The sequence below is a fragment of the Carassius carassius genome, chromosome 25 (genome assembly GCF_963082965.1).
Source record: "Carassius carassius chromosome 25, fCarCar2.1, whole genome shotgun sequence".
NCBI classification, from domain to species: Eukaryota; Metazoa; Chordata; class Actinopteri; order Cypriniformes; family Cyprinidae; genus Carassius; species Carassius carassius.
This window is the reverse complement of record NC_081779.1, coordinates 7,728,278-7,855,598: the sequence shown is the minus strand read 5'-3', so window position 1 is coordinate 7,855,598 and position 127,321 is coordinate 7,728,278. Positions and strand designations below refer to the sequence as shown.

General features: G+C 37.0%; 7 protein-coding genes across 9 annotated transcripts; 5 read left to right on the top strand and 2 right to left on the bottom strand.

Moving 5' to 3' along the window:
- Window positions 1-7,744: 7,744 nt before the first annotated feature.
- Window positions 7,745-14,200, bottom strand: LOC132104053 (E3 ubiquitin-protein ligase RNF115-like). The gene is made up of 9 exons (XM_059509240.1): window positions 14,048-14,200; window positions 13,075-13,133; window positions 12,879-12,951; window positions 11,024-11,256; window positions 10,765-10,833; window positions 10,444-10,516; window positions 10,169-10,262; window positions 9,356-9,471; window positions 7,745-8,546 (listed from the first exon to the last, which is right to left on the bottom strand). Exons 1-9 carry the CDS (start codon window positions 14,132-14,134, stop codon window positions 8,415-8,417), a joined length of 936 nt encoding a protein of 311 aa, XP_059365223.1. The 5' UTR covers window positions 14,135-14,200; the 3' UTR covers window positions 7,745-8,414.
- A 1,274-nt stretch (window positions 14,201-15,474) lies between these two features.
- On the bottom strand, window positions 15,475-22,007 carry LOC132104052 (secretory carrier-associated membrane protein 3-like). Its single transcript, XM_059509239.1, has 9 exons — window positions 21,472-22,007; window positions 20,445-20,528; window positions 20,035-20,142; window positions 19,291-19,411; window positions 17,525-17,653; window positions 16,892-17,051; window positions 16,169-16,270; window positions 15,931-16,048; window positions 15,475-15,624 (listed from the first exon to the last, which is right to left on the bottom strand). The coding sequence occupies exons 1-9, from the start codon at window positions 21,523-21,525 to the stop codon at window positions 15,475-15,477; spliced, it is 1,026 nt and encodes a 341-aa protein (XP_059365222.1). The 5' UTR covers window positions 21,526-22,007.
- An 11,315-nt stretch (window positions 22,008-33,322) lies between these two features.
- LOC132104649 (small ribosomal subunit protein bS21m-like) lies at window positions 33,323-36,293 on the top strand. The gene is made up of 2 exons (XM_059510211.1): window positions 33,323-33,482; window positions 35,715-36,293. Exons 1-2 carry the CDS (start codon window positions 33,400-33,402, stop codon window positions 35,893-35,895), a joined length of 264 nt encoding a protein of 87 aa, XP_059366194.1. The 5' UTR covers window positions 33,323-33,399; the 3' UTR covers window positions 35,896-36,293.
- A 3,215-nt stretch (window positions 36,294-39,508) lies between these two features.
- On the top strand, window positions 39,509-44,603 carry LOC132104050 (circadian-associated transcriptional repressor-like). Its single transcript, XM_059509237.1, has 6 exons — window positions 39,509-39,750; window positions 41,807-42,147; window positions 42,823-42,898; window positions 43,268-43,346; window positions 43,452-43,611; window positions 43,865-44,603. The coding sequence occupies exons 2-6, from the start codon at window positions 41,809-41,811 to the stop codon at window positions 44,324-44,326; spliced, it is 1,116 nt and encodes a 371-aa protein (XP_059365220.1). The 5' UTR covers window positions 39,509-39,750; window positions 41,807-41,808; the 3' UTR covers window positions 44,327-44,603.
- Window positions 44,604-46,239: 1,636 nt separating this feature from the next.
- LOC132104048 (regulation of nuclear pre-mRNA domain-containing protein 2-like) lies at window positions 46,240-69,056 on the top strand. The gene is made up of 10 exons (XM_059509233.1): window positions 46,240-46,595; window positions 59,250-59,379; window positions 60,092-60,225; window positions 60,428-60,480; window positions 60,600-60,726; window positions 60,834-61,009; window positions 63,721-64,087; window positions 64,195-64,461; window positions 64,785-64,970; window positions 66,091-69,056. Exons 1-10 carry the CDS (start codon window positions 46,403-46,405, stop codon window positions 67,767-67,769), a joined length of 3,312 nt encoding a protein of 1,103 aa, XP_059365216.1. The 5' UTR covers window positions 46,240-46,402; the 3' UTR covers window positions 67,770-69,056.
- On the top strand, window positions 68,011-96,032 carry LOC132104049 (CUGBP Elav-like family member 3). 3 transcript variants are annotated; one of them, XR_009423504.1, is made up of 17 exons: window positions 68,011-68,150; window positions 71,624-71,711; window positions 74,153-74,374; window positions 75,786-76,062; window positions 76,474-76,556; window positions 87,734-87,782; window positions 88,347-88,472; window positions 89,653-89,732; window positions 89,949-90,092; window positions 90,773-90,917; window positions 90,995-91,168; window positions 91,318-91,377; window positions 91,881-91,985; window positions 92,281-92,424; window positions 92,886-93,022; window positions 93,330-93,429; window positions 94,938-96,032. XR_009423504.1 is itself a non-coding variant. In XM_059509236.1 (16 exons), the coding sequence occupies exons 4-15, from the start codon at window positions 75,918-75,920 to the stop codon at window positions 93,011-93,013; spliced, it is 1,356 nt and encodes a 451-aa protein (XP_059365219.1). In that variant the 5' UTR covers window positions 68,011-68,150; window positions 71,624-71,711; window positions 74,153-74,374; window positions 75,786-75,917; the 3' UTR covers window positions 93,014-93,022; window positions 94,938-96,032. The 3 variants fall into 3 exon arrangements, 2 of the variants coding, with proteins under 2 accessions (XP_059365219.1, XP_059365218.1); XM_059509236.1 differs by lacking the exon at window positions 93,330-93,429 and having other exon boundaries at window positions 91,022-91,168; XM_059509235.1 differs by lacking the exon at window positions 93,330-93,429.
- A 2,734-nt stretch (window positions 96,033-98,766) lies between these two features.
- LOC132104047 (ceramide synthase 2-like) lies at window positions 98,767-119,971 on the top strand. The gene is made up of 11 exons (XM_059509232.1): window positions 98,767-99,203; window positions 108,550-108,723; window positions 109,074-109,191; window positions 109,451-109,569; window positions 111,450-111,507; window positions 112,478-112,528; window positions 112,882-112,974; window positions 117,176-117,304; window positions 117,855-117,961; window positions 118,246-118,399; window positions 118,733-119,971. Exons 2-11 carry the CDS (start codon window positions 108,551-108,553, stop codon window positions 118,883-118,885), a joined length of 1,155 nt encoding a protein of 384 aa, XP_059365215.1. The 5' UTR covers window positions 98,767-99,203; window position 108,550; the 3' UTR covers window positions 118,886-119,971.
- The last annotated feature ends 7,350 nt before the right edge of the window (window positions 119,972-127,321 follow it).

Here is a 127,321-nt window from a genome sequence, read left to right as displayed (position 1 = left end):
AGCAGCGAAACAGCAATCAGCCGCTTTCCGCCAGCTGATTCCCCGCAGACCCAGAGAGGTTGAACGCCGACAGGCGCCCGCGCGCTCTCGCTCAACCTCTTCTCACCGCCAGTGAGTGGCCTCTCGGGAGGAACCTTCACCTATGGCGCCCCCTCGCAAGGATTGGGGCCCTAGGGTTGTTCCACCGGCTCAACAACGCCAACGAAAAAGGTTGAACCTGAGTTCGACGGCCAATGCCTCTCGTTCTCGTGCACCGAACAGCAGCTCCTGATCTTTTTTCTGCCTGCCAGGGACTGTGCCCTCCGCTAGAGTATTTTTCGAGTCTACTGATCGGCCGTCATGTGCTTCTCAGAACGGACAACACTGCGGTCGTGTCTTACCTGAACCATCAGGGAGGATTGCGTTCTCGCCCCCTGTGCAGGCTGGCGAGACGTATTCTTCTTTGGTCTCACAACAGATTTCTGTCGATCCGGGCTGTTTACATCCCCGGACGACTGAACTTCGGAGCGGATTTACTATCCAGGCAGGCTCTGGAGCAGGGGGAATGGAGATTACACCCCCAAACGGTGAATCACCTATGGCGGATTTTCGGGGAAGCGAAAGTGGATTTATTCGCGTCGAGCACGACTACACATTGCCCGCTATGGTTCTCCCTATGCCCTCCATCAACCCCTGGGTCTGGATGCGCTAGCTCACAGCTGGCCCAGGACCAGTTTGTATGCGTTTCCCCCGATTCGTCTGATCCCAGCGGTATTATGCAGAATACGGCGGGACAGAGTGGGACAGCTGCTGCTGGTGGCTCCGCGATGGCACACACAGCCGTGGTTTGCGGATCTCATCAATCTGCTAGCGGGCTCTCCGTGGGAGATTCCCCTCAGACGGGATTTATTATCGCAAGCACAGAGGCCAGATCTGTGGAATCTGTGGGCGTGGCCTCTGAGCGGAGTGAGTTGATATGTCCCGGTCTTTCTGCTGAAACCACCGAGACTATACTAAACTCTAGAGCAGTTTCTACGAGACGCTTATATGCTTTCAAGTGCAGACTGTTTACGACATGGTGCGAAACTCATAATATGGATCCAGTTTACTGCCCTGTGGCTTCAGTACTGGAGTTTCTTCAGGACCGTTTTTTGGATGGAATGACACCAGCCACCCTGAAGGTTTATGTGGCAGCTATCTCAGCCTACCATGAGTATATAGGTGGTGTCTCAGTGGGTCGTCATCCACTGGTTTCTCGCTTCATACAGGGTGCGCGATGGTTGAGACCTTTCCGCCCTGTGCGAGTTCCTTCATGGGATTTATCCATTGTGTTACTGGGTTTGTCAGGGCATCCGTTTGAGCCCCTGGAAACTGTATCGGATAAGATCCTGACTCTGAAGACACTTCTTCTCATGGCTTTATCCTCCCTCAAGAGAGTTGGGGATTTACAGGCTCTCTCTGTCTCACCTTCGTGCATGGAGTTTGCACCGGGCTCTGTGAAAGTGCTGTTGCGACCGAGGCCTAATTATGTTCCTAAGGTCGCGTCCAATCCCTTTCATTTTCAGCAGGTGGTCCTGGAGGCTTTTTCCCCTGCTGTGGCGGAGTCTGGGGATCTAAGTCTTTGCCCTGTGAGAGCGTTAAAGACTTATGTGGATCGTACTGCCCCATGGCGTGAGTCTGACCAGCTGTTTGTCTGTTTTGGACATAAGAATAAAGGCCATGCAGTTACGAAACAGCGCATGTCCCATTGGCTGGTGGAGGCTATATCCTTGGCCTATGAGGCGCGCGGGCTCGCTTCGCCCTTAGGAGTAAAAGGTCATTCCACGAGAGCAGTGGCTTCTTCTCAAGCCTTTCTTAGTGGATTCTCTATGGATGATATTTGTGCTGCGGCAGGCTGGTCCTCACCGAGCACTTTTATAAGGTCTTACAGTCTGGATGTGAGGACGGCTCCTGGCTCCCGGGTTCTCTCCGCTTGAGCAGATGCTTCCTTGGATCCAAGCTATCAGGTACGTCAGGCGTTATGGTATAGCGTTCCCATACGTGGTGACGTCACCGCAGCATCGAAGTGACCTATGAAAGGGAACATCTCGGTTACGTATGTAACCTTGGTTCCCTGAATAGGGAACGAGATGCTGCGGTTCTGGCCGTGCCATACCTTGATAGCTTCTTCTTCTTCTTCATTCATAAATCTGAGGTAAATGGCGCGCGGCACCAGGTATATATATGCGTACGCATGCATGGGCGGTGCCACGCGCTATTTGGCCAATAGGATTGGCGGGATGGTATAGGGATTCAGACATTCGTCACACCGAAGGTGTTCCCATACGTGGTGACGTCACCGCAGCATCTCGTTCCCTATTCAGGGAACCAAGGTTACATACGTAACCAAGATGTTTTTGCAACATTAATAATAATTTTTGCTACTTTAATATTTTTTAGGAAGCAATTTTTTAGTGATGCACTACTATCCAAAAGTGACAATAAGGACTTGGATTATGTCTTAAACTTACAATATTGTGGCCTATTACAATATATTCCTGTGATGGTAAAGGTAGATTTACACAAGGTGGTGCACAATTATCTATTATTATTTTGTATTATTGTTGCTCGATTATTAATAAAGGTTTGTATTATCATTGTTTTTAATATCAATAAAAATGTTTTACTGCTTAACAATTTTGTGAAAACCATGAAACAAATCTTCAGGATTCTTTTATGAATAGAAGAATTAAAAACAGCATATATTTGAAATAATACATTTTTTTTAACATATTAAAACTTTTACCGTCACTTTTGATCAGTTTAATAATAAATCTTTTTTTTTTTCTTTTAAATTGTATTTACCCCACACTTTTGGATGATGTCTTAAATGTACAATTTGTAAGATATTTGCAGTAAAATATCCAAAAACCACTAGGCTAGTGTTATATATTTTGTCCAGCTGATCACTAACAATATCTCTGTTTTCAACCACTTGTAAATCATGAGAAAATTCCCATTCTAAACCGTGACATGGGGCAGTGCAGTCGCCTGTCAATGACATTAGTTACCCTTTGTTACCGCCTTTACTGACGTAGAAACCACATGACAACAGTGTCGTGGACAAATGCGGAAGTAGCTTCGCGATAAACTTTAACTAGAAAGAGATGCCGATCTCGCTTATGTTTTACTCGACAGGTGAGTTGTTTTGATTTGTATCTTTTCAGAAAATGTATGCTATTATAACGATCAACAAGATTAGTATTATGGGGCATACACGCCAAACGGGGGGCATCGCGTCTGATCCATAGTCTTATTGCATCTTTGCATTGACTTTGTATGTAATCTACTCTCTCAAATCATTCAACTCGCGTTAAATCCATGATTTATCTTTCCGTCTGATTGATGGCCGTCAGCGGTTGGGTAGAAGACAATAAATCCCTATTATTCCACGCTCCTCCTTAGCGTCATCAAACCACACGATTGTTATTGTTTTGGTAGTGCGCCCTCTAGGGGCAGGTCCTACAACCTGTACCTTTAAACTTTACTTGATAGGTAAATACCATATCCACAAAGCTAGATACCTTAAATTTAAACCCAGCAGCAAATATAAGCATCTGATCTACATTTATTGTTGTCATAACTTCAGAAAGTCTCCTCTAATAAAAAGGCTTTGAAGGCATCTTTTATTATAGAACGGTTTTTAAGAGAATGTAATTTTTTGTTCTTTTGCATTGAATTATATTTCTCTTAAAAAAAAATACGATTTGTGCATCTACTTTGCTAACGAAGCAGCCAGTCATGTTGATCGTCCTACAGAAGCAGTGACCAATGACATGAGAAGCGCAATACTTTCATTGATACGTGACACATGCGCCGTGTCATCTGCAGTAACTTTTGTCACTTCTATGTGTGATTTTGTGAAATGCATTAAGTGCTATAAATTATTTTGTTTGTTTTGTTTTGAGCAAAAATAAAGAAAAACAGTATGTTGTAACATGTAGCATCATATATTTTCTAATCTTTTTTTTTTAGCACCTCAGAATGTTGACGAATATATGACGAGTAAAATTATACTGCAATATATTAGCCAATCAATAAACTGATTGTTATTTAGAAGATGTGCTAATAACTTGTAAAACAACATCCAGGAACAACCAATTCTGTTCTCTTGTAAGCATCATATATTGCTAAGATAATGACAGTACAATCCAAATGGAAAGACATTTTTACCTTTAAGAGTTTTGTCCTCATAGAAAACCATGTGTTTAACCATGAGTAAACACAAAAATGGCATAATTTTACAAAGGTTTTCCCATGTTTTCATTCATAAAACACAAACACATAATATGAATAACTCATGTGTAACAGTGTGAACTCAAATAGCACACATTTATCCATCAGTAAGCCTTCAGTAGCAAAACTGATGACACCAGTCACAATCTCAGGATAGTATAAACAGGATCACAGGTGACTACTTTAAAAATGCATCGTAGCACTGGAGAGAGAGCTGAAGGAATCATTAACAGTTTTATACTGCTTACACATACAGTATACAGTAAGCAGTACTTCATATAAGGGACATTTAACTATTCTGTGTCCAGTAAACTGTAACACAAACTTGTGATTGTCTAATTTATTTGTAGCCTGTTTTTTGCATGTATTTTTGCAGAACTGAGAGACAACTGCCTAGAAAGGCAGAGAAAGTTTTTTGTCAGAAGATCTAGAAACTGCTTTAATATTCAACAAAATTAATTCTTCTATTAATCACATTTTTTCGCTTTCATGCTTCACAATGTAATAGGATATGTTCCATGGTCTCTGGTATACCACAATTATTAAAATTACCTGATTCGGGTTTACCAATAATAAATAATGATTGATTAAGAGCTGTGTGACCAATACAGAGTCTAGATATTATTGTGTCCTCCTTCCTACTTAAAAAGTTTTTTTTTCCATTTTCATCTTGTTTTTGAATGTTGTATAGATGCCAACCCTTTATGTCTCTATCCCAGATCTTTTGCCATTTCCTAATCATAGCCCTTCTGATTATTCCTTTCATTTTTGCTTCACTAAGTGATATGTTTATGTCTACATCGGTTTGTTTTCATGCCTTTGTAACAATAAAAACTCCGTAATCTTCGGGAAGAAGGAGGCGGGAACCGGCAGACAATCAAAATGAAAGCTTTAATAATCAAAATAAAGACAAAACAGCGCATCAGCCCCTCAAGGGGCGACCGACGCGCACAAATCAAAACCAAAACACAAACTAAAACCATCACTGTCGTCGCTCCAGTTTTATATCCTTCCAGCTCCTCCGTAGAACTCGAGACCGGTGGGTCAAACCGGTTTCGCTCATCTCCAATCACTCCACCCGCCCCACTCGTCACATACCCCCATCGCCCCTCGCAGGCCGGGGGGTACTCCCGAGATATCTACTGAGGCCTTTATGATCACAGTCGTAGGGAGACAGATGTAAATGTTTCCTTCATTTACTTTACCTTACCTTAAAGCCTTCCTTGGGGCAAAATAGGATAAATCGAAAAAGATCATCAATGTGCTTTTCTTATTCACACGTTGGCCTACATTATTCAGACATACGTTATCCAGACGCTTATCCACATGCTTGTCCACATTATATGATGGGTTATCAAGGCTCATGTGATACAAGTTGACCATTACGCTTTCTTCAATGGTAAACAATGCAGACCCTTATATAATAATAAGACCAAGTCTTGTGACTGAGCTAGGGGATGACATAACCTGACTAACCAGTGGACCAATGCACAGCATCTGAAAATTTATGATCGTGCCTAAATTCTAGAGAAAAGTCTGTCCTCAAAGTATTTCTATGTAATTGCCTCCCAGAACTGCCTTACATGACTGCATTCCCAAACAGCTGTTCGCTATGAGCTGCAAGTTATTATATAGGAAAATTATTATATCCAGAGGCTTATCCTAATTTCCTTGGTGATATTTAGTACCAGTTTATCAAGAAGTGACTTGATTTTGAGTGAAGACTTGTTTGACTTGTTTGGATGGAAACGGTGCTTAATATGCAAATGTTATGCGATACTCCAATTTTGTGCATAAGAAAAATACGCAACTTTGAATGGAAACCGCTAATCCCAGTTAAAAATCTACAGTTACTGATGGTGACGAAAGGGTAGTCTGCTCTTTCTCCAACTCCTAAAGCCTACAGTTGCAGCGCGGCTGACACCGTACGAGCGTACACTGCTTTCATTTTCACACGCGGCTGACACACGTACTTGCTGAAAAATTTTAATTTCAGGGTCGAGTATCCCTTTAAATTTGGGTGTGGATATTCTGATTTCGAAGCATTAAGGTGGCAGACAACATCAGCGCGTACATATAATAAACAAAAGTATGAACTAGAAATTGAATAAATAATAATAAGACTTTTTGGGTTGTTTTTTTTTTTTTGTTTTTTTTTACAAATCGTTGAGTACGAGTCAGTGATTCACAAACACACACTCAACACTTGACGCCACCTACTGGCATAAATGTTTAAACTGCAAAAAAAGTGCTACTGAACGGATCTTTCTAGTTGACAAATTGAAGAGTCACACAACCAACAAATTTTAACTCCTGCAAAAGGTGTTGTGGTTTCCTTTAAACCTCCATTTTATTTCACCTTTTATTCTGTCCACATAAAATCCCACTGAACTTTTGGATCAAGCTTTGTAGGAGGTCGGACTGTGAAATACACCATTGAGCTATCCATATCATTATTACTTTTTTTTACATTGATCTAGGTGGCTATTAAATCTTGCATTTACACAAGTCCATAGTGTCTTAATATAACAAATTATCATTGTGGGGGTATTGCTTCATAAAAAAATATTAATAGAAACATGACCCATTTACTTCCAGTAATGCAGAAACTACTACCTTGATGAAACAGAAATTAAAACTTCATGGTTTATATAGTGAAACTGTTTCATAACTAATTTTTTAGGTTTTTACAATGCAAATGAGATGATAAATAATCTGACTAACCCATGAGATGGTGATGCGTCCCACATTAATGACAATAATGATACAAATTAGGAAACTGGGGATTCATAAGCTTCCTTATCATACAAAATAGTCTAATGTAATGACAATTGTCGCTGGAAACTATATGTGATTTTTATCCATTTGAAATGCAAATCTGTCTCACAATATGCCAACTTTACATTATAACTTGTATAATGTACACTGAAAAATACATAAAGTAATTTATTCTTGTGATGGCAAAGCTGAATTTTCAGCATCATTACTCCAGTGTTCGGTGTCACATGATCCTTAGGAAATCATTCTAATATGCTGATTTTGTCCCAAAGACACATTTCTTATGAAAAGAAATGTTAAAAAGAAAAAAAAAAGTGTTGTGTTGCTTTTTATTTTAGGGAAAATAAAATGATTAGTTTCATAATCATTTAATAAAATGATTAGTTTCTTCAGGATTCTTTAATGAATACACATAAAAAGTTCAAAAGAACAGCATTTATTTGAAATATAAATCTTTTGTAACATCACAAATTTCTTTACTGTCACTTTTGATCAATTTAATGCAACCTTGCTGAAGAAAAGTATTTCTAAAAAGTAAAAAAAAAAGAGAAGAAAAATGTATGAATTGTTAATTAATCATAATGTAACTTCTTTAAGCCCACAAGCCATATTTGGCCATTTTTAAATTATTAAATTTTATGTCAAATGTTTATCTAGATTCTAGATTACACAGTTTTGTCTCGTTTTTCTTCATTAGGTTGAATTAGTTAAAATATATCAGCATTATATTGCCATCAACCACCCTCCATTCTAGAAGTCAAAAGTTGAAAAACCCTAAATAGTTCATACACTCCGATGCCAAAAAAACAAAAATAGTCTTTTATTTATGTGAGAGTGCAATATGTAGAAGGTTAGCTTAAAGTTAAGTTTTTGTAGTTATTTATTGTAACATTGTTTTTATTTCTCTCTTGTAAACATTTTACCTTTACCGGTGTGGTATAAAATTCCAAATGAAATGTTCAAAGGCCATATTCTGAAGTGAACTCTTATAAGTGGGACTGTCTCACAATCCATATCAAAATTTGGAGCAGTCGAGGAACCCTGAGAATAAAGACAAATGCACCAAGAGGATCATCAAGGATAGTTCTAAAACATCTTCAAAACTTGTTAATACAATAAATACGATTATTTTTCTATCCATCCACAAAAACCCACAAATCTTCAAAATAGCAACACATAGCAATGTCAAACTATCAACCCAAAACACGTACAGAACAACAGATGAAACGTTTTACAGTGCAAAACTTGAGCAGGTATCTAAATCTTTGCGTTTCTATGATGCCTTCAAAAGAGTGAAAGCATGTGCAGTGCAGATGTCATCTGTTGACAGGTAAAGGAAAGTGAACTGTGCGTTCACTTCATTGTGAGGTATTAAAAGGAGGCTAAAGAGTCTCAGAGGTGCTACGTTCCTCTACATTCATCGGTGATGGAATTGCCCCTGAAGGTCCAGTCTGTGGCTGGAAACTCCAGTCTTCACCATCCAGACTTTTCCGGCAGACAGGGCAGGTGTCGTGCTATTAACAAAAAAACAAAATGAGGACAGAACAGTAATTGTCTTTTTATTTTTAAAGAAATTAACACTTATTTAGCAATGACTTAGCATTTAAGTTGATCAAAAATGGTGGTAAAAACATTTATAATGTTACCAAAAAATGTAATTTAAAATAAGAGCTGTTCTTTTAAACTCTCTATTCAACACAGAATCTAAAAAAACTCAAATATTAAGCAGTACAATTATGTTTTTACCATTAATATTCATAATAAATGTTTCTTGAGCACCAAATCAGTATTTTAGAATGACTTCTGAAGGATCATGTGACAATGAAGACTGGAGTAATGATGCTGAAAATTCAGCTTTGCTATAACAGGAATTACATTTTAAAACATTGAAGAAAACAGTTATTTTAAATTGTAATAATATTTCACAGTATTAGTGTTTTTACTGTTTTTTTTAAATCAAATAAATACAGCCTTGGTTGAGTTCAAGAGACTTCTTTCAAAAAATCTTACCAACCTCAAGACTTCCGAATACTAGTGTAGGTTATTTTAGCACATAATTTAGTTGTACATGACATATAATTTCAATATATCATGTACATCTCAGCACATTTCAAACCTACCACCTCAAAAGTTAATGTTTGCGGTATGACTTCTAGAGAGAAGTCTGTTCAAGTAATGTTAACCAGAAAGTTTGGTGTGCTCATAAATCGAAAACTGACATTTTAAAAACCCACTGGAAATTCCTGAGGGTTTTATTTTTATTAATAAACATGGGTCTGATGACAAATGATCCAGCACTAAGGTCATTTTATGAGACTCATACCAGTTGTAGCCAGGGCACGATACAGTTGCTGTGAAAGTAGTGCAGACAGGGCAGCTGTCGGACAGATTCCCCTTCAGTGTACTCCTCTCTACACACAGGGCATTCCAGCCGGCATGCTGTTAGAGAGATGTAGAAGAATATATGCACAAGAAACATGGAGAGAGACACTGTCAAGTGCTATCTACTGTGAAATGGAAAGTTGAAAATCAAAGGGATAGTTCATCTGAAAATTACAATTCTGTCATCATTTACTCAATCTCATGTCGTTGCAAACTCAAAAGACTTTCTTTCTTCTGCTGAACACAAAAGAAGATATTTTGGCTCCCATTGGCTTCTATTGTATTTTCGTATAATGGAAGTCATTGGAAACTGAAACCGTTTGGTTACCAACATTCTTCAGGTTTTATTCATTTATGTGCCACAGAACAATTAAAGCCATACAGGTTTGGAACAACATTAGTTCAGTAAATTTTTTTTTTTTTTTTTTTTTGAGTGAAAAACTTGCAGCTTAGTGAACAAACAGATCTGCAGCTCAGCAATAAATAACATGAGGGGAAGAATGTGAGTCTTGGGAAATATTTGATATAAATATGGCTTATATACAATGCACTGCTCTCAGAATTATACATATTCATCATGGTGTAACACTTTCCAGTTCACCCTCTTGAATTTATCATATTCAATACAATAGTCTGTCAGAAAAAGCAAAAAAAGCTTTCTGGAGGTGACCAGATATGTGTGACCAGCCCTGTTTTCCTTTATAGCACTTAAAATAAAGTGTGCATGGTGACTCAGAGGATTATGGGAATTTACCAGCCTGTTCTGTGGAGATGCTAACGATGGGCAGAGATGAGATCATCTCCTTCCCGGCAGGAGGGGGGCCGGTATTTTCAGACTGACCAAGCAACTGGAAGAAAAAACTAAATCTGCAACAGCTGATGAGCAGGATATTTCTAATGGTTTAGTTTTCACAAGAAAAATCTATAATGTGCTTGACTCCAGCCCGGGGACAAATTTAAGTCCCAAGAGGCAAAATGCAAAAAGGCTTGATAACTTGAGTCATATCATCAGATGACAGTGTGACTCACCTGTGTGATGACCGCATCTAAACCTCCTTGTCCCCAAGCATAATCTCCAGGGTTAGAGTGCAGCATGCTAGACCTGAGGAATAGGTTATTGATAAATCACTGGATGGATCTGTAGATAATGTCATATACAAATAAGTACATTTGCAGGAAACTGAATATCTTTTGTTGGTCCAGAAACAACATTCCTGTCAAACAGCAGAGGTGATGGGTTGATACAAATATTGTTTAAGCTCAGCCAAACTCTAAATCTGTTTGAATGATTGAGTGTTGTCTCAGAAACCTATTATACTTCACAGAATCATGGTAAACCACAAAACATACCATGAGGAGGTTTGGGAACCTGCACTATCTGAATTGGAAAACAGACCAGACAGGAACTGCTGGACCATCCTTAAAGAAACAAAGAGTATAGTATGTCATTTCTCATACGTTCTATTTTATATATATATATATATATATATATATATATATATATATATATGAATAAACCATGAATGTAAAACTTTAAATATTGATCAACACATATTCCGTCTTTTAGAACTCCTAGTAGACAGCAGCTGTAACAAGTGGCATTACACACCCCTCCACAGCCTGTCCCTGATCCAGTCTAGAGTTTCGCTGCTGGCTGTTTTGTTGAGGGGGAAGCACAGGCTCTGTGCAGTCTGACAAAGTCTCCACAGACGCTACGGGTCCCGCTGTCTCAGGGGCAGGATCACCAACTGCTGCTTCAACCCCTGAGGGGCTGCGGAGCGCGTCTGTGACAGTGGGGTCGGAAAGGAGGGCTGAATGTTCCATGAAAAGCAGCTGCCACAGCTAATGGCGAAGGAAAAGACAAAAGGCTAATAGAGAAACAAAACCATGACTGAGCCCCGCTTAAAGGGTTAGTTTAACCAAAAGTGAAAATTAGCCCATAAATTACTCACTCTCAAGTCATCCTAGGTGTATATGACTTTCTTCTTTAAAGACAAATCCAGTCGGAGTTATATAAAATACTGCCTTTTGATCGTTCAAGCTGTTTTATGGCACTCAGCGGATGTTGCAGAGCTTCAGTCCAAAAGAAGTGAAATAAAAAGCATCTCACATGGCTCCGGGAGATGAACAAAGTCCTCCCGTAGGGAATCGATGCGTTTTTCTAAGAAAAATAACCATATTTAAAACGTAATACTCACTTTAATCTAGCTTGCGCTCACTGTTGTAAATGGAAGCAGTTCCAGGGGAATGACGTATGAGGTCAGCTCTGTGCATGCGCCGCTCAGAAGTGACACGCGGAAGGGCAGGGGAAAGATCAAAACAAAACAATGGTCACGAATAAGAAATACAAAATGAGGATTTGTAAAGAAGAATGTCGGAGGATTTAGATATAAGCCAAGAGGAGACTGGTTTTCCTTTGCTAAAGTAAGGAAACTTGGCTTCCTTTGCTCCTGTTAACAAACCTTGGTTTTCACGAGACTCACCGGCGCATGCACAACGCTGACCTCATACGTCTTTCCCCCAGAACTGCTTCTTTTTACTACTTTTGGGGCTAGATTAACGTAATTATTACGTATTGAATATGGATTTTTTATTCTTGCAAAAACGCATCAATTCGCTACAGGAGGCCTTTGTTCACCCCCTGGGGCCGTGTGAGACACTTTTTATTATGGATGGGTGCTTTTTATTTCTCTTCTTTTGGACTGAAGCACTGCAACACCCGCTGAGTGCCATGAAACAACTTGAAAGATCAAAGACAATTTTTAATATAACTCCGACTGGATTCATCTAAAAGAAGAAAGCCATGTACACCTAAGATGACTAGAGGGTGAGTAATTTATGGGCTAATTTTAATTTTTGGGTGAACTAACCCTTTAAAAACACTAACTTCATGAGATTCATACTTGGCTTTAATAAATAGAATATTGATAACACTTCTAAAAAAAATTTAAATAGAATAGAATTTTCTCTCTCTCTCTCTTTCTGATATTGTAGGTAATGTTTATTTAACCAAGAAAATGTGACTGGGACATTAATTTACATTTGATTTAAAGAAAAAAAAATCCAACGATCTTTAATTTTGTAATTATTCTTAAGTTTTTATTAATATTTTGAATTATATTTTATTTTCATTTTAATTGTACTTATTTTTTCAGTAATTCTGTTATGTGCTTTTGCCATTTTTATGAATTTACGTTTATTAAATATTACTATATATTTTTATTAATTTTAGTCAGTTTTTGCTTTTTTATTAATTTCCACTTATTATTAATTTAATTGTACTGCTTTTATTACTTTGACAAGGCAACATTTTTATTTTTGTTTAGTTTTGTTTTTCATCCAATAGTTATATTTTCATTTCATTTCCAAAAATTTTTTAATCGTTTTAGTTATAGTTAATGATATATGATGCTCAAATAATCAGTTATTGGAAGACAGTGGGTATTATATTAAAAGTATTATACCTCTGCAAACTGTGAGGCCATGTCATCCTCGCCTACAGCGGCAGCACCAGCACCATCACGACTCTGAAGAAAACTAATGAAGCATTGTTTTACTCAATGTAAATGACAAACAAGTTGAGTAAACAAAGATCTATGGAATTACAGTAAAGAAAAATATTACAATCTCAGTAGTTACTGACATAAAAGCAAAACTCACCATGAGTTCTCTGACACCTCTTCAATAAAACCAGAGTCACATCTGGGACAAACATATTCCTGTTCAAACACATGCACACTATAAGGACATCATAAGTAAAACATGTTTATCTGTAAAGTTTTATAGGTTGCAAAAATAGCAGTAAAAATGTAATGTAAGATTATATATAAATAATATACCAGGGATAGTTTTCACAGTTGTCACTAGTTTAACTGCAGTGAATAATTCTCTAGGTTTGTATATTTATTTTACTATCTTGACTGCCTAATGCTATTGAGCATTTCCATTGTTATTGTCCATGAAAAATAAAATCATTTAACATGTAAAATTTGTGTGACAAACACATAATACCATGTTGCTTTAAAACACGTGACAACTTGAACCAACCTGACATTTATCTAAAAATATCTTTGTCCTGAGAAAACAGTTTAACCCTTGTGTGACCGTATTCCATGTGACTTACATGTTTACCAAATAGACATTACAAACCATGGTATTAGTATTTTAGTTTGGAGGATTCAATTCATATATATATATAGTTCTTTGTTATTATATTACATGCGCCTTTGTGTCAGACAACCTGTCCAGGACCTGCACATCTGTCAATCAATGCACGCATGCTTGTGTTTCTACTTGACCAGGGTTGCAGACGGTCGAGGCTGTGCTAAATTTGGCATCAGTGTATCTCCCAAACTTGGTTACTTAATTCCTCGCAACCATGATGACATTAGTCGCACACTACTTATAACGTTTAGTTTCGTGAACCACATCCCCATAGTTCTGTGCCAATGCGCGACAACTCAAACAAACACTACATCTAACGTTGTAAGAAATAAATGCAGTACAGTAAGTTAGTACTTCTACTGTACGTTATAGGTGTAAGAAGGAACACTTGAGGTGCGTTGAAGCGTATCACAGGGTAAGCACACAAAACGCACAAACGCTTGTTAATGAAGTATTTCTGTGTACTTACAGGCAGCTTGGGGTCGATTTCACCTCTGCAGCAGTGACAGAAGAACCGGTGTCCAGGAGCAGCAGTAGCAGCAGCGGCCTCCGCCATCTTCACTCACTCAACTATGACGTTACGCGTTGTACAGTTGGAAAGGAGCGTCGGTTGTCAAGGAGACGCGTCATTTCGAACGTTTAAAACGTCTTACTATTTAGAATACTTTCTTGACCAAAATTGAAGTATTTTCATACATGTCGTGAAGAAATACCAAGCAAAATGTCCTCTACTGTTTCTTATCAAATGCTTACTATTCATTAAGATTTTAAAACAAACGACGTTTAAGGTACTTGTATAACAACAACAAAATAACAAATATAGAAAAATAAATAAAATATTAAACATATAGTATAGACTATACTAAACCTTTATTGGCTTAATATATAGTGAGTGCAAAGGCAAAGTATAAGATGCATATTCACGAACTTTAATAAAACAAATAGCAGTAACAGTTACAAGAACATACAGCAGCAATACAATAACGTTAAAACAACAAAGTAATACTTTCATTTAGGTTAATACTATAGTGTTAAGACAAAACGTTAGATTGAAATGACGAAAAAAAGAACGAAAAAAAGTTACAAATCACAAAAGCAACACAAATAGGTTGACCAATGATAACTGCACCAATCTTGTTTTAGTTTTTTTCATTTGGATAAGAAATTGTGAGTTTTATATCTAGGTATGAAGTATGATTATGTATTCCAAAGCACAAATCACCTTCCTCAACTCATGAAAATAAAACATTAGTCATGTATAACTGCAAAGAGGTACATACAGTAGTTTAAGCTGCGTCAAAACATGCTTTTTCATAAATAATGAAATCCATCCACTAACAGACTAATAACCCTAGTGATGAATCTCTAAAACATGATATGGGATATCTCTCTTTTGCTTAAGAAAAACTTTTGGCAAATTAAACTTCACAGGTTTAAAATTCACTGCTATTTACACACAAAGAAGGAGGTCAAGGGAAAACCAAAGGCAGAATGTGACACGTCTTTGTGTAATCTGCAAGGCTTGTCTCTTGAAGAGAGACAAGAATTGTAAGCCAAAACCTGTGGTATTAGGTATTTTTACGGTCTTAACGAAATACAGTGACTTTTTCTAGCATGATAAACAGAAAGACCATTGTATTAGTTGATCATAGATCCTCACAGACAGCATATATAACCCATAACTTGAAATCAACCAACACCTAGATCCTTTTTGCATGGCCTAATGCTCAGCAAGACCAAAAAATACAACAGAAATCCAATGGTGTTTTACTACATCTTGACATGCATACAAGATGGGTCTAGGGTAAGTGCGTTGGTTTCCAATGTCATGTCTAGGAGTGCTAGAAGAAGTCACTTTGTCTTTAGGCTGTGTAAGCAAACACGTTCCTCAACACTCTACCGGGGTGCAGTGAAGGCGCCCTGTGCAGCAGAAACGGTGGCATTGGTGGCTGCCTGGCGCACTGCCTGATTGGAAAGCACACCGGTAGCAAACTCAGCCTGGGCCTTCTCAAAGCTCGCTCCAGTCTGCCTGTACATAGAATGAACCTGATGGGAGAAGATGCAAAAAAATTTAAGTTAAGTTTGGGAATGCAGTTGTAAAGTCTCTTATTCTCTCCAGGGCTGTATTTATTTGATAAAAAAAAAAAAAAAAGTCATTTAAAGTATAATTGCATTATTTCAAAATAAAAAGTACTAAAGAGCATGATGAATGTCATGCCCCACAGCCCCACTAATCACTATATCCAACAATAACATATTAAGATAAACATTTTGTATGGTTTTCAATTTATACTTAAGATTATATCACTAATTTGACTGTCAATGGATGCTGTTATTGGTGATGCGATTTACCCTCTTGAGTAACATCACTCCCAAGGCTGCCTGAGCAGTGAAGAGCGCAGCATTTATCATCATGATCACACCCACCGCCTTGCTCTTGCTTAGAGCGGCTAAACTCACGATCCACCCACTGAGACACAAATGGAAGAGAAAGAGAGCCAGTGGCCAAATTAGTAAGAATGGAATGACAATTAAAAGACAATCAACAGGTTGATAACCAAATCTGCACAAATGTTTTTTTTTTGCTCACCTGAAGCCCCAGCCAGGGATACCAATAGTCATGATAACATAAAGCACCAGTTGGGCGAAGAAGACAAAGAAAAATGCAAAGAAGTTGAAGGAACTGTCACTCCTGTTGAGAAATGGAGGCACACAATGAACAGGTCATTATGTTTGGAAACATTTTTAAAATATATATATTTTTTATCATAATAGTATAACAAACGATTATACATTATCATGTTTATTTCCCACTCATTTTGTCGTAGAGCAGGCGAAAATTGTCAGAAATCTGCATAATTTCAAGAATTACTTGTATCTACAGAACAAGACTTATCCCAAAGTTTAATACCAAGTTATGAGTTTATTCAGTAATTAACAGAAATAATGACACTTAATGCCTTTAAATGAATAGTACACGCAAACATACAATTTTGTTTCAAAAATGTGCTCACCCTCAGGCCACCCAAGATGCAGTTGAGTTTGTTTCTCAAACATATTTGGAGAAATTTAGCATCACTTGATCACCAATGGATCCTCTGGTATTAATTGCTTGACTGGAGTGGTGTAGGTAACTTGAGGATTATTGTGATGTTTTTATCAGCTGTTTGGACTCACATTCTGATGGCACCCATTCACTGCCAAGGATCCATTGGTGAGTGAGTGATACAATGCTAAATTTCTCCAAATCTGTTCTGATGAATAAAAAAACTCATCTGTCCCACCCTCAGCGAGAGACCAAAGTGGTACATACCTGAAGGCTTTGTACACAGGCCTGTACCAACAAACAAAGGAGCAGGGGGTGAAGAGGAGAAACCAGAGTATGGCAAGACCAAAACCAACTCCATTGATGGGGTCCGCACAGAACATTGCCAAACAGGAGATGAGATTAAAGAGCAAAGTGCATGCTGTGACTACAAGGAAAAAATGACGAGAGAAGTGGGTAAAAAGAGAGGGAAAGAGAAGTATAAAGAAAAACTGCAGACTAGCAAACCAATGTAGCATTAGGTTATACTTATATAAAAACTTTGAGTGTAATATTTAAAGTTCTAGTCAAAGGTATATTTTAAACTCACATAAGGGTGAATTAATGAATAAGTTACGAGTGAGTTAATGAGTTAATATAACAACTTTTGGGTGATTTTTAACTTGTCCATTGAAGAGGCTTTTGAGATTTTCTGCTCAAAATGGGCAAATAATGTTTGATTAATCAGTCTGGCCAATATACTGGTCAATCACTACAAAGAAGACTACCAATTTCTGTTTAACTAATGAAAGCATGCATGATAAATTCATAATTAAAGTATTTACTGAAAATGATGGAGGACAGATACAAACCAGACCCATCCACACGCTGCAAAAGACGTACTAAACTGAGCAAACTTACACATCCAGTAGTAGTACATGGTGGTGACAGTGCGCTGGAAACTTTGACTAATCTCCACGTTAATGTCCTGATAGAAACACGGTCCCATTGGGCAGAAGGAGGGCAATGGGGGCCAATTATTCTGACGAGCTGAGAGAGAAGAACAGAAAGAGATTCATATCCCCATTCATCAATCACACTCCATTAATGTCTTGTTCATTACCGCCAAGGTCTAAATCGTACTCCTTTGAAAATACCATCCACCATCCATCACTGTCATCTTTTTAGACGTGCTGTTTCTTTGTCCCTGAGCAACAATTTTAGAAGTGAATCTTAATAAGGCCTAAAAAAAAATTAGTTTGGTTCCGGTTTCCGACCGACCCTGTCAATTTATGTGCGACCCAAATTTATTTTATGAGACTGGGGAAGAACGGTCTTTCACACATCGTTAATTAAATTACAGTTTCCTTTAAATGCTGTTTTACACTTAAGTAATCCGTTAAAAACCATTAAGTATTGCATCAAAACCCTTTAACTGTCAATTCCTAAAGTGAGCTATAACTTAAGGTTTGGAAATCGTAACATTAAGAGAAACACGGGGGGAGTCAACAATATATCGCGGAACAGAGAGGGCACTGACAACATGCTGACAGACAGGACATTAACATTACCAGCTTACTTTTAATATGAAACAAAGTCTCATTTGGTTATTTCTCCTTTCAAATGTGGTCATTTTTTAAAGAAATGTAAACAATAAATACCGTTTTGTGGCTCTTGAATGTGTCGAAACAGATCGCTGTAAGTTAGATCATCAGTTAAAACTAACTGATCGTCTCTTGCTTCTAGTTAATTTATAGCATCAAAATCAAATAAACCACATAAATGAACATAACAAAGAATGTTTTTTGACTACAAAAAGATGTCTGTACACTCCGTTTTTCAAGTTCAAATCCTCCATGTTAATCTACTATGAGATCGCCTGTCAAACTCCCGCGAAGGCTTTTTGTGTGTGTGTGTGTGCGTTTTGCGTGTCTATGGCAACAACAGACTTTAAACTGGAATACAGAATCACTGTCGTAAAAGTACCGGTACACACATTTAAAATCAGCGCGCGCGTGTGTGTGTGTGTGTGTGTGTAAAACTGCCACTGGAGAGAGAGGGAAAAAAAAAAAAAAAAAATTCCCTACCGACCAATGACCTCAACTGACAACCAACCGGAACCAAACTTTTTTTTTTTTTTTAGGCCTAATCACTTCAGTTCTTACAATACACTTGTTTTATGTCACTTCTTTTACATAAAATCATTTTCTATTCCTACTCTACTTTGCTCTCTTCCATGCAGATATATTGTTGTTATTTAAATGTGTTCTGCTTTGTATGTTCTGCTGATCTTGACTGAATTGAAGCATTTCATTCTTAAAAAAACACACTGATTGCTTGTCCCATTTTCTGTCTTGAAAATCTGGAGAATTTTGTGCAATTGTTTATCCAAAAGTGGATTTGAAAATGGTAGAATGTGCAAATGGAGCTGGGAGTACTGAAATACTTTTAAATCAAAGATCTTCCAATAATGCATCTAGATAAGTACATTTTCTGAAAATGTGAATGGTGGTTCCACATGAAACACCCGCTGTTAGGATGTTAGACAATGTTAGGATGTTGTGGATCATTGTTAAGTCAAAACGGAAGACAACACTATCAATTATCACTGTACAAGATCTTTCGTTTACAATTAATTCCCCTGGCTAAAACACAAATCAAGATATTTTTCCCAAGCCTTCACTCACTGGCTCCAGACCCAAGTGCATGTGCATTCAGCTCTCTCTCTCTTCTCTCCAGCTCTTTTGCTTTTCTTTCTAGTTCCTCCTGCTTCCTCAATAGATCTGCTGTGGTGGCATTCACTGCAGACTGCAACAGAGAGAGAGCGAAAGAGGCAGTTAACACTTATGAAATGCATAACTGTTTTCTGTCACTTCCACATTAAGAACCATTTTTGCACAGTATTAAATAGATGAGATATATTCATGGTCAACTGTTTGAAATTCAGCTGTTTAGTGTGCTAACTATTCCACAGCAGTGTTCATTTTTAATGTATTAATTAGTGGAAAATATAATATATATTAAATTATAATATATATTAATATTGTAATTTATTCCTGTAAAGCAAAGCTGAATTTTCAGCACTCATCACTCCAGTCTTCCCGTCACGTGATCCTTTAGAAATCCCAAAGGTATCAGTAATTAATACTTGAACGGTAGTGCATGTTTATTTTTATCACTTTATTTTTATTATCTTGCTATTCCCATAAACAAAATAATAAACATCAGTCAGTGGTCTCAAGATTATCCATACAAATCAGGTTAATCATGCTATTCATTTTGTGAAAAATTCTAAAGCTGTCCGAATATAGAATGAAATAATAATAAGATCAAATTATACAAATCATCATGCAATTTTAGATGGTTAAAATGGCTTTATTGCTCAATAACCGCTCTAGAACAAATATGGCTCAATTAGTTCTAAACAGCACCTTTGTTCCATAGGATCCATAATTCTTGGGCTCAGTTGGTGTGGTGCTGCTGGGAGGCGTTTGGGCAGGAGGTGCGGCAGGAGATGTGGCTTCATAGGGAGGTGGAGGCTTCATTACCCAAAACAACAAGCAAACCAATTAATATCGTCTTAATAAAAATCTAATTAAGCAAAAATAAGCCATCATAATGATGCAAGACGGGTATAATACAACAAATTAACAGACGTCTTTAAAAACATAACATGACATAATGACAAAAGTATCTGATAAGAATTTTGTCTTGCAGAGCAGAGGTAACTCAAGGTGACGTGAAACTGTTTATATAATCCATTGTATACCCATCATGTAATGTATTAATAATTGAAGGCTTCGTAATCAACTTTGACAATGGTCAGGATGGACATATTTACCGCTGTTGTGTTGTTGTCGAATGGGTTGTAGAGATCCAGCGTGGCATAGCCAGTGTTGCTGCTGTGCTGAGTCACTGATGGATCCTGCAGACACAAGAAAACAAACTTTTCAGTTCATATATAGCAGGTGGTAGATAGATAATAAGTAAATATCTGGGCTGATACCACAAAAATGTAGCATTTTCAAGGTCGCCCTAAGAACTGGCACTTTAAACATATCTTGCACTAATATCATTGTTTCTAAGGCAATCACGTTATCTGCTATAGGGGGACTAACCTTAAGACATAAAACACAACAAGACATTAAAGTCTTCTGATAAACTGCAAGTAACTAACCAGCAATAACATAAAATAATAGAGTGCCACTCAAAGATTGAGACACACATGGGTGAATTTATGTTCTCATGATCTTAACAACCTTCTGACCTAAAGTCCTTATACTTAAATTTAGATTTAAAAGACAAATATAAACTGCACCTATGCACAGGCTTCACTTTGCCTTATTTGGCCACTATATAATTCCTACACCTTTGTGACTTTTTGTTTTTAATTTTCTGTAAAAAAAAAACTAACTTCATGATAAAAAATGTAATATTTTTAGCCTAATTTAGACACTATATAATAATATAGTTTTACATTGTTGATGACTTAATACTTTAAAATGTGGAAAATTGTAACAATAAACAATAACAAGGTGTGTCCAAACTTTTGACTGATAGTCTATTTACACATTATAATAATTTTCCTTGAATTATTTCATTCAATTATTTAGTTGATTATTTAATTTAGCTATAAAAACAGCAGCAAGTCATCAATAACTAGCAGCTCAAATTCAGAGCAGAATGTCAAGTACACAGACTGAAGGATCATTCATACAAGAACACATTAATGTAAATTCATATGACTGGTCTGGTCTTTGATGACTGTCAAGTCTTATGACAGCATCACCAGAACTACTCAAATTAAGCCACAAAAGACAACACCATAAACAGTTTACAATATTACAACATTTTTAACGGCATATTACCTGAAATGGATTGTGATCATCTGCTGCATCTGCAAAAGTGGTGTATTTTGACATTTTGGTACTGGTTTGGCAGATTTAACCTTGGCAATATATAAACACCAGAACAGTGTTGTGTAGCGGACAGTTACAGGCAGAAGTAAATCTAGTTCAGTAAATACTAGATTATAATAAATCAATTTAAAACAAACAAATCACACACGACTGGTTAACACTAGCTAGCTAACCAGCCAACATCACAACGAGACGTCAGGTGTCCGTTTCAAATCAATAGCAAAACTAGCCCTATTCTCCAGTGGTCTGTGGTCTTCTTCTTTAGTATTGTTTTAAATAATTTATCTTCCTTTGTACGATCCGACGAGCGACACGATTTTGTTTCAATATCAAGTCTGACGGCGTTGTTGTGTAGCGCTAGAGCACAGGAAATATGTTAGTATCACATGACACGGGAGTTGCCAGGTTTTAAATACGGCACAAATAACTAAATAAAATAATTAAAAATAATAACAATTAAAAGAAGCGGTCATTTTTCCACTTTGGATGAGTAAACTGTTAAATTATGTATCTTTGGAAATAATTCCATTTACAGGAATAAAATGTAAATACTTAACATTACAACTACAAATAAACTAGTCTTAACTTACACTGAACAAAACATCCAAAATTGCTTATTAGTTAGAGGACATGGCAACACGGCAGAACTGACGCTTTAAGGAAATAGTTACGTCACATGACGAGGAAGAGCCAATGAGAAAGTGCTATTATATCACATGATGAATTTATGCGAGAAAGCGCATGTGTGAGGAGTGACGTAGTGGGGCATGTTTCGCCTAACAAATTAAATTCAGTGTATTTCAGTGTATTATATTATTTTAATGACAGCATGGCCTATAATTTCTAAAATATCTGTCTGTCCGTCCGTCTCTGTTAATCGGTACAATGTAAATTCAAAAGCTCATGCTGTTTCTGTTCCCGTTTCGACCACTGGGCGTCACTGTTGCCTCGAAAGTTACGCAAGGCAAACATCGTAACTTTCCTCTGTAAAATATAGATTGGGCACCGGGGCAAGTTTTCACACGGGGAAGATTTGCTGAAGGCTTGCAGTTCTTAAGTCGTGAGTTCAAACGGGTGACAGGAGGGACCTATACTTGAGAAAGTCAGTCATATGATACCTCAAAACACAAAATATACCTCTTCTCCCCCGCTCCACGTGCACACACAATCACCCTTCTTCCTGCTCTCTCATTCTGTTGTAAGACTAATTTCATTTTCTTAGAAACCTCTCGACCTCTCTGACTGCAGACATTCAGGTTGCTTTCTTTGGTAAATGATAAAGTTTCTGCTGCTAGTATATAAAGTGTTCGGGAAAAAAAACTGTCAATGCAGCACTTTGACTTCAGTATTGACCAGATGTGGATAAAATTCACACATACTGAATGGAAACCAAGAAACTGCACTCCACAAATTGACTTTGAAACAGCATTGTTCCTGGATTGCATTTATTTTCTGCTCTGATCTTGGTGTGATAGCTTCCATCAAATGCAATACATTAATCGGTGAGCATGACATTGCGATGGTAAACAGGAATGGGACCTTTAATGAACCATTCATAAAGAAAAAATATGTTATAAGGTTATGCTAAAGTGACAAAGATTTGTCACTGTTAATTCCCTAAACCATCTTTTAAAACCTCTTTTTCATTTCTCTAAGTGGGTGTGTCCATGCTTCCCTTTGCTTTCCTTGGAAACCGCAACATTCCTCAGCCAATCAAGCGATGCATGGCCCCATGACATCACCACCTGTGGAATGAGTTGACATGAACCCTACACTGGTGAATTGCCAAGGCAACCAGCAGGGATGGAGGGAGCTTCAGTGGGTTTTGCCCGTTTCTCAGCGGTATGGTTTAAATTAAACAAGAGGATGAATCAGGGTCTGGGCCTTATTTCATGCAAACCACCACAATAGGCTTAAACCGCACAATGCCTGAGATAAATACATGGTGAAGAATTGATGACCTTGTTCTAGAGTGCTTATAATATTAATCCTGTTAACGAGGTATGCAGTGAAAATGCCAGGAATTGCTGTGGATGTGAATCCGTGTCTCAAAGCATTTTGGCATTCACTTGGAATTGTCAAGTGAGTCAAGAAGCCTAGACAGACAGATGGAACAAATGGAAGTTAATTCATTGCAAATGTGCAATTTCTGAAGAAAACGTTATGCCTATGCAAAACTTGCCCCCACAGTGCTAGGGTATTGCTAGGTGCTTGTGAGGGTGTTCTGGGTGGTTGCTAGGGCATTGCTAAAATGTTTACTAGGGAGTTCTGCATGGATGTAAGGGATTGGCCCTTTGCTGTGAGTTTAACCGAAAGGCGATCTGACCAATCATTACAGCCAATCTGCCATTTTTTTCTGACAAACAAACCAGACAGGAGAGTAGATTAAAGTTGGTGGACTTGTACTTGAAAAATGGTGTGTATTGATGTCTTTCCATGGTTGAAACGAGATACCTTCTGATGTTAATTCATGGTTATTTCATACTATATAACTAGTAAAGATTAAGATTCGACCAGTTCACATATCTCTTGAACTGAGGCGCTACAGCGATCTGTCACGTCACATTAAAGAGCTACAAAACTGTATGGTTGCCAGGGCATTACTAGGTGTTTGCTTGGGGATTCATTATGGAGTTTTGGAAGGTTTACTAGGTGGTTGTTTGGAAGTTATGTATAGTTGCTAGGACATTGCAAGTTGCTTTCAAGGCATTGCTAGAAATATGTGACCCCTGTTTAGACTCTATAACATTCCAGTGCAGACTGGACATGGTTAGACAAGAAAGCACAGGAAATTTGCCATAGGAAAAATATTTTATTTCTGATTATGATAAATGCCCTTTTAATTTCTTAGCACATTTGTGTTTGTGTGTTCTGCAGAAGTAAAGTCTTTCTGGGGAAGATTGCAATTGCAATACACAGCAGGGGGAAAGTCTCTCCATTCAGACCTCCACTAGTGTGCGGACCACTCATGTGTCCTTCACTGTGGGCGAGTCCTTCAATAAGACTACAGTGGATGGACGCCCATACACAGTAATGCTAGATTGCTAGATAGTTGTTACAGAGTTCTGGGTGGTTGCTAGGTGGTTTGCATAGGTAGGTGGTTTCTGGTTTCTATGACATAGCTAAGTGGTTGTTAGGGTGTCCTTGGTGGCTGCTCTGGGAATGCCAGGTGGGTTTTAGGGTGCTTTGGGTGGTTGTAAGTGGTTGCAATGATTCTTGCAGTGATTCTTGCTTTAGCAAAACCACAAAAATACAGCCAATGCCTGATGTCATGTTAAGCAAGGTTTATGGATTTTATTTCAACCTCTTCCAGAATTTAACGGCAACCTCAGTACTCTGCAGCACATATACACTTTGTTTTAAGACATCATGGGTGGTATAAGCTTAAAAATTTTAACAGGAGCATTGAGAATTGTAGAAAACATACACAACACAGCATGCAGACTGAAATTATGTGCAATCTTGAATAAGTCCACTGTGAGCTCTGCTATCTGGAACCTGTAAAATTAATCATCGGCAGCAGACTGAAAGAACAGCAGTCTCTGAATAATGTTAAATAAATGTGTGTCTGTAGAAAAAGGAAATATACGAATAGTGGTAGAAAGAGTTTTAACTTACTTGTTCCAGGAAATAATTCAACAACTGATGTACACTCATGACATTTACATTTATAGTGTTGTTGGATCAGACAGAAATCAACAGATACAATGAGCGCTCTGAAGAAAAGGAATGAGGCAGAAAATAAGTGTAAAAGTGCAACCAAGGACAGTGTCATATACATTTCTATATCCAGGCAAGAGGAAAACAGTGAATATTAATGTCATTTTGGGGAGTTTATAAATTAATGGTTTATTGCCTAAAAAATGTTGGATTGATATGCCATTGTGGCATGAAACTGCAACATAAAATCCACAAACACCAATAATTAATACATTTCTCAGTTAATGTACCCAAAAGAGCAATGCAAACTTGATACCATCTTTCTACAAGTACCACCTCTGACCCTTCAAACATCTCTCCTTCTCTGGCACACAAACTTGGCACATGTCAAATGTGGAAGGAATAGGCTTGCACAATGATAAACCAGCATTTTAGGAATGGAATAGAATAGATTAACTGAAATCTAAGGATCCTTCAGTCTCGTTCATACACACGGGTGCAGACGACATCTCCGACTCTCATGGTCTGGAAGATAAACATCAGAGATGTTAAGAAACCACCATCCAACTGCTTGAACAATTTAAGATCCTTATCCGACGGGCTTAAACACAACAAAAAATGTTGGATCTTGTTCTCTGAATTCAAAGAATGCCCTTTCCAAGCATGCAAGACTGAATTACTAAAAGCTACAAAATATCAATTAAGAACAAAAAACGGTAGCACTTTATTTTACAGTCCTGTTCCTCATGTACATACTATGTACTTATTATAGTGATTACAATAACTATGTAATAACTAGGTACTAACCCTGAACCTACCCCTAAACCTAACCCTACCCCATGTAGTTACCTTGTATTACCAGAACTTTCTTAGATAAATACACTGTAAGTACACTATAAGTACATGTTAGTACACGTACTGTAAAATAAAGTGCAACCCAAAAAACCATTGACATTGAGAAGCCTGTTTATTGTAAGTGGCCTAAATGGGAACAGTGTGACTTCTATAATAATGTGAACACTAATGGTTATGAGTGAATAACAATAATTAATTACAATAACAATGATGAACTAATGAGTCTCAAAGTTTGTTGAAAGATACATCATTTTTTTGTGTATGGATAAAAGTGAACTTCCCCATCAAATAAAGTAAGATATTAAATAGATAGTTCTCCCAAAAATGAAAATTCTGTCATCATTTACTCACCCTCATGTCGTTCCAAACCTGTATGAGCTGCTTTCAGATGTTGAACATAAAAGAAGATGTTTGGAAGATTGCTGGTAATCAAACAGTTGGTGGTTCCCATTGACTTCCATAGTAGGAATAAAATACTATATAAGTCGATGGGAACCATAACTACGACTTTATTCAGCATTGTCTTCTCTTCCGTGTCTGATGAGAGAGAGTTCAAAACACAACAGTGTAGTGATATTCGGTTCGCGAACGAATCATTCGATGTAACCGGATCTTTTTGAACCAGTTCACCAAATCGAACTGAATCGTTTTAAACGGTTCGCGTCTCCAATACGCATTAATCCACAAATGACTTGAGCTGTTAACTTTTTTTAATGTGGCTGACACTCCCTCTGAGTTCAAACAAACCAATATCCCGGAGTAATGCATGTACTCAAACAGTACACTGACTGAACTGATGTGAAGAGAGAACTGAAGATGAACACCGAGCCGAGCCAGAAAACGAACAATAGACTGACTCATTCAAGAGTGAAGAACCGGTTGCATCGGTATTCGGATCACCTGTACTTCTCTCGACAGTTCGATTCAATAAACCGGTTGAAGAAAACGGTTCACCGGTTCTTTTGCGCTCGACGTAATGGCGTCATTGGCGATGATTGCCCTTGATTCAAGCCTTCGGTCATAACCGAGCGCCAACCTCCCGCTCTCTCTTGTGAGGCCAATAAGGAAGTGACTAAAACTGCAATTCATCGACTGGCCGCTTGAGGCTGGCTGCAAAAGGGAGTTAGTCCCATAGACTCCCCATGTTAAAATGCCCAACTTTACAGCAGGAAAAAACATGTTTACAGCCTGGTTCAAAAAATGATTTTGGTCTAAATAGCTAATTTTGCCCTTCATGACAACTGTGAGGGGGGGGGTGAATTTTTTTATAACTCATCCGTTTAAATTATATTAAGACTTAAAGTTCTGCATAATTAAGGGCGTAGCCACTTGAGTGACAGGTGGATTGCCGCTGCTGACACTGCCGTCGTGCTAGGTGGGTGTGGTTACAGCAACTAGCTCCCGCCTTTTTGAGCATTTTTGATTGTCCGGGAGAGTCGCGCGGTGACGCGCTGCCAAGATGGCGACGGCCCGCTCTACACACTTTAGGCTTCAAAAACACACTTCAGGAGTCTACGGGTGACGTCACGGACACTACGTCCATGTTTTTATACAGTCTATGGTCATAACACTAGCACAGAATCAGTTCAGAATCAATCACCAAAAGAATCAGTTAGGTTCAGACGCTATGTGTGTCGGTCTGCTTCACGGTGAATCACACATGCGCAGTATCATCAGCTCCTCGGTTCTCGAATCGGACGCGTCTGACAGAAACGGTTCTTGACTCGAGAAAAAGTTATCTGGCTCGGCTCGGTGTTCATCTTCAGTTCTCTCTTCACAGCAGTTCAGTCAGTGTACTGTTTGAGTACATGCATTACTCCGGGATATTGGTTTGTTTGAACTCAGAGGGAATGTCAGCCACATTAAAAAAGTTAACATCTTAAGTCATTTGTGGATTAATGCTTATGGAGACGCGAAACGTTTTGAAACAATTCAGTTCGATTTTGTGAACTGGTTCAAAAAGATCCGGTTACATCAAATGATTCGTTCGCGATATCACAAACTGCTTTGTTTTCAACTCTCTCTCACAACAGACACAGAAGAGAAGACAATGCTGAATAAAGTAGTAGTTTTTGCTATTTTTGGACCAAATGTATTTTTGATGCTAAAAAAAATTCTAACTGACCATCTGATGTCACATGGACTACTTTGATGATGTTTTTCTTATCTTACGAAAACCAAAGTGGTCTCACGGGTTTGGAACAACATGAGGGCAAGTTATTAATGACATAATTTTAGGCCCAATCCTAATTCTATTTTATACCCCTTCCCCTTCCCCTACCCCTCCGCCTACCCCTTCCCCTTGTCCCCTTGAAACAGAGTGTCAAGGGGTAGGGGAGAAAATATTCCCCTATAGGATTGGGACACCACTACTATGCCGTCACACGTCATCATTCGTCGTCTAGCTCTTTCAATACACATACTGGTGTGCTGGTGTGTTATAAAGCCTTTAATTATTGTTCTGTATTAATGAGCTGCTTACTGACACACACACATATCGGAAATCGCGCAGCTCACACATCCAGGAGAAAATAAACTTGTCAACGCTGCCCCACGACTTTTATTAAATACAGTTTAAATATTGAATCGCTACATTATATTTTATATTATATATTGCTGTTTTTAAGTAAGCTCACTCTAAAAAGATTAACGCACAGACGCGAATACACACAACTTCCATTTCTCTTTCTTTCTCTCTCTCTCTCTCTCTCGAATAGGCAATATTTGAAACAATGGTTTAGCGATTTCTAATTATTAGGGCGATTAGCCCCCATCAATGTCTACGTTATCGCCCTGATCAGACATATGCTGTGGCACTATCATGCAGTCTGTAATGATATGACATTAGCAAATATTAGCGATTTTTTTGCAAACATGTCTTTGAGTAACATGACCGTTAATATGAACTCACAATTGAATGGAACATTAAACAAATGATTACTGTTCGTTAAAATCTTTATTTATGCCAAAAAAGCTTACATTTATGTGTCTTTTTGTTCGCTGTAGCAGCCATATTGCCGAGATAATTCATACCCCTTCGTTTGAAGTGTGGTCCCGAAAAGTCTTAGTTTGAAGGGCTATCTGGCCCTTCCCCTTACCCCTACCCCTCCAGCCAAAAGAGAATCGAGACACCCCTACCCCTTCACGTGAACGCACGAAAAGGAGGGGTAGGGGTAAGGGGTAGGGCTAAGGGGTAGAATTGGGATTGGGCCTTAATATTTGGCTGAACTAACCCTTTAAGACCATATTTAACAAAAAGTAGTGAAATATTTATAAAAGTAAACTATAGCAAAGAAAAATATAAAAAGTTAATGAAATAGCAAAATACAATGTATAATTATTTTTTTAGAATGTAAAAAAAAAACATATAATTCAATTTCAATTCAAGTTTATTTGTATAGCGCTTTTTATGATACAAATCATTGCAAAGCAACTTTACAGAAAATTAAGTTTCTTCAATATTTAGTAGTAGCTTATAAGTGGTGACTGTCAGTTAATGTGCATATGACAGGAATTTTCAGAAAAGTTAATACAAGACGTAGTCAACCAGACAATGAACACTATTAATAGCAACTATAATAATATTGATATCTAAATTAATATTTCTATTTGATTATATTAAATTTGCCCTTTTCTACAAGGCAAATCTGTGAGGCTGAAAAAGCATCTGATTCTATATCAGGTGTGCTGTAAAATTAATGTTATCAACTTCTTATGTTCACTATCTGTTAATCTGGAACTAAAGACCTTAATCTTAAAATGCTAACAGAAGACAACACTGGGTTACATTTATTTTACACTGATATACCAGAAGAACACTTCAGAACCTGGAATCTGAATTTATTTATTTTTTTGGCTTATTCACATGAATTTTGCCACCGGCTCAGTACGACCTTAATAAATTATGACGCATTATTATTAATTTTCTTTAATCAGTTCCATTCATTCTCTCCAAACCCTCTACAAACTCACACTCTCTTTCTCTCACTTTGATCTCTCTGATTCACTTCATTTTATTTTTGTTCCTTTAGTACACGTCTCCACATTCCTCATACAAATGGCGTGAAAGAAGCAGCGAGGAGACAAGAAGCAAATGGAGTGTTTGAGTGGCAAAATGGGAGGAGAGAAAGGATGAGAGAAAGAATGAGGCCGGGGAAACTGAAACCACATCCTTGTCTCCAAATGCTCAGAGGCACTTACCAGCCGATTCCTGAGTTGCTCCACACCCGTCCCTTTCTTCTCCCTTTTACCGCCGATCCCACCCCTTTTACCAAAAACATTTCAACAAGTCTGGATAAGAAATGATACCCTGGAAATGGAACAGAGGGAAAGGTGAAAAAGAAGACGAGTGAGAGAGAAAAAGAATGAAATTGTATTTTCAGCCAGAATGGAGACAGGGGCAAAAGTTCAAGCTGTTTTCTTGCCCTCATTTTGAATGCTTCCCCTATATTTAAAAAAAAGCACATCAGCAAGTTTTTCTTTGGGGTCAATGACGCTACTTGAATTTGAATGCGAAAATCCTGATCCCACATTCACCTACTACTGCCACCATTATCCAGGAGACGGTGAGGAATTCACATATAAAAGAGACAGACAGTGAAAGGAGAGGGGGATATTTCTACATAAAAAGTCGATTATTTGGAGACTATACGTCTGCTCATCTGTGATAACAACCACTGATGTCCAGAATGCATATGCTGTACCAAACTGAAGATTTAATTTCACAAAACATAACAGAAGTTCAATGGGCCTAATGGGCTTAGTTAAAATTCTGCATGGGTTTTCTTAAGTACTTCTAAATTCTAAAATGGAAAACAGCATTCTATTAAGAAACACTCCATGTGTATCTTCATTTTTTTTTATAATCAACAAATAATGCTTCCCTTAGAATATTGCAGGAAGTCATTTCATAGGTTTATGTGTGTCTGATCTTTTCACCCTAGTAGTAATCTTCCGGGTGAGAATTTACAGAAAATGTGATGATACCGAAAAACGTTTAAAATATCATAATTAAACGTATATTAATCTAATGTACAGTGTTGGGAAGGTTACTTTGGAAATGTAATAGGTTACAGATTACAAGTTACCCTGTTTAAAATGTAATAGTAGTGTAACTTTTTCAATTACTTTATTAAAGTAATGTAACTAATTACTTTTGAGTACTTTTTGATTACTTTCTAAATTTGTGAAAATTAAAGAATAATAAATAAAAGCATATACATCAACTTAAATACAGTTATCTAATAAGCATGTGACGTATTTTTTGTAATAAACTCCTGAAATATTGGTATTTTTTTGAAACTGCTGTCTCTGTATATGATGATAGTTTTCTCAAAATAAGTAAAATGCTCATTAAGTGACACAAAGCAGTTCTAGAAATTATGTTTATGTGCTCGTGTACTCCTATATTGAGATGGCAGAGGTTGAAAACACTGCGAGCTTCAGTAGGCCTATGTGTAGTAAATGAAACCATGTCTTTGCCATTAATTTACAGGAGGGGCGGACTGGGAAAAAAATTCAGACTGGGAAATCCAAACTCACACAAACAAATTCATGGACAAAACTATTTTTTTGTATGGACCTGACATAAAACAGGTTTAAATCTTTAATTTGGGGACATGCAAAATAATTAAAAGTTCTCTCCTGAACTGCACCTTCTCTTCAGTCTCTTTATTTTGCCCTGTTATCCATCTCTTTCATGACTTTAATACTCAAGATTGAACAAAACTATACTTTACAATACAATACTCTACAATACTACAATATCTTTATAGAAAAATCCTAATACTGTACACGAGTCATGTTTTTCCCTTACAAAAAATTAACCATGCTTTTATTAGCCTATATAAAAGTAAAATAACCTTGTTTTTTTTGCAAATGGATTTGTATTTATTTTTAAATAAATACATTTGTAAAATAATTGTACATTTTTGGTTATCACAGTTAAACAATAGTAGGCTAACCATTTTCTCTGGATTTATAGTTAAATATTAAAATGTTAATTTTCGTAAGGGTTGTGTTGTTGTTCAGTTGCTTTGACGCAATGTATTTTGTTTAAAGCGCTATATAAATAAAGGTGACATTGACATTGTTGTTGTCTGTCGTAGCTCCCCCTAAACCTATAAAAAAAATCTGTTTTTTTTTCAGCTAAATTACTACTGTAACATTACAACAGATAATAATGATGTCCTTTATATAGTATTTTGAGTGATGACTGATGAGCAACGTGCTGCTGCTTGATTAAATAAATAAAAAAACAAAGACAAAAAAGCATCTTTACAGATGAAACTGACCTGAAACCCTGAACAGTAGTTCTGCTTCTCTCTCTCTCTGTCCGAGTCTGATCCAAACCGTTTGGCGGAGGCGCGGAGAGCTCTCTCTCTCTCTCTCTCCCTCTCTCTCTCTCCCTCTCTCTCTCTCTCTCTCTCTCTCTCTCTCTCTCCATCTCTCTCTCTTTCTCTCCATCTCTCTCTCTCTCTCACTCTCTCGCATTGATTACTCTGAGTCTGATCCAAAACGTTTAGCGGAGGCGCGGAGAGCGCGCGAGTCATGACTAACACTTCATGATTTATTAGAGATTTAATTATCAAATGGCGGATTCGCAAATGATCGCTTTAGTACATTCGGCAGGCAATTATACAATAATGATAATAAATAGTGGGGCAAAATCGACTGCCATGACACCGGGAATTGTCCCGTTTCTCCCGGTGTCCAGTCCGCGCCTGATTTCCACAGAAACGCAGAATGTGCAAGTCATATATTGCATTTTTGGGGCTTTATATTCACAGACACCAGTCGATGTCATGTTTTGATTCAAGTGTACTGACCTACTTTTGATTTAGTCATCCAAAATGTGGCATATTCCGTCCGCGTTAGGCATTTCGTTTTTATGAATGACTGTATTTCCGCATCCCGGAAATTATTAGGGCGGTATGTCTCAGAATAGTCAGTGCAATTTGGGAAAGAAATCAGTTAAATCTGTATGTGGATGTGTGTAAATATTCAAATGTAATCCCCTTTGTAATCGTAAAAAATTTCATAAGTAACTGTAATTTAATTACTCATTTTTTCTTAGTAACTGTAACTAATTACAGTTACAATAATTTTGTAATTAAATTACGTAACGCCGTTACATGTAACTAGTTACTCCCCAACACTGCTAATGTACCTAAATTAATTCCTGTCATGTGAGACCGAGAGCTGCTGAAACACACACACTCCATCTCGTCCAAGAAGAGCAAACGTTTTTTTAAAAAAATCTATTTGGCGCCACCTAGAGTTCGCGCGCTAACATTACAGGAACTGGCTGCGCAACAGATTCCATTTCCACACGTGCACAATTGACGTCAACACGGACGCAACATGGCGAGCCATCTTCGCTTCGTAGCTCGGACTGTCATGGTCCAGAACGGCAGTCTCGACGCGGCATATGGCGCGCTGAGCAGGTACTAATGAGAGGTCTGGTGACTTTGATATGTGTGTAGAAATATATGTGTCATAAATCCTTTATGTAAGCGCTAATAATCGATGTGACCGTGTCATAATCATAGACTGTATAAAAACGGGTCATAATAATACGACACGGAAAGTCGTGCCCCTAACACATAATGACTTTAATAAAGAAGATTTGTATTATATAATGCTTAACAGACTAGTCTTAAGTTAGAATTGTTAATCGTTAGTTAATAAAAATTTTAGTACACTGTAAAGTATAAGTATTTGTTCACCAATGTTGCTTGTAGTGTTGTTTTAGTGTTTTCTTTATATACGTTTACAGTTTTTATTAATAATTTTTATACAAATAATAAATTTTTAATTTTTTTTACTTTAATTTAATTATCCTTGTTAACACACACACACACACCGCACACACACACACATACACAGATATATATATACAGTGCCAACCACTAATGTTTTACTCTTAAACGTGCAGTATGGAATTTTTGGCCACCAGGGGTCACTCAATCAAAATAATAACATGAGACGTACTTTGATGACGTCGGGAAAGAGCGTAGGCTCATGGGAGTTGTTGTTCATTGGAACACGCGCTCTGTCGCTCCCCACATTCCTCACTCATTTTAACTGAGGCCGGCGACACACTGGATGCGTGGCGCAAGCGTCTCAGCTGCGTGGCGTGTCAGTTTTTAATTCGGCTCCCATGTTAATAGGTTAGAGCTTGCAGACTGCCTGCGTGAGACGCGTGTCTCAGGCGCGGCTCAAGGCGCGCGGAAAACGTTTTAGATATAGTTAGTATAGATATAGTTAGCTGAATGGATGCATTCCTGTTTATTAGAATGCAAGCATCTCTCTGTAGTTTCAGCTTGTCACGAAGTTCTCTCTATCTTGGAAATGCAACTCCAATATTTACCCGTGTCTCGTTTCTTCTTCGTCCAAAAACCTTCTCAGGTCATTTATTTCACCCGTACGTTTGCGCTTCACAGAACGTGCAGGCAAAGCATAATCATGATCCACAACTAAGTTATTGATTGAGGTATAAATACAAATATAAACAATATAAATATAAAATATAATAGTCTCGATCAAGGCTAGCTACTACTTTTTCTTCTTCGTCTCGTCTTTGCTTCTGTTCACCTTTGTATTTGGCGTTCCGCCGGGTTCCGCAGGAAGTTAGGTAAACTAGAGGGGTCAAAGTTTATTTGATGCCATAGACGGGCAAGAAAAAGGAAATAAAGAAACGTGCCGTGTCTTCTAATTAAACGATAATTTTCTCTGGATTTGAAAGTTCGTGGAAACTGTCGGGATAATGTAAGTACACAACAAAAAAATATATATAACATAGATATAGTGATATCTGCTATTTTTAAAGCAGAAAAATTACATATTGCGCCTTTAAGAATTTCTAGGGGTGTCAATAATTGTGGCCAACATTCATTGGAGAATAACATGATTTCCCCCCCAATTTCAATTGTTTTACTTCAATGATAGGTTTGAATTTTTTAAATTAAAGATCAAAAGGATATACGATGCAGATTTATTTTTACAGCGACTTTTGCTCATATTTACCAAGGGTGCCAATATTAGTGGTTGGCACTGTGTGTATATATATATATATATATATATATATATATATATATATATAATACGGAAACTTCCTTCAAATGAATGTAGCCTATACAAAGCAACATTTACATTTCAAATTTGTTTTATTTCCTTTTGTTGTTGTTGTTGTTGTAGTTAAATGTAATTACCTCTTATATGGCTTAACAATCACCCTGAAGAAAGTCTTTAATAATAACAATTTAACAATAACTGCGTTTGTATTGTCAAAATGTTTGCAGTATAACATGTGATCCGATGATAACCAATGTTAAATAATAGTGAAAATAAGTAATATTAACATCTGAAAGAAATATCATTAATGCTCAAATAATGCATGACAGTGATATAAAGTCACAGCCCTAGGTAAATAAAGTAATACCATCAATGTAAAAAAAAATTTACGGGTGATGTGTTATTGCAGAAGTTTCTTTAGAGGGTGCAGTAGAGGTGTAGTCTTGCAATCTGGCCTTGAACATATAATCAAAAGTCTTACCTTGAATTTGGTTTGCACGGCTGCCTTGTTTTCACCATGTAACCAAATAATACAGTATGATATTTCATATTTACAGATATTGTAGTTGTAACATGCTCTCTCTCTCTCTTATTCTCTGCAGAGTGCTGTCTTCTGATGGAATAATTGAATCTGTAAAGCGAAGAAGATACTATGAGAAACCTTGTCGTGAGCGAGAGAGAAAGAGCTATGAGAACTGTAAGAGAATCTACAACAGTGAGATGGCCAGAAAAATATCTTTGGTATCAAGAACACAAAGACAAGATCCATGGCTTGGATGTTAAGATGACAAACTGACTGTTCATGTTGAGTCAGACATAGTGATCTGCCTCAAAATAAATATTCACTGGAACATTTTACATGTTCACCATTAAAAAAATAATTGCAGGACTGTGTGTCATAACCTTATTTCCATTTTGAATATTGTGATATTGTTGACTTAACATGCTGTCTATAAACTGCTGTATGTTGTTGATAATAAAAAGCTGTCAAATCATAAGAACTTTTCCATTATTGACCACAGGTTCATTTGTCAAAAAAATAATAATTGGTGTTTTATTGGCTGTAGAAAGTATATTTTCTGAACATTTGAAAACCGATAGCAATTAAAATGTGCACATTGAGCAAAGTTTTAAATAGTAAATTAATTCAAATAAAAGGTAAACATTTTAAAACATGCAAAGCGGTCAAGAAGTGTGGACAGTTTAAGCGTAGCGACACTTTAATCTGATCATTTCTTCATGCTAACATTTTGAAAATGCATAACTGGAGTACTTTATCCGTTGCACCTTTTACAAGATACACATTTGTCCACCAGTGAAAAATGAGCTCCATAAATAAATAAAGCTTATTGTTAAATTTAGCAAAAAATATTGTAAAGTAAAACATTTTATTTTAATTTTTTAACTTTTTGACAATTGTCTAGTGGCACCAAAGCAATAATATTGAATTTGATAAAACACTAGAATGTGAGTCCTTTATAATATTGCTTTCTCCATTTCTCCATGTCTCATTTGAATTAGGAGAGCAATATGCACAGATCAAGCACCATTTACGACTGAAAAGAGTTCTATACAAATATGGTAGATTTTGATGTGAGAGGACAACAGAAGATGGACATTTCAACTGTAGGAAACATTATGTGGATTATGGACTGTGGCCAGAAGATTTTCACTTCACAAGATCTTAATTAATAGACTGGAGTGGTGTGAATTACTTGTGGAGTATCATGATGTTTTTATCAACTGTTTGGTCTCTCATTCTGACGGCACCCATTCACTGCAAAGGATCCATTGATGAGCAAGTGATGTAATGCTAAAATTTTCTAAATCTGTTTCAATGGCCTGAGCCATCGATTTTGTGTGAGTTCTTTAAGATCAAATTAATAGGTTAATTGCCTGCCATCTATAATGTAAAATATCTTTTTTCATTATAATTCTCCAGTCTATGGAAATGTTGGCACAATAAACTGAATTGCACAGTATATGTTAACTGGAAGGAGCTTTGTAGTTAGTGATCTTTCTGTGAGCTCAAGGTCTGTGTGATATGTGTAACGGGGGGATGGGTCTCTCTCCAGAAGGTCATTCAATTCAGTGTATAGCTGTGGATGAGGCCTCAACCCAAGCAGCTGAAGTGGTTTGCTTTCCATGAAGTCATGTTTTCATTTTAGTCTAAATGGTGAAAAATTAAGACATGCCACTTCTGCCTCTTCAGTTGCTTTGGGGATATAAACAATGTCATTCACAATAGTTATTTATTCAATACAGAGTCTTTTATTTGGAGTCAACGTTTGAATTATTTCCTATTTTTAAACATAATCACTGTACCCAAAGTTGTGTTTGTTTTACTGGTAAAATTGTGGATGTTGACCTGTCCATAGAAAAAGATTCCAAGCTGTAAAGTCATGTGACATTCTACCACAGGTTTCACAACATATCACAACAAAAAATTTCATTTATTTAAATAAAAATATTTATTATATGTTTTTAAGAAAATCTATGATTTCATTGTTAGGACACATTAGGTCAGTGTCAGGAATATTACGGATTATTACAGTTAACTAAAAAAAAAAATATTGAAATAATTTGAAATAAAATTAGTAATCTAAAAATATAATAAAATATACAAACATTTTTTACATTTTATTTCAGGTAGTTGCCAAGTCAACATTTCTTATGTAGTTTGACTTGATGTACTAAAATAAGTAACACTAAAACGTAAATAAAAAGGAATAAAAACTCTTTAGTGAACTGATCTGCTACAGATGAGTTTCTCTCTCCTGCTGTGTAAGCGGCAATAGGGCCTTAATGTATCATATCAGTCAGAGGCTGGGATTGTCCTTGGTTTTAGCACTAATATATGGTGATGCTCATGGTGTGAATGGAGGCGAGTTGATCTTGAGAAAGTGGAGCATGGTTAACGCGTGACCTATATTCTGTTGTGTACATTAACTGTTGACCTACAACAGTGCTGGAGGAAGTTAGAGTCGGTGACCTTCAATGACTGACACTGTTTAAAGATTGACCAAGTGTGTTTGTGAATATAAACTTTCAAAGCATTTGTGCGTGGATGTGATTCAAGAGACATTTCACCCCAAATGAAACTGAAGTAGACCAATAAAAATTTTGGGTTAAAGGTTTTATTTACAGTATTTTTACCATTTAGTAACATAGGAATCAACAATCTAACTGTGATTTAGATTTAATATTGGGTGCAGTATTCATAAGTATTCAGTATTCAGTAACATCATCAAATTTCTTTATTTCACACAATAGGTCTTCAGTACTGACTGCATTTATAGGCTACCTGAACATTGTTGTTGGCTCATTATTAATTAATCTGCCCTGAAAGGCACATATTGGGTGCAGTATTCATGAAACATCATCAAATTTCTTTATTTCACACAATAGGTCTTCAGTACTGACTGCACCTATAGGCTACTTGAACATTGTTGTTGGCTAATTATTAATTAATCTGCCCTGAAAGGCACATGTTTACTCTTAACAGTGTCCTTTTGATCATAACAACCATGAAACAAGCCAAAGCAAATGTATAATTATAGACAATATTGCCTGGTCATTTTGCTGACCACAGGGAGCAGCCTCATAAGCTCATTTGTTTTGAGTGAAACTGAGCCAATTGGTTGTCCTGAGCTGACCTTCTCTTTTTTGACAGATATTGTAGTTCTGCTATTAACTGAGTGGATTATGCAATGATTTTACGGGAGGCAGGAATTTTTAGAATGGATTTCTGAATGTAATTTATGGGACACAGTAATAGTTATTATTTGTCAATTCTGAATTAGTTTTTATTTTATATTTTCCATTGTAATTTTTTTTTTTAATTTTTAAAGTCATATTATTATTGTTATTTTAATGGCTGTAGTTTAAACTTAATTTTAGTTAACTACAATAACCGTGTGACACATCTGGAACAGTTAGGGTAAATATCAATTTCATATTCTAAATATAATTTCTCTAAAAGATGCACTAATCTTTAATACATTGTTGATACGCGAGTTTATAATACATTGATATATTATGACAGTACAGCATACTGTTCATGTAGTTACTTCTAACGAATTTGATTCTCATCTAAAATATAGCACTGAAAATTAATTTATTATGTTCCAATCAAATTGTCGGGTACAAACTCTACCTAATGTGGAACAGTAAGTACCATCTGATTCTGTAAAATGTGTTCCCGTGCGTAGTATCTGTGTCTACACACGAGTGCCACGTGCGAAGATGGGGGTGTACAAATAGATGAAACCGACCAATCACGGCTCAGATTCTCAGAGATTGGATCTACTTTCCGTCCAATCAGCTACTGGATTCTCATCTGTCAGCCAATGGGAGCGCAGTCTGCGATGGCTTTTATCCAGCACGTGTAGAAACTCACATGTTGTCCCTTGCTGTATAGTGACGTTAGTAGAGAAGGGAAGAGGAGAGAAGTCCAGACATTCACTCAGGATTCATTCGGGACAATAGTGCGTGCGAACTAAACGTCGGCACACAATCTTAATTAACCAGTTAAGTGAAGAAACTACTTTTAGGCATCCTAACAGCACGTAAGGTTGTGTCGGTGGCGCTGGACACCAGGTTGTTGTGGTACCGACCCAGAAACGAACCACCATCAAGGTAAGGGTATGTTTTATGTTAAAAAATGATAAAAAAAAATAATAAATCTGTTATACTCCAGAATAGCTTCACGTGTTCATCATCGCGATTGATGTGTGTTTACGTCCTGGAGCTGAATGATCCCTTTGTTTTTGTTTGTTAATCTGCTGTTAAATAGCATCCCTTGATGTCAAAATTGCGTTTTAAATTGATTTACAAAGTAGAGAATTAAGTTATTACAATCTGATACTAGTGAATGTGTGGCGTTAATCGTTGCTTTGTTTTTTGTTGTTGTTTTTTGTCCACATGTGGTCAGTGCTTTTTATTTTATTTTTACTTTTCAGTTAACGTTACTTTTCATTTTTATATAAAGAATATTCAATATTGTTTATTGGTTTAACAGCTGACATGATTACATTTATGAATGATTATGCAGCACTGCCTACATGCAACAAGACCTAAAATAATAGTGCTCTTTTAATGTTTAATATTTACATTTATTCATTTATCCGACGGTTTTATCCAAACGATTGTTTTTTTTCTTCTTCTACCAAATAGCTTAGTCCATCTGGTAATTTGTCTTAATGGCACCGCCTACCTGTTTATTTTTATGAGGCACATGTCCTTGAGAGGGTGCCTCATAAAAAGAGGGGTATCATTGGTGTACACCTGTGGGTGGTCATGTTGACGTGTTGACCTGCGTGTATATTTTTAAGTCATCTTTTTTAACTTTCTTTCTGCAGATTGTTTCTGATAAATGTTTTGAGTTCCTAAAAAAGTTGGAGTGAGTTTTCATATGGTTTTGTTTTTATCTCTGTTTTATTTAAAACAATTAGGGGAAAGTGTGATTCCTTATGTTTCTTTTAAAATGGCTCAAGCCTCTGAGTTTTGCAGTTTATAAATCTGTCTTTTCTTCTCAGTAAATATGGGAAAACTGTCCCATGGCTGTGTCTCAAATCTAGCTGTCAATCCTAACAACATTATAGGCACACATATTATATATTACATTCATGTGCTTTTTCATAAACTCCTACAAGACTATTTCTTGAGACACAGCCTTTATGTGGTTTTGTGGCCTTTCACCTAGTGAAAGGAACAGAGTCTGTTGATTTATTTGTTTTATTTTTTTATGATATCTCGTTCTCTCTCTCTTTCTCTTTCAGTTTTGGAATGTATTCTGTGTTTCCTTTATCCATTTTTTTTAATCCATGCTTTGCCTTCCCAATAGTTTTTTTTTGTGCTTGACTCAAAGAAAAAGGAAGTTTCTATACATTTCTCAATAATAAGGGATTTTCTGCAAGTCCAGTCAAGCCAGTACAAAGTAAGCTTTGTATGTGTCCTGCTAATATTATTTAGGCAGAAATTTTGTCTGTGTATGCGTACATATTTCAATTTCAGATTATTTCTGAAGGATCATGTGATGCTGAAGACTGGAGTAATGATGCTGAAATTTCAGCATTGCCATCACAGAAATAAATTACATTAAAAAAAAAAAAAAAAAAACTTAAATAGAAAACGGCTATTTGCAAATCGCAATATTTCACAGTATTACAGATTTACTGTATTTTTGATCAAGGTAATGGGCCCTTTGTGAGCCTAAGAGACTTCTTTTCAATGGATGTTTATATATGAATTTAATGTTGAATTTTCTTTACCAAAAAAATTTAAGGTTTTCCACAAATAATAAAAACATAATAATTAACCAGGTGTTTTATTTATAGGAAAAAAACTATAATTCCAACACACGGTTTTGGTGAAAAATAATAGCACACAGTGAAGAAAATTTGTAACTATTGTAGCTGTTAAAACTGCAAGACTGTCTCATTCTCGCAATTTTAACAAGGATTTGCAAGACGATCCCAGTAACCGTTCTGTCAACTGACTCAACTGGCTTGTTGCACTTTATTGTTTACATTATCTCAGACTTATTTAATGTATCTTCATCTTCATACTTTTCAGTTGCCACATTCCCTTAAGAGAAATCACTCGTTACGATCAGTTCAGTTCATTTCAGCCCATCGCTCCACAGCTTTAAACAATCTGCCACCTCACATTTATCTGTTTTCTCACATTTCAGTGATGCTGTCACCGGGGAGTCCTTCCAAATGGCAAGTGCAAGATTCCCTCTCTTTGACCCCCAGTCTCCTCTACAGCAAGAGTGTCCAGATGCAGCATGAATCGGAGGTCTTCTCCTCTGAGATTGAGTCTGCAGGAGTTGTGCCTGGTCCAAAGCCATGCTCCTTGGCCAATGGGAGCTCTCATAATACAAAATCTCCTCTCCCCTTTATGAACCGGAGGAGTGGTAGAGCTGATAATGTTCAAACTGGATGTTCCTCAGCGTCTCCACCCTACACCATTCAGACCTCAACATCAGTTGAAAGCATTCCCACAGAGGGGGACTTGAGGTTTGCACACAAAGTGAGTGAGACTTATAATTTAAGTCTAGTAGTTATTCATGACTCATTCTCTGTAAATGTTTAGTTTTTTGGTGCTATACCTTTAAGCACACTTACATATGTCAATTGTGCAATGGACACTATTACTGAGAACATTCTTTCAGACATTGGGTTATAAGCTGCTGTTATGTCAAATATAGTTTTTAAGTGGGCCATCTTTTAATATATACTTTGCAACCCATTGTGGCAGATGCTTTATGAAATGTGATGAACAAATGATCTGACAAAGAACCTTGTTAAAAAGAAATGCCAGCTATGACTGTTTCTGATCACATAGAGGGGTATCATTGGTGTACACCTGTGGGTGGTCATGTTGACGTGTTGACCTGCGTGTATATTTTTAAGTCATCTTTTTTAACTTTCTAATGTCAGTAAGCGTTGGAAATTCAGAATGAGTCATTTCTGCAGATTGTTTCTGATAAATGTTTTGAGTTCCTAAAAAAGTTGGAGTGAGTTTTCATAAGGTTTTGTTTTTATCTCCGTTTTATTTAAAACAATTAGGGGAAAGTGTGATTCCTTACGTTTCTTTTAAAATGGCTCAAGCCTCTGAGTTTTGCAGTTTATAAATCTGTCGTGCCTCTGTATTTTGTAACGTTTCTATGATGATGATATATGGATTGGTTAATTTGTGTTACAGTGTGCAGAGCTGCATGGGTACATCAGACCCCTGTTGGAGCTGTTGAAGGGTTTGAAAACGGGTCGATATGATAAAGGTAATGCACGAAAAAATATCATATACACTACCATTCAAAAGTAGGATCTGTACGTTTTTTCAGCAAGAATGAAATGGATTGTTCAGAAGTGTCATTAAAGACATTTATAATGTCACAAAAGATTTCTATTTTAAATAAAGGCTATTTTTTGTAACTTTCTTTTCATCATAGAATGCTGTTTCCATGTAAATTTTAAACTGCACAGCTGTTTTAATTTGATAATATAAAAAAAATTGACACTGAATCCTGGAGTAATGTAAAAAAGAAAAAATATATATAATATGCAGTAATATAGTATATATAATTTGGGTAGCATAAAACTTATTTTAAAAATGTAAAAAAAATATATTTTTTGTTTATTCTCTGCAGGTTTGAGCACATTTCAACAGAGTGTTGCCATGGACAGACTGCGAAGGATTGTGGGTGTTCTACAAAAACCAAACCTTGGGTATTTTATTTTATTCTATTAATCTTTCACCACTGATACATTTCTCAGTATTGTGTCCAATACATATAATGCCATTTAATAAATCATATTTTGATTCCTCCATAGGGAGAAGTATATGGGCACTCTTCTACAGCTGGAGATGATGTTAAAGGTTTGGTTCCCTCGGGTGAGGCCTCAGCATCACGAAGACACCCCTTCACTCCACAGTCTCATGGCTAACCTGCCTCCACGCTGGAATCAGGACCAGTTACATATTCCTGTGAAGGTAAGCGGCTGATGTCCACCTCGTTCTGCAATGTGAAGGAAGATATTTTCAGTGAATGTGCAAGACTTCACATTCATTAGCCATTATAGAACATTATTATGTTTTTAAATGTTTTCTTTCTTTGACCATTTTATTGGTCAATGGGTGCAAATGAGTGTCTCTTACAATCTCGAATGGTTTATTGTTTGTATTTCCTTAACAAAAAATACTTTTATGTTATAAATTGCATCATTCTTTTTCGTTTTTTTTTCAGAAACGCAGATTAAGTTGGTCAGATTCAGACTCTCAAGGTTCTTCAAGCAGCAAACGCATTCAAGAGGACGATCGAGGACTGAGCCCCAGCGATAGCAGCTCATGGCTCAGCAGCTCCGATACCACGTCTAGTGAACTTGAAGACAGCACAATCTGTACAAATCAAAATAATGTGACATCTGAAACCAAACTCATTGAAAACAGCAAACTTCTAGTCAGGCAAATGACAAACTCCTTAAATGAAACCCCTATGACTGCAACAGGAAGACCTCCTCCGCTTGTAATACCATTGTCAGCCACAGACGGCAGCCGCTTGGGCATGCAGGACTGTTCGGTATCCTCCTCTACTCCTACTTCCGCCTCACCAGTGGACATGATGATGAATGAGAAAGATGTGGGTGAATCTGTAAAAGAAGGGCCAAAAAAACAGGTTAATAGTTGCACAGAGATATTAAACACATAACATTTTTTGAAGTTTCTCATAAAAGAATGATTGACTTAAATATTTCTCCAGCCTGTTGATCCTGAGAATTAATTGTTTTTCCACAAAGTTTTGTTCATTTAGTTTTGTTAATTTTGCATTCTGCCACATATATGTACAGCACAGAAATTATCATATGTACTATGTGATATAAGATTTGTGTTTATATGGTTATAGTTTGAAGAAAGAAATGCTAGAGCTGTATTGTTAAGCAGCAAAACATGCACAGCTATCAAACACTCTATTGCTCCACTTTCCATGAGAACACAGACTTCCAGCAATATCTGCAGCTTTATGAACAGAAACCAGGAAGCCAGATAGCAGCAGAAAAATGCTTTGACAAAACGTCCAGAAGCATGACTGCAATTGCAATCTACTTTAATGTTCTTTGACTTGAATTGAAAACCACTTTGAGCATCGGATGAAATAGAATTGCATCATATGGGAGGATATTTTAGAGGCAGTTTTATTTATTGCATTATTACTTGAAGAGACTGAATTCACTAACGCAGCCTTAAAGTGTCTGTACAAGTGGGCTGTGGTCCATTATCATAGTTTAGTGTCTTATTTATTAAGAGACCGAAAGAATAATCCCAGGAACAACAGATGGGATGCATCGTGAAGTGTTATTCTATAATCTGGAGAGTAAACATTCATTTATTGAAAATGGTCTTGCCAAAAACAATGTGCATTTATGTTGTTCTGTTTTCATGTTATAATAGTTAATTTTGCCTTAGATATCAAGATTTTTGTTATAGGAAACTGCACAATTGTTTCCCTTAACACACCTTTTTTTTCTATTTAGAATTTGTAAATCTGAACATTGTGACTATTCTCTAATCATCCACTGTAAAGGTCACACTGAAGAAGATGAGACTTGTATTTTATTTAGTTATTTGTAGAATAGATTCTGACATTTTAGATGCAGTATTTGGTAGTCGCTTCATGAGGAATGAGAAGAACTTTTTGGTTATGTTGACTGAGATGCATGTAGTCACGTCTTTGTGCAGCTGTACAGGTATCGTGTGAAAAATACATTGTTGGAATTATAATGGAGACTGTACTGTTAGGGAAACATGAACATGAAGATGTATTGTGAGGCTAATATTTAATGGAACTTAACCGCTTCACTTCTTTGAGGAAGATTTATTATTATTATTATTATTATTATTATTATTATTTGTTTCAGAAAAGTCAGCCATTGTTGCACCACTGCTATTTTCTATTCATCATTCAAAACCTTTTTCTCTTGTAACACATTTCTGTTCTTGTATCAAAGTTTTTGTCAAGGTTGCTAAATGCTTTTCAACATACTCTACTTTTTGATATCATTAAATGTTTCCAAGTTTCTTATTTGAATTTGTCCTCATTTCTCTTTTTCTATTTTAGACATCAATTATTTCCATATATTATTTATATTTTAAATATAGACTACACCATTCATAAGTGTTGGTCGGTAACATTTGTAAAATGTTTTTGAAAGAAATGCTTAAGTCTACATTGCTCACCAATTACATTAAAAACTGTAATTTTAAATAACTTTTCTATTTTAATATGCTTGCATGTTTATTTAAATTGTTCAAAACAATCTTTATTATATATTCTACATATATCAATCAGGGGAAATACGTATGTTTCTTGTTTTAACTAATTAAATTAATGAAAGTTATCGTGACATCTGTAAATATAAGGTAATTAACATGAATTCGTAAGAAGAAGGGGTTGAAAGTCTGCTTTTCTCACTTGTTCTCTCTGTCCATGTCTGACCCCTGCTGGATGTTTGCATGGTTCATATTACAGCAATATGAAATACTTATATTTATACACGTTTCATCGTGATTTCACCAGTTTCTACCTCTGCATATGTTGTGTTGTATAACACGTTCTCCTTGTCACTGTTATTTCAGACCAGAGAAAGTAAAAAATCAGTATGCGACCTTCAACTGTACATGTCTAATTGTTATGTTAATGTTGGGATTTATGATCAGAGTCCCATGATGTTGCAGTATCCACACACGAACCTGTGAGCGGCAGCACCGCGACCTGAAGACCTGAAAGATGGCGGCTGGAAGTGCAGGCGTTAGCGGCCACAACAATGGTTCATCGCCGCGCTTGGAGTCCACTTTGGACCGTCGCTTTCAGACTGTATCCAACACCATGGAATCCATCCAGGGACTATCCGTCTGGTGCATCGAGAACAAGAAGTATCACAGCTTGGTCGTGCGATACTGGATGAGGTGGCTGCGCAAATGTGAGTATTTAGCATGTTAGCCGGCTAATCTGAGTTCAGCTGTGATGCAGCACCGGTGTTCTGACATATAATGCTACCTATCAGATTATGCTACCAACACTGTATTTATCATACTGTAAGGGTAGGTTTAGGGTTGGGGTAGGTGTACATGTTAATAAAGCCTCACACCTTATTAATATCATGCATGAAGCAAAATCTGATAGGTAACACTTTTCGCTATCGAATTATGCTACCATTGGTTTTAATGGGAGGTAGCATTTTTCGACAAGGCAGCACAAATCGACAGAACACCGGTCTATAAACTCAAATCTGCGTTCCTTGAGGGTTCTAAGCGGACGTGTGTCATATTTGTGTGAAGAAGTACCACAAACGTTACTGTGACTGGCTAGTTCTTGTTGTTTTTTCCCCTTTCGGCCCACTAAACAACTTTTTGTTGCTAATTAGCAAACTGCTAATCTGAATCTATCAGGTCAAGAAGACATAGGTCGTGTTTCAAAATCTAGTAAGCTGTCTTCCTAGACAGCAGTTCTTTTGGCGAACATAATATTTCAGAGTAGAGCCATTTAGGGCCAAATGGGGAGTTTTTCTGTGTCAGCTGTATTTTAGGCACGATTTGAGTTAGCAACGATTTGGGGCAGCAAAGGGTTGATTGAGGTCAGCAACATTTTGGGGCAGAATGGGGCATTTAGGATGAGAAGAATTTTTTTCAGCTCAATATGGGTGTTTGAATCTAGTAGAAACTTTAGGAAGGATAGAGGCATATACAGTGAGCAGTATATTTTGTGGTAAATCTGGGTATTTGTTGTCAGCAGCTTTTTGAGCAGGATTTACATACATTTTGGGGTGTCACACGCACATGTCCAATCGGAAGAAGTGTTCGTGTTTGGTGTCTGCAGCATTTTGGGACTGAAGGGGTGTTTGTGTCAGATACGTTTTGGGTGTTATAGGCATGTTTCGAATGAGCAAAATTTTTGGGGTCAGCAGAGTTTTTGGTGTCACAGGCACATTTTGATCAACAGCGTTTTTGGCCAGTAAATGGTGTTTGGTTTCAGTTGCATTTTGGGGCTAAATGGATGTGTTTTGTTTCAGCTACATTTTAGGACAGAGTAGGGTGTTTGGGGTCAGCCCTTTTGCGTGTCATAGGCATGTTTTGATCTTGAACGTTTTTGAGCAAAAAAAACAAGTGTTTGGCCATTTTAGTGCATAATGAAAAAGGCTTTTTGGGGTTTGGGGTCCGCACTATTTTCAGTTTCGGGCGCATTTTGAATCTGCAGAGTTTTTGGCAGTAAAGGGGTTTTAAGGATCAGGAGCATTTTTGGGCTAAATATGAATATGGGTGTTGGTGTCAGTGGCATTTTGGGGCAGAATGGGGTGTTAAGGATCAGCTACATTTTGGGTGTCAATCCACAGCATTTATAGGCAATAAAAGGTGTTCAGGATCAGCAAGGTTTAGTTCGGCTAAACAGGACTGTTTGGTGTCAGAATGGCACGTTTGGGTGAACTACATTTTGCGTGTCATAGGCATGTTGTGAATCAGCAACATTTTTGGGAAGTAAGGGGTCAAATGAGAGTGTTCAGGGTCAGCTGCATTTTGCGTGTCATGGGGTTCTTCCACGTCAACAGCATGTTTAGGTGTAACTAGCACTTCAGAGTCAACATGAGCTATGTTTTCGTAAGCCAAGTTTCCATCCAGTATTTGCACTGTTCTGTTATCAGCAAAGTGAAAACGCATAAGACAGCAGATTTTTCTTTCTTCAGCCTGATGTGCATATTGACATCATCCTTAATCTAACTGCTATATTGATAACCATTTTGATGCACTTAACCCTTTATGCAAAAACATCCTTGATGCAAATTTGGCCATGAATTTGTTCCAAGTCAGCTGCAATTTTGGGCATCTCAGGCACTAGACTATAAAACACAGCCATTGTATCTTTCATGGGGAAGTGATCTTGATTGTGCACATCCTGCTCCAGAACATTTCCATCATGGTTTGCTGTGCTTTCTGCAAGTATATCCTGACATGAGGTTTAGCCTGAAGTTGACTTGAATCTTTAACTATTAGGAGTGCCAGTTGCATTTAGAAGCTTTAGGATGAGAATTTGTATCAGGAACATTAATGCTATATTTTTAAAAGACATGAGGCATTTAAGGACTGTTGTGTATTTTGGACCATGCCCTATATATGTCATAGTTCATATTTAGGGGAGTCTGTGAATTGGAACTGTGTGTCTTTGGCTGGAGTTTTTTTGGACATGCATTGCCTTTTAAGAAGTAGCCTTAAATGTCACTGCTGGTTTAATAAACATGAAAACATAAAGCTGCAGGCATTGGCAATGTATTTTCTGTCTTTTTCTTGACTATTTATTTTAAACACACTGCTCAGTTGAAATATGTAGTAAAAGCAGTGCCGTTAAGTGTTATCACTGTACTGCCGTAATGTTACGCAAAACGTACTGTATATTGGAACGCGAGAGAGGTAGGCCTACATAAGTAATAATTTGGCATTCAAATGCATCGTGAATATGGAAACATTTTAATTTGTGTCGAATGAGAGAACCAGCGCTGGTTTCAGTTTCGTTTTAGCCAAAATTTATTAATTTTGGCTTGTCGTTTATATTGCTATAACTTCTGAAAGACCTATTTTTAATTCTTGTTCTTTTCTAAATACTGTTAATTGAAATTATTTGTTGTGGACTGAGGGGAACTAAAATAGCCTAGCTATGTTTACAGTTTATTATAATGTTTGTAAACATTTCACGTTGGCATTAGGCCTGTTTCTGAATAAAATGATAAAATGCGACTTATTATACGTGACTTATGTTTATTTTTTTCTTCTAAAAAACACAATATTTTATATGCGTAGCATATTTTAACCATGCAGCAAACCTTTTTAAATATTTTGATAAATTACTATAAATGAATAAATTACTTTTTAAACCGTTTAATTGATCGTATTAATCGTTCAAAATTCTTAACCGGTTAAAATGAACACCCCTACACTGAGCACCTTCGTGAAATTGGATCACTTAACAGTAGTTAATTTTTTTTTATTTGGGTTAAAAACACATTAAATTTAGCTAACTTTACAGGAAATAAAATTGTTGTAATTTCAAAGCATTAAAGGGTTAGTTCAACGAAAAATGAAAATTATGTCATTAATAGGGCTGTCACTTTTGTGAAAAAATCATTTTCGATTTTTAAGACATAAGTGTTCATTGAATCGATTGTAAAATCGATTTTCCATGTCTAAAAAAGACGTTTCCTTTTTCAACATCAAATAACGGACGAACGTAAAGAGAGCGCTGGAAACACACAAGTCAGCAATATTTCTTATTTATTGGCATGAAATTTCGTGCAGAATAACAAACAGCAACAGGAGTGCAACATTCTCGAAAAAATATATATGCAGAGGGGACTGCTGCCTAGGGGTGGGCGATATCTCGATATTTAAAATATATTGAGATATTTTTTAAACACGTTATGGATTTTGACATATCGTATAAATCGATATATTGTTTATATTCCGCCACTTTGCTTGTTTGCCTTCTCTGTGCTGTGCTTGGCCCCGCTTGCCCCCCGCCTCCTTGATTTTGTCCCCCCCCCCCTTGCGTGTACAGAACTAGTCTCAAAAAAGAACAACCTGCTCCATTATATGGAGATACCTCCATATTAGGCGTCGGACGAACAGCTGGTAGATGTCTACTGTAGGTCCCTATGATTTCTGCGATGCAGAAAACACGGACGGAATCGTGGAATCCAGTCATAAAAACGGAATTTACAGTTTAACTTTGAATGTCACGGAATTTGTCAAATTTTGAATGAATTAATCAAAAGTAGGTAATTGCACTTACATCAAATCGCAATATGGACTAATATTTGCAAATATTAAGCTGGAAAAGTCTATTTAAATATGAAACCTGCATGTTCTGCGTGTCTGTGTTAATGAATGGCGCAGAAGCGCGCGTGATTTCAGCGTCTTTCCTCTCACTAAATTAGGACGTAAACACAAAGAACATCTCCAGAACTGCACTGAGAGTCACTTCATGAGCATTTGACTGTTTGATTGGAGTAAAACTAGCGTCATATATCACATCATAGACTGTAGTATCACATACACAGAACTGTAAAGGTAATCCCATCAAAATAAAAGTATTTGCCAGAAATCTATTACTATTGTTCAGCAGAATGTACATAGCCCACTACTACTACTATTAAAATGAAACGAACATAATTTAAGGAATAATCACACAACATTTCTTCCATGTTTTATTTTTAATAGTAAATCCCCTTTGTTTACCAAAAAATAAAGTTTGCTTAATTTTCAATAATTGAAAGATAAATTAAATGAATGTTTTATGCCTTCATTTGACAACCAGAAAAATGTAAATACACAGAATTTCTGAAGGGAAAAAACATTTCACATAAGGCTATTTTAAGATTTTTTTTTTTTAACTAATTAAGTTGTTTTTATGCATTTAAATAATTACACATGCAAAAACACAGAATTAGGTAACAATAAAACATATGGTGAAGAAAAAAATAAAACATTTGATAGGGCCCTAAACATGTAATATTTGGCATATTTGTTTTTGCAGTAGTTTTTGTGGGGTTATTTTTCCTGTAAAGATATCGAGATATATATCGCATATCGAGATATAGCAAAATATATCAAGATATATTTTTTGCTCCATATCGCCCAGCCCTATGTCTGCCATAACAAAAGAAAAACATCACTGCAGGCTTCAACGCGGCTGCATTTATGATTTAGGCAATTCAAAAATCTCCAAGATTATTTTAAATAATGATTCAATCCATTTCAAACAACTGTTCAAAAAATGAAACTTTAAATGTACTTGAGAACAGGCCATGTGTGTTTTTTTTATTGAACGTAACCGACACTTAGGCTAGGCGGCACTAGGAAGGCATAATAAAATGCGCAAAAAGTCTAGGGCCATTACAAATTTATTGGACAGGAAAACAAGTCGATCAACATTTTCGGGGTCCAGAGCAGAGCGTTTTTTATTCACTATATGTCCAGCTGTTGAGAAGACGGCTCCGACCACACTGATGTCCCAGGGACACTCAGGTACAGCTGCTCAAGGTGGGGGTATTACTGAAAATTTTCCACCACAAAAGCCGGTCGCTGTCAGCTTGCAATGGTCCTTTTCATAACTCAGAATCTCCTGTAACTAGATGCGCGAATGAGGCAAATTCGCATCTACTGCACCGCGAGACCTCTAAGTTTACATTGACTTATCATTGAAATTATTCACGCCAGAAGCTCTTCACGTTTGGTGTGAACGTAGCACACTTTCGCTTTCGACATCACTGGGTCTTATAGGCGCGTAAAATTGCTGGTATTTTCTGTCTAGCTTTCGCAACGCATACTGCACTTTCGAAATTCTTTATTTTCTTTTTCTGCTTGGTTGTGAGTTTTGTTACATCTATATTTTTTAATTGTTTAATTATTTTAAATTAATTGTGTACATATTTGGTTAAAATCGATTCCCTATTTTCATTTTCAAAACTTTTTTGGTTGGTCCGATCGATTGTGCAATCGATTTTCGAACTAAAAGTGACAGCCCTAGTCATTAATGACTCACCCTCTTGTCTTTCCAAACCCGTAAAACCTCCGTTCATCTTCGGAACACAGTTTAAGATATTTTAGATTTAGTCCGAGAGCTCTCTGTCCCTCCATTGAAAGTGTGTGTACGGTATACTGTCCATGGTTAAAAAGGTAATAAAAACATCTTCAAAGTAGTCCATGTGACATAAGAGGGTCAGTTAGAATTTTTTGAAGCATCAAAAATACATTTGGAAGAACTGTGGTCGTATCTCCAAAACACTTGAAAAAACCTTCCTGCAAAGCTACCTGAACAACAATGTGCAAGTGTACCTGGACAAAACTGTTTTAAATGCAAAGGTTGGTCACACCATATATTGATTTGATTTAGTTAATAGAAGTTAATTGATAAATAAAATCCATTTATGACAATATTTTTGAAAGCATCCTTACTTACAGCATATTTACACAAGTGCCTAAAATTTCTCACACTACTGTAGCTTTGGAGGCAGGTTTTTTAAAATGTCTTGAAGACATTGCTACAGTTCTTCTGGATTTAGATGGTGAGACCAGATATGGAATTACATTTGGTTCAATAAAAATGAACAAAACCTTATAAAACTGAACGCAACTTTTTCAGAAACTAGAAACAAAATATGCCATTACAAAAGAAGAAAAACACAATGAAAATGAAAACAATGAACTCAGTCGCACAAATTCAACAGGCTCTTCAAATATGCTTCATTCTTTGTTACTGTTTTTCAAAGATTTGTTTTCGCTAATCGTGGATTCTGAATGCATTGCCACAGATTTCGCTTATGCTTCGCATTTTTTAGTTTGGTGTTTTGACACAAACCTCTCGTGGGGGCGGGCTTAACAGTGATCTACTCTGATTGGAAAGTGAGCTTTTGATGGACAGGTGCTCTCTGACCGGGAAGTACAGACGTCACTCAGTGGCTCGCATATTGGAAAGCTCTCGCGGTGATTAAATCTGGTCTATACCGCAAAAATTCTTTTTCACAGACAAAGTGAAAGAAATTTCTTTTAAGCTCATACACAGGTTCTACCCTGTAACGTAGTTTATACAAAGATTTAAATCTGAAATTGATCTTACATGCTCTTTTTTTTTCGAGTTCTGAAGAAACTGTACACTTATTTTGGTCATGTCACTACACTCAGAAACTTTGGGATGATATTGGTGTGTTTGTCAAGTGTAAGATTTTGCCAGGCTTCTCAGTACATATGAAAAACATTATATTTGGGTATTATGACTCAGACCTAGGGCTGGGCGATATATCTAACGATATGATCATGCGCACCTAGTCAGTAAATCCGGTTCCGGGATTACCGCTCAATCGCCATCACCTGCTTTCAAATGGAGCGACATTTAATAGACAGAGCCGTAGATCACTGACAAGCTACGTTCATTATCCAAGATGAATCACCTTCGATAATGCTTGTCAGTGATCTATGGTTCCATCTATTAAATGCTGCTCGATTTGAAAGCAGGTGATGGCGATTGAGCGATAATCACGGAACCGGATTTACTGACTAGGTGCGCATGATCATATCTTTAGATATATCGCCCAGCCCTACTCTGACCCCACAAACAAAAATATCAGTTTTGTTATTAATTAAAAAATTTTCCTAAACAAATTTCACATTCACAAATGCAAATTCTCCAACTTTAAACCTGTCTTCTCTGTTTTCCTAAAAGAAATGGAAAACTATTTGAATGTAATCTCAGTATCTACTAATAAGAAAGCTATAAGTACTGTTAGAATTTGCTCTGCCTTTGATCTCCTTGTGTAATTTTGTTTAGATTTTGGCCCTCTTTTCTTTAGTTCTATTTTATTCTTTATTGTTTTTTTTGTGGTTGATATTATGTTATGTATGTTTATACTTTTGTATGTTTTTGTTCTCTGCATTAATAAAAAAAGAAAAAGAAAAAAAAAGCTCTCGCGGTGATTTGTATGCAATACGTCGTGCCTTGTATTACTAAATATCTAAATAATATTTGACCTTCGATTGTCTCAGTATGTAAAGATGAGCTCTTGTTCTTCAAGGCAGCTTGAAGTAAGCTTGTGTTACTGAAGTAACCAATAACATCAATACAAGTTTTTCATGTTACAGTGTGCTACAGTTTGTTGTGTTTATTATTGCCACCGAGTGGCGTCTGTTCTTCCTGGTAAGAGAGCACCTGTCCATCAAAAGCTCACTATCCAATCAGTTTAGATCACTGTTAAGCCCGCCCCCACGAGAAGTTTGTGTGAAAACACCAAACGAAAAACTGCGAAGCGTAAGCGAAATCTGTGGCAATGCATTCAGAATCCACGATTAGCGAAAACTAATCTTTGAAAAACATTAACAAAGAATTAAGCATATTTGAAGAGCCTATTAAATTTGTGCGACTGAGTTCATTTTTTTCATTTTCATTGTGTTTTTCTTTTTTTGTAATGGCATATTTTTGATAGTTTCTGAAAAAGTTAAAAGTTACGTTCAGTTTTATAAAGTTTCGTTCATTTTTATTGAAGCAAATGTAATTCCATAGATCTACATGTGGAGCACCAGCTGTTGTCAGACTGCTTGTGCATTCAAAAATCTTACTAGATTATTATTAAAAGGAATGGCAAAATGAATGTTTGGAAATGTAAAATGATATTTCCTACTTACACACTACAGCAAAAGATAGAAATAACTGTCTTAAAAACAAACAAACAAAAAAACTTTTTGGGGTGAAAATACTAATGTGCCTAAGACTTTTGCACAGTACTGTATACAACATTGTTGCTACTTTAGAAAGAATGACCATACAGTCATTTACAGAACTGATTAAAGATTGACATAGATACAGTAGAAAAAATAGGTGTGCTTTTTTATTAAATAATGACCTAGATCTTGAAATACATTTATTAGCTTTAGAGTAAAGGAAGCACAACTTAGGAAATGAGAGCATCCAATCGTGTGAAAGCTATGGATTTATTTTAAATATTGTTAATGTTCTTTAATGTTATCCATAGTTTTTTGTGGTTCTTTTTTTTTTTTTTTTTTTTTTTAAGTATCGGTTCAGGCACCGGTAGCGTTTTAAAAGTATCGAAATGGCACCGGTATCATAAAGAACCCAATCGATACTCAACCCTAAATATTAGTGTGTGGCATTCCATCTTTTGCTGTTAGGACATGCTGTTTTGCATAATTAAAATGCTTGCATTAAGACCATAACAGTAAAATGTAAGTAGATGTATTTTTTTCCCCATATCAATTTTTCACTACTTTGCAGTAGCGTCACTAATGGAGGTTTTCTTTGAAATAGCACAAATCTAATGTTTCATTGTTTATTGACTATTTCTTAATTTAGGAACTAATTGTCTAATTGTTTCAGATTAAATATTATTAATTCTTAGTAAAAGGAAAGTTTGACAGAGTAAGTCATTGATAAAGTGCAGCATGGGCTTTTTTTACTTTTTACACTTTTTACTATTGGATGATTGCAGAAGTTGGAAAGAGTTTGAATAGTTTGCAAGAGTGTGAGTATACTATAAACATAGTAAGACTATAAAAGCAGACTACTACGTACATGAATCTTGGATATCCCTGACAAAATCTGTAGTCCCAATTTGCAACTTGTTAGCAACTGCCTTTTTAAAGACACATTCAAGCTTAAAATCACAAGTATGCCATTACTGGTGTATTTTAAATCATAGAATGAAACGTGAAAATATCTTGCTTTTGTGTTCACCACACCCTTATTTCAGGCATTTAACCAAAAATCCATTCAAAATAAACACTTTTGGGATGATGGAACCAGAAGTTCAAAAATGAATTTTAGTACCTGTGCCATTATATTGGTCAGGATGTTATTTAGTGTTGTCAGCATTCTGCAGGGTTTATATAACAAGTGACCACAAGATAAGCAAGATATTCAGAAACGACAATCTGCTGTCACATCATACGCTAGTTTGTGTTCTTAGACTGAGGAAGAACATGTTTTTCACTCCCAAAAAGAATGTTTTGTGTTTGTTATACAGCAGTTATGTGTATTTGTCTTACGAATTCATCTTTAGATGCTTAAAGTGATCATATTGTGAGGAATCACAATGTACGTGGTCTTCTGAGATCTGTAATGGCCAAATGGATGTTTATAAAAGTTCTCGTTGTTGTAGATGAAATATCCTAGCACAGATAACGTTAAATAAATATTTTGAACTGGTTAAATGTTGACTATTAAATAGGGGTGCGCTCCAATCGGGATTTTTGAGGCCGATTGCCGATCACAGAAAGCAGTATCTGCTGATCCGATCACCGATACCGATCTTTTAAAAGCCTTCTTTTTATCATGTAGAATAGTGATGGTCCAATCAAGATTTTTAGACATTTATGCAGGGCCTGAATTTCATTTTTTTTTTAAATTTAGTTAATAAATACCTCTCTTGTGTGACTCTTGTGGGATTTTTTTTTTCATTTAAGGGGTGGAGGGGGGCATTTTTCAAAAATATATATTTATCTGGCCTAAATGTTTTATCATGAACTGTTTTTTTTGTTTTTGCAATCATGTAATTTTCGCACAATAGATTACACAGCACAAGCCTGATTTTGTGAGCTCTATGTGAGGTTCACACATACTCTGTTTACAGTGTGTATGTATGTACTATGTATGTAGTATAGGGCTGCAACGATTCTTTGACGTTGTCGACAAAAATCGATAATAGAAATAGTCGACAATGAATTTCATTGTCGAAGTTGTCGCCAGACATGTTTTTTCCGACCGAGTTAGGCATCTCTCTTCATTACAATCTCTGCCGAGAGTCGCACATGCGCATTAGCTTCTCTGCTGAGCGATAACATACAGAAATGGCGGTGTCCAACGCAGCAGCTGCACGTACCAAAACATCTAAAGTTTGGGAGCATTTTAGCCTGGATACGGCGAATAAAAATATTACCTGCATGGTTTGCAAAGCAGTCCTTGCGTATCACGGCAGTACCTCGGTGAGTTGAATGAAACGGAGTTTGACTCACCTTGGTAAGATTTAAATAACATGTGACCCTGGATCACAAAACCAGTCTTATGTGTAATATTTTTACAATTGAGTTATACATCATCTGAAATCTGAAAACATAATCTTTCCATTGATATATTGTTTGTTATGATAGGATAATATTTGGCCGAGATACAACTATTTGAAAATCTGGAATCTGAGGGTGCAAAAAAATCGAAATATTGAGAAAATAGCCTTCAAAGTTGTTCATTTCTATTGACGATAGTGCTGCATCCATTCACACAAATAAATATTTTATATATTTAAGGTGGGAAATTTACAAAATATCTTCATGGAACATGATCTTTACTTAATATCATTATCCTAATGATTTTTGACAAAAGAGTATAATCTATAATTTTGACCCATACAATGTTTTGTTGGCTATTGCCACAAATATACCCGTGCAACATAAGACTGGTTTTGTGATCCAGGGTCACATTTTATAAGCGTATTTTCACAAAAAAAAAAAGGATTTAACGTTACAGGGCATTTTTATTTACTTTTAGTATGAATCGGCAGCAAAGTTCAATAAAATATGCATTTTTCATTGAAGTACCCCCTTCTTTCTTGTGTTTACTATCATTTTCCACAGAATTAAAGCAATCTCATGCTAAATTTTAGAAATTTTTTATAATTATTCGATTAGTCGACTAATCGTTTCAATAGTCGGTGACTAGTCGACTATTAAAATAGTCGTTAGTTGCAGCCCTAATGTAGTATGTAGTCCATGTGTGGTACAGAAGCAGCACGGACTGTGCTTTCACACAGGAGTCTGCTCCTGATCCTGATCTGCTGACTTACTAGCTACGCAATATCGCGTTGATTATTGAAGGTGAATCATCTGGGATAATGAACGCGATGTTGCATAGCTTGTAAGTGTTCTACAGCTCTGTCTATTAAATGCTGTTCCATTTAAAAGCAGGTGATGGTGATTTAGTGGTAATCACGGAACCAGATTTACTGACTAGATGCGCATGATCATGTTCGTTAGATATATCGCCCAGCACTAACGCACAGATTTCGAAATACTTCCACACAAATGACAAAGCGAATGATTACAATGTAGTATGTGGAAAAACTTTTTGGAAAAACCTGCCGATCGCGTATTTTAAGCAAAAACCGTCCGGTTCCGATTTATGGCCGGTCAACCCGTGCATCCCTAATATGTTTATCCATCTGCGCAGCACTGACACATCTTAAACAAGCCTAATACTGAATAAAAGTTATGCCTTCTTTCTTTGTGTATACATTTGGGCAGTGTTATGCAAATCTTCCCACACAGTGACGTAGATATGTGGGGGCCTGTTTGAATGAGGTGTTTTAGGAAAGCGAGTCTGAGCATTCACTTTTACAAAGAATATCTCTTTGGGTTTGAGACTTTAGTCTTTGCGACTTTACGGATCTTCTGTATGCACCAAGAGCTTGTAACACTCCAAAGACAAAGGAATACATGAAATTGCATTATATGACCCCTATAATATTAAAGTCTGGGTTTAATACAAATTTACAACCTAATATGTACATAGTGTACAAGTGATTCAAAACTATGTGTACGCATAGTAAAAACTTTCCAAGAGGAAAAAAGTTTGAGTTAAGGGCTGTACAAACTAAGGACAAAATGATATTGATATAGATAGATATAGTTTTAAAAATGGTTTAAAACCACACTATTCTGATAGCGACACATAGGAATGATATCGTTGGAATCACTCACAACTATTTTTTTTTCTAGCTAACAAATGAAAAAAACATTGACAGCCAATCAGAATTCTTCCTGTTTTAAAGAGATCAAACATTTAAAGTGACTGATGACATAACTGCAGCTTGTGCTTATAATAAACAGAACATTAAAGTGCATTGGTGTGCATGCTAATATAGCTATAAATTTGTGACATTCCTCATGATTTATTCATTGTAAGCATGAATTTTAACACCTCCTTATGGTTTGCCCATCCTCACTAATATTAGACAAAGTTCATGCCATTGTAAGCAGACCATTAAACTGATGGTTTTATGATGAAGTTAAACTTTTCCTTATTCTTTTCCCAGCGGATGCACCACACAGGCTTAATCTCTTCTATCTTGCGAATGATGTCATTCAGAACTGTAAAAGGAAAAATGCCATAGTCTACCGCACCACATTCACAGATGTGCTGCCAGAAGCTATTAAGCTCATCAGGTGAGTCTGCTTTCATCAACAGGAACTTTAACCAGATTGTTCTCAAGAGCAAAAAATACATTTTCTGCCTATAGACCACAACAGTGACCACCCACTTTCTCAGGTCTTGGTTCTGGAAGTAATTTCTACATTTAAATTTTATACAGTTCCAAAATAAGGAGCCATGACCCAAACCTACCATATCCAGAATGAATCACCACATTGTTTTGAAGCAAAATATATACATTTTTAAACTTTTGACTTGTCATTCATATTAAATACTAAATCAAATATTCCATGTATTTTTTTTTATTTTTATTAAAAAATATATATTTTTGGGACATTTTGTATTTTGACAATTTAGTTTAACGATTTAATAATTGACATACAAATCAAATAACAATCTCAGTCTCACATATATATATATATATATATGTGTATATATATATATATATATATATATATATATATATATATATATATATATATATATATATATATATATATATATATATATATATATATATATATATATATATATAAAAATAAATCATTTTTGATTAGTATGTTTCTACAAAGCCATCAATTACTAAATGATGCTGTGACAAAGTGCTTCTAACAAAGCATGCATTAATGTGGCCTTATATGCAAATTATTTTCTAAAATCTGTTGTGATGTTGCATTGTGTGAATTGCTTTATATTATGAAGCTTTGTAAATGTGATTTCTTGTAGTGCCACAAAGGATTCTAAGGTGAACAAGGCAGTGGTGAGGATACTGTCCATTTGGGAAGAGAGAAATGTCTATTCAGAGGAGTTCATCAGTCAGCTTAGGAACAATTTGGTTCGGAAAGAAGAACCAGTGAAAGGTCTGAATTAAAAATTGAGGATTTATCAACTTAATGTTGCTCCAGCTTGTATTTTATATGCTTGTCAGTATTTATTTATTTATTTTTAGGTTTTACATTGAAAGTTTTAATATACAATGTTTGAAGACTTTTACATATTTTTTTAATTATTATAATAAAATAATGATTATTCATTTTTAATATTATTCAATTTTATTTTCAGCTCCAGTTAGCTCCAAATCTGCCCTGAAATCCAAGATTGTTGCTGAGTTTGTGGTAAATAGTCAAAATTCACAATTGGATTTGAGTGACTCTTTGGAACCCCTTGGGTTGGGGTGACTATACCTTTAATTTAAACAACTTCTTAACTACTTGTTTGTATTTTTACCTGTCAGCCCACGGCGTTTATCGAGCATCTGTCCAAGTACAGGACATCCATGGATGAGATTGAGCTCAAAGAGAAACAGTTAGCGGCAATGAGAGTGGATGTGTGCAGCACAGAGGCTCTAAAGAAACTGAAAGGTCGGTAAATAGTGGCCTTTTAAGATTCTAAATGGATATGCATTAATTAATGCATCAGTATTTTTCAAATTTTTATGTGTTTGTTCTTTCCACATTTCATATTTTAGACAAGGCAGGAGGTAAAAGGTTTTCTAAAGACTTTGAAGATGGGAGTGCAAAGCTTCAGGAGTTTGTTTCCTTTCTGGATGGAGAGGTCAAAAAAGGCCCTCCATTAATGGAAGCTCTGGAGAATGCAGACATATTCTATGAGATGCAATATAAAGAGGTCAAGATTGTGGCTAAAGTAAGTATTGCAGATTAATGTGATGATATTTTTGGGTGCAATTTGAAATGATATTATAAATAAAATTAAAGCTGCACTCCTGTACAAAATATTTTACACTATAATTTGCAGTGTTTGTTGCAAAAATATTACTAAATTTATTAATTTTCCACACTGGGAGACTAGAATGAATGTAAAGAACCATCTAGTCATTTCAAATGGATGAGTAGGAAATAAGTAAAATGTTGTTTTATTTATATTTCCAAAAAGCACTTTATGAAATCGAATTATTTCCGTTTGCTTCTACAAAAGCTCTTAATCTCTCCTCACTTACAGCATCCTCAGGCCTTCCAGCAGACTCATTATTTCAATGCACATATAAAAACTATCTTCATGATTGAAAGCAGCAAATAGCCCTTTCAGAAGTAATGACCAAATGCTTATTTCTTGCTTTTAGTAGTTTCAGGTGCATTGTGCTGAAATTTAATTTTTGCCATAATTGGCCATTTAAAAAAACACAGCTGTATAAGTTTATAATTAACCTTTTTTTTTATTTTTACAATAGTTGAAATTACCACATTTCTGGGATTATTTTATTTTAGATCATTGGTTTTGCATAGTTTAATTGTCTTATTTTTATAAGATTATAGATGATGTTTGGGTGATGAGCAGTATATGTAAAATTTGTATTAGGAAATGTATTTTTCATCTGTGTGTGCATATATATATTGCAACATTTAAAGACAAAATTGCTTTGTCAGCTGTGGAGTCACAAGATCCTGACTGAATTACAGAATATCACATTTTATTATTGGGTGTTTCAGCACACCATTCATGTTTTACCAAATGAAAATGGACAAGTAGTGGGACAGTTGAACTTAAAGCAAATGTATAAGTTTAAAAGCTAATACTTAGTTGCAAATCCCTTGCATACAGTCACAGAGAGCAGTAAGTCTGCCACCCATAGACATCACCGGACTCTTGGTTTCATCCATTGACATGCTTTTCCCAGCCTTTAATACAGCCAATTTCCACTTTTGCTTGGTTTGGGGGGTTTCTGCCTTTAGTCTCCTCTTTAGCTGGTGAAACTCATGTTCAATTGGTTTTAAATCTGGACATTGACTTTGGCAATCTAAGACCTTCCATTTCTTTGCCCTGATAAACTCCTTGACTGAGCTAGCATGGTATTTTGGGTCATTCTCCAGTTGTAATATGAATCACTTTCTGATGAGTCTTGTGGCATTTTCTTGAACATTGGTGGCCAAGATGTTTTTTTACCCTTCTGTTATCACCATCATTCTTTACGTCATCAATAAAGTTGAGAGAGCCTGTTCCAGAGGCAGCCATGCATACCCATGCCATGACAGCACCTCCACCAAGCTTTACAGTTGAGGTTGTATGCTTAGGATCATTTCCTTTTTTCCCCCATCTCTTAAATCCTAGATAATCTTTGTCTCATCTGTCAAGACTCTACTGGCTCACATTTTTTGCAAACTCTATTCTTGCCTTTATATGTTTGCTGCTGATCAGAGGTTTGCATCTTGCTGTGTAACACCTGTAATTCTGCCGTGGAAGTCTCCTGCGGACAGTAGATTGTCAGACCATCACTCCAGCTTTTTGGAGGTTTCTGGTGATTTTACAGACACATATTTTAGGATTTTCACAGCTTTTATGATTTGTCTGTCATCAGTGGCCAGGTTGTTGTTGAATGCTGTAGTCACCGGTGGTTTCTTTCTTTTGGTTACTCCTTGCCCATTGTTTTTGACATAGCTCTAATTGAGTTCCTCTTTTCGTTAAGCATTCAAATGCTTGCATGTCTCTTAAAGTCAGCTCCCTTTCGTCTTCATCCTGGTTCATGTGTTTCATCATCAAATGCAAGACTCCAAATGCAGAAGCAATAGCTAACTGCTTTTAATATCTGAAGAATTAATGCAATAGGACACAGCTGAACGCTTGGAAAGACCTGTGAGTCAACTGTTCCAATACTTATGCTCACATCAAACAGGAGATTAAACTCTAAAAGTGCGGTCCTTTTTATTTGGTTAAACATGAATGTGTTGAAACACCCAATAATTAAATGTGACATTCTGTAGTTTTGTCTCATATTCATCTTTTAATCATATCTGCAGATGTCTTGACTCCACAGCAGACAAAGCAATTTTGTCTTCACTGTTCCAATGCTTATATTCATAATATCATTAAGTGCAATATTCACAGTATTGGTTTAAACAAAAAACTATCAAATATACAAATATTGTAATTTCTCTTTTGTGTTTCAAATAAAAAAATACAGTAAAAGCAGCAATCTTTTGAAATATTATTAGTATATTTTAAAATGTATTCCTGTGGTGGTGTCACATGATCCTTCAGAAATCATTCTGATATGCTTATTTTTATGTTTCTTATTTATTATATTATTTTTGTGCCCAAGAAACATTTCTTCTTATTATCAATATTAATAATGGCTTAATATGTTTTTGTGTGAGACGTTTTTTAAAGAATTTGTTGAAGAGTTTTGATGAATTTAATGCATCTTTTCTAAACGCAAGTAATAATTTCTCTAAATCTTAAAATCTTACTGACCCTAAACTTCTGAACAGTAATTTAAGTTCATACCGCTCAACCCCAAAAACAAAGCATTTGTTAAAGTGCCAATTTTGTGAATGTACAATTTGATAGATGTAGTCATTGGAACTAATAGTGGAACATTTTTCCAAATCATTGTTCTCCAGGCCTACGAGACATTTGCAAACCGGGTGTCACACCTTAAGCGCAAGCTCGATTCACTGAAGTCTATGTTGCCTGATCCAGATGACTCCCCCACACCCTCCCCCATCCCCTCCCCCATTGAAGATGCTCCTTCGCCCACTGGTTCAGAGTCGCCCTTCCAAGCTCTGGAAAGGATTGGTACCCCAGACCCAGAGCTGGATGGTCAGGCGATGGAGGAGGACTTGATTGCTTTGGCTGATGCTCCCAGCCCTCTCTCATCTGTCGGGGGTTCGTCCCCACCAAGTGCTCCTTTGGGAGACAAAGACAATCGTGATGTAGAAGACATGGACCTCTCGGATGTAGAGGAGACAGAAACACCTACCATCATAGGTACCATATGACCTTAAAGTTTTTTGATATTTAGTAGGTTTCACATTCAAAAGAAACTTGATAGTTTTTTATGTTTTTATTTTATTAATTTTGTATCCTCTTTACAGTTGAGGAACGTGTGGCCTCGGCTGTTGTGTCCAAACAGTCTTCTGTCACTCCAAATGTCACAGAATCCTTGCCAACAACTGAATGTACTCAAACAAAGCAGATCGACACCCCAGCAGTGACCGTTCCCTCAGCAGTAACAACAACTACTACAACAACAACAACCACCACACCAACTACACCGTCACTGCCAGTGAACCTTGCTGGTGTTGATCTAGGCAAGATCAGCTCCATTCTCAGCACAATCACAAACGTTATGAAGAGCTCAGGTGAGATGCTGAAATTTGCACAGCATGCTACACACAGCTTAAAATATCTTATTAAATGTGCATACGCCAAAGCCTTGTCCTAGCAGTAAGCTGTGATGCTCATTCGAGAGATGCATGTTTAAATGTGACCTGTGTTGTGTCTTCTCCCATTCCCCTAATAATTTTCTTGTCTCCTCTCCACTATTTGTCAATATAAAGTAGAAAAAATTCCAAAAAGTAAAATAATTTTGGAATTTGGATTTGGAGAACTGCTTGATAGTAAGAAATGAAATCTACATTTGTATCTAACATCATGCATTCAAACATTGCTTTTACCTTTGCAGCTGTAGGAGTTAGTCCTGTATCTCGGCCATCCCCAAGTGTACCTTCTACTCCAAGCTCAACTCAAAAGACTCCCACTACTGCCCCTCCGGCTAACCCACTAGCCAGCATCCTTTCTAGGGTGGACATCAACCCCAACACTTTGCTCAGTGCTCTGTCTAAAACACAAACCCATGGGGGTTTTCAGGGTGAGAAAAGGAAAAGCTAAATTATTTGAGAAACCAGAGAGTTGGGAAATGAAATTTGTTAACACAGTAGTTCAAACATAGTATGTTCAATTTGTTTTAAGTCAACATGAAATCAAAAATAACCCTATTTTTTTTTTAATACATTTGCGGTCTCACTGTGTGTGATTTCTTTAGTGTGTTACACAAAAGAAAATGTTTGATGTAATCTTTCATCAAAATGTAATGACTTGCTCCACCTTTGAAACAACATCCTTCTCAGACAATGTCACCTAGGCCATTAATAATCAAAATCTAAAGCCGAAGAGCTTAATACCATGAAGATGACAAATAAACAAAATTATATTTGAAGCTTTTGATTAAGGTAATGTGGCTTTTTTAAATTCTCCTCAAAAGTTGGTGCCAGACAAGTAGTGATTTATGAGCAAAGTAGTACTTCACAGTCGAATGTGAACTACGATTAAGATGTGGCTTCATTCTGGCACTCTTGCCCATGATTCCTGATGGATGCAATCCAACCCTACTTGTTAAATATAATGTTTCATTCGAAAATTCATCAAATTACTTAAGTTAAATGTGTTGACAATGTAATTTCATGTTGACCTAAAACTCTAGTGAAATTATGCCTAATTGTGGAAGCAGCAGAAGATGTTTTTTATAAACATTTTATAAATCTGACTTGGGGCCAGATTTACTAAACAGGTCAATTTACTGTGTGAATGCAATCCCCATAAAAGTGCCAATGCAGTTTACCAAGAGCAGTGTAAATTAGTGTAGGGTTGCAAACAAGCAGAGATGATGATAATCAAGTTCAGGTAATCTACTATCAGCACAGGGGCAAAATTGGTTAAGGCATGCTTTTTTGGCGGTTAAATAAGTGGTGCAAATACCAGTAATTTTAATACAAAATCTTGGTAAATCACATTGTTCAATTAGGGTTAGGTAAAATAACCTATAGTAAATTCTTGCAATAGTTTTTTAATGTTAAAAAGGGTTTGTGCTGGTACAAGTTGTTAGTCTGGCTCTTAGTATGAGTTCTTTAGAAAATGTTTTTTTTTAAACTCAATCTGCTGACCCTTGTGTCCCTACCCCTATCTTTCTTTTAATTTTTTTTTCCCACCAGGCCTGTCCTCTTTGCTAAACAACACGACTGCAAAGACCATCACATCTTCAAATTCTGAAAAGCAATCCCTGACATCGCCTCTTATAGCAGAGACTCAAGCATCTCCTAAAGTCTTACTTGCTCCTTCTAGTCTCCCACTGGCTAGGAATCCCTCTACTCAAGGATGTGTGGCTCCTACGCCTATGCAGTCCAATATGGAGAATGAGAAAATAACTCCTAGCTCTTCTCTCAACTCTACCTTTGACTCCAAGATGGATAACTTTCTCCAAGGTAACCCAGGGCTGAAAGGCTTTAATTTGGGATTTCCATCTGTTCTGTTGGGGCCTAAAGGAACTGTTGATAGCCCTTCAGCAAGTGCAGATAACCTTGGTGGAACCCCTGTAAGGGATGAAGCTGGTGCTACACCAACACAAGATGAAATTATGGATGCTCCTCAATCAGAGCTGTTCCCGTATCAGCAGGGGCAATCGGTGTCTATGACCACCACTTTAGATGCTAAATCAACGCGTCCACTTCCATCTTGGCAGGAACAAAATGCTCACACCGATCCACAAGCTCATACAGACATGCACCAGAAGACCGCACCAAAAAAAGACTATGTGCCATCTCTTGCAGAGGCAGAAGCTAAGCGCATTCAACGCATTGAAGCAATGCGTTCTTCTTCTATGTCCAGCAACCAGCAACCTTTGAGAGATACCGAGAAATCCAGTGTAATACTTCAAGAGATGAGACAAAACTCCTTAACTCATGATGTGGGACCAAATTCTAAAATGGTGGAAGGTAGCTACGCATATCGAGATGATCAAGAGAAGCAAGTATTGGCCAGCTCTGACGCATATGGTGCAGAGCGGTACGTTGCCAAAGAACCAAGACAGGATCTTGCTGCGCCTAACTTCTTCACCACACCTCTGCCACCTATCCCAAAGCTTCCTCCTCCACCACAAGATTTCATGCATACAGCATCTTCTTCAAGAACAAGTGGTCCTCATGCCACCGAAGATTTGCAGGAACCTTTCGGGGAAGCAGAACGAGGTGGTGTTGATGGCTCCTATGTCCCAGCAAACTCTGATTATGAACACATGTCTCATGAGGTTTCAAACAAGGAGCCTTTCCATCCACATGGGGATGTGGTTTCTCACTCTGCTAATGTACCGCACCTTGTTCCTAAAATCCCACCGAATGGTCCAGTGGACTACAACCACCAACATCCACCAAGAGTACCTCTGCAGCACCCTCCAAGTATACCCCATCACCGCATTGTATCTTCTCCTCCAGTACGGGGTTACCATGAAGCTTCAAGTCCTCCTCGACCTTTGCCTGAAGATCCATACTTTGACCAATTCTACGAACAGCCACCACGTAGCCCCTCTCCCCCTCATTACGAAATGCACCAGATTTCACCTCATGCACAAGAGTATTATCCTGAAGAAATACCACCTCACTACCCAGAACGCAGGGTTCCTCCTCACCTGGAGCACAGGCTTCCACCACCACGCCATATTCTTCCATCTCACCCTGGGCATTATCCAGCTCCTAGGCCCCTTCGTAGGCCACCACCGGTCCATCATGAGCTGCCCTTTCCAAGAGGCAAGCGACCTGGCCCACCTTTTGGTGGACCTCCCAGAGTCAGGGGCCCCTTTTATCCCCCTAAAAGACCTTTCTTGCCTCCACATTACTGAAGTGTGTCTTGTGATACTTAAGCTCAGGTGTTTAGTGCATGCCACAGGGAGCAAGTAAAGAACTCCAAAGTGCTGTTGGGTTATCATCAAGACAAAGATTGCTGTGGACATTGACACGAAGGAGATGGTCCTGAACACCTTCACAAGATCACAATTGAAAAGTGCAAATTTATTCAAGTAACCAAGGGGTTTGAATCAGATCACCAAAAACTTTTGAGCAAGATCTGTTTCTCTGATCTTTTCCAACACCAAGACATGTAAAGTGTGGGCAGTTGTGCTGCAAGGTGAAGTCAAGAAGCACTGGAGCAGAGAAACGGAAAGAATATCTGGCAACGAATGCTTGCGGAATGGGATGGAATCTGAAGGCAAACAAAACAAGAGGTGGTTATTCAATTTCATTTCAATTTTCAATTAAATTTTTGTGTCTAGTTCTATAAAAATGTCAAATTAAAAGGTTAATACAAAATGTCATTTTCCCTCAGAGAGAATGTGTGCGTACATATCTTTGGGAAACTCAATGGTTTTTTGGATCATCATTTAACTAAGGTTGATATGTAATATTTTTTTACTTCCAAATTTAAGTTCAACTGATGATCAAGCTATATTGTTATGCAAAGCTGGTAGTTTTGATCTTATTTTGTACATATAATTAAATGTACCTTAACAGGTAGTTAAGCTTCATTATCCTCTTTCATGGACAAACAGCAGTGTAGAGAAAAAGTAATCTTTACAATTTTGAGGTAAGGTGCTGAGGTGTACAGAGACGAGCCGTTTTTGCCAACAGTGGCAGAAGATGCAGAAGAAACAAAGTTGTCGGGCAGAATCATCATGGCCTCCCTCAGTTCCCTGAGGCTTTTACTGTACTGACATAAATAAAGATGTTTGGAAAAAAACACTGTGGTGGAGTGCAGTCTCAACCATGATGTCTTTGAGTCTTTTCATCTCAGTTGCTTCAGTGACTGATTTCTTTGCTCTTCAGTTTCGCGAACACCTTTCATTCATCAATAAAATATGATCAAATTGTATGCAGAGATTTCATTGTAGCTAAATGGCTGCAACTCGTATCGACTATATATGACTGAGATTTGTCCTTCACTGTCTTCTGGAACCAAAATCAGAGGCTTTGTATTTTTTCCATTTCATGTAATTCTCAATTAGTGTTTGAATGGGTAAATGAAGGCCATTTCTATGATAAATTCTATGTAACTGCAAACTGTACAAAGCATAGCTTGAGTTATCAGAATATAAGTGTAGACCGTTAATTAAAGGTAAATGTTCACCTCTTCACTCTTCATTGATTACAGTGCGTTCTGTAATCAATCCTCCATTCTGCTCCTCTCACATATTGTAGTCTGGTATGAAATGAGTATTTACTTCAAAATTACCCATATTTATCTCACTTTAGGCTTGTTTGCACAAATAGTTTGAAATAGCCAATTACTATGCAGAAATAGATAAAGATCAAGTTTTTTGTCTGATCAAATAAGGACTATGGAGAGATGATTCTGGTCACACTTCAGTTGTGTGGCAAATGTTGCATCACACTGTTGCATCTTTCTCTGAAATACAGCATAAAAGAAAGAATTCTGTTCCTCTGAATTAAATATAGCATATAAGACAAGGAATTTACACAATAACTTGATTCTAAAATAAAGGCCCGGCATGGTTCCACTTAATTTAATGTCACTCATGCTGATTGGATTAGGCACAGATGGATGTGTATGTTCTCAACTCCTAAAATTGGAATAACGAAGCTTTTTTTTTTCTTGAGTAACAACATTATGGAAGTGTAAAGTAAAAGGAGAACTTCTTTAGCCTTAAAATCAGTTGCAGGTGATGTTTGCTGGCTAATAGGCAGGATTTTAGCAATGAGCAAAGCGTTATATCAGAATAAATTCTGCTTCAGAGATTAAAAAATAAATAAAACGAGCGCAGAAGTAAAACATCGCAGGACTTTTTAAAACATGTTGAAACTCGCTTTTCTGGGTGGGTGCTTAAGTATATACATATTTCATTCTTCAACTTTCATCAAACAGAAAAGGAAGCAAAGACTCAAATTAGATTTTTTGGCTAATTGTTTGTAAAACATTAAATAAAGAAAATATAGCTAAATAACCTAAATTAGTGCTGCTGGAAACATTAAGTTGTACTTTATAGTGAAGTTAGAAATCATAATTTCTTATAATACTAAATTGCTTAAAATTATAGAAATAGCATTAGATTTCTAAAGACCTGTTGAAGTTAAACCTTTCAGTAATTGCCTGAAATTTTCACATCTATCTACATTCCAAAATCAGCATATACTGTAAATAATTGTAACCTCTAGTTGACTTGATCTATTTTTGATTCAAGTTGCAAATCAAATATTTACACATGGTCTTCAGCAGGGGGCGACAACATCAGGGGTCTTCAAACTCTCTTTTGCCCTCTCAGGTTCATCCTTCAGTAAGGCACCTGCTGTAGAGGTGTCAGTTGAGCTCCTCTCTGTCTGTCATTGACAAAAGCAGGGCTTTGAATTACAAACTGCCTCATAAAACATAACCTTAATTCTTAATTCATGAATTCGTTTCCAGCAATACAATAATTAGCCTACATATTCATGTGTAGAGATTTGGTGGGACTAGGAGTAATTAACAAACACCTATATCACGTTTTAAATAAAATAAAAGTAATAATGAGGTTTAAATTAAAGTTTTTCTTAAATATAATTCAAGACGTTATGTGCACAGAAATAGACGTGAAAGAATATAATGGTTAAAGTTGTGAACCATTGATAGCTATAGAATATTCCTTACTGGTTTTAAATGACATTTTATACAGTGTTCACACAAATCCAGAAAGGCCATAGCTCAGCATTCCATCACCATTCAAAACCACAAGCTGTCGCCTCTCTCATACGAATATGCGAAGTTGTTTTGAATTTCTAGCATTTCATTTAAATGGAGAGTTAACGCTGGAGCTGTCCAATATGTTACACAGTTAATCGTCGTGTCCTCGGATGTTTCAATAAGACCGATTATGATACCTACTCGGATTTATTTTCGTGGAAATAATAGTAATGAAATGTATAGCCTATGAAATATTTTCAGGAAAATAACATTTAAAAAAAACAAAAACATTACACTAGGTTATTATTATCTATAATATGTAATTATAAGATTAAACGCCTAATCATTGCAATACATTAGTATATTATAGCCTATATTGTAATTAATAGATAATATAATCATTGTAGAGTTATGTTTTGAATTATAATAGATTTAAATATCATAAAGTAATTTTATTTTTATTTGACTGCTAACGCTACACTATTAAGAGTGTACAGGACCAAAGACGACGTTAAACTGTGATTCCGAGGTATACGGTGATGTTCTGAAGGTCATCAGCTCGCTCGTCTGTTTACGTTACATACCTTATTTTAATAGCAGTGATGGCCACGCCCCCATACGCGAAGAGCGCGCGCACTGTTCCTAACAGCATGTGCCGCTTTATCCACCCTCGGCATACACAGTTCATACACTAGAAGTCATTTCTGTATCAAAATATTAAAATAAACACTTTGCTTAAAGTGACCCATGTTTTTTATTCTTTGTTTGTATTTAACAGAAATTTTAATATAATGTTTTCTCTCTCTATATATATATACTCTCATAGAAAAAAATAAAGTCAAGGGGCACCAAAAGATGCTAATAGTTAATTTATTATGTATTTTTTTAAAGCACCATTTGGGTGAGTGTGTGTGTGTGTGTGTGTGTGTGTGTATGTATACTCTTCCCCCTTCTGTAACCTTAGCCTTTTAACCCATTCAACCTTTTGTTTTATTTTCTCCCTCTGTCCATCCTCAATTAATGCAGATCTTCTGGTGAGGACTTTGTCTGCCCAGCAACAGAGTCCTTGAGGGAACATCCAATGCCCTTGTATCCTGTCTGCTTGCAAATCAAGGTAAAGGATATGCAGTTGCACAAAGCACACTCCAAATGCACTACTAAATTTTTTTTATGCATTGGACATAATGTTACATTAGTCTTAAACTTAGATGGCAATGGAGGTTAAGTATTATGTGCACAACATGGTTAAAGCCTTTATTCTGCTATACCTGCTAAAGTTTTTCAGGCTTTCAGGACAAATGCAATAAACAATGCAAAGTTAGAGCTCTACCTCCCTCTACTGGTACAAACTGATGTTAATGAACTGGTACTTTTTTGCTATAGGGCAGGCAATTATAGGTCTCCTGGGTTAGTTTGCTTTCTTGTGAGAGGTAATGTGGTTTCTGTTGTAACTCGTAGAGTTTTCTTAATTTTCATGACTATGAAAATTGTAGATTCACACTGAAGGTATCAAAACTATGAATTAACAAATGTGGAATTATATATGGAATTATATACATAACAAAAAAGTGTGAAACAACTGAAAATATGTCATATTCTAGGTTCTTCAAAGTAGTCACCTTTTGCTTTGATTACTGCTTTGCACACTCTTGGCATTCTCTTGATGAGCTTCAAGAGGTAGTCACCTGAAATGGTCTTCCAACAGTCTTGAAGGAGTTCCCCGAGAGATGCTTAGCACTTGTTGGCCCTTTTGCCTTCTGTCTGCGGTCCAGCTCACCCCAAAACCATCTCCATTGAGTTCAGGTCTGGTGACTGTGGAGACCAGGTCATCTGGCACAGCACCCCATCACTCTCCTTCTTGGTCAAATAGCCCTTGATGCCTTCAGTGTGACTCTACAATTTTCATAGTCATGAAAATAAAGAAAACTCTTTGAATGAGAAGGTGTGTCCAAACTTTTGGTCTGTACTGTATATATATAATTTTAGATGAGTATGACCATGTAGGCTTAGCATAGTGTCTAACTCAGAACTGACAAATCGGGTTATTGCTCAAAAAGATTACACAACATAAAAGTCAGGGTATATCAGGTGACCTTTATGCCAGTCCACAAGTGAGTAGATGCAGCTGATACAATATCACGTTTCATAGCTCACAAAGATTTGAAGGCCTTGGGCTGCTTGATACGAATTCATATATATATATATATTAAAAAAGCTACTCACAAATGATAAAAACAGTCTGTTTATCATCCAGATTTCTTGGCTGTTGTTCAAAAATCTTGTTGGGCATCTGGAAGCTTTTATTTAATTGATTCTCCTGCATAACTGACACAGACTTTGACCACCGACAAGCTCTCAATGCTTACAAATAGGCAATTCTGAAATAACCAGCAGATGTCGTCGTTAATTCAGCTGTCTGGTATAACCAGTTGAGTCATCTGTGATTTAAGTGCGGGCTCTCGTGTACGTGAATGAGTCGTGCTTTGGCTCATAGTATAATAATTATGTTTTTTGTTCTAAAGTGAGGTTATCAGAAAGATAACTTTTTAATATGGATTCGCGGTCAAGGGTAAAAACAGCATTGGGGGATTTAAGGGCTCGTGGCAGATGGTTGTCAATCCCAGTAAATGAACACAAGTACTCTAGTATTTAATTTAGTTTATTCTAAGAGCCAGACAGCTTGATGTATAGGCTACTGACCATTAAACAATTACAGATGAACTTCACGTCCCGGCGGATGTAAAGCGAACACATGGTTTGTGATGTGATCTGTGTAAATTAATCTCCTAAAGGTTAATTTTATTTATTTATATTTTTGTCAGTTATAGAGAATGAATTAAAATGAATTCCATGCCAGATCGCGCACTAAGATAGGGGAATTGCTCGACCGCATAGCAAACACATCACGTAGTTTAGGCCATGTGGGCGTTAATTTGCGAGAAAACATGATTTGGCTCAGTGTAGTTTCAGCACCGTGGTCAGAGCTCGGCGAGAACAAAAGGCGGATTAGCTTCGTTGATATCAGGCACCGTCGAAATGTTACATGCAAATCTAAAAAACGACCACTCGAATAAAGAAGTAGTGAAGCTTAACCCAGTTCACTTGAGTGTACAGGCAGTTTACTGTAAGTAAAACGTGTTCGTTTATATATATATATATATATATATATATATATATATATATATATATATATATATATATATATGGAAAATTAATTGGTCTTGTTTTTGTCAAACTAGTTTCCCTCGTACAACTCATTCTCAAAACAAACGGAGGTGAATCATATTGTAATTGTAGCACTGTATTCAATTTAGCTATGATGATCTGCAGTAATTGTAAGAAAAAATAAAATAAACTGTATCAGTATAAAGTTGCAATTACAAGATTTTAAGTCACAAACTTGAGCTATGCGTTATAAGAACTAAAATATTTGCAGATACAAAAAAAAGTATAAATTGAGATATAAAGGCGCGATTAGGAGAAATGCATGATTAGTGATTTTGACCTCCATAGTCACACACTGATTTGAAAGGGACAGCTGTTTTTATTTGACAGCGCCCAATGGTTTTGCGGCTACGCTGTGTGAGAGGAAAATATAAACGTTCCCTTAGAGCGAGTAAACGTCACGGTTTCCACACCCCGAGGGAGGACAGGAGATGGACAGGAGGGGGACACCGGCTTTCGACGTCAAAAGCTACGGGTTATACGGAGTGTCAACACCGTGAATATTGGCTACAGCATTACAGTGTATCTTCTTCACAGCCTCTGCGTTAAAACGTGAGTGAAATAGATTTTATTTGTATTTATACTTGTATTGATTCGTGCATGTATTCTAGTCAACAGGAGATATATGAGAGGGCAGAGAGAGACAAAAACCAAGACGACTCAAGGGTGACAGATGCACGGATTTAGTTAAATGTACAGGGGTTGGCATTCAAGCCACCCGCTCTCCATCAGCTCTCTTTATCTGTGCACGTCGAATATCACACCATATTCACAACCAGACAGAAAGACAGCAAATAAACAAACATCCCCTTGGGATTAACAAGAGAGAGAGAGAGAGAGAGAGAGGGAAGGATACGTGAGCAAATTTCGCCTCGGACAAACACCAGAGAGCTAGTAAAAAAATAAAAAAAACTTATTTTAGTCTCTTTTGATTTAAAGACGTGAAGTTGCATGTACAGCTGAATGTTTTTGTTCTCTATCATGTATGTGCGTATGTGCAGTTGGTGTCGTGACAAAGAGCCACATACGCCTGAACCTAGTGTGGATTAAACAAAGAAGCAATGGGGATATCTGTCGATATTTATATGCATTTCATTTTATTGCATTCGCTTTTAATATGCTTGCTCTTGCTAGAGCTCGTAACACAAGTTTCTTTGTTTTACTATAGCATTTTAATCTCTTAAAATACCTCAGAGATTGACTAATCTCTCGTATTATATTCTGTTTTAGGTGACACCTTATAATAGCATACATTATTAATATTTACATTATATAATGCATTCATTCAAACAGATCATTAAGGTACACTCGAATAGCTCAAAATTGTACTTAAAAAAATATAGCTACTATAGATCAGCATTGTATGATGTTGAAATGTCAAACAGAAAGCCAACATTGTATAGAAATCCCTGTTATCCTTCATATTATGTAGTTAATTCAGCTCAAACTTAAACTTAGTTTTGTAGATAATTTTTTGGTATGCTATTTGTTTATTTATAAATGTTATACTTGTAAAGAAATGTAAGATGTCCCATTGTGTGAAAACGTTCGCTGTTCAAATTGACCGTCATGGAAGAAGATATTGTAGTTCTGGCAAACTGAATGGCGATTGGAGGTCGTTCTTGAATTTATTTGCATATTGAATTGTGATTGGTCTAGATATCTTACATCAAATTTAAGTATGCCTTCATATTGCGGAACAGAACAACATTCTGATTCTCGGTAACTAAAGTGGGTTAGGGAAGTAAAAAAAGTTTTTTTTTTTTTTTTTTTTTACATTTAAGTACAAATATAGTAGGTTTTAGCTGATTTTAAAACGTTTCAGTTAACCTCATGTTACAAATTAGGACTCACGAACAGAAACCAATCGTATTTTACATTGATAAAAAACTTAATTACTATAAGTATATATATATATTAATTTTAATATTAATATAATTTATTTATTTTATTTTGTATTCAGAGTTGTCACGGTTCAAACCTTTCCACCGGGACTCGTGTTTAACATCGCGACTCTTCCCCCGCCGCTGAGCCGCTCTCCAGTGCTGAAACCCCGGGCGCAGCTGCCGCTCCGTCCCCTTAGGAAACTGTCCTAATGAAGGAAGCCGACGCCATCAAGCTCTTCGTTGGCCAGATCCCACGGAATCTGGAGGAGAAGGACCTGAAGCCCATCTTTGAGCAGTTTGGGAAGATCTATGAGCTTACGGTGATCAAGGACAAGTACACGGGAATGCACAAAGGTAATTAAACGCAGCTCTATAGAACGGACAGTCTCGAGGGGAGACGGGAGACTAATAATGCTAGATGTATTTCCTTTTCATATTTTAACTACACATCTTAGTTCGTCTACTGACGCCTTCTTTGACACTGGGATATATAATTGTTTTATTGTGTAGACACTTTAACCTTTAGCTTGCAGTAGCATTCATTTGCTGCTGCTTCATTTAAAGTTTACATCCAGCTTTCTAGCTTCCTGAGATAAATCTATTCATAGAAAAGGCATCTTTGGTGAGAAAACAAATTGTTCATTTCTCAGTCACGGTTGTCATATCATTTTATGTCCGCGAAACACTGCTTGTTATCCATGGTCTGTCTATGTCTGGTATGTTTTTCTTTTAACATCCCAAACTGTATTCTTGTTCTTTCTTCAGGATGTGCGTTCTTGACGTACTGTGCGAGGGAGTCAGCATTGAAGGCCCAGAATGCACTGCATGAGCAGAAGACATTGCCAGGGGTGAGTTGTCAGTGTTAATAATGTGAACGGGCTGTATAAAAAAATAGATTTAAGTCAAACAAACACTTCCAGTTGCCTATATATAGCAGACTACATATAGCATAAATCTTTTATCATTAAGCTCTTCTAACAGGGCTGAGGAACTTGAAGTCATTTCTAAAAGTGGAAACAACACATTATATGGTTCAGGAGATGGGATCTGTGGAAATCTATGATGACTGAACAGACTTTAATTAGGTATGTAGGAGGGCACAATCCTTGAAGGCATCTGCGATCGTGTCGCTGTCTGAAGTCGTTGATTAGCTGTTAGGCCATCTGCCATGACAGGCAACATGTAAATTCACAAACCTCCAATCTCTTCATCTTTTTTTATGTTGTTTTATGTGTTAATTACCTACTTTTTCAGATTTGACAGATGTACTGGTGTTGCAAGTTGAATGCATGTGACGTCAATGTACTGTATAGCTATTGAAAATGAGATCATATGTTCTATATTTGTGATCAACAAGAAGGAATTAAAGGGATATTCCACCCATTGACTAAGCCTCATGCCATTCCATACATGTATGACTTTCTATATTCAGCTCCACACAAAAGAAGATATTTTGAAGAATGTTGGTAACCAAACAGTTTCGGTTCCCATTGACTTCCATTGTTGAACAGTTCTTTAAAATATCTTCTTTTACGTACCACAGATAAAAATAGAGTCAAACCAGTTTGGAATAACATTAGGGTGAGTATGATGATGACAGTATTTTCATTATTAGGTGGAATATCCCTTTAATACAACTATTACACTCAGTTCTCACGTGGTAATGTTTTTTTTCCTTTGTTGATTAGACTTGTAGCAAACAAACCCACAGGGAATATTTTGCTTCCCCTCAAATTCTATTTAAGCGAGTTTAATTTGCACTAGAGGAAGCTGCGTGTCATAAAAGATGAGACACGATGTGGACTGAGCGGCCAAACAGAAGCTTCTGGTGCATCTGAACAGACTCCGAGCCGACTGTTGTCCCACCAGACGTAGGCTAATGAAGGGATATATGGCTTTATTGCTCTGTATGTCACATCACGTAACATCGAAAGCTGGTTGAGTAGTGTTAGTAGCAACAAAATTAAAATTGAAGTGTGAGCAAAGTAAACCTTATTCTACCTTGGTTTTAGAGAATCAATGTTTGTGAGTATCTTTAGATGGTTTTTCCTTATGGTGAGTAATGTTATGCGCATGTGTGCTCATGGGTAACTCCAGAACAAATCCCATTATTAGCATGACAGTAATCTGACCTTTGCCGACCTCTCCAGACACAGATCAGCAGGTTCCCCTGACTTTAAATCCTCTCTCCTCCTTCTCTATTCCTCCATCCTTCTATTAGTGTCCTGCTTCACCTAAGCCTGGTAAGATGGTGTTCAAACCTACCCCATGAGGTTCGACGGAAACCATATTTTTAAGAACAACACCTACCTTTCCTAAACAGAAATCTTTCTTCTTCTTTTTCTGTCTCTCTCTTTCGTTCTTTCTTTTTTTAACACACACACACATATACAGACAGCCCAGCTGTGTGGCATTATTACCAGCTCATGGCACCTGCCAGTCAGATCAGGCCCCGCCCACTGCCTGTCAATCATAGCGAATTGCTCTGGCAACGCTGCGTGATGTGTGGTTGAGATAGGAATTGTAACCACGATGAGAGGAGAAAGACAGATAAGATAAGACAGAAATTGGCTTGGAACCTTAATTTCTCACTTTTTCTCTTTTTCTCTCAGGCTTTGTTCACACTACATCCAATTCAGATTTGATCTTTGAGACTCAATATGTGCATTGTAATTTTGCGAGTGATGAAAACGTACCTTGTTCAAATAATGTAAAAAATACAATTCTGCCATCATTTACTTATTCTCATGTTGTTCCAGACCTTTATGACTTCATTTTTTTCTGCAAACCACAAAAGATATTTTGAAAAATGTCTCAAGGTTTTTTTTTGTCCTTGCAATGAAAGTTAATGGGAACCAATGCTGTTTTGTATTCCTTTGCCTTTCATTGTTATACTTTTAGGATTATTTATTGTAGTATTTATACATTTTTCATTTAGATTTTATTTGTATTTTTAGTCATTTTGTCGTGTGCCTATGCCATTTTATTTAAAATGTTTATTAAGCTTTTATTTATTTGTTTAACTTTCAGTTAAAAATTGTATTTTAGTTATTTGCCAAGGCAAAATTTCTCACTTTCATTTGAGGTCTGATATTTTCATTTTATTTTATTTCAGCTTTATTTCAATTAATGAAACTGATCTGTAATAGCTTTAGTTTTAGTTGTAGTTTTAGTCAACAATTACAACATTGTTTCTTTGTATGGAGGAAAAAAACACTTAAATATTCTTCATAACACGTTCTTTCATGTTCTACAGATGAAAGAAGATTCAAAACATACAAATGTTTGTAAATGTATGGTTTGGAATAGTCACATTTCATATATTTGGTTAGACTTAATTTTAAGGTTTCCTTGTTACAGTGTAATTAAACTTTTAAGTAGTAATATTAACAACATGTACTTACTATATGGTTAGGGTTAGGATTAGGGTTTGGCTTAGGGGTACTTGCATGTAATTATGCATAATTAATTGTTATTAGAATAATAAGTACATGTAACGTGCAACAAGGACACCTTAAAATAAAGTGTTACCAAACAGACTACTGTTTGGAGGAGCAAAAAATAACTGACAAAAACTGTATAATATTCTGATTTCGCTACTGTTGAAACTCTGAATAAAAGATCAACTAAGAGCAGTGTATTGAATAGAGAGGTAAAGGAAGACAAGGGAGGAGGGGTTGAACAGATGGCATGGCTGGAGTGGCACCTGGCCTTATGTTTAATTTCAGGTGAGAGGCACGCAGTGATTGTAGACAGAGGCGGAGAATGGAGACCTGGAGACCTCTTTCTTTTTTCAGCCCCATGCTCTCCTCCTCCTCCCCATCTTTCCCCATCTCTCCTATCTTTTGCTCTCTGCCTATCATTGCCATCCCAATGTGTTTGCTTACCCCTGTTTTTTCATGGCCCCACTTGCATGGGCACAACAAAGCTCCAGGTGTCATACAAAGTACTTCCGTCGCGCATACATTCGTATGCGCTTTTAAATCCAGCACTGCATTCATGTACACACCCTCAATCGCTCATTTCCTCTACATCTCTAATCATATTCCCTTTGGCTTTTGGCAGCAGCTAGCTAGCCTAGTGTACTACAGGGCTAAAACACTGGATGAATTTGAAACACAGTTGTGTTGGTGATTTATGGTAAAATGTGACTCAGCTGGATCCTATCTGACTTCAGTTAAGATAAATATCAGCTTCCACAATGAGTTTTTTTGTGGTTTAAGTTGTTTTATTTGCTGTTTCACAAACAGCTTTACTCTTACTCCTTCCTCAGCCTTAAAAATCATGACAAAAAAGCAAGACGCAGTAGATCAGCAGGAAAGACCAGATAGCTTCTTTTGGCACTATTAATGTTGTTTTTGCTATTATAATTTTGATTCAAAGCATCAGATTACACCTGATCTCCTTTGAATAAGCGCTCCCTTTGGTTATTGATAGCAAAATGGCAGTTGAACGTCTATCTGTGATGCGTGTGTGCATACATTTTGCCATTTTTGTGTTTTGGACGAGTTGTTGTGCGTCTGAATGCATGTGTTTAAAAGAGCGTCTGTTGTGCCTTTGTTGTGGAGGAGGGGGGCAGGTGTTATCAGGAGGGGGATGGAGTGTGTGAGAGCAAATGTCTGGATGTTTATTTGTAGTTTAGTGCAATGTGCTCATTCTGATTTCCGTCGTAGTGTGTTTAGTGTGGTCGGAAAGTCAAATAAGACAAGACTGGTGGTTGTATACCATAAAATACATCATGTTTTGCTAAGTGAGTGCTTTTTACAAATATAGTGCACTACATTTCACATTTAACTTATGTGTTTGTGTGAAATTGTACACGTACAAAATGTACTTCTATGATTATGTGTGAGAAAGTGTATGCATGTCAGTACTTTTTACACAAATAAAAGACAAGCGATCATATTAGACTTACACAAACCGACGGTTCAAATGTGAAATTGCATGCGCTCGCATGTTTCCTTTCAAGAAATGCAAGATTAAGTAAATTTGATTTAGTGTCAGTGTGTATACTCACATCCAGACAGGATGAGTCCATTGTTCGGATGAATTGAAGGGTTCCAGGGTTCGAGAGTGTGAAAGAGGCAGAGAGGTGAAACTAGGTCTAATTAAAGAGATATTGGACAGATTTGTGAAAGGGGGAAAGATCGGGGTTGAATTGGGGGAAGGGGGAAATGAAAGAAAATTTGACATAATGAGCCGCGGTGGTGATGGGGGGAGGGGCCACTGTTGGAAGGGGGGACAGTGGACGTCCACAAGCTTAAAGACAGACATCTGCTAGCAAGAGAGTGTGTGTGTGTGTGTGTGTGTGTGTGTGTGTGTGTGTGTGGCCTTTGATGATTACACACTCTGTGATAGCAGAACTTAATCTGACGGACATCTATCCACTGTGCAAAGCAGATTTTTCACACCATTGACATAAAATAAACTAGCCAATGGCTAGCCACTTTTCAAAAGGAAGTTAGCGGCAAATATTAGCAGCCATTTTTATGTTTGTGTAAGTGTTCAGATGCTCAGACATTTATTATAATAAAGTCACAAACACAGATCCTCTTGGGTCCATCCTACTTCCTCTCTTGATTTGATTGGTTTTGTCATCTGCAACAAATCATGTAATCTTAAGAGCTTGTTTGCTGGCGGTAATCTGTCTTCTTTTTGAATGTGTCCCAGATCGATATTGTTGCTCATGAAAACCCATACAGGCACTAAATGATGAATATAGCATTTGCAGATTTCCTGATGAGTAATAAGGCCTTATTGAATTTTCAATTTGAAGTGCCATGATGATTTTTTTAAATAATATTAATTCTATACCTGCTTTTACCAACAAGTTCCAACACTCTTTAAGAATATTGTGTGTTAAATACAAACTGACAGTTACCACAGAAATCAATGGTTGTCCCTTAGAATTCAGTTCAAAAATACACAACTATCTCCAATTGAATTTTTTATTTGTTCATATTAACAGACTGAGAAGTTCATCTAATCTATAAAGACTAGCAAAAAAATAGAAATTATTTACATAAAAAAGGGCGTGAAATCCATTGCTTTCCTCATCCGCACTTGGTTCCCATAGACATAAATAAAGTAGCACCCCCATCTCAAACAATAGGACAGCGTCACCAGTGTTGACGGCGTGTTCGGGGTGTTAGATATTAGCGTTGTTGCAAGCATCGCTCATATGAGGTCTGTTTGCTTGGAAAAAGTGATTTAGTTTGAATTAGATTAGATTAGTTTCAACTTTATTGTCATTATGCAGAGTACAAGTACACAGCTAATGAAATGCATTTAGCATCTAACCAGAAGTGTAAGAATATAGTGTTTTATATACATATCAGTGCAGAGTAAGTGAAGCTATGATACAGAATTTACACTATATAGTTGCTATATACAGTATTAAGAAGAGTATGTACAGAATATAAATAGGAATGCAATGTTGGATTATATATACATTATGAACAGCAGCAGCATAAGACAGTGGTAATAAATACAGTTGGTTGAGTGTACAATAGCATTATTAAACAACGTATTCTATGCAAAATAATAGTAATGCAATTATGTTTTTATAGAAATTGTTTACTGAGCTTTGTAAAGTAACAACGTTAGATTTTTTTACAGTGTAATAGCATTGTTACATTCAGAATTTGATATGCATATTGAGTTAGCGAGCCCAACCAATGCATATTTCCCAACTGGAGCCATTTTCACACAATTTCAGTTTTCAGTTATGTTAAATGTACAGTTTTGTGTTTGAGTAAAAGAAATGTAAGTACCAATTAAAGTATGTTCTCTTTGGCATGTTAAATGTCAATGAAACTACATATTTCTGAAGACCGTTCTCTGTTTGTTATAAATGGGAGATGGATAGAACGGCTGAAAGAATAAGCGAGAAAAAAAGGAGATTGAAAAGAAAGCGAGTGGAATATATTGGGGGTGGGGCGGCGTGCAGGTTGATTACGGTCGCAGGTCTTGTTGCCAGGAGACGGCTGGGACAAGGGATGCTGGGTTGCTAGGGAACCGGCTCAATGCAATGACCAGCATTGCATGATGGGTACAGAGGAAAGATTGAGAATAGTCTTTGTGTAGATACACACCTAATTTAACATCTGCCACTACACACACACACACACTAACAAGTCACAAGAGAGATCCTCTTGAGCCTGAGTGCAAATCATTCTTTCCATGCACAGAGAAACTTAAGGAGTATGAACAAACAGCATGCCCTGCAGGCATGTAGTGAATGAGTGAACGGGAATTGTGATCTGATTTTTAAGCTCTTATGAGTCACCGCCTTTGGTTCATATTGTTCAGAGTTTGTGTGAATGGAAAAGTCAAATTTGGGTGTGTCTTCACAATTCGTTTCAAATATAGGTATTTTACAGGTTAAACATGGTGATTTATTTGTATATATGTTTGAAGTAATACATGGAGGCTGGCGGCAGAGTAAATGTCAGTTGATTGAATAATCTATGGATTTAATATCCCATAATCCCACTGAAATCCCTGGCCTCAGATCAAGGCGGAGATTAAACGTTTGTGCTCATCATTTCAATGGAGTGTTTTTGCTGGCAGGCGAATGAAGCCACGGTTATGACCTGCACTTCTGATGGCATGTATGGAGAGATATTATATTTTCATCAGTATTTTCTATTTTTGTAAGCATATGATTGCATTTTCTTGCTGCAACACAGATTGTAGGATTACATTTATTTATGTATTGATGTGTTTTACACACAAACAGCACACATTCTTTGAGTCCTGGTGTTTTTAAACATCATGTTCTACAGTTTATTTAATTATTTACATTATTAAATTGTCACTTAGATTTAATGTCAGTGGTGCTATATACATTTTCTTGAAAATCCACGAAAAACCAGAATTTTTGAAAGGTTATTTTGAATGATTAGCGATATATCCAAATTAATTAAAAAAAGAAAAGAAATGGATTATTTTATATAACAATGATTCATTAAATTGATCAAAAGTGACAGTAAATACTTCTACACATTTCAAACAAATGGTGTCCTTTTAAACGTTGATAATAATAATAAATGTTTCTTGAGCACCGAGATATTAGAATGATTTCTGAAGACTGGAGTAATGGCTGCTGAAAATTCAGCTTTGCCATCACAGAAATAAGTTCTATTTCTATATATTCATATATTCAGTAGAAATATAATAGAAAATTGTAATAATATTTGAATCAAATAAAAGCGTTTTTAAAAACAAAATCTAGAACCCCAATCTTCTGATCGTTAATGTATATAGAAGAGTAGATTTAATGAATGTAAGTGTAATAGTAGTAGTACGGTTATAGGTTTTCTGTACATTTTCATTGATTTTCCAGCTGTCTTTCTAGAAGCCAACAGGTTTCTTTCGCCTAGACGAAGAGGAGTCTTCACTGCCTCCGTTGCTCTGGCAACCATAGCAGTTACACCCGCTACATTTATCTGTCCATCTCCGTCTCTCTCTCTCTTTCCGTTCTCATAAATATATTCTCAAAGACTCACATTTCATTCATTTCGATCCTTCCATCACTTTTTTCCACCTCTGTCTCACTTGTTCTATTTTCCCCATCACTACTGTCCCCTCCTCTCGTCGTCCAGGGCAACCTTGTTTACCTGCTGTGTAGCTCGTCTTGCCGTTGTCATGGTGACAGAGGATTGGTTGCCGTGCCGACCTGAAGTGGCAGTGCCACGACTCTCTCTCTCTCTGTCTCTCTCTCCCTCTCTTTCTCGTCTCTTTCGTCCCTTTGTACGCTTTCTCCTTACCCTTTCCTTTTTGTTCTCTGCCGCTGTCTCTGTTTCTCCTTTCTTTAATCCTTGAAGCTCTGTGAATCATCACAGTGCAAGGAAAGATATTAATAAATCTCCTCAAGGATTTTCTTGTACCTTGTAATGCGTCTGTAGCTTGTACCGCCCGGTGTATCAGAACAGAAATGATGTTTTTCTGTATTTTTTTATTAACTGATGTGCCATTTCCCGGTGGATGCATGCATGTTAAATGAGTGTGCGAGCTGTCCCTTTGTCTCAACCTTGATGTGAGTTGGCTGCTTTCTGAAAATGAAACTAAAAAGGCACAGTCATTGTTAACCTAATCCATTTTGCTGACCATTTCAGAGTGTTCATGTGGTCAACACTTGGCCAGCAATCTGCTGTGTCGTACGGTCTTGAAAATAAAGAGGTTAACACCCTAATGTCACCTTAGCATGTTTTTTTTTTTTAGAAAACCTGTCCAAAGAACTCAGGAGGGCTTTACTTTTCCTCTTTTGATAGATAAATACATTTACATTGTCATGATCAGAACTTTTCCATGAAAGGAACAGTTCACCAAACTATGAAAGTTCTGTCATACTTTACTCACTGTCACTGTAAAAATGTCCTGGTGAATCTTTATCATGCAGTGGAAGTGCATGTTATTTCTGAAGACATTCAGAGGCTGTTTGCTGTATTGTAATATATTTTTTAATCCACTGCAGCCTTTAGATGTTATTTATTATCTTTTACACTAGCATTCAAAACTTTGGGGTTGGTAAAATTGTAAAAGTCTCTCACATAAGCTGCATTTGTTTGATGAAAAAATACAGCTAAAAACAGTAATTTTGTGAAATAATTTTAGATTTTAAAATACATGTTTTCTATTTTAATTTATTAATTTTATTTTCATTTTAAAATGTAATTTATTCCTGTGATGGCGAAGTTTCATTTTCAGACATTTCTTTTTATAAATGTTGAAAACAGTGATGCTTTATTTTTCTGGAAATTATGAGCCAATTTTTTCAGGAGTCTTTGATGAATAAAAAGGTTAATTTTAATAAATAGAAAACAGTACTTTTATGAAATTGATTTTTTGCTAACATTATAAATGTCTTTACTGTGACTTTTGTGTAATGCATCCCAAACTTTTGAACACTGGTGTATATTCAAATATGGCACATTAATGAAAACAAATGCCATTGTTTCCATTGACCAACACTGAATCTGGTACCCTGTATTTGAAACTCCAGTGATGTTTAAGAAGTTTTTCAGCAAATAATGTTTAGAATTTTGTGGATCCAAGAAAAGAGTTCTTGGTTGAAAGTGATGGAAGACCCATTAAACAAACTTGTGTATGAACTAAATTGGGAGCAGCTGCCCTCAATACAATGATAAAACACCCTCAAAAGTATGCTGGTGTTTTCTGAAAATAAACAAAGAGATTTGGGCAAATCAGATTTAAGCGCTGCAAAACAAGCTCTTACATTTGAGATCAGATTAGTAATCACCAGAGGGAGTTACACTAGGAAAGCCGAAGAACTGATTCAGAATAGACATATAGTAGGATCTTTACAGTGCTTTACATTACTGCAGCAATCAATGAGATCTGCTTCATTAGTGATCCTGATAAACACCCTTCTGTTTGTGTCGTGTAATATGTTTTTGGTATTATGTAAGGTTTATAAAGTGCTGTATGTGTGCGAGCGAGTGCCTGATCAATACGGACCCCAGATGAGTGATCGCGGCTGGTCGGATAAAACCAAGCCATCTGAACTGGGCCGAAATGTCACCTGCTGCATAATTAATGCCTTTATGTTGATTTGGGCAATTTAGCTCACAGCTTCTCTTCTTGCCTCTCATCTAGTCCTTTTACTAATTGTATTTATTTAAATTAGGGCTGTAGTGATTGAATAATTCAATGTAGAATTGTGAAATAATTTAAATTACAATACTAATAGTTTCTACTATTCATGGTAATTCGGATTTTCTTTTTATTTAGTAAAACAAAAGTTTATTCCTAAAATCATTTTAGGTTTGTTTTTCGAGAACAATAAGGAAATAGTTTTATAGCCTACTTGTAATGTGTTGTCGCATTTCTTTTACAGTAGCATTTGTGGTCAGAATTGTGATTTAATTGTCATTTTATATTTGTATATACATATACTAAGGTTCATAAGTTTGGGGTTGGTAAGATTTTTGTTATGTTTTTGAAAGTATCTTATGCTCACCAAGACTACATTTATTTGATCATAAATACAGTCAAAACTTTAATATTGTGAAATATTATTGCATTACTATACTATACTATATATAATGTTTTATATAAAATGTTTTCAGGTATCTTGAATGTTTTCTTTTAATCTATGAATAGAATGTTCAAAAGAATGGCATTCATTTGAAATAGCAATTTTTTGTAACATGATCCGTTATAAAAAATGATTAATTTAATGTGATCTATTTTTGATTAGTATTAATATTTCATTTTTGTACAAATATTTCCGCTTTAATAATACTGCATAAATTTACCTGAGAAACAAAATTACACTGCATGTTAAGAGTTGCTCAAATGTCTTAAAGACATATTATAGAGACTATATTTAGCATTTTATATTAGTTGATTTTGTAGTCTTTCCTATGTAGAAAAGATGAACTAAAAAGAAGAGCATTTAATAACTTTACTCCCTTTTTTTTGTTTGTGTATGCTTAAAATAAGTGAAAAATCTCTCTCCCCTCTTTCCCCTTGTGCCTCTTTCTCTCTTCTGTTTCACAAACCCAGAATCTCTCACCATTTTAATCTGCTGTGCATCTGTAATCCAGATTAGCCAGCGAGCGTGCTTAATCTCATCACTTCCCCAATCCTGCGGGGGTGTGTGCTTTTCCCGGTGCCTGAGAGAGAGAGAGAGAGAGAGAGAGAGAGAGTGGGGGGGGGGGGGGTGGCAGGATTATGCTGGATGGAGAGAGAAAGAGCATAAAACCGATTCTTGATGAGAGATAAAAGTGGGGGAGGAGAGATGGCGATTAGGCCTCAAATAGAGGCAAACAAGTACAAAGGCTACATGGAGAGATCAGAGACCAGAGATAAAATGATGGAAACCCAACAGAAGCAGGGCCAGTGTGGAGATTTTGCTTTTGACTCGGGAATATTGAGGCAGATGGGCAGGTCGTGAGATCTTCATCATGCACATACTGTACATTCAAGCACAAGAGGAAGTGAAAGATCTGGATTCTGAAGTGTAGTTGATCATGTGATCATGTGCTCTGTTTTTCAGATGAACCGCCCCATTCAAGTGAAGCCAGCAGACAGTGAGGGCAGAGGAGGTATAACACACACACACACACACACACACACACTTGGCTGTCTGTCTATCTATACACACTTGATTTATAAATCATTTTTACCTTTGAGAATGTCTTCAAAGGACAGTTTTGTCACATTTTGCTCACTTACGGGATAGTTTTGTCTTCAAAGTAAACACATACTTCATATTTTGTATTACAAATACCAAAATGTATTAATAATTCAAGAATTCAACAGTTTAAACCCATTAAATGGGCGTGGAATGAATACAGACTGATTTAATAATCTCTTATTGGATGAAAACAGCAACACAATCCGAGATACAACGCAATAGTTTTTATCGTATTTCTGCATTAATACACACACAAAACATGAGCTGTGCCATTTGCGCTGCAAGTGACGGTCCTCTAGGGCCCTCTAGTGTCCATTAATGTCATCACACTGTGAAGCTTACACTAACATGAAGTGACAAATATTATCTGCGATGATTTGATGGTTATTACCACTTAAGGATGATACATGATCTCACACAGCCATTGCTCTAATAAATGTATATTTATCATGATCTGTCTTTCTGTTTGTAGACAGGAAGCTGTTTGTGGGGATGTTGGGGAAACAGCTGTCAGACACCGATGTAAAAAAAATGTTTGAGCCTTTTGGAAGTATAGAGGAGTGCACAGTACTCAGAGGGCCTGACGGAGCCAGCAAAGGTGTGCAGACCACATTCAAATACATGCACTGCATGCTGCCCTGCAAAGAAGAGGGTTAACCAGCTTTATCATGAGCTTCAATTCGAATATAATACCACTACTAATAATAACAATAATTATTATCACTATTGTATTTTTGGTCAACAATTGTAATTAATAATTTATAGTACTAATATATAATACTTTTGTTTAAATAATGTTATTCATATTATTAAAATAATAATTGTTTATCATTATACAATATTTATAAATATAGTATTACTAATAATAGTAATTATTGTATTGTTAATCAAGTTTTTTATTTAATAATTTAATAAGTTTTCAATAATAACTGATTGACTATCATTTCCATTTTTCTTCTTCATCTTAATAATACATATTTGTTATTTATTCATTTATTTATTAGCATTTCTTGTTTGGAAGCTATGGTTTAAGTGGATCTTCTCTCTGTGTGTTCAAGTACATTCCCGTAAACTATTTTTTTGTATATATATACACGTATATATATATATACAATAATTAAAATTGAATTATTATTATTATTGCTCTTTTATTAGTATTTCTTTGGGGGATGTGGTTTGAGTGGAACTTCTGTCAGTATTCAATTACGTTCCCTTAAAATATTCTTTTAGTGAACTCCATTGTCACACATTTTGAATACAGATGGCAAATTAACCACATATTATAGATACAAATTGTAACAAATAAATTGTTTTAGCAAGGCTTGCCAGTTGTCTTTGACTGAAGGCTCTTTCGATAAGATTGCAGGCGATAGAGCACATCTGTACCAGCATTGTAGTAATACAAACACTAGTAGGGTTGCAGCAGTGTGTTTGCTCATCTACACGTATATTGGCTAATGAATGATAGTCCGTTCGCCACAGCCTGTGATTTATAAAGTGATGGATGTGTGGGCTCCGTGTAATTATGTGTGAGGTGAATAAAACGGATGCACCTGCTGTAGTAAATCATTAACTGTTTTACTTTTACTCTCCCATATGTACAGATGTAGGCCTTGGGAAATAATGTGGGCATTTGTACCAACCTCAGCTTGTTGTATTTGATTTAATTTGTTTAAATACTCCCACTTGATGATGCATTGGTGTAGACAATAAAATGTCTGCCTAATGCATTTGCCACATCGCTCCAGCCCTGTCTAATAATGTGTTGTGTGTTGCAGGTTGTGCTTTTGTAAAATATCAGAGTAATGCAGAAGCGCAGGCGGCTATTAGTGCTCTACACGGCAGCCGCACTCTCCCGGTTAGTGTCTTGTTCACGGTCACATTCAGGATTACTCCCACAATCACACCTACAGGCATAATACAACACAGTAGCACATTGTTTATATATTCACACTCACTCACTACAGAGTCTTTGGCTTTGTTTTAACATCACCCACTGCATATTTTACCTCAAGACTTCTCAGTTTCTTTTATTTTATGTTGTTTGAGAATGAGGACTTCTTTATCCCCTAAGGGTGCATCTTCTAGTCTGGTGGTGAAGTTTGCAGACACAGAGAAGGAGAGAGGAATCAGGCGTATGCAGCAGGTGGCCTCCCAGCTGGGTGTCATTAGTCCCATGAGTCTACACCTGGGCGCCTACAACGCCTACACACAGGCAGTGAGCACTAACACCACACAACATCCAGAGCAAGAATATATTTGGTCTACTGTACAAAAGATTGGGGGCAGGGTTAAAGATTTTAAATTGTAATAATATTTCACAATATTTACCGTGTTTTTTTTTTTCCTGTATTTTATGTCGAAGAAATGCAGAGTTGGTGAGCTTTTTTTTAAAAACCTTACTGAAACCGACCAAACTTTTAATCAGTAGTGTGTGAGTTACATAATATGTCCACTGAGGAACTAAATTTGGACTTGAACAGTATATTTAATCATTTAAATCCAACAAACAAGTTTGAACATTGTCTGTCTTGCCTGACTAATTTCTTATTGGTTTCATATTTTGGTTTCTAATGCAATGACTTTCATACTTTGGAGTGGCTTATGTTTCCAAATATTTGATGGGCCAATGTTTGTACCAGGATTTAGTTCACAGAAAATACTTTGGGATGAAACTGAATTGGGATTATAGCAATAACTGGAAGTTGCACTGGGTTTGGTGCCAGAAATACTTCCATAATTACTTTTCGTTCTGCACACAGGAAATTGTAATTGAAATGGCATTTAACTCATAAGCCCTGCAAAGGACTTGAAACTAGTCCAACTTTGCTCAGAATTTTATGTCGTAGTCCTTTTGTACAAAGCTTTGGATTCACTCCCTTTTTTTGTCTAATTCAGCTCGTCCAACAGCAGGCCTTGGTGGCTCAGTCTGCATATCTGTCTCCTGTGGCGACAGTTGCAGCGGTGCAGATGCAACAGTTGGCTGCTCTCAATCCCAACAGCATTATAGCCACACCCATCGCCTCAATCACGCCCTCCTCAGGTGAATTACAGTCTGCTACAAAAGCAATTGGGTCTGTAGAAATATTCCAATTCTAAGACTTATTGGATTAAATCAAGTATTTGTCATGGGTCATTCTGATGTAGGTACGAGCACTCCTCCAGCCATTGCTGCCACACCTGTGCCTGCTTTGCCTCCACCAATGGCAGTCAACAGTTACTCTCAACTCTCCGCACCCAATGGCCAGTCTGCCTCTGAAGCCCTCTACACTAATGGAGTTCATCCATATCAGGGTGAGGGTAGTTCCTCCAGTCTTTATTCATCTTAATACTATATTGTAGGGCTGAACCAGAAATTGTATTATAATCATGATTCACAATTTCATTACTAATTGTCTCATCCCTGCTTTTCTTCTGTTTGTTTTCATTTCTCTCTCCTTCAGCTCAGAGTCCTGCATTGGATCCTCTCCAGCAGGCGTATACAGGCATGCAACACTACACGGGTGAGGCTTCTGAACTCCTGAAATGCAGCTTGAATTTTGTTGTCTGTGAGGAATGTGGAATCTAGTACTCCCTTTTTCAAAAAATAAAATAAAAACAGCTTTTTACAAACATGGCGGTTAAAATTTCTAATGCGGTTAAAATAACAAACATTGTTTTTCCATATTTTTCATGTTTTTACTAAATGAACACAAACAATAGATATTTATTCATATGGATGTTTTTACTTATATACACCAATCTAACCCCCTATACTTTTACTAAAACATTTTAAACACTGTTAACTGCTACATGTGGCTTTGGCGTAAATTATTTCATTGGCGTGGATTGCTCGAAAGAACTGATTCACAGAAATGAGTCAAGCTTCATGAAGATTTTTTAGTTGCTCATTGAAGTGCGTCACTAGCTGAGTTGGTTTTGGCTACTTTTACGGCAAGGCTGGCTGATGCATTTGAATAGATTACTTTACCCGATCTCATGTTTAACTTCATTACTCCGCCCACAGCTACATATCCTGCTGCTTATGGATTGATTGGTCAACCATTTCCACATCAGCCCACTTTGGTTGCCCAGCAGCCACAGCAGCCACAGCAGCTGCAACAACGAGAAGGTAATGATGTAATTTCCTGTCCAACTGGCTACTTTATAACCACTGACATCCTGTTTTGACTATTTCCTTGACTATTACTGAAAGTATTTCTCAATCATTGTTCTCCGAATCTCATGCTGTGCCATGAAAACATTCAAAGCACCATCTTTCATCCAGGGATCAACATGGTTCATTCCTTTTTATGATAGAAGAATTAGACTGAAACAAGTGCAACAGTGTGTATTTCAGTGTGTATTTCATGTATCTCGTTCTTCTTGCCAGTGTCTCATATCTTCTCTCCTCTTATTCCCTCCAGGCCCAGAAGGCTGCAATATCTTTATTTATCATCTGCCTCAGGAGTTCACCGACTCTGAGATGCTGCAGATGTTTCTGCCCTTCGGTAATGTCATTTCAGCCAAGGTGTTCGTTGACCGCGCCACTAACCAGAGCAAATGCTTTGGTAAGTGATTTCCAAAATGTGATTTAGATGCTGTATGTGGAGGCATTTAACAGACCAAATTATATATATATATATATATACACATAAAATGAAAAATTTCAGTACATAATGGAATATTGCTTTAAATGAGGTATGGTGAAATGTAGGCATAAATATGGTGTGTTGAAATATAACATGAAAATTATGTGAAATACTATTTAAATGTAAGCATAAATAAGACATAAAATATATACTTTTTTCATGTAACATGAAAAAGGATGTGAAAAACACCTTAATATGAAAAACATAATGAAATATGAAATGAAATACACCCTAATATTAAAATAATCATATCAAATGAAAAAAAAAACTATGAAAATACAAGATACGACATGAGAAATGCCTTGAAACGAAGCACTTCCTCCACAGCATTTACATCTTCTGTTTCTTTCTTGTTTCTGGTCACACCCTTCATGTCTCAGGTTTCGTAAGCTTTGACAACCCAGCGAGCGCTCAGGCTGCCATCCAGTCCATGAACGGCTTTCAGATCGGCATGAAGAGGCTTAAAGTTCAGCTGAAGAGGCCTAAAGACGCCAACCGTCCATACTGAGCCGAGTAGGTGAAGAAAACAAGTGCCCCTCCATTAAATCTCTCAGTTTTATGCTTCGTGAGCAGTTCTAAACTAACACATCTAGCCTGTTTTGACTGATTAAAATTGTTATCACTGACCTAATGATTTAGTATTAAATTCTGTAACCTAAAGCATAACTCGTCAGCAAAAAAAACTTAAAAAAAAAAAAAAAAAAACCTTATTAATTTCTACTTTCATTTATTGTTTTTGTGCTGTGTCATTGTTCACAAAAAACAACAACAACAAAAAAAACAACAACAATCAAACAAACAAACACATCCTCATCCACACCAAGGCTGCCCTATCCAATCATAACTCGTGCGGAGACCACGCCGCTACGGCTACGGTGGCCTAGCATCCAATAAAGCTCCCCCTTCCTCCCACAGCGTTGGTTTGTAAGTTGATTGGCCTGTGTTGATTACTGTGGAGATATATTCCTGCCTGTGATGGTTGCCATTAGCAGTTTTGTTTTTTGGCCCTTTGTCATGTATCCTCCATGCTGAGAGTGCATGGCGGGTTACCGTGTTGACTATGGACTGTGTTTGGTGCGTTGTGACTCTCTCTCTTTTTGTTTTATTAATACTGATCAATAACTGACACTAATCTGTGATTTACTCCTAAAGTAGCTCCGGTAGCTAATGGAGTTACTCAAACTAAATTGATCCTATTGAACTCTAATCAACCAGCTCAATGTGCTGCTTTTGGGTGGATTTTGTTTTTGATCAGTCTCCTCTGTGTTTTGTTTGGTCATGACTCTATTTCTTATATGAAATACTCCCATATGTAGTCTGGTGGTGTTATAGTTACTGTGAATGGTGGGGTGGGGGGGTCTCAGTGTGGTTGTATTTGATTCCAAGAGCATTTGTGCTAGTGGATATGCTGTTTCGTGCAAACGAGTGAGCTTGTGTACGTGCTTGCGTGAATGATACAAACGATTCGTGCTTTTGAGCGTGAGAGCGAACGAGAGGTAGGGAACTTCATTCATTATATCTCTCAAACCCTCTCACGCTGAGGTTTGAGGTGACACTTTGTGGTTGTTATAGTGAAACAAGTGACGCATTGTGCCGACCAAAGAACAGCATTCCCCTGTAGGAATTCTGGGTTATTTTAGGGAAGCCTATAGTTCGTTTATATTCAGTCATTCGTCTGAGCAATCAAAAAAGATGCAGTTAAGACAACGTCTGAACACAATACAGCCCAGAATTCCTATGGTGCATGTTGGAAATTTGTTTGCCTGCCAGAAATGTTTCCCCATTTGAAATGAACACTAACAGAGAAACACACTCTTGCATTAAAAACCCCATTCACTGATTCACAATGTAGGTTGCATGGAAGTATAGAATGGTGAGCATTAGGCTACGTCCATATTAGCAATTTTCTCTATCCACACTAGCATTTTTAAGCGTTTTCCAAAAGTTGCAAACCTGAAAATGCTTAAATTGCCTTGCTGTGCTAACATTAAAACATCATAAACGCTCTATTCTGGCACTATCTTTTTTTTTTTTTGCAAATATCCCACCTCTCACTCAGATTGTTCAACATATGAAGATTGTACATAGTAAGATTTATCTTTAATAACAGTATTAAATTGAATAGAAGGCACATCAATATTGGTACAACCATAGATCTATATGGGTACAATATGTGTATTGTATTTATTTACTTTATTTTTTTTGCTGGACAAAAATGGGAACTTGTGATATTTTCAGATGCAAGGAAATCAGATTTTTAATTTGGACGAAAGGCCAAAACGGAGAGAAAAGCAATGCGTTTACAGACTTATCCAGATTAATGTGGACGTAGCCTTAGATAACCTTCCCAAATACACAATAATGTTGAAACAAGTAGGAGTGTTTTTTGTGACTTGATCTTAACTGCTGTTTTCATTTTCTTTCTCTCACAGGGAAGAAAGGAGAGAACTATCAGAGTACAAGTCTCTTTTCCTCCTCTGCAAATAACGGGACCAACAACTCTCACAAAACTACAGTATAAAACCTACCAAGATTATTTAAACAAAAATGTACATTTAATCACAAAGACAGACTTATCGCAAGAAGTGCAGGTTAAATAGAATGATTTGCTACCTTAACTGTATACAATATAGGACCAATCAGCAACGCAATGCTACTTGCTCTTCTGCTTGTGGGTCGTGACCTTTCTGCCCTTGGCCCACACATCTACGCCCTGCACACACACACACAAATGGGACCAATGCAAATATGTCAGTCAGTACTACATGATTTTTGCTTCTGGGTTTAAAGGAACTATGAACTATTAAAATTCTTTCTGCAGCAATGTAAAATATGTATATAGAAATTCGAGGGGACCATGTGTAGACATATCGAAACGGTTGGGAGGGTGGGACTGGGTCAATGTGATCAGAGCAAAGAATGATGGGTGGTATATGGTAGATAGAGAAAGAATGTCCTTTTGGGAGTTTTGAAGGATTTCCTTTTGGTCTTCATCTTCAGTACTTAAGGAATCAAATGATCTGTGGTATGGGATGCTGGTCCTATTTTGCAAACCGCCCTAAAACGACTGAATATAGTTTATCACAGAAAGGCAGTAGTTAAGAGTTTTTTTTTTTATTTTTAGATTTGTTCGTTTTTCTTTCTTTTTTTAAAATTGTGGATGATTCGGGAAGATTCATGAAAGTTAAAAACATTTTAAAAAATTTATTTCATTGTATATATCATGCTTTTAAAATGAAGGTCAAGATGGAAACATTTGGGATACTATTATTATTATTATTTAGGGAAAGTGATTTCTATCTTTTTTGCAATTAATTTATCAGTTTCTTCATGGAAGCCATTTTTTAAATTATTTATGAAGATAGAGGATCACTGGCACATGTTCCGATGAATCCGTGTATTTTTAGATATTTTATTTACAGATTTACCATTAATGAACATTCATTATTATTCTATTTATTTTCTTCAACTGTTGTTTCACAACTTGTCAATTAAAAAAAAAAAAAAAAATTTGAATAAAAATTTAAACAATATTTTTTTGTATATCTGTGTGAGATTACAGTAATACATTTGTTTGTATATGTGATATTTTCAGATGCATGAAAATTCTGATTAAAGGGATAGTTCACCCAAAAATGAAAATTTGATGTTTATCTACTTACCCCCAGGGCATCCAAGATGTAGGTGATTTTATTTCTTTAGTAGAACACAAACTGAGATTTTTAAAACAAACTGTTGCAGTCTGACTGGCTATATCATGGCTAAAACACACAATAAAAAATAAAAAAACATCCCCAAAAAAACTAAATCGTGACGATACACTGATGGGTAAAGACACAAGATGTCTGTGCAAGAAACTGAATGGTATGTATATAATTTTTTTTTTTTTTTTTTTTTTTTTACCTTTTTTTCACACAATGTTCTAACTGTCCGAACTCTCCTGAGCACGTCCTTCTGAGTGCGTTCACAGCAGCGTCTTCTTGCTTTATGCCGGATCGCAGACTTATAAGTGCATTACCACCACCTATCCCTCAAATGGACCACTGACACTATCTACAATCTCCATTAGGAGTGTCAATGGTCCACTTTATAGATTTATATACAGGTGCATCTCAATAAATTAGAATGTCATGGAAAAGTTCATTTATTTCAGTAATTCTTTTAATTGTGATGAGTTCGGCTAATCCGGAGGGTAAGCCACAAACATTCATTGCCAAAGAAGCTGGCTGTTCACAGAGTGCTGTATCCAAGCATGTCAACAGAAGGTTGAGTGGAAGGATAAAGTGTGAAAGAAAAAGATGCTCAGCCAACCGAGAGAACCACAGCCTTATGAGGATTGTCAAGCAAAATCGATTGAAGAATTTGAGGTAACATCACAAGGAATGTACTGAGGCTGGGGTCAAGGCATACAGACGTGTAAAGGAAATTGGCTACAGTTGTCATATTCCTCTTGTTAAGCCACTCCTGAAACACAGACAACGTCAGAGGCATCTTACCTGGGCTAAGCAGAAGAATAACTGGACTGTTGCCCAGTGGTCCAAAGTCCTCTTTTCAGATGAGAGCAAGTTTTGTATTTCATTTGGAAACCAAGGTCCTAGAGTCTGGAGGAAGGGTGGAGAAGCTCATAGCCCAAGTTGCTTGAAGTCCAGTGTTAAGTTCCCACAGTCTGTGATGATTTTGGGTGCAATGTCATCTGCTGGTGTTGGTCCATTGTGTTTTTTGAAAACCAAAGTCACTGCACCCGTTTACCAAGAAATTTTGGAGCACTTCATGCTTCCTTCTGCTGACCAGCTTTTTGAAGATGCTGATTTCATTTTCCAGCAGGATTTGGCACCTGCTCACACTGCCAAAAGCACCAAAAGTTGGTTAAATGACCATGGTGTTGGTGTACTAGACTGGCCAGCAAACCCAGCAGACCTGAACCCCATAGAGAATCTATGGGCTATTGTCAAGAGAAAAATGAGAAACAAGAGACCAAAAAATGCAGATGAGCTGAGGCCACTGTCAAAGAAACTTGGGCTTCCAGACCACCTCAGCAGTGCCACAAACTGATCACGTCCATGCCACGCTGAATTGAGGAAGTAATTAAAGCAAAAGGAGCCCCTACCAAGTATTGAGTAAATGTACAATAAATGACCAGTTTTATTGGTCTTATGAAGTATTCTAATTTGTCGAGTGAATTGGTGGGTTTTTGTTAAATGTGAGCCAAAATCATCAAAATTAAAAGAACCAAAGACTTAAACTACTTAAGTCTGTGTGCATTTAATTTATTAATTACACAAGTTTCACAGTTGGAGTTGAATTACTGAAATAAATGAACTTTTCCACAACATTCTCATTTATTGAGATGCACCTGTATATATAAGAGCGATAGACTGCAACGGTTTGGTTGAAAAATCTCCATGTGTGTTCTACTGAAGAAATAATGTCACCTACATCTTGGATGCCCTGGGGGTAAGCAGATACACATCAAATTTTAATTTTCTCTTTAAGTATGATAAAATGTAATACGTTTATTAATAGTTTTAAAACCATTTTATATATATATATATATATATATATATATATATATACATGTATATATATATATACATGTATATATATATATATACATGTATATATATATATATACATGTATATATATATATACATGTATATATATATATACATGTATATATATATATACATGTATATATATATACATGTATATATATATATATATACATGTATATATATATATATATACATGTATATATATATATATATACATGTATATATATATATATATATATATATATAAAATGGTTTTAAAACTATTAATAAACGTATTACATTTTATCATACTTAAAGAGAAAATTAAAATTTATATATATATATATATATATATAGTCTTTGTGTACACTTCTGGGTGAAAAAAATCACAACAGACAAGTGTATTTAATTTTTTATATATATATATATTTTAATGTTTAAAAAAGCAGAACTAAAATAAAGCCAGTGGGTTTTGTTTTGGTTGGTGGCTAACAAATATATCGTTTTAAATAAGACTAAGCTACTGCTCTGTATTCCATGCCTCGTGTATGTACCATCAATTGTTCAGTGGGGAAGGATGAATGATCACTCCTATCGTTTTACAGGTGTCCTTTACATCCTCAAATATTTCGTCATCCTCAACACGTCATAACTCACGTGCAGTTATTGGTCACATTAAAGAGCATCTGCCCCGCCCTTCGGATTTAGTATGGCACTCCTCTTTTTTCGGCCCTACTTCTACTATAGTCTTTCATTCGCTTGACTGGATTCGTCTCTCCACGGCACCCTGCAGAAGTACGTCTGGACCCTTTCAACTCGGACACTAGAGGCGTTAAGTGTTGAAAAATCGATCATTTGAGCTGTGAACATTATTTGTCGGTTGACTGACAAGTATACGACTAAAAACAACAGTGAATGAAGCGGGGGAAACACCAAAAAGTGGAAGAGTTCGAACGTCGGCTTTAACGCCAAACTTCCCCTGGCGTTTTTATATAACAGTTGTATATTACGAGGATTTGAGAACTATGCAAACACACTGGATTATGAAGAACGAACAAAACTGTACTGATTGCCCTGAATAACTGCGAGATTACACCCACTTCCATGCACCTTTGCTAAATCCATCTCATCGGCTCACACCCTTGTGTTTCGCACTACTGCTAAAAGTAAGTAACGTTACCGTTATGCGCAGCTGTGCGCATTCCTGCGTCACTCTTTGTCGATGTGCTACTTTTTCCGTAAATGTATTCTCATCTATTTATATATAACGGATTTTAATGTTACGGTTTTGTTTTAGCACGGTAGTCTCTTGAAGTCAGTTGTTTGATGTGTACGGCCTACATCCGAGCACGGCGAAATGGAAGTACACGCTGAATTTTTTAGCGCGTGATGTTGAGTATGCATACTTGTGATTACAACACGCCTTCGAACAAATGTGCGTCGTAACTTGTATCCTATGCTGCTCACGTTGGTATACGCTGCCTGAAACCTTCAATGTTTTCCTTTTCTCTTTTTACTTTGTTTTCAGGGGCAGGTTCCGTGTTTGAGAGCTGCTCGGATAATGCTTAGTGAGTCAATGCAAAATTGAGGATTGGTTTTTAAGAGCTACATTGTAGAGCGTGTCTGTGGCGAATCTTGTTTGGCACGAATATTTTGTAATGTCGGCTGTTCACGAACAGGTTTTAATATAAACCGTTATTGGGAAAGTCTAACCGATCATGCTCGTACTTGTTGTTAAAACCACGTAATCGGCGGATGTATGTTTGATTTACATACGAAACACACAATGTATTAACTTGTGATTGTCGTCTCATGTTACACTCGTGGGCTTTGAAGTGGAGTCTGCGACGGTATGATGTCACGACGTTATGATAAGCAGCACATCTCTTTTATTTTTTTTTATTTAAAATATTTGGTTGTGTTCACTAAAATATTTATTCATGAATTCGCTTAGGTCATCTGGATATTTTGTAATAATGCATAAATCGCCATTATACTCATTTGTTATACTACTTTAGGTATACTGTAGTTATAGTATTAAAGTAGTAGGCGGCTGCATATATGAAAATAAAACCCCTAACCCTAAAAAAATTCTAACAAAAGGTTTCTCAGCTGTTTTTTGTAGTATTAGGTGTCCTTAATAACATACTAAAAGTTTACCAAAGTTTGACCACTAGAAAGGTGTAATTTTCAAGATGGTGTCCAAGATGGGGAGGGAGCCCTGAAATATCCTAACTCCTTCATTATTTGACTTAGTCAAGTAATCTTGGTGTCTAACCCCATGTTTTCTGGGTCTATGAATCCATTGGACTTGTCTAAATTGCACGGACATGATTACATACTTATGAAATACATGATTTTGTGAGAATACTGTAAGGTTTTATCATTGTTTGGGGTGAACCAGAGATGTAAACAATTTAACCTGTCATGAAACTCCTACTCAGTACCTGTTTTTTTGCTAAAACACAGACTTTACATTCGATGTAAAAGTTATTGCACCCAAAAGTAACTTAAATTGGAGATAAACAACCCTGTATTAGCCCGAACAGAGGCCTGTGTTTGAAACCTCTAAAATGGTCACTCATTTCAATTTTAATAAGGTAATACATGTAATGCACCCTCTATAGATGTTTTTGAGTATAAAGGTGGCATTATACTAAACCCAACAAAACTAAATTCACAATTTTCAGCAATTCAGAAGATGGTAGAAGAGAATACTGACATTTGATATTGCTTGACTCCTTGTAATGTTGTTGCAGCACAGCACAGTGTACAGTATACCATTTTGCTCAAACAAAATTCATCCTTGACTACTTAAAAAAAAATTTTTTTTTTTTTGTAATGTAATTCAAAAAAGTAAAATTTGTGTATTCTAGATTCATTGCACACAAACAGAAATATTTCAAGAAGTTTTTGTTTTAATTCGGTTTTAATTAAATAAAAACTCCAGTATCTCAAAAAAATTATAATATTCCATTTTGAGCTTGATTTAGTTTTATTAAATGAGTATAAATACTGGGTACCTCCTAGGCTAGTTCAGAACATGCAACCACAATTATGGGAAAGACTACTGACTTGACTGTTTTCCAGAAGACAATCATCAACATCCTCCACAAGGAGGGTAATCCACAGAAGGTCATTGCTGAAAGGATTAGCTGTTCATAGAGTGCTGTATCAAAATATATTCATAGAAAGTTGACAAAAGGAAAAAGTGTGGTAGGAAAAGGTGCAACAGGGATGACCACAGACTTTGGAAGATTGTCAGGAAAAGCAGATTCCATAACTTGGGGAGAGCTTCACAAGGAGTGGACTGAAGCCAGAGTCAGCGCATCAAGAGTCACCACGCTCAGACATCTTCAAGAAAAGGGCTACAGCTGTCACATTCCTAAAACCAAGCCACTCCTGAACCAGAAAAAAAAAACATCAGAAGCATTTCACCTGGGGTAAGGAGGAAAAGAACTGGACTGTTGCTCAGTGGTTCACAGCCCTCTTTTCAGATGAAAGTAAATTTTGCATTTAATTTAGAAATCAAAGTCTGGAGGAAGACTGAAGAGGCGCAGAATCCAAAGTCCAGTGTGAAGTTTCTGAAGTCAGTGATGATTGGAGTGCTGTGACGTCTGCTGGTGTTGGTTCATTATGTTTTATCAAGTCCAAAGCCAATGCAGCCATCTACCAGGAAATTTTAATAGCACTTTATGCTTCAATCTGCTGACAAGCTTAATGGAGATGCAGATTTAATTTTGCAGCAGGGATTTAGCACCTATGTCAGGGATCTAGGAGGGAGGACCCAATTGCAGTGTGAGGTAATAAGGTTTTGACAAAACCGACTGATACAAGATGGTAGTGAAGTGAACAATAGATACCACAACAGGAACAGCTAGGGGAGGCCACTGGGAAAGCTTCAGGAAACAACTGGCAGAATACTTGGCAACAGAGGGGGCAGCAAAACCAGGCTGATGGAGAAGACCACACAAGGCACCATAGAGCAGAGCTCAGACACTTGTTGACCACTGACTCTGAAACAGACCAAGTGCTAGGTAGGTAGAACCAGGGCAGGACACACGGGGACAGGTCAGGAACTCGAACACAAGACTAGACAGGACAAAGCTCCACAAACACACACAAAAAAAAACCCTGACAAGGAAAGATATAAGCCAATAAACTAATAAAAGGTTAAGTAACACAAAAAATTACAAATTTAACCAACTAAGAGAATAAATCAAAACCAAGAATCAAGACTAGAAAAACTAAATATTACAAATAAAAGCCAAAACCAAGAACAAACAAATTACTAAAATAAGGAGCAAGACAAAAACATAGACGTACAAGGACTAGACAAGGGCACAAGACCAACCAGACAAGGAAACACGGACACATCCACAGACAGAGGGGGTGAGAATGACCATGAACCAGCAAACACAAAAGGGTGAGGGGCACTATAAATAGGGAGGAAAATACATGGGACAGGTGAGCACAATAAGACGAACCAGGCTAACGAGAGGGTGTGGTAAAAAGGAAACGAGGAGGAGGGGCTAAAGGAGCACATGGTCGAGAAAACAATTAACAAGGGCATGTGCTGACACTAGACACAAGAAACAAAACATAAAACAAAGTGACAGTGCAAAACCCTGACAACCTACCCACAGGGCCAAAACCTCTTCAAAGTGATTTGCTGACCATGATATTACAGTGCTTGATTGGCCAGCCAACTCACCTGACCTGAACCTCACAGAGAATCTATGGGGTATTGTGGAGAGGAAGATAAGTAACATCTGAAAAACAATACAGAGGAGCTGAAGGCCGCTATCAAAGCAACCTGCAGTGCCACAGACAGTAATTGCAAAAGGAGCCCCAACCAAGTATTGAGTGCATAATAAAACCTACTTTGGAGATCTTGAACATTTCTGTTTTGTAAATCTTTTTTTGATTGATCTTTGAGAAAATATTTTAATTTTTTGAGATACTGAAGCTGTAAGTCGTAACCATCAGAACTCAAACAAAAAAACTCTTTAAATATTTCAGTTTGTGTGCAATGAATCTAGAATATAAAAAGTTTGCTTTTTAAATTAAATTACAAAAAAATAAAGAATTTTTCCATGATATTCTATTTTTTTTTTACATGTACCTGTACTTAAGGGAAATTGTACATATTTTTTCCATAAATATGCGTGTAACTAATTGCTTTAATATATAATTGGACTCGTAATCACTTATCTATCATGCAAATATGCTAATGAGAATATTACATGGCCAAAACATGTATCAGGCACCAATATTTCTGGTCTAGGAGAAATACAAAGGAGTAATGGTCATTTTAAGGACCTGGCGGCTGCCATTTTGAAATCGGGGCCTTTCTTGGAGTCAAACTTTGGTAAACTTTTAGTATGTTTTTAAGTACATTTGATAGTACTGTAAACCACTGAGAAACGTTTTTTTAGAATTTTTTGGGGGTCAAGACATATTTGCAGCTGACTATAGGCACATTTCGACACTTGAACGTCAAATATGCATGCACTTTTTATGAAAGAGTCATTGAAATATGTTGTCTTAACGTCAGCATGAAATGAAAATTCACACTAAATGCATGTTATGAATGTTTTTGTGTACAGTTCCTTTGGTCTATTTAAACTCCGCTCCTGCAACCTCAAATTCCTCTGCTTCATCTCAAAATCTAATCAACAGCCCATGCATTGAACCAATTTTTGTAATTTGTTACACCTGGATGTACATCACAATATGGAAAAAAAGATGATGGAAGTCAGTTACTTCCATTTTATCACAACTTTACTGCATAAATGAAACTTATTGGATATGCTGCTTTTTAAATACTGTTTAGTATGGAAATTGACCAATCAACATGTCATAACTGGATATCCTGAAAATGACAGACTTGTCTCTGTTGCCATATGCAGGTCTTTACCAATCATTTTGTCCAATTAAATCCTGCCTCCGACCTTTTGAGTGCAACGCCTACATCTGAACATCAAGTCATCAAATAATTCATAGAACCAGTTCCCCGTCCTACATTGTTTGTCTGATAATCCATTACACTCAAAGGTACAACCTAATACAGAAAAAAAGATTTGTTGCTACTTTGTCTTCATTGCAACTGTAAGCATCACATTGTGTTTTCCCAAAAATGACAGCAACGTTGATTTCTTTTCTTCCTCCAATTTATATCAAATATGAATCACTGATCCATTCATGAACAAAAACACAACTACAGCTTCCCAGCTTCTTTTATAGTTTGTGTATTTGCTAACCAAACAATTCTTTAAAGCCGTGTCTGACTGCAAACAAAAGCTGACGTTGCCAAACTGTCTTTAGTTTCCGTGTTCAAAGTCCGTTTGTCTTATTTAATGCTAGGCAACTAAGTCCTACGAGAGACGTTTTGCTGTTTCAGACTCCCCAAAGTTTTTTGAAAATGTTTGTTAGTAGTCATGGAGATTAAAATTAACGGTGTCTTGGATCATCATTTGACTGATTATTTCAAAGAATAATAATGATTCAATGGGTACTTTTTAAAACTACCTTTATTTAGTCATCTATGATTCTGTACTTAGTCAAATCCTATATTACTTGACTTGGCACCTCTTTTATACCATCACATGTGTCTAGTCTTTCATCAAACTTTATTCGCTGTTTGACATTGCTGATATATTCAGGCCGTGCTCGGGTAACATTCTGACAGTTGGTATTATCATTGTGCTTTTAGCTCTTCATTCAAACAGAATGGCACGGACAGGAAGGGAATCCGTCTCATTCTCTGGCCCGGTCGGCTCCAAGCAGTACTCATTACCACAGGTGACAGTACAGCCGTTCAGCCTCTGCCAGCCAATGACAGCAGCCGTGAAGTCATGCTGACCTCTCAGAATTACTCCATTGAGACAGAGCAGGCTTTAGTACAGCTGGTGGCCCATCCGCTCAAACCGTGTCACTGACAGCACGCCGATAAGGAGGGGCTTTCATTGAAAAGTTTTCTTGGACCCGTGTGAATGGCTCACCAATCTGTACCAGGGATGTGTTTCTGTACCTCTGCAGGAGAGCTTTTCAAGTTTGCTTTAAAATGGTAGCTTATTAGTGGTCTTGAGCTCATTTAGTTTCTGAGTAATTCAGACTTTCAATATTAAGGGCAGATGACATGAGTGTTTACTAAAGGAATGGCGGCTTTGAATCTCTTAATGTGTTACTTGACTGTTTTGTAAGGGTTTATTGACAATGTAGTGTAAATACTGTCATTTAAGCATTCTTAAGCTGCTTGCATAGACAGCATTTTAAGGCATCATTGGGAGTGTTTCAAACTTAATTATACCGCCCTCCAAGCATTCATGCAGGGTTCCCACAAAATGTTTTAAATTAAGTTGTAAAATTTAAGGCCATAAAACATCTTAAATTGTACAAAGAAAGTCTTATGATTTCATGAGGTCTTAAATTTTGGGACGGAAAGACCAGAATTGCAATATGGATTAATATTGAAAATTAAACAATTAAAGGCTATGATTTAATTGAATATGAGCACTGTGCGTTTCAAAGTGTTGTGTTGCTTTGTGTACTGCCCTTATCAAGGAAACTGCTGTATTTCTGCCGTTCTGAAAGCGCCTCCTGCTGGAAGAGAATAAATGTGCATTTTCAATAAGCCTGATTTATTTGAGTAGTGTAGCCTATTTTAATACCGCATTTCTAGAATCTTTTAGTTTAATTTTTATTAAATTTTTTTGTATGTGTGCAGTACAAATTAGTGTGTTTATTAGTACATTTAATAAATGTAAAATGATTTGAATACAAGCGCGCGCACACACACAGCAGCACAGTAAAGCAGCACAGTGAAATGTTTTGCACAGCTCAAGTTCATGCCAGCTCTTGCATTGAAAATAAGATGGAAACAGAATAAATGAATGGTTTCCATGGATCTAGTCTTTGCATCTATTTGTTTAATGTTTGAATCAAGTCTCCTTTGTTGGAATAGAATTGTCTAGATGGTGCGGTCACAAAATATAGGGTCCTAGTGAAAATGCGGCCCTGAAGCTGCAGCCTCTGGTATTTCAGGAACATAGTATTGGGGTTGTTTTTGTTCAGACCAATGTGAAAATGTTTTTGACCCATGTTTTACCCTGTAAACACACAGAGCTGTAAATGTGAACTGGGGGATCGATAAGAAGACAATGCATTATAAAAATATAAACCGTAAACCGTATCTATATGTCATTTAATTAATAATTTATTGATAATTGTTTACATTAATGTCATTGATACTTTTGACTCATCCATTTGATAAAAAAATGATTTAAAGTCTAAAATGTTGTGTATCATTTTATAAAACTGTTTTTGTGAAATCATGTATCTGAACTGTAAATCATGCTTTTAACAGTCACTTTACAGTTGAATGTGTTACTATAGACCAGGGGTCTCCAACCTTTTTGTGAGTGAGGGCTCCCTGAAGGGATAAAATAGTTTTGAGGGCTACTTGTTTGATATAGGCACGCACACACACACACACACACACACACACAGTTTCAAGTTTTGAAAAATACAACAACAAACAGTAATATTGTTAAATATTATGACTATTGAATATATAATTACCGTATATACCCGAATATAAGACAAGTTTTTTTTGTCCTAAAAATAGGCGTTTTTGTCCTAAAAAATGTGGGGTCATCGCGATATAGACAAAATCACAGGGGGAAAGGGAGAAAGAACAACGGCATAAATATGAAATAGTGACTGAATTATATACTTTACATTAGGGCTGCACGATATTGGGAAAAAATGACATTGCGATATTTTATTTTTCTGCGATTTTATATTGCGATATTTTTTCTTACAAACAAAAATGGGGTGAGCACACTTACATTCTTACATTCACACTTACATTCATAAGAAAAAAAAATTACATGCAAAGTAAATCCATATACAGTTCTATAAACATTGATTGTACTTCTAATGTACTCTCTGTCTGTCTCTCTCTCGCGCGCGCGCTCTGGCTCTCTCTCTCTGTCTCTCTCGCGCGCTCTCTCTCTCTCTCTGTCTCTCTCGCGCGCGCGCGCGCGCTCTCTCTCTCTCTCTCTCTCTCTCTCTCTCTCTCTCTCTCTCTCTCTCTCTGTCTCTCTCGCGCGCTCTCTCTCTCTCTCTGTCTGTCTCTCTCGCGCGCTCTCTCTGTCTCTCTCGCCGCGCTCTCTCTCTGCCCTGTTAAACTTGCATGTGGTTTTCAGTCCTGTCAATTATAAACTTTCACTCTATGATGGTTAAGCTGTGCAATTAATCCGCGAATCACACTGTCAAGGGCAGGGGAGTAGCTGGCCCGTACAGTTATTGAATAACGTATCAACTACGACAGCCTACATCGCACATCCTGCGATGTGACTATCGTGGATTCGTACATCGCGATATCGATGCTTTAACGACACATCGTGCAGCCCTACATTACATACTTGCATGTAAAATTAGAAAAGCAACATAATATCTGTGTTTAACTAAATTAAAACGCTGCTCCTCTGCCGCGCGTTACGCAGAGAGAACAAGAGAGGTGCGCGCACGAGACACAGAGCGAGCGAGAGACAACAGAGAGACAACAGAGAGACAACAGAGAGACGACAGAGAGACAGAGAGGTGCGCGCGCGCGCGAGACGTAGAGCGAGCGAGAGAGAGAGAGAGAGAGAGAGAGAGAGAGAGACGTGCAGATTCTAAATATTTTAAATTATTGAATTATTTTATTATGTTTTAATGGTATATGAAATGTCACCAATAGTTATTTTCTCATTTTATAACGTTATCATAAAAAAAAAAATGAAAGATTACAATTCAGGCTATTTATAGAACGTGCTCGGCGGGCGACTCAGAGACGCCCGCGGGCACCACGTTGGAGACCACTGCTATAGACATTGCCCTACCCTGCTCATATGGTTTTAATTTGTACAAGTTTTAAAGAAGCTTAAAAATCCTGCAGAAACCCTTCCCTGTATGCAGTATAGTACTAAAGTATTGATATAAAAAGAATTAATCCCTTTAATGTCTCATTTATTCCCATGAACCGAACCTATTACAAGAATTTGAATTTGTTGAAAACATAGAAAGGGATAATCTGTTCAGCTGTAGCTAAAAATATAGTATTTTGCATATCATTTTCATATAGTAATTGGACATTATATACGTTTTTAGCATATTTTACCTTTAATCTTTTTTCTCAAATCTTAACACCATTGCCCCATTTCATGTACACTACCATTCAAAAGTTTCAGGTGAGACAGTTTTTTTTTTTTTTTTTTAGTTATAAGAAGTTAAAATGTTAAAATAAAGCACACATACATACATGCATACATACACGTGAATTCCTATATTGCTTTAGATTTGTTTTTAAAGATTCATATATAATAAAAAAAAACACTTAGTTGTTGTTAAAAATCATAGAAAACAATAAAAAAAAGCATCTCACACTTGTAACAGTCCCATGAAATCTTCTTTAGTAGTCTTCGAAATGTCTGAATATGTCATATGTGTCGTCCTCTGCATCAGGATGTTGTCCAGGCTGAGCGAGTGGTTCTGGAACGAGAGGCTGTGGTTTCCAGGAGGCCTGGGTTGGGCCGACCTGGAGGATCGTGACGGTGTCACTTACAGCAAGACATCTGACCTCTGGGTGACCCTGCCCATCGCCCTCGCCTTCCTCATTATACGACAGATCTTTGAAAGGTCAGTGTCAAACCTACTGAGCATATTAGCTCATTAGTGTTTTATGAGGTTGTATTTTTATCAAAAGTGCTCATGTAAACACGTGCTGTTCATCTAGTGAGAAAGCTGTTTAAAATGTGTCCGTGTCATGTTTAGTGGCCATTTTTATTTGAATTTGTTAAAAGCATAGAAAAAACTATCCAGTAATTAATCTGAATTATGTTTTTACATTTGTGAGCGCTCTAGCATTTCAAAAACTTAGGAGCACAAGCTTTGAATGATCAGTGTTTTAAATATGGTGAACATTGATGCAGTGTTGTCAGTTTTTCCAACTGAAGTGTTGAAAGTTTAATGCTGTTTTTCAAATTTAGGACCGTGGCCATTCGAATGGCCTCAGCTTTGGGTGTAAAGGAGAAAGTCAGAGTGAGAGTGGAGCACAACCCCACGCTGGAGTCGTTCTTCAGAATCTCAAATAAAAATCCCCAACAGGTACAATTCTGCCTATTCTACACTGCCTGACTCACCAGTACAGTAAAACCCTATTTATTTGTACTCTTTGTTTCCTCATTTATAAGCTGGCTTGATTAACGATTCTGTATTATGAATGTAAATGTATGCAGCAAGTCAGTTTTTGCTATCTTGTGTGTATAAACACATATTTTTAATGCTGAATCGTTTCAGTGCTATTGTGAGTGACATATGTAACTCAAACCCTATGAATCCCTTCATATTCTCTGTTACTCTACAGAGTGAAATCGAGAGTTTAGGTAAAAAGACCGGGTACTCGGAGACACAGATCCACAGATGGTTTAGGCGACGAAGGAATCAAGAGCGACCAAACAAGCTGAAGAAGTTCAAAGAGGCCAGGTACACAACAATACGCTCAGGCTGTTTGATCCCCATTTCCAACCTTTCATAAATAGCCATAAGTTCCACCGTGCTGCATATTTTAATACGCTTTCACAGTGTCATAAACATTATAAAATGATTAAGTAACAATGCACACAAGATAACCTGAGTTTTGAGTGGTACAACATGCAAGTATAAACAAAATTCACTTTAAAACAGAAAAAAAACATCAATTTTTCATTAGGTAGGAAGTCTACTGCACACAGAAGAAACGGTATGTGGTATTAATAAACACAGAATTAGAATAATGTACCCATGTATCAAATAAATTCACTGTGTTTACTAACTGTGGGTTGGTCTTTCAATATCTTGTCCTTGACATTTCAACATTTATTTGTCTAGTGCTTCAGAACCACGTTCAATACATGTAATTAAAGGAATGGACAGGGTTCAATACAAAGTTAAGGTTCATTCAAAGCATTTCGGGTTATGTTGATTACCTTTTTAAATAAAAAAAATCACCCAAAAAGGAAAATTAAAGTGATGATGAAAAATGTACTCACCCTCAGGCCATCTGAGATGTAGAGGAGTTTGTTTCTTCATCAACAGATTTGCAGAAATTTACATCACTTGCTTACCAGTGGATCCTGTGCAGTGAATGGGTGCCAAACAGCTGATAAAAACATCACGATGATCCACAAGTATTCCACATGGCTCCAGTCCATCAATTATTTTCTTGTGATTAGAAGAGCTGAAGAAGAGCTTTTGTATGAAACAAATCCATTAAGACGTTTTAACTTTTAAAATGTTGCTTTCATGCCAAAATACAGTCCATAATCCATAAAAACGATTTCTCCAGTGAAAGAGTCCATCCTTTGTTGTCCTCTCGTATCAAAATCCACTTCTTTTGGACTGTTTTAGTTTAAGCAGTGCTTGATGTGGAGAAAGCAGTAGTTTGAATAAAGGCCTTTTATTTTTAGCAAGAAGTTCAATAAGTCTTGATGGGTTGTTTATTACAAACGCAAGATGTTAACTGATAGACTTGAGCCATGAATTATTGTAATGTTTTATCAGCTGTTTGGACTCCAATTCTGACGGCACCCATTCAATGCCGAGGATCCATTGGTGAACGAGTGATGGAATGTTGAATCTCTCCAAATCTGTTCTGATGAAGAAACAAACTCCTCTATATCTTGGATGGCCTGAGGCTGCGGAAATTTTCATCAAATTTAGAATTTTTTTTTTTTTGTTACAAACGTTACAATCCATACTGTTTTTGAAGTAAAGTTCTTGATATTATTCTTGTCAACATAAGACTAAAGTGATATTGATTACTAACCTTGTCTGTGCAAAGTTTTATTGTGCACATCTTATCATGATCATGTAAAGCTTTTTATTCATGCTAAAAATCATCCACCTACACAAATTACAATTTAGACAAATGTAAAGTTCAATTATTCATGTAGGTGCTTTAACATAAATACAAGCTTCATATTTCAAAAGTGCATGACCCAGTTTACTTGTAAGTGCACAACTGTAACCGCATCTTTAATTGTCTGTGGTAATGTACATTATGCCACAAATGCTTGTCAGTAGAACTTAACTTGTATTAAGCCTGAAACATCCTTTAAATTAGTTTATCATGCCATCTCCAGCTGTCAGTCACAACTGTAGGTTGTAGATGCTTTAAATACAGTTGTAGGGCTGTTGGTCATGATGTGGGCTTGTGATGGTAGTGTTTGTATCAGTGTTGTACAGTTTGTCACTGTGTGTAGTAACTTAATTAAAAAATAAGTCGAGTAATGTGAGATGAGATGCTTGGCTTTATATATTATGTTGCTGATTAATGTCTTGCTTCTGGATATTATTTGCTGAAATGTATATGCGTTTTCTTACAGTTGGAGATTTACCTTTTACCTTCTTGCTTTCATTGCTGGCCTTGCTGCACTTATTGATGTGAGTATTTCAAATGCTTCCCTTTTTCTCTTCAGTCGCATACATGTATATCGATGATATACTGTATATTGAGTTCATTGGCATGAACTAAAACCTACTTTGTTTTATAATATATATTTATTTCCGATAATATCGGCCACATTAATCAGCTGATGTTTGGTCATTTCCAAAAACTGCTACTATATTTGTCCAGGGATAATGCACCTTTATATATATATATATATATATAATTTGATTGCACTTTGAATAAATGTAATTAAATTCAGAATTCACTTAAATTTAATTTGATCAATATTGTGTACACCTTGTTTGCTAAAATTAAATGTTTATTTAACACGTATGTACATTCACTATAGATGCAAAATTTGACAAACCTACTTATTATTTTATTAGCATTTTCTACATTTTTACAGTAAAACTATAAATATGACATGTGAGAGCTATGTGTAAACAATCACAAAAAAATTTTTTTTGAAAAGAAATTCCAAAACCATGCATATGGACAAATTACCTTAGTCTGTCTTTAAAACTAATCTCAAGTATTTAAGAAAAGGCATTAGATCAATATGTTGTCAAGATCATGAGAGAAAAAAAAGTCTCTAAATAGGACTAATCCATTTTAAGAGTTTTTATCTGAAGGAAATTTTAAAAACCTTATGGGTTTTTTAAATTCCTCTTTAATACAATTTCAGCTTATTCACCATGAAATTATCCAATGAAGCTGGTATGGAATTAATCCACCATCCAACCAATCGTTTGGCTGGTGCTTTATCTGCCATTATATCAGCTATCGGCCAGCCTGCTCTATGAATTTTGACATTGGCTGTTCAAATACCCATATTAGTGGAGCACTACTCCTCATGTTAATAACCCATGTAATGTCATACTTGTGGAGTGCTTTTGTTGAGATGAAATGCGAGAGAGCTTTTGTCTTGGCTCATATGCTCTTCATATTGTTTGTGCTCTTCAGAAACCTTGGTTCTACGAAATGAAGGAGATGTGGACGGGGTTTCCAATGCTGGTACGTTCACTTCTTTCAATCTTCTATTGCCTGTGTGTATAAAAATGTGTCTGAACAACCTTGTAAAAATTTACAATGATCTTTCAGTGAACATTTATATTGATAAGCTTATGTTAATATGTTTTAACAAGGAGGATTGTAAAAATTTGAATTTCACCAGAGAAATACTGTATGCAAACTGATGCCAGATTACCTCATCTTAGAGTTTCAGGTCATGTACAGCAGAATATATCGTCTGTAGAAATGTTTGTCAGTTGTAAAACCTACTGTAGCTTAACCACGTATCTGTTCTGTTGTTAGTGACACTGAAACGTCATCTATTGACATATTTGATGAATTTCTGTATTTCCCAGGAGCTGCTGCCTTCTCAGTACTGGTACTACATGATTGAACTAGGCTTTTACATGTCGCTCCTCTTCAGCGTTGCATCAGACATCAAGCGAAAAGTGAGTGAGCCAAACACAATAAACTTACAACCCTACCTAAACCTAAAAGATCAATCTTTTTCACAGAAATACCCACTATTCATTCGTTTTTTAGTATCAGTGTCACAGAGGTGTACAAGGACTTCCAAGAAATCCAGCTTAGATGTGGAATGTTATCTGCTGTGTTGAGGATAGTTAATATTTTACTTGCACATCTGTGGAAAATCTCTTATCTCACAGAACCCTTTGTTAATATCATTAATTTTGAGTTTTTTATAGTCTGTATCCAGCACACAAAGCATTAGTGAACCGTTAAAGTACAGCAGGATTCGGCATATCAGCAGTTTTACATCACTTGCCCAATGGTTTATTATAAGCCTTGCTGAAAAAAAAAGCAGCCTTGCTACTCTTGTTGGAAAGTTTTAGACACTTTTCAGGCCAGCTTGGCAAAGGTTCAGGACAATATGATCTCTCATGTCAGGGTCAGGTTGACTTTCAAATCTGTTCATGAAGTGCGTCTCATGTTTATTGCTATTCATCGAACTTCTAGCCATCCAGGCAAATAATACTTCATAACTGAGCTGAATGAGGATGATACATCAATCTTCATTCTTTCTAAAGTCTGAGGGAACATTTGAGTGCTTACTAAGATAATTAAACAAAACCTATTTAAATATGATTTGTGCATTGAATAGAGCTTTATTCAACATGAATAAATAAAATCACCTGCCTGACATAATAAAATGCAACCGATCAAAAGTCACCTGGCAATATTGTCCCACACTGCATTTCAATAGATCACATATTTTAAGTGATGTTTCGATTAATCAGTCACCTAGTCTATGGTGCGACTCCTGAACTTTGACTCTGAAGCTTTGGCAATATAATACTAATATTCTCCGACTGAGCATGTGAAATCCAAATTTAGTCCCTGAAGTTTGTACGGAAAAGACCAAAGAGTATGTGCAAAAGCTATGCTTACAATGTAATACTGTTTAGAAGCTTGTTTGAATTTTAGTTTGTGAAGAAATGCAATGATTTGGAGTTGTATCATATGCTACTTTGTACCATCCAAATGTTTGGCATCAGTCAGATTTATTTATTTATTTTCACTTATTCAGCAAGGAAGCCTTAAACTGATTAAAAGCTATAAAGACATTTATAGTGTTAGTAAGTACAGTACCCCCAAAATAATCACATTTTGTTGCAGCCTGAAATAATGACGGGCTGTATTAACATCCAAGTGGAAAATATAAAGTGGAAGCTTAGTTGGCAGTTAGGAAAGTGGTGGAATGGCTTAAAATCTAGAAGGTTTTAGACAGGCCAGGTGCTGATAAACGTAAGATAAAGGTAACACTTAGGCTATGTTTAGCCTAATTGAATTTATGAACATTAAAAATGAGCTTGACATCATAACAAGCAGTCCAGCTGTGACGAGCTCAGTTCAGTCAGTTCACGCGTTCATGTAGGCTAACATGTAAGGGTGGCCCTGCCAATAACGCACCTAAAAGCTGTCACAAAGAACCGGCAAAAGTAATGATTATGAATATTTTATGAATATAATTATTAATAAACAAGTGTTTTCTGTATCAATGTCGTGTCGACTGCAAAGATAAAGTTGACGATGCTGTCTCGCGAGAAATGCACATTTCATACGGATTAATGTTACATAAGCAGAGAGCAGTCTGTTTTCTTTCGTTTTGAATTGTTCTGTTCAACCAACCCTCTTGAGTCGGTTAACGCGTATATGTGTTATTAGTCATTTTCTCCTGATAACCCCGAAAATAACTTAAATTACACTTTTTGATCGTACAGATAAGAGCAAAATCGAATCTCTAAAGGGTCTACTTTTATTTGTATACAGACATAATAACAACAAAACTTTGTGCACTTATAAAATAAAGATAACAAACAAGGTGTGCTGTCTGCAGCCTTTGTCTGCGCTGATCTTCATTTACAAACACATCATTAAAATGAACTGTAACTCCGTGAATACTCAACGAAGAGACATGAGAGAGATATCTATAGAAAGATTGACATGTCTCCTTTTAAACTAAACAAGTGCCGCCAAAAACAAATATTCTGTGATAAAGTAATCCATATGAAAACAACGCGATGTCCGTTTTTCACATCTCCCTTCATTATCTTCTAATTCGACCACGCCACCGCGCATTGAACGCTCTATTCATATTTTAATGTTAAATAAAGTTTTTATTTTTATTTTACTGTTTCGCGATGAGAGGAATAAGATATAATTCACCCCAAAATGTGATTTGGTTGAGTGAGATTTGGATTTGGATTTGGAAAAGAATGAAGCCTTTTATTCAGCAGAGATAATAAACATGAGTAAGTCTCTTATTATTTATTTATATACTTGTACCAGTTTTCACATAACGTGTAAACATTTTACTAGTTAGACTTTTTCCAAACTATAATTCCTGACTAAATGTATAATCAAGTGAAACATTATGAAGTTTCAATAACAATATGCAATACTATACCATTCAAAAGCTTGATGTAAATAATATAAATGTAACAAATAAATGTAACTGTAACAAATGTAACAAACAATGCTGTTCTTTCAATTTATTCCCCCGAAAAAACCTGAAAAAAAAATATATATATATATTCTCCGCTCTTTTCAACATTAATAATAATCTATTAATATGAGCACAGAGATGTTTAGTTCTCTGGTGACAAGAAAAGTCATGATTGCCTCCAAAGGCAGCATTTGTTACAAAGAGACTTTCACTGATGCACTACTTAAAAAAGCCAAATCTGTAACCTTTAACAAGTTAAACAATGCAAAAATTTAAACAGTATGCATGGAAAATTATAAAAAAATTTGTTGTTTGTTATTTGTAGTACTCATAAAATTTCTTCAAGGTTGGCAGGTATGAGACCCACTGTATTTCTAATTCAAAGAAATGCCGTTCTTTAGAACTTTCCATTCATCCAAGAACCCTAAAAATAGCTCAATTGAGCAAAAACAAGCAATATTATGTCTAAAACGTAAGACACTTATTGCTTTACTGAACTTGTATAAAATGATTATTAAATGTTCCTGCTGATATCTGCAACAACAACAAAAATATTCTTTGTGTGATATAGATTAACTATTAAATTATATAAATATAAAAGCATACAGAAGCATTTTTGTTGTCTACAATTTAGAGTGCCTGGAATTTTGAGTAGCCTATTAATAAATCTCTTTATCTTAATCTAAATCTCTTTGTCACACATTGTGTACGCAAGTGCAATGATGGTGAAATTCTTGAGTACAAGAGTCTGTGCCATGGCAGTACAAAGGAACAAGATTTACAGTATACATGAACAACAATATACACATTTTAACAGACTAATAAATCAATGTGCATGCACTCTGTGTGTGATTTGGTGATTATAACTAACTTGATGTCAGATCGGGTCAGATCAACAACACTTACCAAATTATCACTGACAATGCTGTATCACACAAGCAGCCTCGACTTGAGTGGAAAATGAATCATCAGCGGTTGTGCACGCACTTGTTTGTTTATGAGCAAATGTGTTTTTAGGAGTCAAACATGCAAACACCTGATTTGTCAAACCTGCTTTCCTGCAGTCCGTGTTCTTCTGACTATTTTGTAGTAAGTAATGAATATGCTTTGGGAAATGTATCTTATATTTGTAAAATATAAGAAATCTCAAAACTCAAGTAAAGTACAGATACTTCCACAACATACTTAAGTACTGTACAATAAACTACTGGTTTTATCAAGTTTCTGCATTATAAGCAGCAGCACTGTTGTTTTCAACATTGATAATAAGAAATGTTTCTCGAGCAGCAGATCAGCATATTAGAGTGATTTCTGAAGGATCACGTGACTCAGAAAACTGGAGTAATGGTGCTGAAAATTCAGCTTTGCAATCACAGGAATAAATGACATTTTAACATATATTAGAAAATTGCTATTGTAATATTGTTTCACATTGACTGTTTTTACTGTATTTCTAATCCAATAAATGCAGTCTTAGTAAAGACTTCTTTAATAAACATTTTAAAAAATCTTATTCGACCCCAAACTTTTGATCAATAGTGTACCGTATTACTGAAGAAGCACTGTATTTAAGGTATATACATTTCATGGTACTTCTAATAAACCATGGCAGTACAATGACAAAAGTCAAAAACCATAGCATTATTTTGTTGGTAAGCTAATAATTGTTCTCTCTCCTTCAGGACTTTAAAGAACAAATAGTGCACCATGTTGCCACCATCCTGCTGATTAGTTTCTCCTGGTGTGTGAACTACATCAGAGCAGGAACCCTCATTATGCTGGTGCACGACGCCTCCGACTATCTGCTGGAGGTAATGGCACATCTGAAGAACATTAGCGTTCAGACTATGTCCCTGGAGCTTTGACTTTGTTACACTGCAGTACAAGTAGAAAATGTTTTTCAATCGCAAGCCACACATCAGTTTGTTGAATAGAATGCTACGGTGAATAGATTTTTCTCAGGAGCTTATGTAAATTTGTATTCAACAGACATAATTCGCGTTTTAATGTGTTTTTATTCAAAATCTCTGAATTTTGTGGCGAACAAATAATTCTATCACATAGGTCTTATATACATATTTGGCTTTTGTGACATCCAGATGTTACAAGAACTCGCAGTCCTGTCCATTGCATGATTTCACAAATGAGCCAAATGTCATTTTATTATTAAAAAAAAAATCTTGTTTGTTGCTCTTACTGAGCTTCGTATAATATCGCTCTTATTAATGGCACAATTAATTCAATACATCTTTAGCATGTATAGTGGTCAGGGTTATTAATGTAGGTGTGTAACACTGCCTTCTAGTGGTGCTTTTGTGCAATACTCAAAGACAGGTGTCCCATCTCTGTCTGTCCCAACAGTCTGCCAAAATGTTTAACTATGCCGGCTGGAGAAAAGCATGCAACTACATATTCATCGTATTTGCTGTCGTCTTCATGATCACCAGACTTGTCATCTTTCCATTTTGGTGAGTTGGGAACTTTTCGATTTTGATTCCAAGGTTTATTATTAAACCTATAAATCATGCATTTCTCTTGACCCGCTTTCTATATTTGTCAAGAGATATCAAATGATTTGCTTCTTTAATATCAAATGAGGGTCTGTAAATAGTAATCCGTGCCGGTCTCAGAGTTCGGTTGAAATGTCACTCTTTAATAATTCTTTAAATCATTGTGAAAATGACCTCCTTGTGCCTGATTCTTAAATGTCAGATGTAAAACTCGTGCTTTCTCTCTTTTCTGTGTCTCTCAGGATTTTGCACTGTACCTGGGTGTATCCAGTGACTGTTTATCCTCCGTTCTTTGGGTATTACTTCTTTAACGGGCTGCTGTTTGTGCTGCAGTGTCTGCACATCTTCTGGGCCATACTCATCCTGCGTATGGCCGTCAAATTCTTGCCGGGCAATGTAAGTCAACCAACACAGACTGCACTACATTTGATATTATGTTTTGGCATTACACGCACTATAGCTCTGTAACAGTAACTGCTGGTTTCAAACCCAGAAGATAAAAATGGGCCTCTACGAAAACGTGGACATTCTTCAAAATTTCTCCTTTTGGGTTCCGCAAGAAAGAAAGTCCTGTTGGTTTGGAACTACATGAGAATGAGTAAATGATGAGAGGACCTTCATTTTTGTGTGACCTGTCCTTTTAAGTGATTCAGGCAGAAATTATTGCATAAAAAATATGAATTGCAGGGATTTTAAAAGCTTCATCACCCTTCATTTGTCATGTCACAGAATATCGTGGAGGACGAGAGGAGTGACCGAGAAGAAACAGACTCTGAGGATGACGAGAAAGAGCAGGAGGGCAGGAAAGCTCCTATGAAAAATGGACCAGTGCAGAACGGCCACTCTCCTCTAAACAACAACCATCACCGCAAGACTGAGTGATACTAGCAGAGACGAGAGGGGAGGTACAACACTCCACTTCCTGTACACACGGACGAGACCAACAAACTGCCAGGGGTGTTTGATGGATTGAAAAGGCCCAGAGCAAACACACACACACACAATACATTTAGATACATTTGTTAATCATTTTTTGGAAACGGACACTTTCGAAAAGGAGGAATTATATAACGTCTTTCCCCTTGAAAACTATTTAAAACACTATTAGCAGTACCATATCATTAAAAAAAACCTTAAGTTTGTTCAGGGTCTGTCTAAAGTTAGTGAATCCAACATTCACTTGCTTTACTGGAAATATTTCCTCCAATTTATTACTTGTTTAGTGCCTTATTAGTACAAAGTTATACTGCCGTTCATACATTTCTTTTCCTTTTTATATTTTGGGCATCACACACACACTATTATCCTCCCTTTACTTGTCAGTAATAAGATTTTGCATGTTTTGTCTGGTCAACTTTCAGATTTCCCAGAATCCCAGAAAGTTGCTGGAAACTGACTGGAAATGTTTAGTTTTTTTTTTTTGTCTCCCATTTGTTCACTATATAATAAGTCTCACCAAGTGACCTTCACACACCTGCTTTACTGAGAAAACACACATGACCTTCATCAGAGGTGTGTTTACACCTGTGTGTGCCGAGGGTCTTCCTCGCTGATCCTCAATCCAGTTGCACTAACAGATGTTACTGACCCAGTTTTGCAACACTACCACCATCTAGAGACGCAACGACTCAAATTTGTATTGCCATGATATCCCGTCCCATAGGCACTGACTCACTGTGCTGCTTTCTACATTTAACATTTGTCTGTCGAGTTTGTAACGAAGCAACAAATGTGTGTGAAAATCTCATAACTAATATTTTTGTTTTGGTTGACATTTCTGTAAAAAATGCATTCTAAAAATATATTAGTTACACATTTATTTTAAAGTGTTTTTTATTTTTATTTTTTTTATTTTATTCAGTTTTTTAATTTAAGATTATTTTTATTTAAGGTCCAGATACTTTCAGCAAACCTGATAAGATGATCATTTATGCAGTATGTGAAAAATGACTTCGTAAAAAGCAAAAACAAACGTACTTGGCAGGAAAATCTGTAGTTGATGTTTTCCTCTTCAATTGAAATAAATATAGTAATTATCAGCATTGAGTGCTGGATGCACTTTGTAACTCCCCGTCTAATGTAAAATGCATTATAATGATTGTGTTGTTAGCAAACTGTTTGACATAATTGAAACTCTGGCTTGCATTTGTGCTATTTATGAGTAATGGATTGCATAGTTAAAAAAAAAAAAAAAAAACTTCTGGAATTGATCCAGTATGTACTGTTTGCCCACTAGCAGCTGCTTTACATGAGATCATTTTAAACCTTAAAGGGACAGTTGACCCAAAAATAAATATTGTCCCATTCACTCGCTCTCATGTTGCTCCAAAACCTGTCTGCCTTTTCTTCTGTGGACAACAAAAGAAGATATTTTGAAGAAATATGGAGTGCAAACAACATTGGACCCCACTGACTTTAGTTGCATGGACGAAACCGTTCTCATGTTTGCAGAAGAAAGTCATTACAGGTTTGGAATGACATGAGGGTGAATAAATGATGACAGCATGTTCATTTTTGAGTCAGCTGACCCTTTAAGTGTCATATTCAACAGTAAGGTCAGCTATATCATCTTTCATCATGATCTCTTATTATAATTTCAGCAACAGGTTTACAGATTTTGGTCCAGTATTTTTGTTCATATATGAGAGTCAGTGTCACAGGTGCTCAGCGTGTAATGCATTTTGCAAGTGGAACGGGACATCTGGATTGACTTTACGGAGTTATTTTAAGTTTCCAAATGTTGTCACAAGTGCCTTATTTGTAAATGTGTATTTGTGTTGTTTCTATGTGTGCTTGTTGTCCTTGTGCTCTTCACCTCATGGCCTTTAGATTTTAAGCTTAACTATCTTCCTGTCTCTCACACCTTCTCTGTTTACATCCATTCACCATCTTCTCTCCTCGCGGCCCGGTGCCAAGACCAGTTCTTCCCCCTCACCGTGTCCCGTCGTGGGTCCACCGCACAAACATAAACAATTTGATCCATGTCCAAATTGCCAGTGTTTTATGTTGTATCTTGTGACATCATTATTCAGTGATGAAAGATAAAGATTTTTGTGGATGACCATGTTCTTTGTCTGCTTGTTTTTTTATAGATATTTGAAACATTTATATTCCAAAAACTATATTCGATCTTGTTCATCATAGCTGCATTTATTTGATCGAATAGACTGTAAAAACAGTAATATTGTAAAACAGTAACTGTTTTATTATATATATGTATGTATGTATATATATGTATGTATGTATATATATATATATATATATATATATATATATATATATATATATATATATATATATATATATATATATATATATATATATATATAAATTCCTGTGATGCAAAGCTGACGTGTGTGTCTGTCTGTCTGTTCAGAATCACAGTTTTAAATGAGAAAGAAATACTTGGTGTGTATTAAAACAAGTTACTGAAATGCTTAATATTTAGAGATTTAAGAGATCTTTTTATGTTATTAAATATCTTTAGAAACCAAAAGAATTTACAAAGTAAATCCACTTGCTTACAATTGTGTTAATATTATTTACTATTGAGCACCATGTTCTAATTTGACCTTGAGTCTAATGAGACCTTGAGATTTGTTCCTCTCTGCTATTTACAAATATTTTGGGGGGGATTTGTGACAACCCAAAATGTGTGTAGCGCCCGTGTGATACCTCTGCTGAAACTCTCCACTGTTGTGGCTACCTGACTCTCGCCTGTTGTCACGGTTCATGAATCGGCTGTCTCTTTCTGATGTGTCTGCGTGAGTGTAATTGTGTGGGTGTGGTTACTCGTTGTGTTGATAAGTGTCACCAGCTGTCATTCATTTCACGTTCCTTTATATCCCCAGTAATTTCCCTCTCATGTTGTCAGATCGTTGTGGTTGTTCCTCGGTGTGTGCTGTTCTCGCATTTCGTCTGCAAGGTTCTTCGTCTGGATTTCGTCAGTTCTTCGTGTTGTCTGGATGTTCCACGGTTTCTGGGTTTTTGGAAGCACGCTATCACCTCACCACCACCGGATCGCCATCTCATCCCTGCTTCAGTTACCACCTGAGTGTTTGTCCCCGACCTGTGTCTGTTCATCTGACCAGTCATTTAATAAACTGATATTACTTGCATCTTGCACCCTCCTGTTATTTCCTGACAGAACGATCTGACCTCACCATGGATGCAGCAAGCACGTCGCAGCTTAAGGACTTCATCGCTCACAGCATCTCTCGTATGGATCAACAAGAGGAGAATATCTCGGGCACAGGTCGTGCGGTGCGAGCACTCGTGAAGCAGGTGTCCATGCTCACCCAACATGTACAACTTCTACAGACTCCCACTGTGCCCCCACGCCGCCCGTTCCCCCACCACCAACGCCCCTGGCAGCAGAGGGACCAGAGCCACGCCTACTGTATTGTATTGACCCTGCTGTCAGGGAGAGCAGCGCTTCGGGAAACAGCGGTGTGGGAGAACGGAGACATCTGCTGCACCTCGTTCCAGGCACTCTTCCGAAGAGATGAGTAGAGTGTTCGATCGTACAGTGGCCGGTAAGGATGTTCCTGCATGGGCTGGCTGACCGCGTTCATAAGGAGATTTATGCCATGGACTTACCAGAGATGCTGAACGGGCTGATAGAACTCGCTCTGAGAGTTGACGCTCGTCTAAATCGCGTGACCAGGTTGACGCGCTCTAGCCGTCCACAGCCCAGCACAGAGGACCACCAGCCCGGTGGTGCGAGCGCGGTCAGCCCCGCATTCGACCATGAGCCCATGCAGGTGGGGAGAGCTCGGCTTTCCCGGGAGGAGAGGGAGAGGCAGAGATCCCAAGGACTTTGTCTATACTGTGGCCGGGCGGGCCACTTCATCCACTCCTGTCCGGTAAAAGAGCATGCCCGGTAGTAAGTATGAGGCTACTATCGGGTAGGATCTCCGCCGAGAAGACCTCATCACCACCATCGACCCTCTTCCCGGTAAGACTGAGATGGCGAACGTCGACGCACTGCACCAACGCACTTCTGGATTTGGGAATGGAGGGTAATTTCATGGACTTCAAACTGGCTATTAAACTTCAGATACCCATCACTCCTCTCTCGCACCAGATCACCGTCAACGCACTCAACGGTCAAGAACTTCCCCGGATTACACATTCCACTGAAAGTTTCACCCTCATTACCTCTGGCAATCACACAGAAATCCTCTCATTTCTACTCATGGACTCACCACTTGCACCAGTGGTTTTGGGACACCCGTGGCTTTCCAAACACAACCCCCGGGTCGACTGGTGTACTAACACTATTTCCACATGGAGTAACCACTGCCACTGTTTAGTGTCTTCCTGTCCCTCTGTGTCTGGTTCTGTGTTTCAGAGTAAGGCAGCGGATTCGTCTAACGTGCTTGCAGAGTACCTTGACCTGAAGGAGGTGTTCAGTAAGTCCTGTGCTGCTTCTCTCCCTCTGCATCGTTCCTATGACTGTGCGATAGATCTACTGCAAGGTTAAACTCCACCTAAGGGCAAACTTTACTCTCTTTCTGTTCCCGAGAGGGAGGCCATGGAGAAATATATTTCTGATTCTCTGGCCTCTGGGTTCATCCAGCCTTCCTCTTCTCCTGCGGGGGCGGGGTTCTTTTTCGTTGGGAAGAAGGATGGTTCTCTGCGACCTTGCATTGACTACCGAGAGCTGAACAACATCACGTTAAAGAAGTCTTATCCTTTGCCGGTGATGTCTTCAGCTTTCGAGAGGTTGCAGGGAGCATCCATTTTCACGAAACTGGACTTACGCAATGCATATCATTTGGTTCGCATCAGGAAGGGGGATGAATGGAAAATCGCTTTTAATACACCTAGGGGGCACTTTGAATATTTGGTTATGCCCTTCGGGCTTTCCAACAGCCCAGCAGTTTTCCAGGCACTCGTGAATGATGTGTTGAGAGACATGGTAGTTCAATTCATATATGTTTACCTGGATGATATATTGATTTTTTTCTTTGTCTCTCCAGGAACATGTTCAACACGTCAGAGTGCTCCAGAGACTGTTAGAGAATGGGCTTTTTGTCAAGGCGGAGAAATGCTCGTTTCATGCACAGTCTGTTCCATTCCTAGGGTACATCATCTCTTCTGAGGGAGTGCGCATGGATCCTGACAAGGCTGTGGTAGATTGGCCAAGTCCAGATTCCCGTAAGGCCCTACAGCGGTTTCTGGGGTTCGCCAATTTTTACCGGCATTTCATTCGCAACTTCAGCCAACTAGTCGCACCTCTGACTGCCTTGACCTCCCCCCGAACGACGTTCAGGTGGTCGAACACTACCGAGTCAGTGTTCACCAACCTCAAAAGTCGCTTCGTTTCGGCTCCCATTCTTGTCACCCCTGATCCCACACGTCAGTTCGTGATGGAGGTCGACGCGTCAGAGGTGGGAGTAGGAGCAGTGCTTTCACAATGCACTTCCTCAGACAACAAGGTGCATCCCTGCGCGTTTTTTTCTCATCAACTATCGCCTGCCGAACGTAATTATGACATTGGTAACAGAGTTGTTGGCAGTTAAGTTAGCGTTGGAGGAATGGCGTCATTGGGGGGTACCCTTTATCGTTTGGACCGATCATAAGAATCTTGAATACATCAGATCAGCTTAGAGACTCAACTCCAGGCAGGCCTGGTGGGCTCTTTTTTTCGGACGTTTTGATTTTGTTCTCTCGTACCGCCCGGGGTCCAAAAACATCAAACCCGGCGCTTTGTCTCATATTTTTGATCCATCCGAATGCCCGGTGACTCCCGAGTGTATTTTACCTGAGAAAGTTGTCATCTCCACTCTGGTATGGGAGGTCGAATCGAAGGTCAAGACAGCCTTAGAAGGGGTAACGCCTCCGCCTGGTTGCCCACCGAGTCGTTTGTTTGTTCCGGGGGGGTTACGGTCCGACGTTATTCGATGGGGTCATTGCTCCAACATGGCTTGTCATCCAGGAGTGACTCGCACTAGTTTTCTAGTTAAACAACGATTCTGGTGGCCATTGATGGCTCGCGACATTCACGATTTTGTTTTGGCTTGCTCAGTCTGTGCCACTGGTAAGACATCTAACCAACCCCCAGACGGGCTACTTCGACCGCTGCCTGTCCCTTCGAGACCCTGGTCCCATATCGCTCTAGATTTTGTCACTGCCCTCCCGCCCTCCAATGGCATGACGGTTGTTTTAACCGTAGTGGACCGGTTCTCGAAGGCGGCACATTTCATTCCCTTGCCCAAATTATCTTCAGCCAAGGAGACAGCGGTCACAGTCATAGATCACGTCTTTCGGTTACATGGCCTCCCGATGGACATGGTCTCTGACAGGGGTTCCCAATTCGTATCCAAATTTTGGCAAGAATTTTGTAAATTACTGGGGGCCACGGTCAGTCTGTCCTCGGGCTATCATCCCCAGAGCAATGGTCAGTCAGAGCGAGCCAATCAGAACCTCGAGAGAATGTTGCGATGTTTGGTTGCTAAGAATCCCTCATCCTGGAGCCAACAGCTTTCTATGGTGGAGTACGCCCACAATTCCTTACCAGTGTCATCCAAGGGCCTCTCGCCATTTAAGTGTAGTTTAGGTTACCAGCCACCAATCTTTCCGAGCCTGGAATCCGAGGTCTCGGTCCCCTCCTCTCACGCATTCGTCCAGAGGTGCCGCCGTACTTGGACTAAAGCCCGTGAGACTCTACTCCAAGCGGGGAGGCACATGAAGGCCAAGGCCAATCGCCACCGGTCAAAGCCTCCCGTTTACGTCGTGGGTCAAAAGGTGTGGCTTTCTACCAAGAATATTCCTCTCTGCTCCGTGTCTAACAAGTTAGCTCCTAAATTCATTGGCCCGTTTCCTGTCACCAAGATTATTAGTCCGGTGACAGTCCGACTCAAACTCCTTCCTGCGTACAGGAGAATTCACCCCGCCTTCCATGTGTCTAAAGTCAAGCCCGTGTTTTATTCTCACATTAATCCGCCTGCCCCCCCCCCTGCAACTCGTAGATGGGGAACCCACGTATTTGGTAAACCGCATTCTGGACTCAAGACGGAGGGGACGCGGATTTCAGTACTTGGACTGGGAGGCTTACGGTCCAGAGGAGAGAAGTTGGGTACCTGCTAGAGACATTCTGGATCACTCCCTTATCGATGATTACAATCAACAGGTAAGGTTGTCGGGGAACGCCAGGAGGCATTCCTAGGGGGAGGGGTACTGTCACAGGTCATGAATTGGCTGTCTCATTCTGATGTGTCTGCGTGAGTGTAATTGTGTGGGTGTGGTTACTCGTTGTGTTGATTAGTGTCACCAGCTGTCATTCATTTCAAGTTCCTTTATATCCCCAGTAATTTCCCTCTCATGTTGTCAGATCGTTGTGGTTGTTCCTCGGTGTGTGTCCTGTTCTCGCGTTTAGTCTGCAAGGATCTTCGTCTGGATTTCGTCAGTTCTTCGTGTCGTCCGGATTTCGTCAGTTCTTCATGTTGTCTGGATGTTCCACGGTTCCTGGGTTTTCGGAAGCACGCTATCACCTCACCACCACCGGATCGCTATCTCGTCCCTGCTTCATTTACCACCTGAGTGTTTGTTCCCGACCTGTGTCTGTTCATCTGACCAGTCATTTAATAAACTGATATTACTTGCATCTTGCATCCTCCTGTTATTACCTGACAACTGTGTAATGAACCTTGGAGCACATTACAGTTAGCTGCCACTTTAATATTTGAGATCAGTTACCGACCATGCTATGACTCTTAGCCTAAATGTAGGGTTATGGGCTGAAATCTGATCCCAGATCAGCAATTAGTGTGATCACACACTGACTGTAATTGGTCCTCTGTGGTAATGTGGCCGTGTCACTTTTCTACCTCCACACATTAAGGTCACAGCGGCCGCATGCTTGGAGTTCAGTTGTCTATGTCTGGCAGCAGAGATCCAGCTTTCTTCCTCCATATCTCTATGATTAATCATGTTCTAGTTTGTAATCTATCTAAATAAGGTCTGTAAGGTCCAAATAATTCTCATTGAGGACAAGGGGATGTGCATGTGAAGCAGGTGAGTGATTGATGCCAAATTAATTAAAACGCATATTGTTATTAACATGCCTTATCTTTGCGACAGCCTCCATGTAAGTGATCTAGATAGTTATATTTTATTGTAAACATTTGTTAGATCTAAGTATATTATTTATTATTTATTATCTAAGTATATTTAATATATTATTTATATTATATATTATATATTATTTATGATAAAGTGTTTCTTGAGCATCAAATCAGCATGATTCTGAAGGATCATTTGACGCTTTTAATATTTCACAATATTACAGTGTTTTTATTTTTATTTTTTAAA

Bases quoted from the DNA above. Each gene is read 5' to 3' on its own strand.
- LOC132104050 (XM_059509237.1), top strand. From the start codon at position 41,809: ATGCTGTCACCGGGGAGTCCTTCCAAATGGCAAGTGCAAGATTCCCTC. The intron at 42,148-42,822 runs GTGAGTGAGACT...TTTGTGTTACAG, and splicing joins ACTTGAGGTTTGCACACAAA to TGTGCAGAGCTGCATGGGTA. The intron at 43,347-43,451 runs GTATTTTATTTT...ATTCCTCCATAG, and splicing joins CTACAAAAACCAAACCTTGG to GGAGAAGTATATGGGCACTC.
- LOC132104047 (XM_059509232.1), top strand. From the start codon at position 108,551: ATGTTGTCCAGGCTGAGCGAGTGGTTCTGGAACGAGAGGCTGTGGTTT. The intron at 109,192-109,450 runs GTACAATTCTGC...GTTACTCTACAG, and splicing joins CAAATAAAAATCCCCAACAG to AGTGAAATCGAGAGTTTAGG. The intron at 112,529-112,881 runs GTACGTTCACTT...TGTATTTCCCAG, and splicing joins GGACGGGGTTTCCAATGCTG to GAGCTGCTGCCTTCTCAGTA.
- LOC132104049 (XM_059509235.1), top strand. From the start codon at position 75,918: ATGAAGGAAGCCGACGCCATCAAGCTCTTCGTTGGCCAGATCCCACGG. The intron at 90,093-90,772 runs GTGAGCACTAAC...TGTCTAATTCAG, and splicing joins ACAACGCCTACACACAGGCA to CTCGTCCAACAGCAGGCCTT. The intron at 91,378-91,880 runs GTGAGGCTTCTG...CTCCGCCCACAG, and splicing joins AGGCATGCAACACTACACGG to CTACATATCCTGCTGCTTAT.
- LOC132104048 (XM_059509233.1), top strand. From the start codon at position 46,403: ATGGCGGCTGGAAGTGCAGGCGTTAGCGGCCACAACAATGGTTCATCG. The intron at 60,481-60,599 runs GTAAATAGTCAA...TTTACCTGTCAG, and splicing joins AGATTGTTGCTGAGTTTGTG to CCCACGGCGTTTATCGAGCA. The intron at 61,010-63,720 runs GTAAGTATTGCA...ATTGTTCTCCAG, and splicing joins AGGTCAAGATTGTGGCTAAA to GCCTACGAGACATTTGCAAA.
- LOC132104649 (XM_059510211.1), top strand. From the start codon at position 33,400: ATGGCGAGCCATCTTCGCTTCGTAGCTCGGACTGTCATGGTCCAGAAC. The intron at 33,483-35,714 runs GTACTAATGAGA...TATTCTCTGCAG, and splicing joins GCATATGGCGCGCTGAGCAG to AGTGCTGTCTTCTGATGGAA.
- LOC132104053 (XM_059509240.1), bottom strand. From the start codon at position 14,134: ATGGCGGAGGCCGCTGCTGCTACTGCTGCTCCTGGACACCGGTTCTTC. The intron at 11,257-12,878 runs GTATAATACTTT...CTTCGCCATTAG, and splicing joins TGGCCTCACAGTTTGCAGAG to CTGTGGCAGCTGCTTTTCAT. The intron at 10,834-11,023 runs GTGTGTAATGCC...TGTTTCTTTAAG, and splicing joins CAGGGACAGGCTGTGGAGGG to GATGGTCCAGCAGTTCCTGT.
- LOC132104052 (XM_059509239.1), bottom strand. From the start codon at position 21,525: ATGTCAAAATACACCACTTTTGCAGATGCAGCAGATGATCACAATCCA. The intron at 16,049-16,168 runs GTGAGCAAAAAA...TTTGTGTCTCAG, and splicing joins ATCCCTGGCTGGGGCTTCAG to TGGGTGGATCGTGAGTTTAG. The intron at 15,625-15,930 runs GTAAATCGCATC...TTCTCCCATCAG, and splicing joins GAGTGATGTTACTCAAGAGG to GTTCATTCTATGTACAGGCA.